Genomic DNA, 105,625 nt, shown 5'->3' with positions numbered 1-105,625 from the left:
TGGAATATCATTCAGCCATAAAAGGAAAGATGTTCTGATAAATACTACACGACACGGGTGAAACTTGAAGTTGAGTGAAATAAGCCAGACACAAAAGGGCAAAGATTGTATCATCTTACTTAAAAGAAATAACTAGAATATGCAAATTCACAGAGAGAAAGTAGATTATAGGATGGGAGGAGGAATGCAGAATTATTGCTTAATAGGTGCAGAGTTTCTGTTTGGGGTAATGGGAAAGATTTGGTTATGCATGGTGATGGAAGCACAGCATTGTGAATGTAATTAACAGTACTGAATTGTATACCTGAAAGTGGTAAAAATGAGAAATGTTATGCTGTATATAATACAACACTAAAAATTTTTATAAAAAGGAATGAAGTGCTGATGAAGGGTACAACATGGAGGTTAAAAATACTATGGTAGGGAAGTGGATGTGGCTCAAGTGATTGGGCTACTGTCTGCCATATGGGAGGACCCAGGTTCGATCCCCGGGACCTACTGATTAAGGTGTACCTGCTCCGTGAACAAGTCCTGCATGGTAAGCCGACTGCCTGCGCAGCGAGCCAAGAGCCCAAGTGGTGAGCCAGTGCCCCCATGGGGAGCCCAGTGCTTGCATGGACAGCCAGTGCTGGCGTGGCAAGTCGTGAGGCAAGATGATGACGCAAAAAAAGAGAGACAAAGGGGAGAGTCAAGGCAAGATGCAACAGAAACCAGGACCTGAGGCGGCACAAGTAACAGGGAGCCTCTCTCTACATTGGAGGTCCCCAGGGTGGAATCCCAGTGAATCCTAGAGGAGAAAACGAGAAGACAAAAAGAGAAACAGACACAGAAGACCACACAACAAATGGACACAGACAGCAAAAACAGCAAAGTGGGGGGAAGGCAGGAGGAAAAAAAAAGCAGATCCTTCATTAAAAAAAACAACAACTATGCTAAATGGAAGAAGCAGTCACAAAAGACCACATATTGTATGATTCCAATCACATGAAATAGGCAAATCTATAGAGGCAGAAAATGGATTAATGGTTGCCCTGGGCTGGGGGTGGGGAGTGATAGGTAATGGGTATCAAGCTTTTTTGGGGGTGATAATAATATTCTAAAATGGAATTGGACACGTCTGGGAATACACTAAAAATCAAAGAATGGTATCTTTTAAGTGGTCGAATTATATGGTATGTGTATTATATCTCAATAAAGCTGTTTTGTTTGCTTTTTAAAAAAATGCACTCCAAGATTTTAAAAAAGTCAATGCCTTTGTGCTGGCCTTGGGAATGAGTCTGACTGCAGAGAGCCTAGTTGACTGAGGGCCCCAGCAGTGCTCAGAAACCCATCACCCATTCCCAGGTAGCACTGAAGCCACGCTTCCCATGGGCTGCTGCCAGGCAATGGGTGGAGGACGCTGAGGCAGGCCTGGGGCTGGGAGACACGGGATTCTCGAGGACCCTCACGGGTTTTCCTGAAAGCTCATGAGAACCTGTACCACAGCCTTCGTTCCTTCTCTCTTTCCCCCACAGGTGTCAGACCTGCATGAGTGCCAGCTTTTCAAGCCTCTTCCGCTCCTTCCCAGTTTCCCCCCACAGGCATTTTTCCACCCCCAATACATTTCCTATATGTTTAGTTCCATCTTGGCACCTGATTTACTGAAGCTGTTAATGCAAAACTGAAAAAAAAAAGTGTGCATGGTGCAGGGAGGGGTTGTTCTCTTAACCAAATGTAATATGTGATCTTTAACTGATCCTGGATCAAGAATAAAGACAAGAACAAAAGTTTACCGGAGATATTTGTGGGGCAAGAGGGGGGATCTGAACGTGTGGGCTGTGTATCAGGGGACGTGACAGCCTCAGCATTACATTTCTTTGGTGTGATAATGGGGGGGTGGTTATGTGGGGGGATGGCATTCTTAGGAGATGCATGCTGAGGTATTTAGGGGTGACGCCTCCTGATTTCTGCAACTTGCTTTTAAAGGATTCAGTCAAGACATTTATATACAAAGACTGGGAGAGGAGAGAGACACTGGCACACGCAGCAAAATGTTAACCACTGACAAACCTGGCATTTAACAGCGGGCGTGTGTGTCCGCTGTACAGTTCTTTTAACTTTCTGTATGTTCGACTTTTTCAAAATAAAAAGTTGAGAGCAAAAGAAAACGTATCTACCAAATGCAATGTGTACAGTGTGTATGTTTTTCTGGGATTCCAATGCAAAGAAACTACCTGGAAATGGTGCTGCCCTCACACTGTGGGTGTCTGTGTTAGAGGCCACACACCACAGGTACCCAAATGCCAAGGCGCTAAGGTGCCTGTGTTCTTTCTGATCTCTAGGGAATTTTTTGCACATTTGCTAAGATGGAGCAAACAGGGTTAAGGAAGGGGGAAGCATGAGCAGACCCGGGCCCCTTTGCCTGGGGGATGCGGGGCTCAGAGCCAGATTGATCAAGAGCGCGAACGAGTGACGGAATCTTGTTTAAGCTACTGTTCTTTTGATTTTTCATTCATTCATGGCGGATCTCATCCTAACCAAACATGCTTTCAATACCTTCCAGCCAAAGGCCACCAGGACCACACCTGGGACTGAGCGAGATGGTTTGTTACTTGCTGCAGTGAGAGAGAATGCACACCGTAGGGAACCAGAGGGTGGCTCAGATGAGCTGGTTAGAACTCATTACAGGATTTGGGCTTGGGTTGGACGGTTTGGGGGAGGGTTCAAGGAAGCAGGATTCCACTCTGGATTGGTGCTGACAGAAAAGACATTTCTGTGGTTGGGCATCTCAATAAATCTTACTTATAGGGTGGGCAGACTAGAGCAAAGGTAAAGCTGTAATCAGCAAAGCGGCAGCAATTGTATCCGTCAGGAGAGGGAGGTGCTTGGTATTGAGTGGCTCGGACAACGTTCAGGTTTGCACGTGTTTGGACAAGATTATGGAGTGGTTTGTTTTTGTCTTGACGTGTCATGCTCACAGGGTGGCCTAGACTGGTTAACGTTCTGTGAAGCTGGTCATGTTCAACAGGAGAATGCCAAGTCCTGGGTGGGGGTGCCAGGCCAGCTCCTGGGTGCAGAGGCTGCTTTTCTCCTTCACAACACTCATTCTAAGAACAAGATCCCGAGTCTTCACTGTGTACTACAAGGCCCTATTAGACAGAGGTGAGGCCCCTTTCCCCTCTCATTTCCGGCCTCTCTCCCTCAAGCTTGCGGTCCTCCAGGTGCACTTACCATTCCTGTCTATTGTGATGTCTGCTAGCTTTCCCCAATACTCACTCTCCTTCTATAACAGGGTGACAAACTTTTTCTGTAAAGGTCTAGATAGTAAATATTTCAGGCTTTGCAGGACATAGAGTCTCCATCACAACTTCTCAAATCGGCCACAGACAGTAAGTAAATGAAAGGGCATGGCTGTGTTCCAATAAAACTTTTTTTACAAGCTCAGGTGGAGGCAGGATTTGGTCTTCAGGCCATAGTTTGCCATTTTTAGTCAGATTTTTCTAGACTGAAGACTATACTTCCCAGCTTTCCTTGCAGCCAGGTTTGACCATGTGACTAACCCTGGCCAATGGAACACAATCAAAAGTGGTATGTGGTGAGCCCCACCCTTCACTCTTTTCCTTTCATTGGATGGAATGGGGATTTAGAAGGGAGACATCTTGGGCTGTGCAGATTAGGGCAACAGAGGAGAGATGGCAGAGGACCACGATAGGAGTCTAGATCAGTGGCAGATTGTATTTTCCAAAGATAGAGGCAATAGTATATCCCATTGCACAAACTTTTCTTACAGTGTGATTTTGACCCTCTTTCCATGGAAAGGCGGCTCTAAATCCCCTCCTTGTGAACCTGGGGGAACCTGTGATGGCCATGACCAATAAAGTATGGCATCAGTGATAGTGTAACTTCCAAGGTTGTCAAAAAATGCCTTTCAAGTCTGTTTGTTCTCTTGGGATATTCACTCCTGGAACTCAGCCACTAGGCCATGAAGAAGCCCAAGTAGTCCATGGAGAGGCCCCGTGGAGAAAAACAAGGCCCTGGCAAATCTCTGGCTGAGCTCCTAGCCGACAGCCAGCAACAAATTGCCAGCAAACAGAGAAGACTCTTGGAAGTGAATTCCTCCAGGCCTCAGTGAAGCTACTTCAGCTGATGCCAGGTGGAGCCAAGGCAGGTTATCTCTACCAAGCCCTGCCCCAACTGCAGATCTGTGAGCCAAACAAATGACTGCTGTTGTTTTAAGCCGCTAATTATAGCTGGAAAATGTGCTTATTAAAAATTTCTTCAGCAGCTCTGAAAAATTCAAATACCTTCCCCAGATCTAGTTGAACTGGTTTTCTGTTAACCTACTCTTAGCAGTTTACTCTTCGTTCTTAGTTTCCTGAAGAACAATAAACAGACCTTCCCAGTTCAACTCCCAGGAAAGTCAGGAATAAGATAACATCTCAGCAAAATCACAGGCTGGTACCAGGAGCACCTTAGAGCCCAGGAAATCCATAACTTCCCTGGGATATAAGGCTGTGAACTGAACATCGAACAGGACTTTTGCCCACAGGAGATAACACAGGATTAAGGAATTTGCCCATACTCCCCTCAGGAGACCCTGTAAAAAATTCCAGAGTCATCGTTCACACGGCAAGAATGCTTCATGCAGTTATCACTTGATCCTCAACCCCCATTCCCCCTAGAAAAACCCTATCCCCGCCTCTCACTTTGAACTGGTTTGGGGAAGAATCCCCCAGGTCCTTGCTTGTGCACTTGCAATAAAGCACCTTCTCACTGAGAGGCATGTTTCTCCTTTGTAGCGCTGGATCGGCCGGGCCTTTCTAGTGGAAATAACCCTGCTTAGAGTAACACTAAGTTTTGGGAAGTGTTTGTTATGCAGCAAAAAGTATCTGGAAGAGGATCCCTGATGATTTCTAAGAAGAGCCACCACACCAGCTCCAGTCTTACATAAAAGCAGTTATTTAAGTGACTTTTATTTGGATCTCTCCAATCTGAACCGTCGCCCTTACTAATGCACTGTCTCAGGGCCTTGGCACTTGCAGTTCCCTTGGCCCAGAATACTCTTCCCCAATGTCCTCCCTTCCTTCATTAGAGCTCTACTTAAAAGCCACCTTCTCGGGAAGTGGACTTGTCCCAGTGGATGGGGCATCCGCCTACCATATGGGAGGTCCACAGTTTGGACTCCGGGTCTCCTTGACCCATGTGGAGCTGGCCCATGCGCAGTGCGGATGCGCGCGGGGAGTGCCGTGCCACTCAGGGGTGTCCCCAGTGCAAGGAGTGAGCCCCAAGGGAGAGCCGCCCAGCGCGAAAGAAGTTCAGCCTGCCTAGCAGTGGCGCTGCACACGGGGAGAGTTGACGCAGCAAGATGACACAACAGAAGGAAACACAGATTCCTGTGCCGCTGACAACAACAGAAGCGGACAAAAACAAGAGCATGTAGCGGGTGGACACAGAGCGGACAGCTGTGGGGGAGGGAAGGGGAGAGAAATAAATAAAATAAATCATAAAAAAAAAAAGCCACCTTCTCAGAAAAGCCTTCCTTGCTGTCCCTGCATAAGATAGTCCCCTCACCTGCTAGTCCCTATCACGGTTTTATCTTTCTTTGTGTCATGTAGCACCCCCTGGCATTAACGCTATCTATTTATTTGTATTTATGTTCAGGGCTTGTGAAACTCACTACCACAGAGCTACAAGAGGCGTACATCTGGGATTCGTCTGTTTTTTGGTCTCCCCAGTGCCTGCCTGGCAGGTAGAAGGTGCTCAATAAATCTTGTTGAATGATTCCAACACCCTGACCTCTCTGTCCCTTAACCACTTCTTCCTCCCTCTCATGTGAGCATCCCCTGTAACAGTGATTCATGACCTTATGACACCCACACCCCCTTTTTATATCAAATATATTATCATGTCCCTTTACTATCTTGAAACAAATTAACAGTATAACATCTATTCACACAGAGAAAGGGGATTTAAAACCCAAAAATGGGGAAGCGCTTTTGGCCCAAGGGATAGGGCGTCCGCCTACCACATGGGAGGTCCAAGGTTCAAGCCCAGGGCCTCCTGACCCGTGGGGAGCTGGCCCATGCGCAGTGCTGATGCGCACAAGGAGTGCCGTGCCACGCAAGGGTGTCTCATGCGTAGGGGGACCCCTCGCGCAAGGAGTGAGCCCTGTATGGAGAGGTGCCCAGGGCGAAAAAAATGCAACCTGCCCCGGAATGGCACCACACACAGGGAGACCTGACACAACAAGATGACACAACAAAAAGAAACACAGATCCCTGGTGCCACTAAGGATAGAAGCGGTCGCAGAAGAACACACAAGAAATGGACACAGAGAGCACACAACTGGGTGGGGGGGAGAGGAAGGGGAGAGAAATAAATAAATAGTAAATCTTTTAAAGAAAAATAAAGGAACGACCATCTCTTTCACCAGACTGTGACTTGATTAAAACAAGGACCCTGTTCTGTCTATCTTCTTATTGTTAACACCTGGTACAAGGCCTGGCAATAATATAGTTGGCACACACCTCTTCATTGCTTCAGCAAATATTTATTGAACCTTTATTATGCTATGTCCTATACTAACCACCAGGAGTTCAAGGCTGAATAGGATACCCTCTTTTCCTTCAAGAAGCTCACAAGCCATGAAGGAGACAAATAAGAAACCAGGCCATATTAATACACTGTGGGGAAGCAGATTGGGCTCAACTGATAGCGTCTGCCTACCACATGGGAGGTCCAGGGTTCAAACCCAGGGCCTCCTGATCCGTGCAATGAGCTGGCCCATGCACAGTGCTGATGCATGCAAGGAGTGCCGTGCCACACAGGGGTGACCCCTGCATAGGGGAGCCCCACGCCCAAGGAGTGTGCCCCGTAAGGAGAGCCGCCCCGCACAATAAAAGTGCAGCCTGCCCAGGAGTGATGCCATATATATGGAGAGTTGATGCAGCAAGATGACGCAACAAAAAGAGACACAGATTCCTGGTGCCACTGACAAGAATACAAATGGACACAGAAGAACATACAGCGATGGACACAGAGACCAGACAACTGGCGTGGGGGAGGGGAGGAAGGGGAGAGAAAGAAACAAAAAATAAATCTTAAAAAAAAATAGAGTATGAGCCTTAATATACAAAGGATTCTTACAAATCAAAAACAAAAAGACTAACATCTCAAAAGGGAAAAAAAGGGCAAAGGATATAAATAGAAAATTCATAGAAAAAATCATTAATAAACTTAAAAGTATGCTGAACCTTACTAATAATTACAATGCACACTAAAATGAGTTGCTATTTTCTGCCTCACAGGTGGGCAAAGAATAAAAAGGCACACATGCACCAAATCAAAACCACAATGCATGACAGGTCATAATTCATCATTTGAAAAACACTGGGTTAGTGGTGTTGTTATAACTCTTGGAAGGCAATTTAATAGCAACATACATTATTCTTTAACCTAACATGTCTTGTCCTAGGAATCCATCTCACAGAAATATTTGCATATATGCACAAAAAGATATTCACCTGGATGATGAGCGTAGCACTGTGTGGGAAAGAGAGAAAATTGGAAACCACCTGGATGTCCATTTGGGGATGGTATAAAGTTATGGTTTATCCATACAATGTAATATTGTACAATCACTAAAATCAATGAGATTGCTCTTAGCATTCTTTTTTTTTTAAAAAAAGAGTTATTTTATTTATTTATCTCTCCCCAACCCCTCATTGTTTGCTTGCTGCATCTGTTTGTCTTTTCTGTTTCTTTAGGAGGCACCAGGAATTGAACCCGGGATGTGGTAGGGAGGTGCCTAGTCACTTAAGCCACCTCCATTCCCTGCTTTGTTGTCTCTTATTATGCTTTTCCTCTTGTGTCCCTTGTTACGTCTTGTTGCATCATTTTGTAGCATCAGCTTGCTGTATCTGCCCGTCAGGCCAGCTCGTTGTCCTGCTTGTCCGTTTTTGGAGGCACCAGGACGCTCTGTTCCCTGCTTTGCTGTGTCTCGCATCATGCTTTTCTTCCTGTGTGTGTCTCTTGTTGCATCATCTTGTTGTGTCAGCTTGTTGAGCCTGCCCATCACGTCAGCTTGCTGTCTTCTTTACGAGGCACCAGGAACCGAACCATGGACCTCCCATGTGGTAGGCGGGAGCCCAATCTCTTGAGCCACATCTGCTTTGCTCTTAGCATTCTGACATGGAAAGAGATTCAGGTTAACTGAAAAAAGATAGATTGAAGAAAAAAATAATCTATTTGCATTTTTTAAGAGGTATGTATATGAATGATTGGAACATACACATACAGAGGCATGGTAGTGTGAGTCTATAAAAATGACCATGCAAGCTGAATTTGGGAAAAGATCTTAATAATCCATGCAAAAAATTACAACTGTTCTATGATCTTTGAAAATTTTTGTCAAAATATTAAAGGGAAGCAGATGTAGCTCAGTGGTTGAGCACCTGCTTCCCACGTATGAGGTCCTGGGTTCAATCCCTGGTACTTCCTTAAAACAAAACAAAACAAACAACAACACACACAAAAAAAAAACAAATCTTTCTTCCCATCAGTTATAAATGTATAAGGAAATTTAAAAAAATAGTAAAATGAACATTTGTTTAGTATACTGTAATTTAAAATATTAGGAACATTGAGAATTAAAGGTTTCATTTCTTTATTAAAAAAAACTTATCAAGGGGAAAAAATATCAAGAGCAGTTTGGGGGGAAGTGGACTTGGCTCAGTGGTTAGGGCGTCTGTCTAACACACTGGAGGTCCGCGGTTCAAACCCCGGGCCTCTTTGACCTGTGTGGTGCTGGCCCATGCGCAGTGCTAATGCACGCAAGGAGTGCCGTGCCACGCAGGGATGTCCCCGCGTAGGGGAGCCCCACGTGCAAGGAGTGCGCCCCGTAAGGAGAGTTGTCCAGCGCAGAAGAAAGTACAACTTGCCCAGGAATGGCGCCGCACACAGAGAGAGCTGATACACAAGATGACTCAACAAAAAGAAACAGATTCCTGTGCTGCTGACAACAACAGAAGTGGACAAAGAACATGCAGCAAATGGACACAGTGACAAGTCAACAGGGGGGCTGGAGGGAAGGGGAGAGAAATAAATAAAAAATAAATCTTAAAAAAAAAAAAAGAGTAATTTGGGGAAATGGATGTGATTCAAGCAATTGGGCTCCCATCTACCAGGCGGGAGGCCCAGAGTTTGATGCCTGAGTACTCCTGGTGAAGGCAAACTGGCTCGTGCAGGAGTGCTGGCCTATGCGGCAAGCTGACCCGAGAAGGGTTGGCACAGCAAGACGATGCAACAAAAAGAGACACAGAGGAGAGGCAATAAGTGACAGAGCAGACCAAGGAGCTGAGGTGGCACATGCGATTAAGCACCTCTCTCCCATTCTGGAAGGTCCCTGGATCGGTTCCTGTGCTGCCTAAAGAGAAGACAAGCAGACACAGAAGAACAAATAGCGAATGGACACCCAGAGCAGACAACGAGGGGTGGGGAGAAAAAAATGAATCTTTTTTTTTTAAAAAGAGTAGTTTCAACAATGTTTGTCTTCTGATAATATAACTTATGATATGGAACGAGCACCTTTACTAAGCCTTGGCAAACTGTCATACTCCTTTATAAGTTTGGATCAACTTCCAACAGTTTATCCTTTGTACTACTGATGTCGTGAAATATCTCTGAGAGTTCCTTTAGTGTGAAGTTTTTTGCTGGTGTCACTTCCTCTGGACCATCTTCATTCTTTTCGTCACAACCACTTTCCTCGTTTATGTGGATCAGTTTACCTTCATTAAGTTTCTCTGGCTACATATCTGGAGTCTCTTGAACAGTATGGTGTCAACATTCCCACTGTCAGCTGTTTCTTCTATTATTCCATTTACCTTTGATTCAAATTTCACTTTCAGCCTTATCGGTTTTCATTTCTTTGCTGCACTTTCATCTTTGTTGGTCAGTTCCCTTTTCCAATTATCTATTTCTGTTCATGTTCGTGCACGAGGATGTTTCAAGGGACACCACCAAATCATTAACGGTGGCTTTCTCTGGGAATGGATTGGGGAGTTTTACTTAGAAACTTCTATATCACTTGATTTTTTCTTATTTTTTTAAAACAAGGTTGTGAATCATATGATCTGGAATCAGACAGACCTTGGACTGAAATCATTTACTAGCTGAGTGACTTGTGGCAAATTACTAAACCTTTCTGAGTCTCATTTCTGAAATGAGGATAATGACAGTACCTGCTTCATAGGGCTGTAATGAGAAATCAGTGAGATACAGATTGTTATTATTTAAAGATAAAAGAGTGGAAGAAGTGCTGTAATGGAGACAACTCAGGCGCGGTGAAAGCACAGAGGAGACCCTTAACCCCGCCTGGGGAGGGGAGCAGAACTAGATGGGATGACCTTTCGGACACCTTCTAGCCCCGCTTCCCAGGCATCCAAGAACTCAGGCCTCCTTGCTCCCAGGCTAGGGACTGGTGAGCAGTGGTCAGTGCCCTCCCTGGGTTCCCAAAACATCGGCATATCTGGCAGCTACCAGGCACCACCCTGGCCAGATTGCACCACTTTAAGTGACCAGGAGGTAGATGACCCTGGATACGTAGACTGTCTCAGTGACCATGCCCACTGACGCCCTTAGTGACCAATACTCTGGTGGCTGACGTCTGTCACCTGCCCCGTTAGACCAGCCTTTCCAAGCAGCCCGTGTTGATATCAGATGAAGTCCAAAGCCTCCTCAGTTTGGCCTTTGCAGCTGCACTTCCAAGCTCCCTCCCCTTGCAAACATACACGTCATTTGCTTTTGAAGAAATACTGCCCACCTTTACTGGAGCTTTGCCCCCTGCTCAGCACGCTCTCCGATCTGATCCATCTGGCAAGACCTAGCCCTATTTCTGCCTCTTCTTTGAAGCCTTCTGGGGCCATCAGGCCCAGTTCTGAGCTCAGAGAGTATCTACTATGCACCTGACAACTCCCCACTCCACCTTCTGCCCCCCAATTCTCTTATCCTCACAACGTTCTACTAGGAAGGTACTGTCGTCTCTACAGAAAACAACCAACAAACTCACTGAGCTGGAAAGAGTCTGAGCTGGGATTCAAACATGAGATCCGCCTTCTTTCCGAACTCCTCCCTCTAAAATCCTTCTCTCAGGAGCTACATGCTGCCTCTTCTATCAGCTACCCAGCTGGCAGGAGATCACCAGTCCCTTGGGGAAGGAGTAATGCCTTGTCCAGCTCAGTGGTCTTGTCCCTTCCCCTCTGCATAGAGTGACTGCAAGAGCAGGCCAGGTGATTGTGGCTTCCCAGGCCAGCCCCATGTCACTTAAGTCAACTCTTTACAATAAGGACATTTGGTTTTGGTGTTTCTCAACAGGGTACACATTTGGTGTGAGACAGTTCTTCATTGGGCAGGACTATCGAGTGCCTTGCACAATGTTTAGCATCCTTGGGCCTGGGCTCAAAATGGCAGGAGAGGGAAGCGGACTTGGCCCAGTGGTTAGGGCGTCTGTCTTCCACATGGGAGGTCTGTGGTTCAAATCCTGGGACTCCTTGACCTGTGTGGAGCTGGCCCATGCGTGCAAGGAGTGCCGTGCCACGCAGGGGTGTCCCCTGTATAGGGGAGCCCCACGCGCAAGGAGTGCGTCCTGTAAGGAGAGCCGCCCAGCGTAAAAGAAAGTGCAGCCTGCCTAAGAATGGCGCCACCCAAACAGAGAGCTGACACAATAAGATGATATAACAAGATGACACACAAAAAGAAACACAGATTCCCGTGCCACTCACAACAACGGAAGCAGACAAAGAAGACTCAGTAAAAAGACACAGAGAACAGACAACCGGGGTGGGAGGGGAGAGGAATAAATAAATAAATAAATAAATCTTTTTTAAAAAAATCACATTTCTTCTAATGGGCTATGATTAGGAACCTAAATACATCAAAAATAGAACTTAATACAAATGTTAAATTACTTCGGTCAAAAAACCTCTGTAGAAGCATCTGACTTCAAAGGCATTCCAGTTTGAGACTCAATTTCAGAATAAGGCATAACAAAATGTTAACAGAAGACATACAAGGTAAAACAGGCACTCTAAATTCCCCATATACTCTGAACCTCATAAAACCAATATATATATTTTTAAAGAATATTTTTCTTTAAACAGTTACCAAGATGGAAATAAAAAAATAGGGAAGCAGGTGTTAACTCAAGTGGCTGAGTACCTGCTTCCCATGTATGAGGTCCCAGGTTCAGTGCCTGGTTCTTCTAAAAAAAAAAAAAAATAGAGAAGGCAGAACAGTTTTGCTCTGGTTATTTGTTTCTCAGATTTTGGAGATTTTGTTTTGTTTGTTTTTTACATATTCAAATTAAACATGAAAAAACTACTTCAAAAATTTTAAAAGTTCAAGGAAAGCATCAGTTGCACTGTAGATATGTAAAACCCATCTCACAATTTAAATTCAAAGGTAAAAATAGGTTTTAGAATTGTCTTGTGATCATATATCAAAAGGGGGAAAACACATTTTATTCAGTTTTTAACCACAACAGCAAGAACTAAAACAATTTTTCCAAAGGCAATTTTCCACACCAGAAGGTAAGTATGACTCAAAGAAGAAACAATTTGTGTTTTTCCTGCCTTCAAAATATTTATCAAATCCTGTAGCTCTCACAGGCTTTTGGAACATGTAGAAAGTAAATATTTCAATGAACGGAACATACCAAATGTCAGTAACAAGCAAGGCAAATTCCTTTGGGGAAATGAATGTTTAAAAAACCACAAAGCCAGTCTGTATATGCAAAATAAGCAAGGAAGTTCTGTTCTTTTTTTTTTTTTTTCTTTAAAAATCCATTTTTTTCTCAAGTATCATTCCACAAAATTGGAAGTGAAGGACTAAAAGTTCAGGAAAGGAAAGGGAGGAGAGGGAGCACACATCATTAACAGAAAGAAGTAAGGTTGTACAAATTTAACGCAGTCTATAACAGACTAGTAGGGCAGGGTTGGTTGTTTTTGTTCTTGTTTTTTTTCGGTCTTTTTTTAAAAGATCACACAAAATGTCACATTAAAAGGCCAGGGTTCTTAACCAGGGGTCCACAGGGGTCCATGGAAAGATTTCAGGGGTCCATGAGCTTTAATTAAAAACAATCATCTTTATTTGACCTCCGATGTTGAGTGTCATAAAACTATCTGTTGCTACATTCTGAGGAGTCCATGATTTTCACCTGACTGGCAGAGGGGTCCATGGAACAAAAAAAGTTAAGAACTCCTGGACTAGGCTCATACTCCAGGATATCAAAGGCTGAAGAAATTCACTATTCTGCAGGACCTAGGGTTTGAACAGCTGCAAGAAGATCAGCGAAGAGCAATTCATTCACTGCCTTGGAGCAATTCCCTTCCCACTCCAAATCCTGGTTTCTGTACCATGCCTCTGAGAGGAGGGCTGCTCAAGTCTTCTCCACATTCAGACGAACCTCACCTTTCAACATGAGAGCCTGTTCCAAGGACCTTCTGAACAGGTTCAGAGTCATCAAACACAACAAAACCGAAATTAGGTAATCTCCCACAGCTATCAATGCACAGCTCCACTACATTCCCATAATTAAGAAAGAAATCTTTAAGTTAGGGTTTGTCCATCTCATGAGGCTGATGCCAGTTAAGAGCTGGTGACTGTCAGGGTGTCACAATTCTTCAGGGTTCAACATCCCCTTGCTCACCAGCCTCAAGGACTGGTCTAGGTCCCCTCTGTGGAGGAATATTTATTCCTTGTTCTCACACTCTTTGATCCCTCTGAGGCCTCTGTGGTGGAATCTGAGATTCAGGCTTACTTTAATCACACGAGGTGGTATCCCAGTATCTAGAACTGCGCCACTGCGTGGAAGGTTCTTACTAGTCATAGATGACCAGGAAATGTCAAGTTTTCCTGTACAGTCTGAGCTATGTCTGTAGGTGCTGGAGAAGAATTTTTCTGAGCATCCTCAGGAGCAGTTTCTTCTAATACTGGTTCAGATTTTTCCTTTTGGATTTCAGATATGGGTTCTTGCTTCAGTTCTGGTTCAGGATTTAGGTTCCTCTAAATGTTTTTCCAAGTCATTGTGGACAGTGTGATCACAGAAAGTTCCAGAATCATCAGGTAGCACCTCTGGTGTCCACTGTCTTTTTCTTCTGTTCCTCCACTTCTGCCTCAGCTCCTCCTGAGGCTCAGTGACAAAGTCACCAAAGACCTCATGTTGGTATCTGAAGAGAGCATTGTGAACGTAGAAGTTATTTGCACCGGAGCACTCAGGAGCAAGGACAAAAATCTGCACGAATGTCCTTAAAGCCTGGTTGCTGTTAGAAAGCAGTCCCCTCACCTGGACACCACACCGTCATTTAGATGGCGTGAGCATCAGCATGGTGAAGCTTACTGTGGCAGTTGGTAAAGTTTGCGACATCACATTCCTATGGATTTCTTTCAGTCTATAGACCACATCTGCTGGTTTTCCATTTGAATCCAGTCTCCCATGGACATAAGATGTTTTTCTTGTTTTGTTGTTTTTTCCCCATAAAATCTGTGTACATGTCTGGGCCCTGGTTCAGCAGTATATAAATAACTTACAAATTCCTGCCTGATCAGCAGGGGCTAGGCTTCTACATAACCACTGCTTTGGTCAGTTCAACTGTGTGGCTGAATGGGAGAGGAACAAGCTTTTTGCTCCTTAGCACAGTGGAAGGCAAAAAAATTCCCTCAAGCAACTGCATTCACACCCCCTATTTCTGAATATTTTGCTTATTCCAGCACTTATCTAAATAATACTGTGGTGAATAGCCGTGTTAGAAATCTTTGCATTTCTGTTTATTTCCCCAGCTCTGTCCTCTTAAGCAAGTTTAAAGGCTTTTCAGGCATCCCGCCGAGCTGTTTTCTGGAGTCACTGTAGGAGGGTCCGTTCGTTCAGCTGTTTGCTTGGCTGCCTGCATCCCTGTCTCAGTGCTGGGTGTTAAGGAACTCCTCGACAGCCGGCTGGAGTTTTGGCTTAGCTGATGGTGTAATGGTTAGGAAGATAGACTCTGACGTCAGACCTGCGATCCTGTCCTTGTTCTCAACTAGGAGCTCCTTGTCGGGGCTCTTTTTGAGGATTATGTGAAGTAGTAAAGAGCTTAAACCAGTGCTTGTCCCTTCTTGGCCCTCATTAAGTAGGAGTTCTTTCTGTGGCCTTGGAGAGGGAGGGCCCGCGGCGAGACTGTGGGGGAGGGCGGGCGGAGCTGGGCCTGGCGGCCGCCGAGCACGACCTCTAGCGGGCGGGGCCTCGCTCAACTCGTCTTGAAAGGGCAAAGAAAGGACGCCGAGAAATCCACCCGGGCCGATCCTGCTCTTCTCGTTGCCAGTCCTAAGGCCTTCTGAGAGTTTGTGAGGGGCAAGGACGGACCTCCCCCCGGCCCCACGTCCCCGCGCGCCCCCAGCCCACCCGCCCCGGCCCAAGCGCCTGGCGGGGCCCCTTTAAGTGCCTCCAGGCGCGGCAGTCGGAGGCCGCCGTGTTCCCGCAGCCCTTCGCGCTCGCGCCGCCGTCCGGGAAGATGCGGGCGCTGCGGGCCGGCCTGGCCCTGGCGCTGGGCGCGGGGCTGGGCGCGGCCGCGGAACACTGGCGGGGGCGGCGGGCGGGCGCGCGGGGGGCGCCGGGGCTCCTGGGCCGGCTGCCCGTGCTGCCCGTGGCGGCGGCCGAGCTGCCCTCGGTGCCCGCCGTGCCCGGCCCCGGGGAGCTGGCCAAGTACGGGCTGCCGGGGCTGGCGCAGCTCAAGAGCCGCGAGTCGTACGTGCTGTGCTACGACCCGCGCACCCGCGGCGCGCTCTGGGTGGTGGAGCAGCTGCGGCCCGAGCGGCTCCGCGGCGACGGCGACCGCCGCTCCTGCGACTTTCGCGAGGACGACTCGGTGCACGTGTACCACCGCGCCACCAACGCCGACTACCGCGGCAGCGGCTTCGACCGCGGCCACCTCGCCGCCGCTGCCAACCACCGCTGGAGCCAAAAAGCCATGGACGACACTTTCTACCTGAGCAACGTCTCGCCCCAGGTAGCGCCTCGCCCGAGCCGAGGTTTGCTCCCCCAGAATACCCGGCCGAACGCACCGCGCGCCCTAGGGCGGCTGGGAGTGGGGGGTGGAGCCCCGGAGCCCGCGTGTCCCGCCCAGCACCGGCTCTGCCTGCAGCGCGCTTGAATTCACGGTGGACCCCTGGGCACCTCCTGGCGTCAGTTTTCCCGTCTGTAAGACGGGTAATTCCTTCTTGCGGTAGCGTTGAGGGATTCAAGATACAGAGCATGTGAAGGTACTGAGCACGCTTCCTGGCCCTTGGCAAGCATTCACTGTATGTTAATTGTACTGAGAAAACGGAAGCTCAGAAAGGTAAAGTGATTGGCTCAGTGTCGCACAGCAGGCCTTGGGCGGTGGACCCAGGCCCTCTATGGGAGTGTGAGCTTTCAGCCATTGTTCTACACTGCCTGCCTGGGAGGAGGAAATGGGAAGATAGCTGGCATGCAGGCGGACTGTTAGTACAGATTACTGTGCACCCTAGTCAAGGCACCCAACATATGGCCCCGCTCCTTACAGCACGTGGCACCCAGCGCCTGGGAATTGATGTGGGGCTTTGGATGAAGCCGGGTGTAAGCTCTGGACCTGACTTCTACAGCCCCCTCGGCATTTTATTAGACCTTGTATGCGGTCTGGGGAGCTAGCTAAGCGTTAGAGTCGGCAGCAGATTCATAAAGTTCCCAGCCAGGCTCTGCATGTGCTTCCGATTGGAAGGAAAGGAGAGGTGGTTGGGAGAGCGGCCTTCCGTGAACCCCTCAGTTTCTTTCTCCTAATGGGGGAGATGTGCCCCTTCCCTCTTTGAAGCTGAGATCTAGGGGTGCTCATCCTCCCATTCTAGATGGTGTGAGGGTAAGAGCTAGTAGCATCCTCAGCCCTCCCCAGATTCTGCCCTCATGGCCACGTCATCTTGGGACATGACTCTCCAGTGTGAACTTCACTTTCCTGCTCTTGCTTGCCCCCAGCTAGATCTCTCCCCACTTGATGCTTAAGTCCCCTCAGGGACTGAGGCAGCCCAGGGAGGGGGGAAGGGGTCCCACCCCTCATGCCATTTAAGGCCCCTCCTCACAGGTACCCCACCTCAACCAGAATGCCTGGAACCACCTGGAAAAGTACAGCCGCAGCTTGACCCGCACCTACCAGAATGTCTATGTGTGCACAGGGCCACTCTTCCTGCCCAGGTGAGGCCTCCCACCCATCTGCAACCCCCCTCTTACCACTCAACTCCATCAAGTTACTACTCTGATTTCTTGAAAGTCTGTCCTTCTCCCTGCCTTGGATCCCCCATGCTATTTCCACAGCCAGAGAGACCCCCTAGACACCCACCTATACCACTTCTGTTCTGTACCCAAGGGCACCAGGCCCTGAGTCTGCCCCTTCTCCTTTCTCCATTATCTTTTGTCATATCCACCCAGCCAAACCTGTGTTCAACCCAGATATGAACCCTCGTGGGTCCCTGAATGCCCTAAGCTTTTTTGCCTTGGGTTGTTCCTCCGCTTGGAGCACCCTTCCCCTAGAGTCAGCATAGCCCCTTCCTCCCTACTTTGGGTCTTGTGGGACCAAGAGGGGACAAAGTTGGTGGCTTTCCCAAGGTTTAGCTATGTACTTCTGGAACAGTCTCCAGGAAGAGTGAGCACAGGCACCCCCACAGCCCCCATCGCCTTTACCCCCAGTCTCACACTTACTCTGTCGCTTCCACTTCTGCCATTCCACCCTTTGGCCGTGTTCACCCTGGAGCAGGAGTGGGAAGAGGATTAGGAGAGTGAGGCTGGATGTTCCCACCTGGGTGGGGGTCTCCTTCCCCGAAATGGCAGCCAGGGAGGGCCTGCACAGGGCTGGCCAGGAGAGGGCATCAGGAGAGCAAGGACCTGCTGCTCCCCAGTGCCTGGGACGTGGCACTAAGTTGGTGAGTGGGTTCCCACTGGACAGAAAAGCAAAGAAGGACTCAGAGGACTTGCCGCCCTGGGAGCCAGGAAAAGAAAGAACGATGAACCACGGCTGGCCGTCGCGAGCAGGAGCCCACCTCCCGAAACCCGGCTCGCGCTGGAGAAAGCGCAGCGGGGTCCAGCCACGGACTATTTGACGCGGTACCTGCCCTAGCTCCAACCCTGGCTGCCCTGGTTCCCATCCGGGCTGGGGCGCACGTGGCACAAGCATGAGGCACCTTCAGGGCTTCCGGCCCCGGATTGGCGAGAAGCACAGTGGCAGGGAAGCCGGACCACCACAGACCCCCGCGCGCCTCCTTCTCTGGCCCCCGCCCAGGACTCGCTCCTCTGGCTACCTACCGGGCCGCAGGGCCGCTTCCCAGCGCGCTCCGCCATGTTCCACAGCCCACTGCCGGTCACGCCCCCGCCAATCGGCCCCACCCCTTCCGGCCGCTCCCCCACCCAGCCGTCCAATTGGAGAGCCCCCTGGCGTGCCGTGGGCGTAGCCCAGGCGCGGGGCGGCTGCACGTGCACGTGCACGTGCACGTGGACGAGGCTGACTCCACACTGTTGGTTTATGGGTGTGATTGTGGCTGAGACCAGTCTTCGAAGATCAATGTTAGTTGGAGGACAGTTGAAGGGTAATATCGGGAATGTATAACAGTGATTTTGGAAGATGAGGATGTGGTTAATAACAACTGAGGAATGTTCTTCTCCAGGGTAAGAATGTGGTGATACGTGAGGAAAATATAACTAATGTAATTTAAGGACTAAGTTAACAACAACATTGTGATGTTATTGTAGCAAAAGCAAAGTTGGTGCCATATTAATTTTTTTTTTTTTACATCCATATTAATTCGAGGGTAAAGGTTTGGTTTTGTGAGATATGAAGACGATCAAGCTTTTTTTCCTTTTCATTGTCTTTCATTCATAAGAACTTGACTATGTCATTTAACTAATCTGTGTTCATGTGTGTATCTTTCTGAATACTAGAGAAACAACTGAGTTAGCAGGTGGAATTATGAGATAAACGTGCCTAAAAAAGCACTTTTTAGGAGTAATGTTTCCCTAACTTGTTGAACTGCCTTTCCTGTTATTTTATTTTTGTGAATTTGAAATAAAGTTGTTAATAAAATAAATAAATTAGCAAATTTAAGTTTCAATATTAATTAATTCAACCAGCAAATATTTATTGAGCAGCACCTATTTTGAACCAGGCACTCCCTGTATTAACCTCCCAGAGACAGGAGAGTAAACCAAGGCAGACACTGGTCTGGAACTTACAACCTAGTAGAGGAGAGAGATTTTAATCAGATAACCACTCACTTAAATATAGACCAGCCTAAAACTTCTTAAAATAAATTTAATATAAATCAATATCTTAATTTAAAATTACACGTCTAATATGCTAGTTCTCATAAACATTTCAAACACCTTAGTAAGAGACATACATGCTGATCAAAATGATTGTAAAACAAATTTCTTGAGGGTTGTCTTTATTTTCCCATTATTTTCCCTTTGTACCTGAATGGAAGGCAAAATTATTTACCCTTCTAAAGGAAGATCTTCCATCTCAGGCAGGCTGAGCTTACTCAGTCTAAGATTTGAGTTTCTGTCGAGTCACAGATTTAAGCTATGGGCAGAGATTCTGGACTGGTTCCTGAGACATGAGCACTCTGACCAGGGTAGTGTCACCCAAGAGATCTACAGGTTTGCCCCTCAGAGGGCTTTCTTACCATCAGGCTATGTACAGTGTGGCAAAGGGCCTTTGAACTGATATTTTGTTTCACAATCCTGACTTCCGAATTGTGGCAGTACCAAGGAGTGGCTTGGAAAGGGAAGAATGGAAGAGTTGCCATCAGCTCTCTTAATTAAACATATGATATGAACAAAAACTATGTACTTGCTAGGCTTGAAGACAAGTCCCTTAGCACCGCCCTCCCAACAAACTGGAATGTCCCGGGGTAAGTCGCCTCACTTCCAAAGTGGTTTTCTCACTTGTAAAATAGGGCTAACTCCTGTCTCATGGGGTTGTTGTGACTGTTCAATGAAATGATAAACATTTAAGTGACTGGCACATAGGGACTGCACAATAAATATTAGCCCATTCCTTCCCCTGGGCTCTCCTGGCCTCACCAGTGCTGTTGGCGAAGCCCTGTGGGACTCTGTCTTCCCTGTCAGACACAACCTAGACTCTACACACACACGCACACTACACTACCACACTCAGCCACTATGCCCAACACTAGTAAGTGTCCCTAACCCCTTGTCCTTGACGCCATCTGAGGATCCCTCTTAGTTTTAAGTAGTTAGGAAGCACCCAGTTTTATTTTTAAGCATTGATTTAAAAATAATATATGGAAAAATTATATCAAACTGTAGTTTGCCTCCAAGATACCAGTATTTGCGAAGCGGACTTGGCCCAATGGATGGGGCGTCCGCCTACCACTTGGGAGTTCTGTGGTTCGAATCGGGCCTCCTTGACCTGTGTGGAGCTGGCTCATACGTGGGGCTGGAGCGTGCAGGGAGTGCTGTGCCACACAGGGGTGTCCCCGCCTAGGGGAGCCCCATGTGCAAGGACTGCGCCCCATAGGGAGATCCGCCCAGCGCGAAGGATGGTGCAGCCTGCCCAGGAGTGGCGCCACGCGCAGGGTGAGCTGACACAGCAGGATAATGCAACAAAAAGAAACACGGATTCCCAACGCTGCTGGTGGGGATGGAGGCGGTCACAGAAGAACACACAGCAGGTGGACACAGTGAACAGACAACTGGGGCGGGGGAAGGGGAGAGACATTTAAAAATAAAATTAAAAAAAAAAAAAAAAAGATACCAGTATTTTACTGTAATCTTCTCTTTTGAATACATTTATGGTACCTAAATTGTTCTTTGTTCTTTTCATAAGCTAAATACAACTCTAAGGATTCAGTTTTTAGCAAACACTGACAGCCTGCTTTTCTTAGTAGCCAGTCCCGGTTTGGCATACAGTGTAGATTCTTAAATAACTTTTTTGCTTAAGTATTTGTATGACTATTAGTGCTTTGAAGTCAAATAAAAAGTGCACAAGTTATAAATACAGAAGAGCAATCTATCCTACCAAACAAGGACCCTTGAAATTTCCATACTGAGACTGTGAGTAGATTTCAGTTTTGTGTTTCTTTTAAGTTAATCAAAATGTCTGGAAAAAAATGACTGAAACTGCATCTTTGTATGTATTTATTTTTCCTCAAAAAAAACACAGCTTTATTGTGGGCAAAGAATACTGATTTGAGGAGCTTAAAGGCAACACCCTGATGTAAATGTTAGAGAAGGAAAGGCAGGGCAGGGGCAGGAATGCCTGTGCTCCAGCTGGAGCCTGTGCAGGGCTGAGAACAGGGCTGGGCCTCGAGATCTAATGCGTTGCTGGACTATCCTCTGAGTCTGGGGAGGCCAGAGGGAACCCTGCTGGCAGCCTGATCTAGGGATGGGCAGGGAGAAGCTTCAGAGGCAGAAGAACTGTGAGAGGGGAACTCCTGGTCCCTCAAGACCCAAGACCCAAAGGACTCTTCCCTGGGGGTATTCCATTTCACAGGGAAGGGATCTCCCAGTACGCCAGTACCACCAGCTGTCCCCAACCTGGGAATGGCTGAAACCTAGACAAAGGCAGACAGACCTCTGCAGGGCATGCAGGGACCAGACGGGGCAGGGCCAAGTGTCGACTTCAGGGCCTGAGTTCAGCCTTCCACTCCTGCAGCTTCTGGTCCATGGCCTGCAGCGTGGATTCATCCTGCACCAACACAGTTCCTTCGTACCCCTCTCCCCATGTTCCCAGTCCCAGGGGGCCTGGGGGAGCTTGGGGAAGCCTTCCTTCTCCCATCCCCGCCCTTTACCTTCATAAAACAGAAGCGGATATAATAGTCAAAGTGCTTCTGATGCGGCACACTGTAGAAGATGGAGGCTGGGATGGCCATCAAGCCCTGGGGAAGAGAGAGCCCGCATCTCAACAGTGCCGCAGGGCCCAGCAGGCCTGGGGACCAGGGGGACAAAGAAGTCCCCATGATGGGGTAGGGGAAGGAAAGTTAGTTCCAATGATCACTTCCAGCCCAAGGTCAGAGGAAAAAACTCCAGAGCATCCTTCTATGTTCCTCTTCATAGGGAGGGGAAATGGAGGCTGAGAGAGGGAATGGTCCCTCTCTGGCAGGTCAGGGCAGAGCCAGAGAAGAAAGAAGCCTCATACTCAGAGAGTGGGGCTGGAGGGGCCTCAGAGACCATGGGCCAATTCCCCGCTGTACAGACGAGAACAGTGAGGCACAGGGAAGGGCAGGAACTCCTGCCAGCCCACATGGCATTTTGGTGAAAATTAGAAACAGGCTCCCTTTCCTTGAAGTGGATGGAACCCTGCACCAGGGCTCATGGCAGTGGCTGGGCTGGATTTTGGCCCATCAGTTCCTTGGCCAGGCACCCTTGAGCAGTGCACAACCTGTAAAACCCTACACAGTGATTCTCGCAGTGGCTCAGCTCACCTTGTTCTTGATCATCCACTTGACAAAACGTCTGTCATAAGGCTCATCTGCGGCACCAGGCAAATTGGGCATCTTGCTCTCTGGGGGACAGAGGCCATGCTGAGCCTTGGGCAGTCTCCAGCCCCCTTACCCTGCTCGGCCCGGCCAGTCTCACTCACTGAAGTCTGAGATGTCTGCCATGAGGAAGTAGCTGCCCTGGGGGATCACAGGTCTCAGGCCCACTGACTGCAGGCTGCGTATCATGTGGTCACGGTTGCGCTGACTGGCCTGTGGGAGCTGCACAAAGTAGCTGCTCGGTTGGCCGAAGTGCAGCTGCTCCCGCTTGAAGCTCTGGGCTACTGCAGCCTGGGGGGCGGTGGGGTGGACGTGGACAAACATATGTCAGGTGTGACCTGGCTCCGGGGCCAGCCTGGGCTCTTTCGTAGCTTCTCCCCTACATCAGTGGGGTCCCCTGCCCCTGCTCACCTGGCACTGCGTGGGACAGTGAAAGACAGAGTTCTGGTGCACGGTCCGCAGGTGCTTCATGAGATTATCTGGGCCCAGGACCCAGCCCACCTGGACCAGGATCACAGGTAGCAGGTGAGGGCCTCTAGGGCCTGGCCAAACCCTTCCTTAATTCCCAGACCCACCTCGCCGGCCGAAGCCCGTGGCCGTACCTTGACCCACTCACCTTCCAGCCGGTGGCACTGAAGGTCTTGCCAGCACTACCGATGGTTAGGGTCCTTTCCCACATGTCAGGGAGGCAGGCTGCCCAAGGCCAAAGAGAAGAGGGGCTGAGAAGGGGATGGGGGGCAGGGAAGGGGTGGTAGCCTGGGCTCCAGGGGGCACACATAGGCCCTCAACACCCTGGACAACAAATGTGCTAAGTATTTACAGGACTTATCTCATCTCATCCTCACAACTACCCAGGAGGCAGGTGCTACTGTGATCCTGTTTTCAGAGACGGGAAGTCACTGCCCCAGGTTACACAACCGTGTGGCTCCAGACCCCTCGCTCCCAATTGCCAGGCCTGCGCTGCCTCCCATATTGGGTTCACGGTCCTCCCTCTGGTGAAACAGGCCTGGCCGGAACAAACATCCTGGGCCGGGGGCCTGGCTTGGCGCCGCTCACCGATGCTGATGTGCTGGCTCCCGTCGAAGACCAGCCACTGGTAGACCTCGTCGCTGATGCACAACACGTCATGCTGCCGGCACAGGCTGGCCACCAGCTCCAGTTCTGCCTTGGAGAAGACCTGCAGGACTCAAGGAGGGCACAGGCCTGTAGCAGGGACCCTCCCCGCCAACCTCAGTGGGGGGTGGGGAGCTGCTCAGAGAGGTTAAAGGTTGTGCCCAAAGCTAGGACTAAAGTCTTACTTGCATTATTCCATTGAATCATGGCAACACCAACTGTGTGAGGTTGGCGCTGACATGTTTTCACTTTCCAGATGAGGAAACACATTGAGAGGCAGTCACTGCCCCAAGGTCACTGGGAAGTGATGGAGGCACCTAACCCATTTCTCGATCTGTGGTCCTGAAACCTACCCCTGGGACCTGACCCTGGGACTTCTGGCAGCCTGTCCTCATTGAATGCAGCCATCCCACTTGATAGATGGAAGAAATTGAGGCCCAGAGGCAGTCAATCAGTAAAAGAGATGGGAGAACCCAGTCTGCAAGGGTTCCAGAAAGAAGCTTCTCTCAGGTACCTTTCCCAGGGGGTTGTTGGGCGTGTTGAGGACCAGGGCTTTGGTGCGAGACGTGAACTTGCTGGCCAGCTCCGTGGGGTCCAACTGCCAGTTGCTGCTGGAATCTAGTTCCCCATCCTGGATGGAGCCCTGCAAGCAGCAGGAGGGGGTAGGCAATAATCGCCATCCCAGACCTTCCATGGCAGGGATTTGGCCTTCCTCCCCCCGGCATCTGTCTCCACCCTCCTCCTCTGGGACTAGGGACCACCCTCCCCTCCTCATCTCTGAGGAGGAGCTGGCCTGTTGCACTTCCTTCCTTCTTTCCTACCTCCTGAGATCCAGTCCCAATCATCCCTTAGAGCCCTCTGCCCACGCACATCCCACCCAGCAACCTTACCGGCCTCAGGGCCACAAACACAGGGCGGCCCCCTGCCATCAATGTCATGGGCTCATAACAGTCAAAAGAGGGTTCGATGATGATGACCTGGGTACAAGGGCCAGAATTAACTGCAAGCAGCCCTGTCTTGGGCCCTCACCCTCATCCAGCCCAAGTTCTGTCTACTCACCTCGTCTCCTTCATCTACCAGGGCCTGGAAGGCTGTGAACAGGGCCCCATAGGCACCCACAGTTATCAGCACATTCTTGAGCGGGTCCATCTCCTGTCCCAGCAGCTTCCCAAAGAAACTTGCCAGGATGTTTGCCAGCGGTGGGTAACCCTGCCAGGATGGCAGAGGTCAGAGCCTTCACTGCCTGGGTATAGCCTGGGCCCAACCTCGCCCTTAGCTGGATCCACACAATTCTAGTACCTTCTAGCTGCAGATGCCAGGGAAAAGTCATCTCCATGAGGTCAACTCTTTTATCCCTTCCACCAAAACCCTGAGCCTGTTCTGAGCCAAGAGTAGTGCCAGGAGTGGGATTCAGCAGAGAACATGCGTCTAACAGAGCCCCTGAAGTAGTGGAAACTCCCTTCTTTAAACATCTCTCTTTACATTTTAGAAGCACATCTGTGCCCATCGGATCCTCCTAGCAGCCTTGTAAGAGAGGCATTATTTGATCCCTACCACTTGACAAGTGGAAAAATAGAGACATAGAAGAAGGGAATTGACTTGCCGAAGCTCACACACAGTTGAGGCACAGGAATAGGACTTTATATATTGCAGCTTTGGGAGTATCCCACTTTGAGAGGGGGATTGGATCTGTAAGCTTGTTCGTTGAGGACATATATAAAACACTCAAGGCTAAGCCAAGTAATGCAACCTAGAGCATAACTAAATAACAAACCAGATTTTACCACATAAAAATTAAAATTTTCTGTACAGCAAAAGATACCATAAGCACAGTTAAAAGATAAAAGAGAAAATTGCGACGTAAGAGAAAGATATACTATATAAAGAGTTCTCACAAAGCAACAAAATAAAGGTATATACCGATATACGAAAAATAAGCAAAGGTCGTTCATAAAAGAAAAAAACACTGATGTCCAACACACATATGAAAAGAATAATTGAAGAAAAGCAAATAAATTTGAATTTCTATTCCATTATAATATCATAAGATTATAATGTTAATGTTAGCAGACACTAAAATGATTGATATTGCCCACAGTTGGGAAGGGTGTGGGAGAAATGAACTCTTTCTTTGGCTCGAGGAATTACTATGAGTCCATTTATATTTTTAAAAATGGATATACACATACACATATGTGTCAGGGTCCTCCAGGGAAATAAAACCAACAGGAGATATACATTTTGTATATAATATATACACGTAAAACTCCAATGAAGTTTTTTGATGAATTCTCCAGGAGAAGCTGGCTGATGGAAATTCTTTCTTCTGAACGCTGAAATCAGCAGTTCTTCTTTAACTGATTGGATGAGACTTCTCTCATTGTTGAAGGCAATCTCCTTAGTTGATTATAGATATAATCAGCCATAGATGCGATCAACTGACTGATTATTTAAATCCATTAAATATCTTCACATTAACAAGGGACCAAACAACTGGACACCATAACCTTGCCAGTTGACACATGAACTTAACCATAAGAGTTCATCCCTTGTCAAACTGGCACCATACACATCTCCTTAGACCATACTTGATCTCTAAATTAAAACAATAACGGTCATATTTCTACCTAAGAGTACTCAACCACCTTGTGTATAACTGGAAACATACTAACTCTTTCCCCAGAAGAGGGTGCAAGTCCTTGAGTAATACTCACTCTTAAACTTAAATACTATGACAAAAAATTAATAGAACTTGTGTTACATGATACGGACATAAGATAGGGAAGAAAGGATGTTTGCTTTATGTATATATACACACACACACACACATATATATATACATATTCATACCAGGAATCACTATTCATAACCATTATAGTCCTCATTTCTGTAGCCAATCACATGGTCATAGCTCATAATATTAATAGTTAACTTCTTCCACTACCCTTTTCATATTCCCTTTACCCTGAGCAAGCACATGAACTCGCTGTGGTTCTTTGCTCAGTGGGGTAACTCAAGCCTTCATTCCTGAAGTTTCTGGGCCATCAGTAGTCCAGCCTGGATTGGGTTGTTGCAGTTTTCCATTGACTTTAGTCACAGGACACATTAGTGCTAAGAGACACCCTAGGGAATTGCCTGTACTGTAGGCAAACTCTTCTTCACTTCGATTGTGTAGTTGCAGACCTATTTCCCCTTAATGGTCAGGATCAATCACCCCAGCCAGTACAGTAATTCCCTGTTTTGCCTATTGATTCAGAGGCATGATGAACACAGAGTGGCAGGGTGGCAGCCTGAACTCCCAGTTCAAAGCAACTGTTGTGTTCCCTGTGGAAACACTCCTTTAGGAACTAAGCCTTGTAGATCAGCAGAGCCTAAGGTTGTGGGGATGGGAAACAAAAATTTTTCTAGTGGATCACTAGGATAGTAATAATGAGAGGTTCCACCCCTTGCTTCCTGGACCTGTGTATCCTGGCTATGGGAGAAAGAGCACCATAGAGTGGATGCTGATTTAGACACACACAGCCTCCTGGAGAACACTGCCCCAGCCCTGCAAAGTATTGCCACCTAGTTGGCACCATAATTGAGTCTTCAAAAGGCCAATCCACCATTCTACCAATCCAGCTGCTTCAGGATGATGGGAATATGGTAAAGCCAGTGAATTCCTTTAGCACATTCCTATCCCACACCTTGTCATGAAGTGGTTTCCTTGATCAGAAACAATGCTGTGTGGAATATCATGATGGCAGATAAGGCATTCTGTAAGTCCATGGATGATAGTTTTGGCAGAAGCATTCCATACAGGGAAGGCAAACCCATATGTGGAATGTGTGTCTATTTCAGTTAGAGTAAAGTGCTGCCCCTTCCATGATAGAAGTGGTCCAATGAAATCAACCTGCCACCAGGTAGCAGATTGATCATGTTGGGGAATGGTGCCATATCAAAGACTGAGAGTTGGCCTCTGCTGCTGGCACATTGGGCACTCAGTGGTGGTGGTAGCCAGGCTGGTCCTGGTAAAATCCATGTTTCTGAGCCTATGCATAACCTCCATCCTTAGCACCATGACCACTTTGTTCAAGAGCCCATCGGGCAATGACAGGAATGGCTGGGGAAAGAGTCTGACTGGTATCCAGAATGTGTCACCCTCTCCCCTTCATTATTAAATCTTCCTCTGCTGAAATCACCCTCTGGTGAACATTCACGTGGGACACACTTATCTTCATGATTTTTGCTCACTCAGGGAGTCTATCCTCACACCTCTCCCCCAGACCTTCTTGACACCAATTTTCCAGGCATGTTTCTTCCAAGTTCCTGACCATCCAGCCAAACCACTGGCCTGAGCCTATGAGTCAGTATACAAATGCACCTCCAGACATTTCTTCTTCCAAGAAAATGAACAGCCAGGTGCACTTGCACTGTCTGAAGTTCTGTAGGATTTCCTTTCATCGCTGTCTTTCAGGGATGTCCCAGAAAGGGGCTGTATTGTTATAGTTGTCCACTTTTGGGTGGTACCTGTATATCATGCAGAATTGACTATAAACTAGCCCAAGTTTTCTCTTCTTCAGTCAACTGATCATAAGGAACTCCACAAGAGGCCATAACTGTAGGCTGGGAAAGAGAAGGTAATGTGGTGGGAGTGGAGACCACAGGCATTTGGGCCACTTCTTCATGTAACTTGTACCTTCAGGACGCCCTCGGGCCCTATCTCGTATATACAACTTCCAGTTTATGATGGAGTGCTGCTGTGCATGCCCAACTTTATAGCTTGGTGAATCAGACAATACCCAGCTCATGATAGGCAATTCAGGTTTCATAGTAACATGGTGGTCACATGGTTGAGCATTTGGTCTCTACTAAGGCCTAGCAGTAGGCCAAAGGAGAGTAGTTATCTTGAGAGGATGGCAGGGCTTTGCCTCAAAATCCTAAGGGTTTGTACTGTGATTCTGTCAAAGTACTGTGTACTGCCAAAGGTTTCAAACAGCACCTCTATTTGCCACTGACACTTCTAGCACCATCGGATCTGCTGGATCATTTGGTCCACGTGGCAGAGAAGCTTACACAACAGCCTGTACTTGTTGCAGAGACTCTTTGTTCTGGTCCCCACTCAAAACTAGCAGCTTTTCAGTTCACTCAGTAAATGGGCTGGAGTAGCACACCCAAATGAGGAATGTGTTGTCTCCAAAATCCAAAGAGGCCAACTAAGTATTGTGCCTCTTTTTCGGTTGTAGGAGGGCCAGATGCAGCGGTTTATCCTTCTCCTTAGAAGGGATATCTCAACATGGCCCATACCATTATACCAAATCTGTATTACTCACGGTTCTTAAGGGCAACAGAACCAAGAAGATATATATGTAATATTATGTACATATTACATACATGTAATATACGTAAATATTATGAGATTTACTACGGTTCACGTGACTGTGGGAAAACACACGTCTGAATTCTGGAGGACAAGCTGCAAGCTGGGAACTCTGATGAAGGTTCTCAATGAATTCCCCAGGAGGAGCGGGCTGGCCGAGGTAGAGATGGAACTTCTTCTTTTGGATTACTGAGATGATCAGTCCTCCTTTTCAGGCATTCAACTGATTAGATGTGACTTCTCTCACTGAAGGCAATCTCTTTAGTTGACTGTGGGTGTAATCAGCCACAGATGCAATCAACTCACTGATGATTTAAATCTATGAAATAATAGTCTCACAGTAATTATCAGGCCAGTGCTTGCTTGACCAAGCAACTGGACACTGTAACTTTCACAAGTTAACACATGAACTTAACCATCACGATATATAAATGTGCATGTGTGTATATAATGTGCATTTATATAGGATTTTAAAAAATTAAAAAGGGGAAGTGGATGTGACTGAAGCTATTGTGCTCCCATCTGCCATATGGGAGGTCGATTCCTGGGGCCTCCTGGTGAAGGCAAGCTGGCCTGTGTGGCGAGCTGGCCTGTGTGGCGAGCTGGCCCATGCAGAGTGCTGGCTGGCGCAGGAGTGCTGGCCCACGCAGCAAGCTGGCCCAAGCAGAGAGCTGGCACAGAAAGATGATGCAACAAAAGGAGACACAGAGGAGAGACAATAAGAGACGCAGCAGACTAGGGAGCTGAGATGGCACAAGAGAATGATCACCTCTTTCCCACCGGAAGGTCCCAGATTGGTTCCCAATGTCACCTAAAGAGAAGACAAGCAGACACAGCAGAACACAGAGCGAATGGACACAGAAAGCAGACAGTGAGCATAAAACAATGAGGTGGGAGTGGATAAATAAGTAAATCTTTAAAAAAAAAAAGGTTTAAAAGTCTGGAACACTCTACAGCACACTATCAAATTGTTGGCAATGGTTATCCCCAGATGGTAGAATTGGAGAGAACTTCCCTCCAGTTGATTCTAACGCACACCCAAGTTTAAGGACCACTGCTCTAATCCAAGGTTTGGCAAGTATTTACTACCTGGCCCTTCACAAAAAAAGTTTGGATTAGAGCCTCATCCCATCAGCGCCTTGTCTTTCAGAGCTCAGTTTAGGTGCCACTTTCCCCAGGAAGCCTTCTCTGATGTTTAGCCCGCTCCCCCATTCCCTCCTTGCTGCTCCCCCCTCTTATCGACTGGCTGTGTTAATACTGGTTTCTTGTCTGCCTTCCCCAACAGGCAGTGAAAACCAGCACAGGCCAAGAACAGAAGAGACGCTCAGTAAACTAAGAACTGAACTGAATTTCCCACACTCTACCCCAAGTCGCCTTCTGGCCATTAACTTGATTTTCCGTGAATCCTGATACCCATGATTGGCTTGGTCCCAGAAAGGCCTGTCCCCTTCCTCCCCAGGACCTCCGCAGAGGCCTGCACCCAGGGCCCTGTGGGGCCAGGAGACTCACAAATGCCTTGGTATACTGGTTGAGCATGGGGTCTCCACTGACAGCGTGCTGAAGGGCTTCCACCGCGAAGTCCGGGGGCGCAAAGTCGGGGAAGCCCTGGCCCAGGTTCACGGACTCATGCTCACTGGCCAGTTTGACAAATTCCACCCTGGGTGACAAACAGAGAGTTGGTAGCAGCCTACCCCTCCACTCCGATCTGAACTTCTGCCTGCTTCTAGGACAGGGTGAAGAAGTACGGGGCCCCTTCTAGAAAAACTGGATAACTAGCATCTGCTGCAGGCCTGGAGACTTGTGCTTTATTCTTCACATGCTTTGAGCTTAGATGGGCTGGGCACTGAGGTAAGAGCAAATATCAGCCCACGGGTTTCCAAACTTTTTGGACTGTGACACAAAGTAACAAATAATCTTTACATCACAAACCCTGTAGAACACAAATTTCAAACAACCTTATCTTTCTAGGTGTGATCTACTGTAGATTTTCTTGTTTTGTTTTGTTTTTGAGGTACCAGGGCCAGGGTTTAAACCTGGGACCTCTTATGTGGGAAGCCAGCACTCACACTGAACTATACTGACAACCCTGAATTGGTTTTTTTTGTTTGTTGTTTTTAGGGGGTACCAAGGGATAGAACCCAGGACCTTGCACATGGGAAGCAGGCACTCAACCACTTGAGTTATATCTGCTCCCTACTGTACTATTTTCTTTCTTATCCTATCCTCTAAAAATATTTGTCAAGACCTGTTAAATTAATTTCATGACCCATTAGTTCATTTGTCAAGATCACGGTTTTAAACGCTCTGCTCAAATAATTTTCACAATAGTCTGATGAGGTCACTACATAGAGGGGGAAGCTGAGGTTTGACGTGACTTGCTCAAGGTCACCCTTTTAGTGCATGGCAGGGCCGGGCTTTGATTCCACACTGCCCTGGACAGGAGGGGCCCAGCCACACTGGCACATGCCACCTTTCTTCTGGCTCTGCCCGGTGGCCACCCACCAGGAGAAACAAGAAGAAAAGCTGAGAGGCCGGATGAAGGGGCTGGAATGTGGTTTCTGGCTAGTTGAGGGCAGAGGAATTAGGCTGGACTGATGTGAATTTGCACAGAAATCAATAAATATATGCCTAAAATTCATCATTTTATTCCCAGAAATTCACAATGCCTTTTTTTTTTTAAAGTATATTGAACCCAGGACCTCATACATGTGAAGCAGGCACTCAACCACTGAGCCAGACCTGCTCTCCCACAATCCTTTTTTTAAAAGATTTATTTTATTTTATTTATTTCTCCCCACCCCTTTGTTGTTTTTTACTTGCTGTGTCTGTTTGTCTTGTTTCTTTAGGAGGCACCAGGAGCCGAACCCAGGACCTCTATTGTGGAAGGGAGGTGCCTAATTGCTTGAGCCACCTCCACTCCCAGCTTTTGTTGGGTCTCTCATTATGGGTTTCCTCCCCATGTCTCTTGTGTTATCTTGTTGCATCAACTCGCCACACCTGCCCATCGAGTCAGCTTGCTGTCTTCTTTAGGAGGCACTGGGATCTGAACCAGCGTCCTCCCATGTGGTAGGCAGGAGCCCAGTCGCCTGAGCCATATCCGCTTCCCCACGATGCCTCTTGAAGACACACAGAGAGGGGCGGTAACCTGCAGTTACAGTTGGTTGACGCCACACAGACTCTGGAGAAGGCATGGCCTACCTATAGCTTGATTTTGGATTTCCAGCTTCCAAAACTGTGAGACAATAAATTCCTGTTGTTTAAGTCAATCAGTTTTTGGAATTTGTTATAGCAGCCCTGGCAAAGTAAGGCACCTGCCTAGCGTCACACAGTGGCTAATGGCAGAGCTGAGACTCAAAATCAGCTCTAGTAGTAGATGCTCCATGGTGGCTGGGACAGGGAGGAACCAGACCCAAAGGCCCTGCAGAAGCTGGCGCCCTCTAGGCTGTGCCTTGAGGGTCCTTGGGGTCGGCAGGAGCTGGGGCCTCTTTTGCCCTGACCTGCACGGGCCTCATCCTTTCTGGCACTCCCTCTGCTGCATGCCATCCAGGCCAGCTCCTGCTCTTCCCGCCATTGCAAGGTACCCAGCCTCTCCAGCCTCAGTCTCCCCCTCTGTACAATGAGGGTCTCCAGAAGCCTCTTAACTCTGCTGGGTTGAGTCAGGAAGGAGTCTTGCTACCTTTCTTTTTTTTTTTTTTTAAAGATTTATTTTTATTTTTTTTTAATTCCCCCCCCCCCCCCCCCGCCCCGGTTGTCTGTTCTCTGTGTCTATTTGTTGCGTCTTGTTTCTTTGTCAGCTTCTGTTGTCGTCAGCGGCACGGGAAGTGTGGGCAGCGCCATTCCTGGGCAGGCTGCACTTTCTTTCGCCCTGGGCAGCTCTCCTTACGGGGTGCACTCCTTGCGCATGGGGCTCCCCTACGCGGGGGGCACCCCTGCGTGGTAGGGCACTCCTTCCGCGCATCAGCACTGTGCATGGGCCAGCTCCACACGGGTCAAGGAGGCCCGGGGTTTGAACCGTGGACCTCCCATTTGGTAGACACACGCCCTAACCACTTGGCAAAGTCCGTTTCCCATTGCTACCTTTCTTAGCCTGCTTCCCAGTTATTTCCTCCCTCTCAGCTGGACTTTGTCTGCAAAATGGGTCACATGTCTTGACCTGCCTGCCTCACAGAGAAGATCAAGGGGAAGATGAAGTTGGAAGATTTTTAAAAAGCACAAAGTGCTGTACATGAGGGCAGTTTGAAAGAAAGAAAGAAGAAAAGACACCCCCCCCCTTTTTTTTTTTTTTGGTTAAAACAAGAAGGCAACAATTAAACAACAAACAAAGGACAGTATAGAGGTATATGGGGCGGAGGGGTAGGGCATCACTGGTAACAAGAGGCACAGATTCTTTCCCATTTAGAACAAATCAATAAAGGAAAGGATGTTAATAACCCCTGCAAAGTCTGGGGAACAGCTGCCTGTGTCGAGGGCTTATCTTATTCTGTACCAAGAGTGAAATAGACTAATCCCTGGGAAGCCCTAGCCTGGTCCCTAGGTCAGAGCAGGTACCAGGTAAATGGCGATTACTGTCAGACAGTATTTTGCCTTATTCTTCAAGGCAAATAAAATTATCTCTGTTTTGCAGTGGGGAAGCTGAGGCTCAGAGTACATGAGTCACTTGCCCCAGCACTTCTGCCAAGCAGGGAGAAGCTGAGACTCAAACCAAGCCTGCTGCCTTGGGCCACAGTGCCTGCCAGACACCAGCAGCCTCCTCACCTCTCACTGGCCATAGCTGCAAATCTTTCCGTTCCAGCAAGCCTGCCGTCCTGGGTCCCACCGTCTGACCATCTTGCAGCAGACCCCTGGACGGCTAGCCCTGTGCTGCCCCGCACCCACACCTCCCCAGCCCTGCCCAGCTCACCAGGGGTTCTGGTCGATGCCTTCCAGCCTTCGGGCCTGCAGTCGTTTGGCCATGGTGAGCTGGGGATGGAGGAGAGGGAGGTCAAGGTTGATCCAGGTGGTGGTTTCCAAGGCCACAGCCCCAGCCCTTCCACTCCCTGGGAGGAGGCAGAAATCAGCCCCCAGAGAGCGAGGTGGGCTCCATTTGCCAACCGCACCTGTCTCCACAGGCCCCCACGCCCGGTGTCTCCCCACGTCTCCAGCCTCGACCTCCCCAACTTCTGGGACTGACAGATGGAGTCCACTGCCCCGATTGCCCTGGTCTCCCCAGGCTTCCCAGGAGGCTGGGCCTCCCAGAGCCCTCCACAGCAGGATTAAAGTTTAACCCTGGAAGGGCCGTGTGCTGAGGAGGAGCAGGAGGCGGAGAGAAGGAGGAGGGGTGAGGCTCCTATCCCTGAGATAGTGCACTGGGCCCCACCCTGGCCAAACTCACTCATTTAATCCTCAGAACAACCTCTAGGCAGTAGGACTTGATCCAATTTATAGGTGAGAAAATGAGGTGAGTAGGAGGCAGTCATAGAAGAAACACCCAGACTCAGGCCTGCTTGATGCAAGACCAAGTTCTGACTCAGGTGACGGGCACTCTCACCTGTTCCCAGCCTGCCTCTCCCCTCACTTCCCCTGCCTTCCTTCCGGTCCAACTTTCTCTTTACCCTCCATGTGCAGAAACTGGATGGGCCTCAGAGCCACCAGACTCAGGACGAGACCCTGCCTTGGCTGGGTACCAGAGGACAAGTGATTTAGCCGTCCTGGCCTCAGTCTCCCCATCAGTGCAATGGAGGGGGAGCCTGGGCTTTGGTCTGAGTAATCTTCCACCCCTGGGAGATTGTGAGTCCTGGGTGGCTGGGAGGTAGTGGAGCCAGGTCTCTGGCATTCTCAGTTGCGGCTCATGATCTCACTCAGTCACCAAAGCATCCCCAACAGGAGCTGCCTGATAATCCCCACCTAACAGATGGAAACGCTGAGGCTCAAAAAGGCTCAGGGACCTGCCCAGGGTCAGTGGAGAAGCTGGCCAGGACAATGGTCAGGGCGGTGGCAGCGGCAGAGGTCCAGCATAGGCCCTTTCCTTGGAGGGGGACACTGGGGCCATTTGTGCAAGGGCCAGTTTTTTATCCATAGCCCAGGGGTCCCGCTGATGAGATTCGCAAAAGGCCTGGCACCTAGAGCGTGCGCTGCCAACGTCCGCTCTCCTGTCCCTTCACCGAACCCCTGGCATCTAACACTAGGCCTGGCACTCAGGACATGTCAAAATATTTTAAAATGGGGGTGATCTTTGCCAAGGGAAACCACGTTCTAACCATATTGTAAGGGATGGTTATCTTTGGTTTGTTATGTTAAAAAAAAAACTTGTCTTACAATTTAGGATCTTATAGCTTTATTGAACGATTCCACGGATCCGGCAGCCTCGCGTTCAGAGAGAAGGGAGCTCTGCTGAGGCAGTGGGAAGGGAAGGTCAGACAGGGCGAAGCCGGAAGCCAGCCAGGAAATGTTCTCATGGCCTGAGGTGAAGCTTCCATTTTACACAGGGTGATCTTTCAGAGTGGGGAGCAGATACACCTTGATTAGCATGGAATGCCCAATCTGGTAAGTGATAGCTCCTGGACTGAAACTGGCTTATCACCAGGTGTTACTCATTTGCAGTTCCCAGGATATGTTCCATTGTTCCATTTTCTGGGAAAGAGGTTCTTCCTATCCACACCCAATGTGCGCCATTTTATTTTATTTTATCTACCAGATGTTTTTTAATTATCTTCTTTATAATTTGCTTATTTTCCAAGTTTTCTGAAGTAAACATTTTAGTTTTATGATTAAAAATGTGGGAGAAAATCACATTTTAGATGAATATTTATTGATGTGATATATGGATATTCAAGAAGTACATACAGTACATTCTGTTAGGTAAAAAAAAAAATCCCCACTAATATGTATTTCTATATACATAAATGTTTTCTATGACCATATGTACATAGAAAAAAGTTTGGAAGAAAACATATGTTAACAAAATATTAACAAAGATTCTCTGTGCATGACAGAATTACAGATGATTTTAATTTTGTGTATGTGATTTTCTGTTTCAACTTTTTTTTGTATGGTGAACATACAATGTTTGATTGAGTCTAATATGTGTATTTTTTCACATCACACCATCTCTGAATTCGGGAGAGTCTTACAATTGATGACATGAGTTTAACCGGCTTTTATTCCCCATACTGGTCCATAAACATGCTATTGATGGCATCTTAGATTTGATATAGATGGAATTACTTTTGAATTGGGGATGCATAAAAAAATATAAAGTGAGGATGAGTCAGGGACTGCACAGGGGGAGATGGGAGATGGAAGTTGGAGTGAGGGGAGTTTGAAGAGGGGTGGGGGAAGAACAGAAGAGGTGAGTGGAATTGAATGGGTTTAGGAAGGTGATAGAAATCATGAGAGAACCCCAGAAACTTGGGGTACTCAAAGGAGTGACCTTCAAGTATTTCAAACAGTGCTTGGATAAGTGAGGATATAGTGCCTGTTCTTGGGCTTATGGGTAACTCATCCATTCAGGCAAAATTTATCGTGCACCTACTGTGTGCTGGGCAAGGGACAATGGGGAGGAAGCAGTACAAAGCAGACCATTCAGATGCAGAATGACAAGTTCCAGACTACAGGCAAGCACAAGAGAGGGGCCCACATCCTGCTGCAATCAGAGGCTTCCTAAAAGAGGGGGCTTATGCACAGCTTCGAAACCAGAGCCAAAACAGACCCAGGAGCCCAGGGCCAGGCAAGCAGTGCAGTGAAGGGGCTGGAGCACTTACAGTCTGGTGCAAGCACCGGTTGAGCGAAGTTCCAGCCTTCTTTCCCTGGAGGGGCCATACCAGGTGCACAGAGACGGTGGCTGCGTTCCTGAACATGCCTCCCCGAGCCACAGGGCACTGCTGACTCCTCCAGAGGCAGAGGAGAAGGAAAGGGAGAGCCTTGGCCAGAAAACAGCTCCAAGTCCAGGACTTGGGTCCCACACACACAGCTCTAACAACAACAACAACAACAACAACAATAACATAAAGTGGATAATACTTTTGGAGTGGTTGCTGTGTGCCAGCACTTTGTTGAATGAGTTTCCCCTCAATCATTAGGACAATCCTGTAACCCATCTACCCTGCAACTAGAGTGATCCATTCAAAATGAAACTTCCTCCAATGAAAAAATAGTCCAGCCAATGATCATCAATGGACGGGAACATCACAGAGTTAACCCAACATCATGTCCTGCCTCTGGAAGCACACACACTACCTGCAAATTATTCTGCTAAAAAATTGAACCTAAATCATGGGAAGCAGATTTGGCTCAACTGATAGAGCATCTGCCTACCACATGGGAGATCCAGGGTTCAAACTCAGGGTCTCCTGACCTGTGGGGTGATCTGGCCCACACGCAGTGCTGATATGCACAAGGAGTGCCATGCAGTGCAGGGGTATCCCCTATGTAGGGGAGCCCCATGTGCAAGGACTGCGCCCTGTAAGGAGAACCTCCCTGCGCAAAAAAGTGCAGTCTGCCCAGGAGTGGCGCTGCACACACAGAGAGCTGATGCAGGAAGATGCAACAACAAAAAAAGAGACACAGATTCCTGGTGCCTCTGGATAATGCAATCGGATGCGGAAGAACACATAGCAAATGGGCACAGAGAGCAGACAATGGGGCGGAGGAGGGGGATGGGGAGCGGGAGCGGAGAGAAATAAATCTTTTTTTTTAAAAAGGAAACTTAACAGACATAAAATTTTAAAAGTTAATGCCTTAAAAAAGAATGAAGTTGGAGGACTCACTGCTCAGTTTCAAAATGTACTACAAAAGGAATTGAGATAGTGTGACACTAGCATAAAAACAGACATTTAGACCAAAAGAGCAGAATTGAGAATCCATAAATAAATAAACCCTAATATTTATGGTCTATTGATATTTGACAAGTGTGCCAAGACAATCAAAATGGGTGGAAGAAATTCTTTCAATATATGGTGCTAGAACAACTGGATATCTACATGTAAAGAAAGTATTTGGACTCTGCCTCACAAAATCAACTCAAGTGGATCAAATGCCTAAATATGAGACCTAAAACTATAAAACTCCTAGAAGAAAACAGAGGAATAAATCTTCATGACTTTGGGTTAGGCAATAGTTTCTTAGATGGCTCATGGTTTTGAGGCTAGGAAAAGTCCCAAATCAAGGTGTCATCATGGTGGTGACTTCCTTCTGAGGACTGGCATCCTGGTGCTGGCTCTTCTGTCAGGGGGCCTCTCCCCTGCCTCCTCTTCTCTTCTGGTTCTATTGACTTTCAGCTTCTGGTTGCTCCCTCGGGCTTTTTGTGTCTGACTTTCATGGTGAGTATAAAGGACTCCAATAATCTGGACTAAAACCCAACTTGATTCATTTGGGCTACATCTTAATTGAAGTAACATCTTTTTTTTTTTTAATTTATTATTTTTATTTATTCCTACCCTCCCACCCCCCCCACCCCCATTGTCTGCTCTCCTGCTCTCCGTGTCCATTTGCTGCATATTCTCCTGTGTCTGCTTATATTCTCATTAGGTGGCTCTGGGAACTGATCCTGGACATTCCGGAGTGGGAGAGAGGCGATTACTCTCTTGTGCCACCTCTGCTCCCTGTTCTGCTACATCTTCTCATTTTCTCTTCTCTGTGTCTCTTACTGCATTGTCTTGCTGCGCCAGCTCTCTGCATCGACCGGCACTCCTGCGCGTGGTGGCTTTCTTGTGCGGGATGGCATTCCCACGCAGGGCGGCACTCCTGCGTGGGGTGACATTCCCTGCATGGGCCGGCACTCCGCATGGGCCAGCTCACCACACGGGCCTGCTTGCCCTCACCAGGAGGCCCTGGGCATCAAACCCTGGACCTCCTCTATGGTAGACGGGAGCCCAATTGGTTGACACACATCCATTTCCCTGAAGTGACATCTTGAAGAGATCTAATTTACAATGGGTCCACACCCACAGGAATGGATTAAGTTTAAGGGTACATAGCTCTAAACCACCACAGTCCATCCTCTGGACCCCTAAAATTCACATTTTTCCCCACAGACAAAATACATTCATTCCATCACAACATTCCAAAAGTCTTAAATCATTTCAGAAACAACACTAAGTACAAAATCTTATCAAAATAGGTTACAGGTATGATCTGTCCTGGGGCACAATTCCCCTCTGACTGTGGACCTAAGGAATCTAGAAAACAGGTTATCTGCTTCAAATGTACAATGGAAGGATGGACATAGGAAAGACATTTCCATTCCAGAAGGGAGAAACTGAAAGAAAAACAGGAGTCCTGGGTTCCAAACTATTCTGAAACCTAGCAGAACAAAATCCATTAGGCTTCAAGGTCTGAGGGTCATCTGTGCATGGATATTTTGTCCTCTGGGCCTGCTGGCGTGGCAGCCCCATCCTTTCCAAGTACTCGCACAGAACCATGCAGTTCCTGAACCCTGGGGTGAAGGCTCCACTCTCTCCGAGCACTATGGTGGCAGCCAGGCTCCTGTGAACACTGGGCACAAGCCCCACCATCTCCGAGCATCGGGTGGTATCATTCTCCTTGAACAATGGGGCGGAAGGCCTGCCTCCTCCAAATACATGGGTGGACCTGCCTTTCCACAAACATGGGTGGACCTGCTCTCCTAGCCTGAGATCTCTTTGGTCCAGACCTTGTTTTCCATGGCTCTGCCCTTGAAGTCATTCTTATCTCAATTTGTCCTTTCTCTGTCCCTTTCAGTCTAGGCTGGCAGTGGTTTGGTTCACACAAATTTTGCCAAAATCCCTGTCTTTGTGTACAGGTCACCAGGGTCAAAACCATCAGACAACAGCTATTTCCAGAGATCTTTTGTGGATAACTGCACCTCCAATCTTGACTGCCACTGAAATGGCTGGTGGATCCATGTTCAGTTAAACCCTCACACAGAGCCCTATTCCCAGGGACTCGCTTCTTGGAAGCTCAGGGAGGTCTGTGATAGAGCTGTTTCTGGCTCCAGCCTCAAAACACACTATCTGGATAGTCTCAGAATTTCCCGAGCAATTTCCAGTTTCTCAGTGCGTAAGAGTTTACTTCTCAGTTTATCCCTTTCCTCTCTCATTTCACTATAAGCTGCAAGGAGAAACCAAGCTGTACTTTCCACACTCAGCTTGGAAATCTCCTCGGTTAAATATTTAGTTCATGGCTTTCACGTTCTGCCTTCCATGTGACATCAGACCTCATCTTCACCAAGCTATTCCTTAAAACAAGGATCACTTTCCTCCAGTTTCCAAATAACACATTTATCATTTCCTTCTAAGGCCTCATCAGAAGTAACTTTAATGTCCATATTTTTACCAACAGTTTCTTTAAAGCAATCCAGGCTTTTATTATCAAGCATCTCACAATACTTCCAGCCTCTGCCTTACCCAATTCCAAAGCTGTTTTCACATTTTTAGGTATTTGTAATAGCAGCACCCCACCTTCTGGGACCAAACACTATTTTAGTTTCCTTGTTGCTAAAGTAAATACCATGCAATGGTTGGCTTAAACAATGGGGATTTATTGGCTTGCAGCTTTGAGGCTAGGAGAAGTCCAAAATCAAGGTGTCAAGAAAAGGAACAAAGTTCTGATACATGTGACAATGTGGATGAGCCATGAAGAAAGACATCATGCTGAGTGAAGTAAGCCAGACACAAAAGGACAAATACTGTATGATGTCTCATATATGAAATACTTAGAATAAGCATAGTTATAGAGACAGAAAGCAGAAAAGGGATTACAAGGAGTGGCAGGAGGCAGGGAGATGGGGAGTTAAATGAGTATGAGTTTTGGTTGAGGATGATGAAAATAGTCTACAACTATACAGTGGCAAAAGTTTCACAGCATTCTCAATGTCAGTGATTTGTCAAAGAATTGTCCAGTTAAAATGGTTAAAACGATTTTTATGTTATATGTATGTAGCAGTTTGATATTGTTTATGATGTCCAAAAATAGATATTGGATTGTGTTTATAAACTGGTCTGATCCTCTGGGTGTATTAGATTATATTATCTTCAGAGGTTTCACTTTTACTTGATTAAATTACGATTAGGGTTATGATTGGGCCATGTCAGTAAGACGTTGAGTCCCAGCCTCCTTGGTGGGTGGTGTCTCACAGAGAAAACGACAAAGCAGAGGAGTTAGTGTGAGTTTTAATGCTGGAGCCCCAGGAAGTAAATACACAGAGAAGCAGATACATGAGGAAAGAGGGAAGGCTCCAGTAGACATGGCAGGGTCTGGGAAGAGAGAGGAGCTGTTTGCCTGATAGTTCACAGCTGGCCTTGTAGAGAGAGCAGAGCAGCTGAGCCTGGAGAGAAATGAGCCCTGGGAGAGAGACAAGACTTATCCCAGCCTACAGTTGATACTGGAAGAAGCTGGGACCACGGAGCCTTGGGAGGAAGAGGAAGGCTGAACATCGGCAGCCATCTTGCTCCAACACATGGCAACAGATTTTGGTGAGGGAAGTAACTTATGCTTTATGGCCTGGGAATGGTAAGCTTCTGCCCCCAATAAGTGCCCTTTATAAAAGCCAAGAGATTTCTGGTATTTTGCATCAGCACCCTGTTAGCTGACTAATATAGTTTATTTTACCAATCTGTTACCAAAAAATTAAAGAGAAATTTTTTAAAAACCCACAATGTGATACCACTTCACACCCACTAAGACCACTATCATAAAAAAAGACACAATAGTAAGTCAAGTGAGGATGTGGAGAAACTGGAACTCTCATACTTGGCTGATGGGAATGTAAATGGTGCAGTTACTTTGAAAAAAGTCTGGCAGGTCTTCCAAATGTTAAATACAGAGTTACCATACAACACAGTCATTCCATTCCTGGGTATATATCCAAGAGAAACGAGAACATATGTTTACAAAAACACCTGCATACGTAAATGTGGATAGTAGCATTACTCATAATAGCCCCAAAGTGGAAATGATCCAAATGCCCATCAAATTGATGAAAGATAAACAAAATGTGGTGTACCCATACAATGGAATATCATTCAGCCATAAAAGGAAAGATGTTCTGATACATACTACACGACACGGGTAAACTTGAAGTTGAGTGAAATAAGCCAGACACAAAAGGGCCAGACACAAAAATAAGCCAGACACAAAAGATTGTATCATCGTACTTATATGAAATAACTAGAATATGCAAATTCACAGAGAGAAAGTAGATTATAGGATGGGAGGAGGAATGCAGAATTATTGCTTAATAGGTGCAGAGGTTCTGTTTGGGGTAACGGAAAAGATCTGAGGGAAGTGGACTTGGCCCAGTGGTTAGGGCGTGTATCTACCACATGGGAGGTCCGCGGTTCAAACCCCAGGCCTCCTTGACCCGTGTGGAGCTGGCCCATGTGCAGGGCTGATACATGCGCAAGGAGTGCCGTGCCACGCGGGGTGTCCCTGCACAGGGGAGACCCACACGCAAGGAGTGCGTCCTGTAAGGAGAGCTGCCCAGCACGGAAGAAAGTGCAGCCTGCCCAAGAATGGCGCTGTACACACGGGGAGCTGACACAAGATGACGCAACAAAAAGAAACACAGATTCCCATGCCACTGTCAACAACAGAAGCGGACTTCATATTTTTTTAATGTAATATTAAAAAAATGAATAAAGACCAAAAAAAAGAAGCATAGAAAGAAGACGCATCAAATAGACACAGAGAACAGACAGCTGGGGTGGGGGGTTGGGGGTTGGGGGAAGGGGAGAAAAATACATAAATAAATAAATCTTAAAAAAAAAAAGATTTGATAAATCATGGTGATGGAAGCACAGCATTGTGAATGTAATTAACAGTACTGAATTGTATACCTGAAAGTGGTAAAAATGGGAAATGTTATGTTGTATATAATACAGCAATAAAAATTTTTATAAAAAGGAATGAAGTGCTGATGAAGGGTACAACATGGATGTTAAAAATACTATGGTAGGGAAATGGATGTGGCTAAAGTGATTGGGCTTAGTCTACCATATGGGAGGACCCAGGTTCGATCCCCGGAACCTCCTGGTAAAGGTGTACCTGTGTGGTGAGCCAGACCTGCGTGGTGAGCCGAATGCCTGCGCGGCGAGCCAAGAGCCCAAGTGGTGAGCCAGTGCTCCCATGGGGATCCCAGTGCTTGTGTGGACAGCCAGTGCCGGCGTGGCAAGCCGTGAGGCAAGATGATGATGCAACAAGAGAGATGAAGGGGAGAGTCAAGGCAAGACGCAACAGAAACTAGGACCTGAGGTGGCACAAGTGACAGGGAGCCTCTCTCCACATCGGAGGTCCCCAGGGTGGAATCCCAGTGAATCCTAGAGGAGAAAATGAGAAGACAAAAAGAGAAATAGACACAGAAGATCACACAGCAAAGTGGGAGGGAGAGGAGGAAAAAAAAAGCAGATCCTTCATTAAAAAAAAAAAAACTATGCTAAATGGAAGAAGCTGTCACAAAAGACCACATATTGTATGATTCCAGTCACATGAAACAGGCAAATCTATAGAGGCAGAAAGTGGATTAATCGTTGCCCTGGGCTGGGGGTGGGGAGTGACGGCTAATGGGTATCAAGTTTCTTTTTGGGGTGATAATAATATTCTAAAATGGAATTGGACACGTCTGGGAATACACTAAAAATCAATGAATGGTATCTTTTAAGTGGTCGAATTATATGGAGTGTGTATTATATCTCAATAAAGCTGTTTTGTTTGCTTTTTTAAAAAATGCACTCCAAGATTTTAAAAAAGTCAATGCCTTTGTGCTGGCCTTGGGAATGAGTCTGACTGCGGAGAGCCTAGTTGACTGAGGGCCCCAGCAGTGCTCAGAAACCCATCACCCATTCCCAGGTAGCACTGAAGCCACGCTTCCCATGGGCTGCTGCCAGGCAATGGGTGGAGGACGCTGAGGCAGGCCTGCGGCTGCGAGACACGGGATTCTCAAGGACCCTCACAGGTTTTCCTGAAACTTCGTGAGAACCTGCACCACAGCCTTCGTTCCTTCTCTCTTTCCCCCACAGGTGTCAGACCTGCATGAGTGCCAGCTTTTCAAGCCTCTTCCGTTCCCTCCCAGTTTCCCCCCACAGGCATTTTTCCACCCCCAATACATTTCCTATATGTTTAGTTCCATCTTGGCACCTGATTTACTGAAGCTGTTAATGCAAAACTGAAAAAAAAAGTGTGCATGTTGCAGGGAGGGGTTGTTCTCTTAACCAAATGTAATATGTGATCTTTAACTGATCCTGGATCAAGAATAAAGACGAGAACAAAAGTTTACCGGAGATATTTGTGGGGCAAGAGGGGGGATCTGAACGTGTGGGCTGTGTATCAGGGGACGTGACAGCCTCAGCATTACATTTCTTTGGTGTGATAATGGGGGGGTGGTTATGTGGGGGGATGGCATTCTTAGGAGATGCATGCTGAGGTATTTAGGGGTGACGCCTCCTGATTTCTGCAACTTGCTTTTAAAGGATTCAGTCAAGACATTTATATACAAAGACTGGGAGAGGAGAGAGACACTGGCACATGCAGCAAAATGTTAACCACCGACAAACCTGGCAGTTAACAGCAGGCGTGTGTGTCCACTGTACAGTTCTTTTAACTTCTGTATGTTTGACTTTTTCAAAATAAAAAGTTGAGAGAAAAGAAAATGTATCAACCAAATGCAATGTGTACAGTCTGTATGTTTTGTCTGGGATTCCAATGCAAAGAAACCACCTGGAAATGGTGCTGCCCTCACACTGTGGGTGTCTGTGTTAGAGGCCACACACCACAGGTACCCAAATGCCAAGGCGCTAAGGTGCCTGTGTTCTTTCTGATCTCTAGGGAATTTTTTGCACATTTGCTAAGATGGAGCAAACAGGGTTAAGGAAGGGGGAAGCATGAGCAGACCCGGGCCCCTTTGCCTGGGGGATGTGGGGCTGAGAGCCAAATTGATCAAGAGCGCGAAAGAGTGACGGAATCTTGCTTAAGCTACTGTTCTTTTGATTTTTCATTCATTCATGGCGGATCTCATCCTAACCAAACATGCTTTCAATACCTTCCAGCCAAAGGCCACCAGGACCACACCTGGGACTGAGCGAGATGGTTTCTTACTTGCTGCAGTGAGAGAGAATGCACACCGTAGGGAACCAGAGGGTGGCTCAGATGATCTGGTTAGAACTCATTACAGGATTTGGGCTTGGGTTGGACGGTTTGGGGGAGGGTTCAAGGAAGCAGGATTCCACTCTGGATTGGTGCTGACAGAAAGGCCATTTCTGTGGTTGAGCATCTCAATAAATCTTACTTATAGGGTGGGCAGACTAGAGCAAAGGTAAAGCTGTAATCAGCAAAGCGGCAGCAATTGTATCCGTCAGGAGAGGGAGGTGCTTGGTATTGAGTGGCTCGGACAATGTTCAGGTTTGCACGTGTTTGGACAAGATTATGGAGTGGTTTTGTTTGTCTTGACGTGTCATGGTCATAGGGTGGCCTAGACTGGTTAACGTTCTGTGAAGCTGGTCATGTTCAACAGGAGAATGCCAAGTCCTGGGTGGGGGTGCCAGGCCAGCTCCTGGGTGCAGAGGCTGCTTTTCTCCTTCACAACACTCATTCTAAGAACAAGATCCCGAGTCTTCACTGTGTACTACAAGGCCCTATTAGACAGAGGTGAGGCCCCTTTCCCCTCTCATTTCCGGCCTCTCTCCCTCAAGCTTGCGGTCCTCCAGGTGCACTTACCATTCCTGTCTATTGTGGTGTCTGCTAGCTTTCCCCAATACTCACTCTCCTTCTATAACAGGGTGACAAACTTTTTCTGTAAAGGTCTAGATAGTAAATATTTCAGGCTTTGCAGGACATAGAGTCTCCATCACAACTTCTCAAATCGGCCACAGACAGTAAGTAAATGAAAGGGCATGGCTGTGTTCCAATACAACTTTATTTACAATCTCAGGTGGTGGCAGGATTTGGTCTTCAGGCCATAGTTTGCCATTTTAGTCAGGTTTTCTAGACTGAAGACTACATTTCCCAGCTTTCCTTGCAGCCAGGTTTGGCCATGTGACTAACCCTGGCCAATGGAACACAATCAAAAGTGGTATGTGGTGCGCCCCGCCCTTCACTCTTTTCCTTTCATTGGATGGAATGGGGATTTAGAAGGGAGACATCTTGGGCTGTGCAGATTAGGGCAACAGAGGAGAGATGGCAGAGGACCACGATAGGAGTCTAGATCAGTGGCAGATTGTATTTTCCAAAGATAGAGGCAATAGTATATCCCATTGCACAAACTTTTCTTACAGTGTGATTTTGACCCTCTTTCCATGGAAAGGCGGCTCTAAATCCCCTCCTTGTGAACCTGGGGGAACCTGTGATGGCCATGACCAATAGAGTATGGCATCAGTGATAGTGTAACTTCCAAGGTTGTAAAAAATGCCTTTCAAGTCTGTTTGTTCTCTTGGGATATTCACTCCTGGAACTCAGCCACTAGGCCATGAAGAAGCCCAAGTAGTCCATGGAGAGGCCCCGTGGAGAAAAACAAGGCCCTGGCAAATCCCTGGCTGAGCTCCTAGCCGACAGCCAGCAACAAATTGCCAGCAAACGGAGGAGACTCTTGGAAGTGAATTCCTCCAGGCCTCAGTGAAGCTACTTCAGCTGATGCCAGGTGGAGCCAAGGCAGGTTATCTCTACCAAGCCCTGCCCCAACTGTAGATCTGTGAGCCAAACAAATGACTGCTGTTGTTTTAAGCCACTAATTATAGCTGGAAAATGTGCTTATTAAAAATTTCTTCACCAGCTCTGAAAAATTCAAATACCTTCCCCAGATCTAGTTGAACTGGTTTTCTGTTAACCTACTCTTAGCAGTTTACTCTTCGTTCTTAGTTTCCTGAAGAACAATAAACAGACCTTCCCAGTTCAACTCCCAGGAAAGTCAGGAATAAGATAACATCTCAGCAAAATCACAGGCTGGTACCAGGAGCACCTTAGAGCCCAGGAAATCCATAACTTCCCTGGGATATAAGGCTGTGAACTGAACATCGAACAGGACTTTTGCCCACAGGAGATAACACAGGATTAAGGAATTTGCCCATACTCCCCTCAGGAGACCCTGTAAAAAATTCCAGAGTCATCGTTCACACGGCAAGAATGCTTCATGCAGTTATTACTTGATCCTCAACCCCCATTCCCCCTAGAAAAACCCTATCCCCGCCTCTCACTTTGAACTGGTTTGGGGAAGAATCCCCCAGGTCCTTGCTTGTGCACTTGCAATAAAGCACCTTCTCACTGAGAGGCATGTTTCTCCTTTGTAGCGCTGGATCGGCCGGGCCTTTCTAGTGGAAATAACCCTGCTTAGAGTAACACTAAGTTTTGGGAAGTGTTTGTTATGCAGCAAAAAGTATCTGGAAGAGGATCCCTGATGATTTCTAAGAAGAGCCACCACACCAGCTCCAGTCTTACATAAAAGCAGTTATTTAAGTGACTTTTATTTGGATCTCTCCAATCTGAACCGTCGCCCTTACTAATGCACTGTCTCAGGGCCTTGGCACTTGCAGTTCCCTTGGCCCAGAATACTCTTCCCCAATGTCCTCCCTTCCTTCATTAGAGCTCTACTTAAAAGCCACCTTCTCGGGAAGTGGACTTGTGCCAGTGGATGGGGCGTCCGCCTACCATATGGGAGGTCCACAGTTTGGACTCCGGGTCTCCTTGACCCATGTGGAGCTGGCCCATGCGCAGTGCGGATGCGGGCGGGGAGTGCCGTGCCACTCAGGGGTGTCCCCAGTGCAAGGAGTGAGCCCCGAGGAAGAGCCGCCCAGCGCGAAAGAAGTTCAGCCTGCCTAGCAGTGGCGCTGCACACGGGGAGAGTTGACGCAGCAAGATGACACAACAGAAGGAAACACAGATTCCTGTGCCGCTGACAACAACAGAAGCAGACAAAAACAAGAGCATGTAGCGGGTGGACACAGAGAGCGGACAGCTGTGGGGGAGGGAAGGGGAGAGAAATAAATAAAATAAATCATAAAAAAAAAAGCCACCTTCTCAGAAAAGCCTTCCTTGCTGTCCCTGCATAAGATAGTCCCCTCACCTGCTAGTCCCTATCACGGTTTTATCTTTCTTTGTGTCATGTAGCACCCCCTGGCATTAACGCTATCTATTTATTTGTATTTATGTTCAGGGCTTGTGACCCTCACCACCACAGAGCTACAAGAGGCGCAGATCTGGGATTTGTCTGTTTCTTGGTCTCCCCAGTGCCTGCCTGGCAGGTAGAAGGTGCTCAATAAATCTTGTTGAATGATTCCAACACCCTGACCTCTCTGTCCCTTAACCACTTCTTCCTCCCTCTCATGTGAGCATCCCCTGTAACAGTGATTCATGACCTTATGACACCCACACCCCCTTTTTATATCAAATATATTATCATGTCCCTTTACTATCTTGAAACAAATTAACAGTATAACATCTACTCACACAGAGAAAGGGGATTTAAAACCCAAAAATGGGAAGTGGATTTGGCCAACGGATAGCGCGTCTGCCTACCACATGGGAGGTCCAAGGTTCAAATCCCGGGCCTCCTTGACCCGTGTGGAGCTGGCCCACGCACAGTGCTGATGCATACAAGGAGTGCTGTTCCACGCAGGGGTGTCCCCCGCATAGAGGGGCCCTCGCACAAGGAGTGCGCCCCGTAAGGAGAGCCGCCCAGTGCGAAAAAGTACAGCCTGCCCAAGAATGGTGCCACACACACAGAGAGCTGATGCAGCAAGATGATGCAATGAAACAAGACACAGATTCCCGGTGCCGCTGACAAGAATCCAAGCGGACACAGAAGAACACACAGCGAATGGACATAGAGAGCAGACAACTTTGGGAGAGAAATAAATAAAAAATAAATCTTTAAAAAACAAATTAAAAAAGTGTTATTTTTTTACTGTGGCAAAAACACACAACATAAAATTTACCATTTTAGCCATTTTTCAGTGTCAAGTCGGTGGCATGAAATAAATTCACAATGTTGTGCAACCATCACTTCTATCTCATTCCAAAAGTTTTTATTCACACTAAACTATATATCCATTAAGCAATAACTCCCCATTCTCCCTGTCCCTCCCCCCAGAACCTCTAATCTACTTTCTGTTTCTATTAATTTGCCTATTCTAGATATTTCATATAAGTGGAATCATACAATATTTGTTGTGGCAGTTTGATATTATTTATGAATTTCAAAAAGAGATATTATGTTTGTAAATTTGTCTGTTTCTTTGGCCGTGATACCCTTTGATTGTATAAGATTCAGCTGAGATGTCTGATTAAATTATGTTTAGATTAGGGCTCTTTTTTTTTAGATTTTTAAATTTTTATTTATTTCTCTCCCCTCCCCATCCCATTGTCTGCTCTCTGTGTCCATTCGTTCTGTGTTCTTCTGCGTCCACTTGCATTATCTGGTGGCACCGGGAATCTGTGTCTCTTTTTGTTGCATCATCTTGCTGCATCAGCTGTCTGTGTGTGCAGCACCACTCCTGAGCAGGCTGCGCTTTATTCTCCTTGTGGGGCGCACTCCTTACATGTGGGGCTTCCCCACAGGGGACAACCCTGTGTGGCATGGTACACCTTGTGTGCATCAGCACTGCACGTGGGCCAGCTCCACATGGGTCAGGAGACCCTAGGTTTGAACGCTGGGCCTCCCATGTGGTAGGCAGATGCTCCATCAGTTGAGCCAAATCTGCTTCCCTAGATTAGGGCTTTGATTCAACCAAGTCATTAGAGAGTGCCTCAGCGTTAATTCCTAGGCCCCTTGGGCTGATAAAACAAACTCTCACATGGAAGTAGACACACAGAAGCAGATATACAGGAAGAGAGAGTACTCCAGGGACACGGTCTGGAAAGAAACAAGCCCCAGGGAGAGAGACGAGTCTTATGCCAGTCTAAAGCTGCGATAGGAAGAAGCTGGGACCATGGAGCCTAAGTGGAAGGAGGAAGGCTGATCCCTTGCAGACATTGCTCAGTCTTGCTTCAATATGTGCCAACAGACTTTGGGTGAGAAAGAACCTCTTACAGTACCGTGAGTTGGACCATGGTCCTGATGTATATTAAACCATGCAAAAAAGTGCCGTGTGCTTATGTATTAAACACAGTAATATGCTGGGCTGAGGCAGCAATTATAATTTTTACTTCGATCACTGCCCAGTGAGTTGTAGAGGGTCTTGAGGGAGCCAGGGCACCTCTTCTTTATGTGGACCGCCCCACATTACAGGACTACAGCAGCCCTGCCCCATCACTAACGCCAGCTGAGCCCCCTCATCAGTTTGGCACCCCTAAGAGCCCCTGCTGATTCCACAAATGTCCCCTTGAGGCCTTGCCTACTCTCCAGGATCACTTGATGATTTCTCATTCCAAAACTCCTGCTCTCTGATTTCCATCCCAGCAATTCTCTCGTCTCTCACCAACCCTGCTCCCCTGCAGCCCACCAGCAATGACCCTCTACATTCTTTATCACCTCCCTTCCAGCCCTCATATTCCTCTTACCCAGGTGAGAGGCAGTGTTCTCCCCTTACCCTCATTCCCCACTGTGGATGGACCTTCCCCAGGCAGGGACCTGCCTCAGCAGGGATCATGTGGGTCTCCAGGTCCTGCCAGGTGTAATGCTCTGTCTCCATCACCTAGCACCCAACCTGGCACCTAGTAGGTGCACACACACCAAGAGACACAAACCACCACAGCCCGAGGAAGGAAGTGGGGAGGGGACAGCTCAGTCCTGGGACCTTCTTCTTCTCTCCCAGGGCTCCATGAGAGCTCAGCGACTGGGAGGCCACAGTGGCCCCCTCTGGGGCTCCGCAGACCTGCAGGGCCTGTGCTGCGGACTCACTCGCCTTTCCTGGGAGTGATGGGTTCCCTTCTGCACTCGTCCCTGAGCCCAGGGCTGTGCATGGGGCCACGTTCCCTACCCCCACCTGCCCCCACGCCTGCACAGCGGGATGGGGTGAGCAAGGCGTGGGGGCTGGGAGAGGGCAGACAAACCATTTTTAAAAAGAACAGTGGTTGTTGGGAGAGAGGAACATGCAAGGGGCCTGGGGGGGGGGGGCGGGGAGGCAGGGCAGCAGAAGCCAGGAGTGCAAGTGTGGACCCTGGCGCCAGGCGGCCCGCCAAGGCTTTGCTCACCTGCCGGCCTCACAGCCACCCTCGGCCTGACCTGGGCAGCGCCCTAGGCCATCTCTTCTAGCCCCTCATCCAACCCAGTCTCTTCCCCAAAGGTCCTGCAAAGAATGCTGGAGCTCTCTGTCCAAAGGCTCTTCATGCAATCATCAGCTCCTCTCCGAGCATCTCCTCTGGCCAGGCGCCAGCTCTGCACTGAGGCTACAGTGGGGACCAGGCACGCGGGGGCCACACGGGGCAGGAGTGGCCCACAAGCACCGGGCCTTCGTCCATCCAGCCAGCCTTGCCGGACAAGTGCGAGGACTGGGCGCTAGAGAGCGCTCTGGGGCACTCGCCCCAATGTAAGGGGGTCACAGACAAGTTTCCTGGAGGGGATGGCCAGTCAGGCTGTATCCCAGAAGGAGGGAGAAAAGTGCATCAGGCAGAGAGAGCCTGTATGAAGGCCTGGAAGTAGAAGAGAGCTGGGCGGAGTCCAGGAGCTAAGTCAGCCAGGACAGAGTTTATGCTCTAATTTCTCAGAGTCAGGTTGCCAGGAAGCCCTCTCTGATCTCTGTGGCGAAGAGCCAGTGCTTTGGGGCAAAAAATGGTAGTGATGTCATTCTCCAGGGAGGGGCATTCCATGGTGTGTCACATCGAAGGGGAGGGGGGTGGCCTGGGTGCTTCAGCCTCAGGGCACTCAGCCAACGGGGTTGGAAGGCAGCGCCAGCTCACAGTAGGTGCCCCCTGACCACCGCGTGTTCTAGGCAGACCAGCTGTCCTGCTTGCCCAGGACTGAAGGGTTTCTTGGGATGTGGTGTTTTCAGTGTTAAAACCGGGGTAGTCTCGGGCAATCCAGGATGGCGGTCCCCCTCAGCTGGCAGAACTCAAGGCTGCTGCTCCCATCCTGCTGATTCCCCCAGAAGGACTTCATCCTACAGAGACCCCACTCTGCCGACTCCTGACCACCTGGTTCAAAATCTGCAGACACCTGGTGGGCTACCTTCTCCTTACCACCTTTGCCCACATCAGACTCCAGGCCTGACCAGTTCTGTCCTTTCTCCTAAAGTGACTACACCTCCTCTGCCTTCATCATCTCACTGGATAATAGCCAAAGGAATACTATTAATAACATCATCACCTCTAGTTTATTGAGCACTTACTGTGTACCTGGCACTACCCTAAGGACTACGGACACATTACTGGATCCTCTGTAAAGCAGGGGCTAGCCTTACCCCTATTAACAGGTGAGGAAACTGGAGATACCGGTAAGCTAGCAGCTAACACATGCTGGACTTGTGGAGGTGGGTGGGAGGGGCTTCCAGCCCTCTTATCAGCTGGTGCCCAGCACAGATCAGACACTCCCTGCAGGAAAGAGTTCCAGGCTTGTGGTTCTCCCCTGTTCCCTGCCACATCAGCCATTCACCCTCTCTGGGCACTGCCAGCTGCTCAGGAAAGGTGGTGCCTTGGCGCTAGAGGTGGCCTGGTGGGTGTGAGAGCACCCAGATCCAGAGGGCAAGGAGAGTCACTGGTACCCATGCCAGACAAGGATATGACTAACCAGTATCACAGTCTCAGGGTTGGGGCTGGAAACGAGGATCGGTTTTCACCGCAAGGCATTAGCAGGGCAGGGGCAGGGGTGCTGTGTATTCTGCATACTGGACAAATTGTGCCCGGGCGTGCCTGTGGGCATGTGACAAAGCATTATACTGTGTGCTCCGTGGGCAGGTCTGTCCTGCTACTGACATTTCCTTGGTGCTCACCCAGGGCCAGTCCCCCAGCAAACCCAGGGAAAGGATATGGTGGGGGTGCAGGGGATTAGGACACAGGCTTTGGCATCACAAACTTGGCTGTGCAACCTGAGGCAAGTCACTTCACCTCTTTGAATGTCAGTTTCCTTATTTATAAAATAAATTTAAGATAATGTGCAAGAATAGCCAGAAATAGCAGCTATATATAGCAGGGGAAACAGAGAGATTGAGAGGGGAGGAATGTTCTTGTTTGTCTGTTTTTCATTATTATTACTGAAATAAAAGAAAATGTTCTAACAATGATGGAAGTGATAAATGCAAAACTATGTGATTATACGAAATACCACTGATTGTGCACTTTGGACAAACTGTATGCTTTATTAACATGTATCAATAGAACTGATTTGTTTAAAAACATAGGGGGGTTGGGGGAAAAATACACCAAATGTAAGATATGGACTACAGTTAGTAGTAATATTTTGAAGATGCTTTTGCTTAGTTTGTAACAAATGTATCACAACAATGCAAGGTGTTGGTGGAGGGGTTATGTACGGGACCCTTGTATGATGTGCGTGTTTGTTGTGTAAGTTCACAACTTGTACTATACACTTACTCTTTATGTATGTTCATGTATGAATGATAGCCTTCAATAAAAATGGAAAAAAAAGATATTGGATTGAAAGCACTTCACCTGGTGCCTGGCACATAGATGGGATGTTACTAAAAGAGCAGGTGTTTAAGAATACTCATTGAAATTGTATGATATGGCATGTGTGTGAATTCACACATGCACGTGGGCAGGGCTGACATTCCCATCAGGCACAGGACAATGCATACAGTCTACAGTATGTTTAAGGGACCATGAAAATGTTCTAATTTAAATTTCTTTTAAAATAAGAAAAGAATGTAATTACAGTTAATGTATAATAACAAAACCAGGCTGGATGACACTAATTCTTTATACCAACATAGTGGTAAAATATAATTTTTTTAATGGAGAGAAGAGCTCATGAAAGCAAAAGTGAATAGAAGTCATAATGCAGCCCTGCACACAAGTGAATCCATGTGTGAATATGAGTATTTGCACAAGTGTGTGCATACAAGCACGTGGGTGTAATTGGGGTGATTTCCAGAAACCTGAAGGGGAAAGAGAAGCCATGGGGGGTCTGAGCCAAGGGTAGGAAGGGCACAGGTGGCTGCGTGGACTGCCCTCACCAGTCAGCACTGCCAGGGGCCTGGGAGGTGCCCTGGGAGTGGAGAGGAGGGAGAGCAGGTGGGTGTTGTTCCTCCAGATGCCAGCAGGGGGCGCCTGGAGACAGTCCTATGTGGACTTGGGGCAAGCAGGCCCTGGGGCTGTATGCACTTTAGGCACCAGGTGACTTTTGTGCCCCAGGAGGGGACTATAGCCTCATTTCACAGGGGTCCAGGCCCACCGTGAAGCACACTACTGGCCTCCTAGCTCAAGGCTTTCCCATAGACCTGGGACATCACAGTACCGGGGGGCCTATGTGGGCAGCCTTTCCCGGGTCACACTGGCCTCCAACTTCCAGGAAGCAGGCCTTCTCTTGGCCAGCCCTTCTATGCCCCTGAGGTCTGCCCTGAGGGAAATGACAGTGATTGATATCCACTGCACACTTTCTCTGTGCCAGGCACTCTGCTGAGCACTTTACAGGAGGCCAAGTCACACACCCAAGGCCGCAGCTAGCATGTGGCAGAGCTGGCACTTGAACTCAGGACTCTGACTCCAAAGCCCACACTCACTGCCACTGTGGAACAAAGGGAGGCTCTGAGCAGTGACACAATGGCCCTTGGGCAAGTGACTCCTCCTTCCTGAAAAAGCCAAAGAATTCGGCTATTCACTTTATGTAAGGGGATACAATGGACCTGCGAGGAGGAAGTGATCCATTCAGATTCCTACTGAGATAACCCAAGTTCCAGTCCTGGTATATTTCTTATTTTAGCAGGCTGCTCTTTCAATGGACATTATACACCCAGCACAAAATAGCTGCTCAATAAACTTTTGTTGAATTAGAAATGAATAGGGAAGCAGACTTGGCGCAATGGATTGGGCGTCCACCTAGCAAATGGGAAGTCCACGGTTCAAACCCCGGGCCTCCATGACCCCTGTGGAGCTGGCCCATGTGCAGTGCTGATGCACGCAAGGAGTGACGTGCCACTCAGGGGTGTCCCCCATGTAGGGGAGCCCCACACGCAAGGAGTGCGCCCCGTAAGGAGAGCCATCCAGCGCAAAAGAAAGTGCAGCCTGCCCAGAAATGGCATTGTACACATGGAGACCTGACACAACAAGATGATGCAACAAAAAGAAACACAGATCCCTGGTGCCACTAAGGATAGAAGCGGTCACAGAAGAACACATGGGGAATGGACACAGAGGGCACACAACTGGGGGGGGGGAGGGGAGAGAAATAAATAAATAATAAATCTTAAAAAAAAAAAAAGAATGAATGACCATCTCTTTCACCAGACTGTGACTTGATTAAAACAAGGATTCTGTTCTGTTCTATCTTCTTATTGTTAACACCTGGTACAAGGCCTGGCAATAATATAGTTGGCACACACCTCTTCATTGCTTCAGCAAATATTTATTGAGCCTTTATTATGCTATGTCCTATACTAACCACCAGGAGTTCAAGGCTGAATAGGATACCCTCTTTTCAATCAAGGAGCTAACAAGCTATGAAGGAGACAAACAAGAAACCAGGCCATATTAATACACTGTGGGGAAGAAGATTGGGCTCAACTGACAGCATCTGCCTACCACATGGGAGGTCCAGGGTTCAAACCCAGGGCCTCCTGACCTGTGTGATGAGCTGGCCCATGCGCAGTGCTGATGTATGCAAGGAGTGCCGTGCCACACAGGGGTGTCCCCTGCAAAGGGAAGCCCCACGCGCAAGGAGTGTGCCCTGTAAGGAGAGCCGCCCCACACAATAAAAGTGCAGCCTGCCCGGGAATGGCACCGCAAACATGGAGAGGTGACGCAGCAAGATGATGCAACAAAAAGAGACACAGATTCCCGTGCTGCTGGCAACAACAGAAGCGGACAAAGAAGAAGCTGCAAATAGACACAGAGAACAGACAACCGGGGTGGGAAGGGGAGAGAAATAAATAAATAAATCTTTTAAAAAAACACAAAAAACAGAAAAAACCCAGGCCTCCTTGACCCGTGTGGAGCTGGCCCATACGCAGTGCTGAGGCGTGCAAGGAGTGCCATGCCATGCAGGGGTGTCCCCCGCGTAGGGGAGCCCCACGTGCAAGGAGTGCGCCCCGTAAGGAGAGTCGCCCATCGTGAAAGAAAGTGCAGCCTGCCCAGGAATGGTGCCGCACACACGGAGAGCTAACACACAAGATGACCCAACAAAAAGAAACACAGATGTCTGTGCCGCTGACAACAACAAAGTGGACAAAGAACACGCAGCAAATGGACAGAGAGAGCAGACAATGGGGAGGGGGGGTTGGAAGGGAAGGGGAAATAAATAAATAAAAAAATAAATCTTTAAAAAAAAAAGAGTAGTTTGGGGAAGTGGATGTGATTCAAGCAGTCGGGCTCCCATCTACCAGGCGGGAGGCCCAGAGTTTGATGCCTGAGTACTCCTGGTGAAGGCAAACTGGCCCGTGCAGGAGTGCTGCCTACGCGGCAAGCTGACCCGAGAAGGGTTGGCACAGCAAGATGATGCAACAAAAAGAGACACAGAGGAGAGGCAATAAGAGACACAGCAGACCAAGGAGCTGAGGTGGCACACGCGATTAAGCACCTCTCTCCCATTCTGGAAGGTCCCTGGATCGGTTCCTGTGCTGCCTAAAGAGAAGACAAGCAGACACAGAAGAACATATAGCGAATGGACACCCAGAGCAGTAATGAGGGGCAGGAGAAATAAATAATTTTTTTTTTTAAAGAGTTGTTTGAACAATGTTTGTCTTCTGATAATATAACTTATGATATGGAACGAGCACCTTTACTAAGCCTTGGCAAACTGTCATACTCCTTTATAAGTTTGGATCAACTTCCAACAGTTTATCCTTTGTACTACTGATGTCGTGAAATATCTCTGAGAGTTCCTTTAGTGTGAAGTTTTTTGCTGGTGTCACTTCCTCTGGACCATCTTCATTCTTTTCGTCACAACCACTTTCCTCGTTTATGTGGATCAGTTTACCTTCATTAAGTTTCTCTGGCTACATATCTGGAGTCTCTTGAACAGTATGGTGTCAACATTCCCACTGTCAGCTGTTTCTTCTATTATTCCATTTACCTTTGATTCAAATTTCACTTTCAGCCTTATCGGTTTTCATTTCTTTGCTGCACTTTCATCTTTGTTGGTCAGTTCCCTTTTCCAATTATCTATTTCTGTTCATGTTCGTGCACGAGGATGTTTCAAGGGACACCACCAAATCATTAACGGTGGCTTTCTCTGGGAATGGATTGGGGAGTTTTACTTAGAAACTTCTATATCACTTGATTTTTTCTTATTTTTTTAAAACAAGGTTGTGAATCATATGATCTGGAATCAGACAGACCTTGGACTGAAATCATTTACTAGCTGAGTGACTTGTGGCAAATTACTAAACCTTTCTGAGTCTCATTTCTGAAATGAGGATAATGATAGTACCTGCTTCATAGGGCTGTAATGAGAAATCAGTGAGATACAGATTGTTATTATTTAAAGATAAAAGAGTGGAAGAAGTGCTGTAATGGAGACAACTCAGGCGCGGTGAAAGCACAGAGGAGACCCTTAACCCCGCCTGGGGAGGGGAGCAGAACTAGATGGGATGACCTTTCGGACACCTTCTAGCCCCGCTTCCCAGGCATCCAAGAACTCAGGCCTCCTTGCTCCCAGGCTAGGGACTGGTGAGCAGCGGTCAGTGCCCTCCCTGGGTTCCCAAAACATCGGCATATCTGGCAGCTACCAGCCACCACCCTGGCCAGATTGCACCACTTTAAGTGACCAGGAGGTAGGTGACCCTGGATACGTAGACTGTCTCAGTGACCATGCCCACTGACGCCCTTAGTGACCAATACTCTGGTGGCTGACGTCTGTCACCTGCCCCGTTAGACCAGCCTTTCCAAGCAGGCTGTGTTGATATCAGATGAAGTCCAAAGCCTCCTCAGTTTGGTCTTTGCAGCTGCACTTCCAAGCTCCCTCCCCTTGCAAACATACACGTCATTTGCTTTTGAAGAAATACTGCCCACCTTTACTGGAGCTTTGCCCCCTGCTCAGCACGCTCTCCGATCTGATCCATCTGGCAAGACCTAGCCCTATTTCTGCCTCTTCTTTGAAGCCTTCTGGGGCCATCAGGCCCAGTTCTGAGCTTAGAGAGTATCTACTATGCACCTGACAACCCCCCATTCCACCTTCTGCCCCCCAATTCTCTTATCCTCACAACGTTCTACTAGGAAGGTACTGTCGTCTCTACAGAAAACAACCAACAAAGCTGACTGAGCTGGAAAGAGTCTGAGCTGGGATTCAAACATAAGGTCCGCCTTCTTTCCAAACTCCTCCCTCTAAAATCCTTCTCTCAGGAGCTACATGCTGCCTCCTCTATCAGCTACCCAGCTGGCAGGAGATCACCAGTTCCTTGGGGAAGGAGTAATGCCTTGTCCAGCTCAGTGGTCTTGTCCCTTCTCCTCTGCATAGAGTGACTGCAAAAGCAGGCCAGCCCCATGTCACTTAAGTCAACTCTTGGCAATAAGGATATTTGGTTTTGGTGTTTCTCAACAGGGTACACATTTGGGGTGAGAAGGTTCTTCATTGGGCAGGTCTATCGAGTACCTTGCACAATGTTTAGCATCCTTGGGCCTGGGCTCAAAATGGCAGGAGAGGGAAGCAGACTTGGCCCAGTGGTTAGGGCGTCCGTCCACCACATGGGAGGTCCGCGGTTCAAGCCCCAGGCCTCCTTGACCAGTGTGGAGCTGGCCCATGGGCAGTGCTGATGTGTGCAAGGAGTGCCCTGCCACGCAGGGTTGTCCCCGCATGGGGAGCCCCACGTGCAAGGAGAGCGCCCCGTAAGGAGAGCCGCCCAGCACGAAAGAAAGTGCAGCCTGCCCAGGAATGGTGCCACACACATGGAGAGCTGACACAACAAGATGACGCAACAAAAAGAAACACAGATTCCTGTGCCGCTGATAACAACAGAAGTGGACAAAGAAGACAACGCAGCAAATAGACACAGAGAACAGACAACTCAGGCGGGGGTGGGGAAGGGGAGAGAAATAAATAAATAAATAAATCTTAAAAAAAAAAATGCCAGGAGACTTTCTGTTACTGAGACAACACAAACCATGGCTGCTTTGGGAAGGAGTGCAGGATTTGGGGGAGGGGAGGGGCCAGGTGGGTATTATGTCTGGGTGAAACCAGTCAGTTATACAAACCACAGAAAATTAAAGCTTGGATTTGGAGTTGGACAAAATAGTCCCAGTTCCACTACTGACTAGCTATGGAAACTTGGTCACTGACATGATAGCCTTTCTGAGGCTCAGCTTGCTCAAATGTAAAAGAGGGTTAGTAAAAATACCGGATAAACTATGGAAAGCATTTAGCACAGGTCCTGACCCACAGTAGCCTGTCAAAGACAGTAAGCTATTGATGTTTAAACCTGTATGGCTTGGGAAGAGGATTTGGCTCAACGGAGAGAGAGCGTCCGCCTACCACATGGGAGGTCCACGGTTCAAACCCCGGGCCTCCTTGACCCATGTGGAGCTGGCCCATGCGCAGTGCTGATGCGTGCAAGGAGTGCACTGCCACGCAGGGGTGTCCTCTGCATAGGGGAGCCCCACGCACAAGGAGTGCACCCCGTAAGGAGAGCCGCCCAGCGCAAAAGAAAGTGCAGCCTGCCCAGGAGTGGCGCCGCACACACAGAGAGCTAACGCAGCAAGATGACGCAACAAAAAGAGACACAGATTCCTGATGCTGCTGAGAAGAATGCAAGCAGACACAAAAGAACACACAGCGAATGGACACAGAAAGCACACAAACTGCGGGGGGGGGAGGGAGAGAAATAAATAAAAAATAAAATCTTAAAAAAAAAAAAAGTAAATAAATAAACCTGTATAGCTCCATAAAAATTAGTTTACCAAGCAGGAAAAAGTCTCTTGTCAAATGATGGATTCCTGTTTTTTTTGTTTTTGTTTTTTCAATCTAAAAAAGCAGAATCCCAGTAAGAAAAGTGTTGGGTAAATATTTGTTGAATCAGTGGTTCTACCCCAAGGGAAGTGACGGCCTATCTGGGGAGATCTAACAAGATCCCTGACTTAGACACAGTTGCCCGTGGCTCTGGAATTGGCAGAGGAGACAAAAACGCCTTCTGGAGCCCAGGAGGCAGGTTCCTGGGCCAAAGGGGTTGGAGGGGGCCCCTAAGTGAGACACAAGTAGCCCACCCCTGACTGGCACAGATCCAAGATCAAAATCTCACTCCCAAGGGCTGACAGGAACCTTAGAGAAGGTCGTGTCAGTTTTACAATGGAGAAACAGAGGCTGAGAGTGGGGAAATGACTTACCCCAAGTCAGAATCCCAGAAAAAAACAGGAGACCTCCAGCGCTCACACCACTCTCCAGTAATAAGGAAGTGGAATGAGAATTTTGGAAATCTTCCAGGGAACTGGCAGTGCCTTACAGGGATGGGACATGCCCCACATCTGTTAGGGCAGAGGTGACAGTGATTTATCTCCCACTGCAGCCAGAGTGACTTTGGCCTGTTGGCTACAGAGGTAGGGTCATGTCCATGCCTGGTCAGACTGGTGTCCTGGCATACTGACAACCGGGGAACCCAGGCAAGTGTGGACATCTGGGAAGACAGGAGAAGCTAATGTCCTGTGGCCCAAGGACCTCCTTTATTTACTCCAGGCAGAGTTTGTATATCAGCAAGGGGCTGCTGCTCCAGGACAGAATGAAATGAGGCTGGGAGGGGTGCAGGCATTGGTGTGAACTTCCTCATTGCTATTAATCCGCTTGTGTTCCTTTATGCCCCCACTTAGATTAGAAAATCAGACAGCCTACTCTTTGAAGGCTAAGTGTGGTTGAGGGTGGGAAGTCAAGAGGTTGGCATGTTAATGCCTAATGGAGGCATTATCCAGGAGGAAAGGAAGAGTCACACAGATGCTGGACTGAATGTTTCCATCTTGCACATCTCTGTTCAGGTCAGCCCCTGAGCATGTAACTCATTCTCAACTCCTTAGTGGACCCAGAGGCAGGGCCTGAGGTATGAGCCCACCTCTGCTTAAGTCTCCAGCCTCATCATTTCTCCTTCGAGATGTCCTACTCATCTTTCAGTTGCAGATTAAAAATCACCTCCTTTGAGAAGCCCTCCTTGACTCTACCTGGGCTGAGCCAGTTGCCACTCCCCTGTGTTCCCACAGGCCCTGAGTATCCACCCACCACAGCACTCATCACAGATCCTAACTACTGGGTTGTCTGTTACCCTCGCTAGACCCCAAGAAAAAAAACTCCAGTCCCAGGCAGCTCAGCCAGCACACAGTGGATCCTTAAAGCATTACTACTGATGATCCCAGGAAGATGAAGGAGGAGAGACTGAAGAGTCCAACAACCTCTCTAGGGAGCAAATCCTTGTAGGAATGCCTCTAAACTTTCTTCACAATCTGTGCCTCACTTAACCCATCTGTAAAATGGGGCTAATTTGCATGGAAAGCATGCAAGTAGGGAGCTTGATTCAAGATTGTTAGTTTTTACAGGTGGGGACATGGAGGCCCAGGGAGGGAAGTGGCAGGTCCAAAACCTCAAAACTTGAAAGGGGCAGGCTGTGCACTCTAGTCTGGGCTGTGACCTCCAAGGTCTGCCTCTTTTCACTCGGCACCAGGTTGTCTCCTCCCGACTGATCCACTTGTTCAGTCAATAAACAGTAACTGGATGCCTGCTGTGTGCCAGGCCCCAAGCTGGGCATTGTCTGAGTGACAACAAAAAGGCTTCTCAGAAAGGAATGGGATAAGCAAGAACCTGGGCATTCGGTGTGAAATCCTACAAGGCTCAAATTCTAGCTTCTCCACTCTCTGGCTATGAAATACTGCTAAGTTCCCTAAGCTTTTTGTGATTGTTTCCTCCTCTAAAGAAAGATGGAAAAACAGAAAGACCCCCCAGTGGGACAGCTAAGGCCAGACTCTGGCTGAACACTTGAAGAATGGGAGCCATTACTTTCGTCATCACATATTTTGAATAGATAATCAACCCATGAGGTTACAGGAGTATATTCCTCCTAAACAGCTCCTACCAAGCACACGGTCACCAACTTCTTGCGCATCTTACCAGATGGTTGGTGCACACATCTGCAGACACACGTTCTTTTAAACAAATGGTAGCACTGATTAACACTATTCTGTCTGCCCCTCCTTTTGCCATCTGGTGTATCTTGGAAGTCTTACCGATTAGTGCTTATTAGACTTTTTTTTTCATTTTTGAGGCTGCACAGCCTTCCATTGTACGGTAGGATTATAATTAACGTAAGAGTTATTTTTTAACTTGGTTGCCATTACTATTATCAATCTGGGAACTGCGATGACCCAGTATCCTCGGAACTGAAGAACTAGAGTCAGAGAACCGGGTTCCAGCCGCGGCTCTGCCCCGGATTTCTTAAGTTACCTTGGACTTCATTTTTCCCATCCGGACGTATGATCCTGGGTAGGGACATGTAGGTGCAGAGGAGACCAGCTTGGTCTCCAGTGTCTGAGCGCGTATCAGAGAAAGCGCTCGCGATTTATTCCTGCGGGTCACTCACAGGTTAATCTCGGCGAATCCACTTGCTTATACTAGCAGAACCAAACGCAGCAAACAAGCACTTTAGCACAATCAAACTCGGAACCGTTATTAGGCCTTCCCGGCCTCGGCGCCAGACCTCCAGGCAGCCCCGCTCAGGCCCCAGCCAGTTACTTACCCCAACCTCAGCCTCACCCTCGTCCCCAAGAGCGCCCAGAGGTTACAGACGTCCCTGTCCCTTTAAGGGGGCCGAACCCGTGCTCCAGTACTTCCGCCCCGAAGTAACATGGCGCCTTCGGGGGGGGGGGGGGTTAGGGATGAGGACGCAGAGAACATTCTCCTCATAAAGATGGCGAGGCCGTGGCCACCGCGGTCGCGCCCGGCGGTGACGTCACTTCCGGGGCGGAGGAGGCCGAGTGGTGCAGTGAGGGACAAACAAAAGGAGGCGCCGGAGGAGCGCAGCGGCTGGCAGCTGGACGGAGCGGCTGAGGGCTGGGGCTGCCTGCTGGGCGGCCGGGAGCAGCAAGCCCAGGTGAGTGGGTGGGGTGGGGAAAGGGGCGCAGGCTGTCACCTCTCGAAACCCATTCCTTCATGCCTCCGGCCAGCTGCCTGGCCCCTGGCGCCCTGGGCAGCGCCGGCTCTGCTCTCCCGGGCCGGCTCCCTCTGGGGGCCTCCCGCGGCCTCTCACCCCGGTTTACCTCGGGACTCTTCCATCTGCCAGGTCTCCAGGTCCCCACCCTCCCTGCGGTGCCCGGGCGCGCGAGCCCCCTCCTCGGCACCCCATTGCCTCCTTGCCCTCCGCATACAGGAGTTTCCGCCTCCGTTCCTTCATACCCCTTAGGGACCCCTTGGGTTCCCCCAGATCCTCACCCCTCCGTACAACACCTCCTCCTCCGCTAGGTTCCACTTCTGGTCTCTATCCTTGCCGTTTCTTTTCTGACATCAAAGATTCCTCCTGCTTTCTTCTTGTGGGTTCCCGGCCCCCTCCCCTTCCCTTGGACTCCTCCCTCCTCTTGACCTGCTGGGGCAGCGTCCTGATTTGCGTGTAGGATCCCTGGCTATGCTCTTGAAGCCTACCTGAGCCGGGGTTCCTGGGGAGACAGGCTTGGGATCTGAGGTCCCCACCCTGCTGGTGTCCTGAGTATCTAAATGGGCGGGATAGTCAGATTCGATGAGGTCTGGGCTTGGTCCTGCTTTATGTGAACTGGAGATTTAGCAAAGTTGGCTCCCAGGCTGATAGAACATAATTTGGGGTCCTTGGAGTTTGTGACTATTCTGCTCTTTTTGTTGCCTGCTTCCACTTGTCCCCTTGGTCTGAGCTGGAGTGAACCAAGATCAGGCTGGTTTTCAGCTGATGCAATTGATGCCCTTTTTTGGGAAGGAAGAGAGATGGTTGGGGTTGTCTGACAGCCTTGTCCTGATGGGGACTTGGCTAGAAGGGTGAGGTGGCTTCTTGGTGAGCTACAGTTCCACTGACTGTTCTTTCTCTGCCCTACCTCGGGAAGGCTTTTGAGGATGAGATGTAGAGGGAGAGAACCTGAGGGAGAGGGAAATTGGGCATAAATTGGGGAGAAGGTGACAGGGAGAGCTGAAAGCCAGCCTTCCAAAGGCTTCTCTCACTTTTTCCATTAGGGATACCCTTAACTCCTGCCAAACTGTATCCTGCTCTCTTGAGTAAACAGACTGGCAGGCAAACAGATGGTAGGAGTGAGAAGGAGGTCTGCTGTTGGTGATACTTCCTATGGAGGCTTGGGAGACCTGGGAGTTTGTTCAGAGGGGCTAAGCAGAGCTGGTGGTTCAGTCACACTGGCATTGCCTTGGTGAAGGTCAAGTTTTCTCCGCTCATGAGGGTAAGCAAGGACAGATGACTTGTGCTGGAGGATGGGCTGTTGGGGAGATGCTGGGGCATGAATGACTCGTCTCTACTCTATCCTCCCAGTCTTAGACATTCTTTGGGGTGGGATCTAATACCCTTCTGCCTTTGGGGGCTGTGGAGCACAGAGCAGGTACCCAAGAAATGTTTGTAACTTTCTCCAGACCTCAGCTGGACACATTTGTTTTCCATCCCTTGGATACACCCACTAAGAAGAAGTTTCCTCTGCAAACTTTGTGTCCTTTCTGGACAGCAGGACATCTGAGGATTGTCCCAGCAGGTCAGAAGTTAAAGAGCTGGCTGGGCCTTGATTTGCTGCCTGGCCTGGTCTGGACCTTGACTGCAGGAGTTTGAGGGAAGGAATTAACCTAGTTCCTGACTTGCTCTTGTTAGAATAGAAATGACTAAATTTTCACATGGAGGGAAGTGGACTTGGCCCAGTGGATAGGGCATCCATCTACCACACGGGAGGTCTGCAGTTCAAACCCCGGGCCTCCTTGACATGTGTGGAGCTGGCCCATGTGCAGTGCTGATGCGCACAAGGAGTGCCCTGCCACGCAGGGATGTCCCCACGAGGGGAGCCTCACGTGCAAGGAGCGCGCCCGTAAGGAGAGCCGCCCAGCATGAAAGAAAGTACAGCCTGCCCAGGAATGGCACCGCACACACGGAGAGCTGACACACAAGATGACGCAACAAAAAGAAACACAGATTCCTGTGCCGCTGACAATAACAGAAGTGGACAAAGAAGAGCACACAGCAAATGGACACAGAGAGCAGACAACGGGGGGTGGGGGGTGTTGGGGGGGAAGGGGAGAGAAATAAATAAAAAATAAATCTTAAAAAAAAAAATTTTTTCACATGGAAACACTGTGGCACAGGCTGATGGGTTAAGACCTCATGGGGAGTTAGAGGTGATGGATGTGAGCCCTCAAGCCCAGCACACCATCTCTTCATTCCTTGATTGATTGATTGAGTCATTCATTCATGCATGTATGCATGCATCCATTTAACCATCCTTTCTTGGGTAAGTTCCTGTCCTGGCCAGGAATAGTGCTATGAAAACATGGAGATGGATAAACTATAGTCCCTGGTTTCTCAGAGCTGCAATCTGGGACAAGAGACAGATAGGAAGACATATTCATTCTGATATAGTATGGCCAGTATAGTAATAGAAATATTAGAGGCAGCCCAGAGGAAGGAAGGTTTATCTCTGATGTATACATTGGGCATGGTCAGAGTAGATTTCCTGGAGGAGGAAGGACTAGAAAAACCAGTGACAGGGAGTTCGGAGGCCTGAGTTTTGGTGTTCCTCATCCTCACCAAGGAGGGTGGGACAGGCCTAGAGGTTAACTTGGATAGCCTCTGCTTTTATACCTAGTTGCCATCACTCCATGGAGGTTTGCGGGGTCATTGACCTCTATCCCTGCGAGGATGAACCCTGCCTTCTGCTTTTGTTTTCCAGCACAGTGCCTTGAACCGAGTAGTTGTAATAAATGCTCAATGGCATAAATGGTTGAAAGATTCCACAGTCCCTCCTAGCTCCATTCCTCCTAGCTCCTACGTCCCTTGGTCTAGAACTCCCTCTTCTCTTTGCCTGGCTAACTCCTGCTTATTCTTTGACCTTCCCTGATGACTGTGATCCATTTCCAGCTGGTTTAGATGTTCCTTCTCTGTTCCCACAGCTCCCTGCCCCTATCGTAGTCTAATCACACATCTCTCCCCACCCTGCCAACTTCTCTGTTCACTTGAATCCCTAGTTCTGAGCAGAGTCTCTGGCCTGTAGCAGATGCTCACTAAATGCTTGTTAACTAATAGATGGTAGGTAGATTTTGTATGTCTGAGGCTGTGTCTTTGTCTGGACCCCACTACTTCCTACCTCTGGCCCTAGATCTGGCCCGGCTGAACTACTCAGCATTCTCCAGATATGATGTTCTCTCCCTTCCAAGTAAACATGTGCAGTTCCTTCTGCCTGGAATGCTCTTTCTCCAGCTCCTACTGTTCCTTAGGAGACAATTAAGGCAACACCTTCTCCAGGAAGCCTTCCCTGACCTTCCTGGTCTGGGTATTGTGCTTCCGCTATCTTCCCATAGCTCCTGGATTTCCCCCAGCAGAACCTCAAGAATGTGATTGTTGACTTGGCATCTCCCCAGTAGACCAAGCTCTGAGAGGCGGGCACCCTGTCTGATTCTCTCCTCTGGCTCCAGAGGCTGGCATCACATAGGTTTTTGGCAAATGTTGGCAGTGCACACATCCCCACTGACAATGGCTTTCGCTTCCTCATAGGGAAGCATCTTCCATGGAGCAAAGGGAATGCCAGGACCCTGCCCAGACAGATGTGGGTCAACCACAGCACCGACACCTGACGCGCAGATAGCAGAGCCATCCGTGGGGTAAGGACTGGGCCCCTCTCCCACCAGGCCAGCATATGGTCTGGTATCTTCCCCAGCCTGAGGAGCAAAGGGCAGCATGTATGTTTCTGCAGTTCTTTGCTGTTCTCACTGTAGGCCCCAGAGGGATCCAGGACAGAGGTATCAGAAAACAGAAGTTTCCTCCTGTTCCTGACTCAGTGGCCAGCTGAGGAATATCTCATTGCTGTACTAGTAAATGCCAAAGTTAAGTTTCATTGCACACCGTTTCCCCCACACACACCCACACCCCAGATCTTATCATGGTTAGCTGGGTTGCTAATAATGCTGCTTTGTGACCACTTTCCCAAGATGTGTTCCACGGAACACCAGTTTCTTTGGTCACGGTAGTCAGATAACTTTGGGAAAGAGTGACTCGCTTTCCTTGCTGCAGGACTTCTCAGAGGTGACCATGGTAAATCTCTAAGAGGGAACTACAGATCTAGTTTCCCCACACTTATTTGATCACATCGCTGTCTTTGGGGAATGGGGTTCCTTGGTCTGCAGTTTGGAAAACAGTTCCTAAAGGCAGGAGCATAGACTGGTTAGCATCTGGAGTCTGTAGGCAGACCTGGATTTGGGTCCCAGCTCTCATGTCATTGCTGAGGAGCTCTGGGCAAGTCATTGTATGTCTCTGAGCGTCAATTTCTTCATCTATGAAAAGGGGATAATATTAGTTCCTACCTTCCTTTAGAATTTTTTGAGGATTAAATAAGTTGACATGGGTAAGGCATTTAGCAGAGTGTGTGTCCCAGAAAGTGTTCCCTAGTTGTAGCTGTTGTGTGTGAAGACTGCATTATAATTTGTAAAACACATCCACATCAGTGATCTCTTCTGATCATTTGAGGAAGCGTGGGCAGCTGCGATTGTCCCCTGTGTACGGATATGGAAACTGAGGCTCAGAGTGAGAAAGCAATTTGCCCAAACTCATCAGGAAGGAAGGCAGAGACATGGGATTTGAACCCAAATCCCTGGAATCCTGGCCTAGAGGACTTGGCTCTCTGCCCCAAGACCTCCCTGCATCCTCTTCCTATCTCAGCTTTTTGTGAAAGAAGGGCTTTCACAAAGAAGAGCCTCCCCTGCCTGGATTTTAAAAGAAATAAGAACTTTTCAAAAATTTTGTGATTATCAACACAGTTGCATGTTCATGTTTTTATGCTCATATATTTATGTTTTTTTTTAGTTTGGATTTTTAGTATACTGTAAAAGTAGAAGTCTCCCACGATCCCGGTCTCCAGGGACGATTACTGTGAATGGAGGGAGGGGGTACATTCCTCCACATCTGTTATTACCATTTGCTTGTTTTTCAAAAAATTGGGTCATGTTAGAGCTCTCCAGTTTGCAGCTGAATTTTGTTTCATTTACTAGTGCCCCCTGGACATCTTTTCCAGGCCTGCAAGTCCTGTCAGAATGTCTTGACCCTCCCCTCTCTCCCTCTTCCTCCCACCTCCATTGCTTTTCTCCCTCACCATCCTGGGATTTTTGAGTTGTTTCGGCATTTACAGCAGCAGAAGGAGGTGGTAAATGCCTGCCTGCTGTGTGATTTTGTCGACTCTCCTGTTTATTGGGACAAGGTCAGCAAACCTCAGCCCTGCCCTGTAGGAGTTTCCTGTTAGTTTTGAGGAACTCTGCCCACTCCCCTGAGAGAGGAGGGCTGAACTGAGGTCTGTCTTGCTGGGCTGCAATGAGCAGGAAGCTGCAAGCAGCGGGTCCTCCTTATCTGAGATCAGAGTTCATCCTCTGTGCCAGGGACAGCTTGGAGGGAACAATCTGGACCGGCCTGAGGGGTTTTGGCCTCTGGTGTGTGCCTGAGGTGGGGCCCAGATTGGGGGGTGGGGGAAGGAAACACACAAAGTATTGGGTTTGCCTGAGTCTCCCCCACCTTGACTGTTCGGAAATAAGATGTCCCTGACTTGGTTTACCTTCCCAGTATCTGGAGGAAGCCTTGGTCTCGGTGCCCTTGGAATGCTCCTTTCCGTGTTTGTCTTGAGAATGGACAGGCAGGGAGAAGTGGAAGGATCCAACCTGTGACCTGCATCTAAAGTGGCTGTTTTGGGGCATAAGTGACCTCAGGATGGGTTTCGGCAAGGAGAGATTTCTGGGCTGGGAAGCCTTGTTTTGTGGAGCCAGGAGAGCGTTGTTTGGCAGGTCAAGACTGGAAATAAGGCCTTTGCCTCTTGCCTCATGTGGTGGTTTCCTCAGCTCACTCTCCTGGCCCTCTCCTTCTCCCCCCCATTCTTTTCTTGGGGTCACATTTTATTCTCTCATGAGACGTTTCCTGGCAGAGAGCCTCAAGAGTTGGCCTGCCTTGTCGATGGTGCTCTACTTCTCCAACTTTTCCCTCCTTCCTGGCTCCAGAGGCAGTGCATTTACATCCCATAATCATCCTAGAGCAGCTGCATTCTGAGTGTACTGGATCACTGCATTTATCCATCTTAGCCTCATCACAGGCTTGTACGGGAGCTATATTTTGCCATTTTATAGATGAGACCAACGCTCAGAGGGATAAGTCTCTTGCCTAAAATAATACAATTTAGAGGTGGCAAAGTCAGAATCCAGGTCTGTTTGGCTTGGCAGCCTTGCTCTTTCTATCCTTCCTTCCATTGCCTGCTTCTTTTTCTCAAGATTCTCAGGCTTGGGGGTTTGCTGGAATCATCTGGGGTGCCTGTTCAAAATACTGTTTCCCCAGCCTCACTACTGGAGACCTGCTGAATTAGCATCTTGGGGCCTGGGCCCAGGAATCTGCACTTTGAAGAAGCTGCCCAGGCAGTCCTGAGGCTGATGGTCTACAGGCTACGGTGAGAAACACTGACTAGAGGCAGTTCTTTTAAGTCCTGGTCCCCACTTCTAGTGAAGGAGTCCATCGACTGCCAGTACTGGTCTAGAAGCAGGGTCCCTGGAGGGGAGATTGAAGGTTAGTCTTTCAGTGACTTCCCAGGATTTGTGGGTATGTGTGAGGGGGGCCGCTTAACTTTTCCTCTTCTAGGCTGTGGAGCAGGGTGTTGACAGTGGTTCTGAGGAGGACTTTTACTCCCAGCCACTAACATTCACTGCTCCTCGTGGATCTTTCCCACTTGTTTCTGCTATTACATTCTCTGTTATCAAGTTCATCTACATTTAAACATCTCTTGAGGGCTTTAAACTTTATAATTAAATAGATTGCTGCTGTACAGCCTCATGCGTAGAGCCATGTTCCACCAGAGTAAAAGTGGCTGTAAAATTCCACAGCTTTCATATGCCACCTGGGCATTGGCAAATGCAATCCTAGTCACTGCTGCCAAACTTGTGCCCTCTGGCGAAATCCACATGATGTACACGCTGGGCAGTGAGGGTGGAGATGGAGGTGGCTTGGGAGTCCCAGCTCCAGGGGAGTGCCTTGTAATTCTCAGCTGGCTCCCTATATATCAGGGTCCCTGGGAGTAGGACCCCTTCCAGCCCAAGACGGGGGCAGTAGGTCGCTTGTCAATGGCAAGGCCTCTTTGCCTGGCTGGGCCTGGCCAGTGCCCAGTCCCCTATCATCTCAGCGGAAGATGTGTCTACAGCCAATCCTGGGCAGTTGTGCCCACATTTCTTAACCTTCCTAGGAAGGCCGCTTTGGTATTCATAGTAGGTCTTGTCCCTTCTTCATGGCACCCCCTACACTCATCTCCCCACTGGCCCTTACTCCACACTGCCTTCTGGGCCCAAACCCACAGCTGGGCTCCCTTCTTAAGTTTCCTTAAAGCTGTACCTGAGAGACCAGGGACATCTGAGTATGGCTTGCCAAGGTACCCCATGGAGACCTTGTTTCCATGTACTGCTCCCCCTCCATATGCAAGAAAAGAGGGTCTTGTCCCAGGAAGCATCTTCAGGAGTCTGAGCACCTACGTAAGCCCAGGAGACCTGCTTACCTTTGAGGCAGCTTGTTATAATGGAAAGATAGGTTTTGGAGTCAGGTGAACTCTACCTGACTTTTAGCTATGTGACCTTGGGCAAGTCACTTCACTTCTCTAGGCCTCAGACTCCACACCTATAAAGAGATGGATAAAGCCTACCATCATAAGAACAGCAGCTGAGATTACTGAGCCTTCATATATGGCAGGTGCTATTCCACAGAACTTTGTCGATTACCTCATTCAGTCTCACCACAACCCTGCAAGGAACAGATCTGTCATTCCACTGGAGAGCTGGATTTGAGGAAGCCACTTTCCTGATTTGCATGGCAACTAGGAGCTAAGGTGTAGGGAGTGCTCAGCGCAGTGCTGGGACCTCTCACGCCTGACTGGTGTGCTGCCTCTGTGTGCTTGTCCTTCACCTGTCACCCTTCACCCTTGCATGCCTAAGGTCAGGCCATGCCTAAATTCAGGCCGTGTCTTTCAAGTTTGCATGAAGGCGAACTTGTTTGGGAGGCCCCGCTGAACCACGAGAGGGAATCGAAGCTAGGCCTCCTTCCCCCAGTCCCAGACTGCTTCCTCGCTCCCTTCCCGGGGAAGTGAGGGTGTGCCCTGGTATACAGGTTGAGTGCCAAGCCAGGTAACACCCCTGGCCTGCAGTCTCTGACTCACCCCAGTTGGGTGTGGGGGCCTAGAGGGCAGTGCGCTACTCTTGGGTGGAAGTGGGGGCTGTGCATGCCAGATGCTGGGTGATACCTTTCCTCCCCCTGTAGGCTCTGGGACCAGAGGAAACATGTGGCCCAGTGGTGCTGACCAAGAAGCAGATTCACAGGCTTGGAGCCCTCCCGGGACCAGGCCAGTGACCCAGTGTCTTCCTTGGGCCTCTTGGGAAAGGCCCTTCCCCCCTTCCCCGGAACAGTGGTGGAGAGACAGCCTTCCCAACTGTGGGACAAGGAGGAGGGGCACCAGCTTCTGCCCCACTCCTGCCAGGAAGTTCTCCCCACCGCCTCTGTGCTTTAACAAAAGGCCCTCTGTGCCCTGCCTGCCGCCACTCAGGTGTGGGAGCTCTGCTGTATCTCTGTAGGCTGATTGGGGCTTGGGTACGCTTGGATGGTCTCCCTTTTGGATAGAGGGAGCAAGATGTCATTTCTCTGATTCCCTTGCCTGTCTGTAAGAGACTTCAAGAGGAACTTGATAATGTGGACCAGGATTGACACCTAAAGGGTGGTTTTGAGAGTCGACCACTAACTCTAGGGCCTCTGGCCTTTCTCGGGATCCTGAGCCTAGGAGGGTCTCCAGAAGGTTGAGGCTTTCTGAGTGTGGTCCGTGAATCCCCAGAGGTCCCGGGGGCCCCTGTATTGTCTGGTCTGTACTTGCTGCTGAGCCCACTTAGGTCTGCTTCACCCACTGAATTCTAAAAAGGTGTTCTATGGAAGCAGGTAGGGTTGTGTAACAATAGCTCTTACTCGGTGCCAGATATACTTGACACATAGGACTTTATCTTATTTTTAATCCTTGCAGTAACCTTTTGAGGTTGGTACTGTAATATTCCCATTCTCAGTTTTACTGAGGCTCCAAAAGGAAAAGTCATTCCCCTGAGGCCTACAGCAAGGAAGTGGTGGAGCTGGCATTTGAGTTTCCTGACTCCAAAGTCTGAGCCGCTACCCACTGTGTGGCATTGTTTCCTGTAAGTGGCAGGTCTGTGAGGATTAAAGCCCTGTTAGGGTGTGTGTGTGTTATTTGGGTGGGCAGAGAGGGATGGGCGAACCGAGTAGTTGGCAGATACTTGTAAATTCTTTTACAATCCTTAGAAACCACAAAATATAATAAAGGAAGAGAAGAAAGTAAAATATAGATAACCCTCTACAATCTTAATAGCCTCAGACCTGACCACACATAATTCTGTGAATAGCCTTCCTGATTTTTCTACAGGTACAGTAATAACTTTGTTACTGATATGATACTTTAAATAAGAATGAGATCATGCATTTCATGTACTGCTATACTGCTCAGCATGTACTATTTTCACATAATATCTTTTGGATGTCTTTTGGGCCACTGTACATAAACTGTGAGGTAATTAGTATTATTCTTATTTTAAAGTAGTAAAAACAGAAATTTGGCTAAATAATTTGCTTGAGGACATGGAGTTATGTTTTTTTTCATTATGGAAGTATTTTATGCTATAGTTAGAGTGCAGTCCTTTGAACCAGTTCTCCCAACTCCAAATCTCTTACTCTCTGCACTCCTCCAGATCTGTCTGCCACCAAGGGGAGGATGGGGACTCTCTGGGCTGCTCATTTAGTCCCCCAGAGACCGTGATGCACCAGTTCTGCTGCAAGGACCTGGGCCTGCTTTTCCCCACCTGTCCAGGTGCTGCCTTGTCAGAAAAGTCTGTCTTGCCTCTCACCCATTGCTTGGTCTTCCCATGAGCAGGGCAGGACCAGCAGGCAGGGTGCCCGCGGTCTGCAGTGTCCTCAGAGAGGAGTGGGCAGGTTGGAAGAAGGAGCTGGGTCTGTCCTCCTGAGAACCAGTACAGTGGCTGCTGCAGCCCGCGGAGCCTTCTGCATGTGTAAGGACAGAGGAAGAGGACCAGCCAGGAGGGGGAGAAAATGGATGTGGGTAGTTCTTTTTTCTTTTTTGTAAATTTTTTATGATTAAATAGTTTAAGCAAACAGAAAAGTATAAAGACTAGAACAACTTTCTTTGTATCCAAGACTCCACTTTGTCAGACCTTAATGTTTTGTAATAATTGCTTCAGATGCACACAGACACATAAATATATATATAAATAAAATGTTTAAGTGGAGTAGGTGTGGTTCAGTGGTTGAATGCCTGCTTTGCATATACAAGGTCCTGGGTTCAATACTTGGTACTGCCTGGAAAAACAACAACAACAACAATAACAACAAGCACTTCAGGGTCAAAATTGAATAAAATGTTTCAGATACAGTCGAAGTGTCTTCCCCAATCCCATTGCCTTCATTCCATGTGGATGTATACTTATAGCAAACCTTATATAATGTATCATTCTATAGCTTGATTTTTGTTTCAACATTGTTTTCAAGGCATAACCATGTTGATACATGTAGCTGTAGTTCATTAACTTTAATTACTTTAAAGCATTCCACTGTGTGAATAGGACAATTTATCCTTTGTCCAGTTGATGGATATTTAAGTTGTTTCCAATCTTTTACCATTACAAACAACTTTTCAGTGAGCATTCTTGTCCTTGGCTTCTCATGTATGTGAAAAGTGACTCTCTAAGGAGTGTACTCAAGAAAGAAATTGCTGGGTCGTAGGGTGTGTGCACCCTAACTCCTCATCCAGGAATTCAACATTTTTGCCATCAAAGGATTGAAATGGAATCCAATTTTTAAAATTTGCATTCCCTGACAGCTAATGAGATTGGAACTTAATTCATACATTAATTTCCATTTGTATTTTTTTCTGTGAATTGCCTATTCATATATTTTGCCATTTTTCTCTTGAATAGTTTTGTATTTATAGGAGTCTTTAATTTGTTCTCTGGATACTAATTCTTTGGTGGTTTTACACATTGTGAACATCTTTTCCTAGTCTGTGGCTTCTTTTCACTTGGCTACCATGTCCTTTGAGATGCAAATGTTTTAACTTTAGTTTTTGTTTTTTTTAAGATTTATTTTTATTTATTTAATTCCCCTCCCCTCCCCCGGTTGTCTGTTCTTGGTGTCTATTTGCTGCGTCTTGTTTCTTTGTCCGCTTCTGTTGTCGTCAGCAGCACGGGAAGTGTGGGCGGCGCCATTCCTCGGCAGGCTGCTCCCTCCTTCGCGCTGGGCGGCTCTCCTCATGGGTGCACTCCTTGCGCGTGGGGCTCCCCTACGCGGGGGACACCCCTATGTGGCACGGCACTCCTTGCGTGCATCAGCACTGCGCATGGGCCAGCTGCACACGGGTCAAGGAGGCCTGGGGCTTGAACCGCGGGCCTCCCATGTGGTAGATGGACGCCCTAACCACTGGGCCAAAGTCTGTTTCCCTTAACTTTAGTATTATCACTGTATCAGTCTTCTCCTGTATGGGTTTGTATAAGAAAAAATCTTTCCCTATCTTAAACACATTAAGATAGTTTCTTAGAGAATTTTCTTTTTTTTTTTTTTTTCAATTTAAAAAATTTCCTCTCTCCCCCCCATTCACTGTGTGTTCTTCTGCTTGCAGTCTTGTCAGCAGCACCAGGAATCCGTGTCTCTTTTTTGTTGCGTCATCTTGCTATATCAGCTCTCAGTGTGTGGCAGCACTCCTCGGCAGGCTGTGCTGTTTTTTGCGTGGGGCGGCTCTCCTTGTGGGGTGCACTCCTTAAGCATGGGGCTCTCCTATGTGGGGTACACCCCTGCGTGGCACGGCACTCCTTGCGCACATTAGCACTGCACATGGGCCAGCTCACCGCATGGGTCAAGAGGCCCTGGGTTTGAACCCTGGACCTCCCACTGGTGCATGCTCTGTTGACCCAAATCCATTTCCTGAGAATTTTCTTTAGATGTTTTCAAGTTTTGCCTCTGGTCTTTGGTTCATCAGGAAATTATGTTTGTGCTTTTTTCCATGGGCATAATTGAGAGCCAGCACTGTGTATGGAAACCTGTTCTTTACCTCTAACCTGCAAAACCAATACTGTCATATAGTATGTTTCCAGAAATGTGAGGATCTGTTGGTGGGCTCTACCCTTCTATCCCTACATCAATACCACATTGTCAGAATTAGTGTACTTTACACTAAGTCACAGGGTCTGGTAGGTGTCTCTTCCCACCTTACTCTTCCAAGTTTGTCTTAGCTATTCTGTATCTTTTGAAATAGTGAGTTAAAAAATATTTTTTCTTAATTGCCTGATTAACATATGTTTATGATAAAAAATAGAAGTAAGTTTGGGGTGAAAGAGGATTATAAAAAGCAGCCTGGGAAGTGGACTTGACCCAATGGATAGGGCGTCCACCTACCACAGGAGGTTCAAACCCTGGATCTCCTTGACCCGTGTGGAGCTGGCCCATGCGCAGTGCTGATGAGCGCAAGGAGTGCCCTGCCACACAGGGGTGTCCCCCGCGTAGGGGAGCCCCATGTGCAAGGAGTGCGCTCAGTAAGGACAGCAGCCCAGCGGGAAAGAAAGTGCAGCCTGCCCAAGAATGGTGCCGTACACACGGAGAGCTGACACAACGAGATGACGCAACAAAAAAGAAACACAGATTTCCGGTGCTGCTGATAAGGATAGAAGTGGTCACAGAAGAACACACAGCGAATGGACACAGAGAGCAGACAACGGCGGGGCGGGGGGGAGAGAAATAAATTTAAAAAATCTTAAAAAAAAAAAAAGGCAGCCTAATCTCACTATCAAGGCTTTCCTGTGTTTATATGTGTATTATCTACAGCAATAAGATTACCCTACCACTGTTGTTAACTACTTTTTGCATTCAACATACTTAACATTTTTTAATGTCATCAAATGTTTTGCTCTAACATGTTTTCATTATTGCATAGTATTTCATCATGTGACCATTTAATAAGTATTTAATTACCCAATAATGTGTATCTGGGTTGTTTCCAGTTTTCATGGGGTGTGACTGATACTGTGATGAACATCCCTGTAACTGAATCTTTGTTCTAGAGTCTTTCCCAGACAGTTGCCCTCCTCCATCCCACCTCTATCCTGGGCCTAACTCAGTTCAACAAGCTCTTACTTTGTATTCCTGGCTCTGCATGGGGGGCCCGGGATGACTCTGGAACAGTCCCTGTCGTGTAGAGCTTCTATCCCTCTCCCCCCCACTCCTGTGTGGTCTCTTGCCACTACATCCTAAGCTTTACCAGGGTCGCAGCTGAGGGCTCCCCACCTTATGGTGGGTGTTAGTCCCTGACCTCTCGGAGGTTCCAGTCTTTAGCTGAAACTGGTGCATCTTCTATGGAAGGAGAAATAAATAGAACAAAGTCAGAGGAAAGGAAGATATGTACCCTTTTTGTCTTTTCTCAGCCATCCTGATTTCAAACCTTTTGTCTTTGTCTTCCATTCAGAATCTTCTCCTAATTTTCCGTCTCTTGGGGTTGAGACCTGACCTGACCTGACTTCCTGTTGCCTTCCTGAAAGTGCCCCCAAAGTTACAAAGAAGACCACTTTTTTTTTTTTAGGTGATATATACTATAAAGGCAATGCATGCTGGTAAAAAGAATTTAATCATTCCAGAAATGTAAGACTTAGAAAATAAAAGTTTCCTTTTTAGATTTCTGATTCCTCCTTCCATCCATGAGAGAGCCCCTCAAAGTGAAGAGAATATTGGTTAAGAGTTTATCAAAATGGGACTGTATTTTTTTTTTTTAATTCTCTATCTCACTTTTTTCTCAAAATAGCAATACATGCAATGTTACTTCATTCCATTGAAAAATTCTGGTGGCTTCTTTAAAGTACGATTCATTGCCCATCTGCCGTGTGTCAGGTCCCACCTTACTCTGTCTGTCTGTCAGGTATCTGTGAGCCCGCCAGGATTTCCTTCTTCCTTTTGGACTCCTTAGTGCTCTGATTGCACACACTTTTCGTTCATTCAGCAAGTGGCTGTTGGAAAGCTCCCAGAGGGCCAGGACAGCTTTGTTTGCCTCTCCTCCAGCCACTCACTCCCACCCTCAGCCTTTGGTCCTGAACCTGCTGCCAGTGTGTGTTGAGTATTTCAGGTCCCATCCTTCCAGCAGCGCCTGAGGCAGTGCTTATCTTTAGCCTCATTCCACAGGGAACCAAGGCTCAGAGGTGAAGTCACCTGCCCAGGTCTCTCTGCTGGTTGGGGGCAGAGCTGAGGCTGTGTCCACACACACCCCCCCCCCTTCAAACTCATGTCCTCACCTCTGTGAGGGACTTGCTCTCCACCTGCCCAAGGTCCCACCCACAGGTGGTTTGGGAAACTCCATTTTTATGATCTTTTCGATGTCCTGAGAGCTAGGTGGGGCATCTTCTACCACCATTTTATGGACAGGAAACCAAGGTGCGAGAGGGGAAGGGTGTCCTGGCTCCTGGACAGCACCTCTTCCTTTCTGCTGGGCTGTGGGCAGGAATGGTCAGAACAAGGGGTGTCTATGATGGTGCTGGTAGCTTTGGGACCAGAGCTCTACAGTCTGCCCTGGGGTAAGGCTGCAGACTTTTGGAAGGGAGGAGTCTAGGTGGGCAGAGGCCTGGAGCCACCACTCCTTGGTACTTTGGTCGACCCTTTATAAAATGTGGATACTTGTATGACTGATTCTCTGCTCCCTTCTACATGAGGAGACTGAGGCCCTGGTCAGGAAGCCGTACCACTCTTCTAAGAGGCAGCGCCAGCCACGGAAGGCTAGATACAGGGAAGGGACAAATGCACTGTCTGGCAGGAAACTTCCTGAAAAGGTTGTTTCCATAACTTGGAGAAAAGATCCCGACTCCCTTGAATCTGCCCCCTTTCCTTTCCTGTTCTTTCCTGGCCACACCTACCTGTGCCACCAGGGATGGCTGTGAGGATGGGAGTCTGCTCCATCTGAATGCCCACCCCAGTCACCCTGGAATTGCTGCTAGTCTGTACTCCACAGCAGATCTGGAAAGAGTTGTCCCTGTCATTTACACGGCAGTGAAAGTTGGGCACATGACCTCTCTCTGAGCCTCAATTTTCCCATCTGTAAAATGGGCATGAAAACATGGGCACCTCCAGGCTTGTATGAGACCCCATCAGTCTCTAAATGGGGAGCTGCTCAACTGTACTATTGTAGATGTTTAGTCACATCAAGTGTTCAAGCTCCTGGGGTGGGTCCTTGCCTAGCTGCAGGGAAGAATCAGCTGGAGCTCCCCACCTGTGAGGAACCCAGTTCCTTCCCCAGGGCCCCCAGGATTGGGCAGGAACAGGAAGGGGAGCAAAGCCTCAGTTTCTTTAGCTTCTTTCCTTCCCCCTACCCAGACCTTTCAATTCCACATCCATCTGAAACTTTGCTGCTGCCCGCCTCCTCCCCACCACGTCCTGAGACCATTGCTCTTCCCTGCACCCCACTCCCACCCTATCCCTCTTTCAGGTGTCTCCTTGGCAGACCTCTGGATTTCTTGAAAACCTACTGTGTATTGAAGGTTTTGTCCTCGAGGAGCATCTGGTCTCATCGAGGTGATGAGGAGGTTGAGGATAGGTGATAACACCAGCTGAAATGCACTGCCCGCCCCACTTGGCACTGAGCGCTTTAACAGCCTGAAATTGCACTGACTCTTCATCGCAGCTTTGTGAGGTATTGTCCCCCTTTTCTTTTTTTTTTAAGATTTTATTTCTTATTTATTTCTTTACCCTCCCCCTCATCCTCCCATTGTCTGTTCTCTGTGTCCACTTGCTGTTTGTTCTTCTGTGTCTGCTTGCATTCTTGTCAGTGGCACTGGGAATCTGTCTCTTGTTGCATCATCTTGCTGCGTCAGCTCTCTGTGTGTGGTGCCACTCCTGGGCAGGCTATGCTTTTTTCACATGGGGCAGCTCTCCTCATGGGGTGCATTCCTTGTATGTGGGGCTCCCCTACGCGGGGGACACCCTGTGTGGCACGGCACTCCTTGTGCACATCAGCACTGCACACGGGTCAGGAGGCCCTGGGTTTGAACCCTGGACCTCCCATGTGGTAGGCGGATGCTCTCTCAGTTGAGCCAAATCCGCTTCCCATGCACCTTTTCTCCCGATTGCCCCAACAGCCCATCAGAGAGGGAAAGTGACTGGTCCAGAGTCACACTGCAAGTTGGTGGCAGAAGTGAAGCGGGAACATGGGGGCAGCTGGAGGGTGACCCCTCAGGACAGGCCACCCACATGAGGGCAGGCCTGGGCACGGCTAGAGAGGACAGTGACTTAGCTCTGCTCCGTGGGCCCATGCCTCCTCCTCTCAGAGCCTCCCTGTCCTCCTCCACACAGTGGGAATGGGAATGGACTGGCACAGGACTGGCACATGCCAGCATTCCCCCAGTTGGCAGTGTCACTGGGGCCCTTCCACCCTTAGGGCCCATTTTCTGGGTTTTGGAGGGGAGGTGTTGCCTTGGGTGGGTCTGTCCTTAGCCCTGCCACAGCACCCCTATGAAAGAGACCATCCCCTCCATGAAGCACTTCCCAGCAGGGAGTTGGCGTCCATCTCTCCTGCCTGAACACCCTGCCATAGCCGTGGCTACCCCTCACCTGACACGGGGTCCCGCTATTTGGGCACTCCCCTGTCTCTCCCATGCTCTCCTCGACTGGACCAGAAGCGCACTGAGGCAGGGCCACAGCTTGCTCGTCTTTCTTGCCCTCATTGAACCTACCCAAGGGCTGAACGGAGTTCAGGATGTGCTTAGAGACCAGGTGTAGAGTGGGGAGGGGACTCAGACATAAGAAAGAAACGGACTGTTTCCTAACTTGGGTTTTACTTCTCTGACCCTCAAGTTCTCTCACCTATAAAACAGCTGTGAACACTTCCTGCCTTGGAGCCTGGGGGAGTCAGGAAGGCAATATGTATAAAGCAGGGACTCTGAGGTAACTCCACTGTGAGCAGTCTTTATACTGACACATACCCCACTTCCCCGCTCAGAAGTACAGTGAAGTTGTAACCACTTCCTGCCCACTCATAAACTGCCACCACCCCCACAAGCCTGGCATCCTGCCCTTGGCAGTCTCTTACGGGACTCTGCTGAGGCGGGCTGTTGCATGTGGGCTGTTGCATGCTCTCGGGCGCTTTCGTCTTGGCCCCTCCTCCCTTCCTGTCCTCGGTCCTCAGGCCAGCGCCCTGGATGTGGGAAGGGTGTCTCTCAGCTGGAGGCAGGCTGTGTGATTCAGCAGCCTTCCCCCGGAGTGCTGCTTTCCCAGGAGTGTGGGCGGTGTGAGGAGCCAGCTGGTTATTAGAGGGCCTGGGGCCTTCCTGTGGGGTGGGTGCTCATACTGGCCTGGGACCTGGCCTCTGGAGGGCTGCCCCTGGGCCGGAGCTGCCACCCAGGGCTGGTGGCGGTGTCCCCTGGCCCTGTGCTGACCTGAGCTCTGGGAACCCAGGGAACTGGACTCCTGGGCTCCGTTTCTCTTGGTACTACTGTTTCTGGTCGAGTGGAAACCAAGCTCTGCACAGTAGTGAGGACATGAGCGCAGCAGTGGAGAGCAGGCCTGGGTTCATCTCATCTCTGCCACTTACTAGCAGAGTGACTGCACCTCTCTGAGCCTTAGTTCCCCTTAGGCCTGCCTCCCAGGTGGCAAAGGGATTCTGTGAGAGCACTTACCCAGTGTCGGGGGGCACACATCCTGTCCCTCAGCAAATGTAACCATTGTTGCCTCTCTTTAAGTGCCCCATTTCCACCTCCCTCAGATAGGGAGCTCAGACACTTGGCTTTCCTCCTGCCTTCCCCAAGTGTCCCAGAGTACTGTAGAAAGGCTGGGGCAAGAAGCATTTGGCATTTGAAGGGAGATCTTGTTTCGTGAAGGGTTTGTTACCATCATTGTTACTGATATTATCAATTACCAAAATAAAGAGGCCCAGTCCCATAATCTGTGTTCTCTAGTTCTTCTCCCAAGAGAAAAGAGACCCATTTGACAAAACACAGGTATTTAAACCTTGGTTTAAAAATCTACATTCCAAGTTACAAAATAATGTGCACAGAAAAAAACACAATTTTACTTAAACACACACACACACACAGGAAAGGACTGGAAGGGGGTTGGGAGTGGGTGGGTAGGGAGTGTTGGGAGGCTGTGTTACTGCTCTGTCAGTGTGAGCCCCAATATCTCTGGCACAGTCTTCCTCTCTTTTCAATGGGGAGTCTGCCTCTCTTCCCCAGTGGTGTTTTCCCAGCCATCAGGTGGCCACGCCGTTTCTGGAGAAGAGCTGTTCTGTGGCCTGCCCCGTGGGGTCACAAGCTCACAGCTAGTCTTGCAGTGGAATTTTGGACAATAGGTCCAAATTGTCTCCTTCCCCTGACCACTCCTTCCCAGGGAAGCCTGGCCACCCCGTGGTAACCCCTTCCTGCGGGTCCCTTTCAGGTTGAACCATGATTCCGGTGACAGAGCTCCGCTATTTTGCCGACACGCAGCCAGCGTATCGGATCCTGAAGCCGTGGTGGGACGTGTTCACCGACTATATCTCCATCGTAATGCTGATGATTGCAGTCTTCGGTGGGACACTGCAGGTCACCCAGGACAAGATGATCTGCCTGCCGTGTAAGTGGGTCACCAAGGACTCCTGCAACGACTCGTTCCGGGGCTGGGCAGCTCCCAGCCCAGAGCCCACCTACCCCAACGCCACGCTCCTGCCGACCCCTGACACAGGCCCCACAGGCATCAGATACGACCTGGACCGGCACCAGTATAACTATGTGGACGCTGTGTGCTATGAGAACCGCCTGCACTGGTTTGCCAAGTACTTCCCCTACCTGGTGCTTCTGCACACGCTCATCTTCCTGGCCTGCAGCAACTTCTGGTTCAAATTCCCACGCACCAGCTCCAAGCTGGAGCACTTTGTGTCTATCCTGCTCAAGTGTTTTGACTCACCTTGGACCACACGGGCCTTGTCGGAGACAGTAGTGGAGGAGAGTGACCCCAAGCCGGCCTTCAGCAAGATGAATGGCTCCATGGACAAGAAGTCATCAACAGTCAGCGAGGACGTGGAGGCCACTGTGCCCATGCTGCAGCGAACCAAGTCACGGATTGAGCAGGGCATCGTGGATCGCTCGGAGACAGGCGTGCTGGACAAGAAGGAGGGGGAGCAGGCCAAGGCACTGTTTGAGAAGGTAAAGAAGTTTCGGACCCACGTGGAAGAGGGGGACATTGTGTACCGCCTCTACATGCGGCAGACCATCATCAAGGTGATCAAGTTCATCCTCATCATCTGCTACACTGTCTACTACGTGCACAACATCAAATTTGATGTGGACTGCACTGTGGACATCGAGAGCCTGACGGGTTACCGTACCTACCGTTGTGCCCACCCCCTGGCCACGCTCTTCAAGATCTTGGCGTCCTTCTACATCAGCCTGGTCATCTTCTACGGCCTCATCTGCATGTACACGCTGTGGTGGATGCTGCGGCGCTCCCTCAAGAAGTACTCATTCGAGTCAATCCGTGAGGAGAGCAGCTACAGCGACATCCCTGACGTCAAGAATGACTTTGCCTTCATGCTTCACCTCATCGACCAGTATGACCCACTCTACTCCAAGCGCTTTGCCGTCTTTCTGTCAGAGGTAAGTGAGAACAAGCTGCGGCAGCTCAACCTCAACAATGAGTGGACACTGGACAAGCTGCGGCAGCGACTCACCAAGAACGCGCAGGACAAGCTGGAGCTCCACCTGTTCATGCTCAGTGGCATCCCTGACACTGTGTTTGACCTGGTGGAGCTGGAAGTGCTGAAGCTGGAGCTGATCCCTGATGTGACCATCCCACCCAGCATTGCCCAGCTCACAGGCCTCAAGGAGCTGTGGCTATACCACACGGCAGCCAAGATTGAGGCTCCTGCCTTGGCCTTCCTGCGCGAGAACCTGAGGGCACTGCACATCAAGTTCACTGACATCAAGGAGATCCCTCTGTGGATCTACAGCTTGAAGACCCTGGAGGAGCTGCACCTGACGGGCAACCTGAGCGCGGAGAACAACCGCTACATTGTCATTGACGGGCTCCGGGAGCTCAAGCGCCTCAAGGTGCTACGGCTCAAGAGCAACCTGAGCAAGCTGCCACAGGTGGTCACGGACGTGGGAGTGCATCTGCAGAAGTTGTCCATCAACAACGAGGGTACCAAGCTTATTGTTCTCAACAGCCTTAAGAAGATGGTGAACCTGACGGAGCTGGAACTGATCCGCTGTGACCTAGAGCGCATCCCCCACTCCATCTTCAGCCTCCACAACCTGCAAGAGATCGACCTCAAGGACAACAACCTCAAAACCATTGAGGAGATCATCAGCTTCCAGCACCTGCATCGCCTCACCTGCCTTAAGCTGTGGTACAACCACATCGCCTACATCCCCATTCAGATTGGCAACCTCACCAACCTTGAGCGCCTCTACCTGAACCGCAACAAGATTGAAAAGATCCCCACCCAGCTCTTCTACTGCCGTAAGCTGCGCTACCTGGACCTCAGTCACAACAACCTGACCTTCCTCCCCTCCGACATTGGCCTCCTGCAGAACCTCCAGAATCTGGCTGTCACAGCCAATCGGGTGAGTGGCCCGGCCGGGGCCCAACATGTGGGCTGGCAGCTGACTCATGGTGGCTGGTGGGTGTGCAGGAGGCCCAGTGTCTCAGGACAAAGTCCAGTTTCCCAGTTCCCAGGCTTGGAGTCCTTACCTGTGGTTCTCAGAATCACTTGCGGGGGAGCTTGTTAAAAATACAGACTCCCAGCTCCACCCCTAACCTGCTGAATCAGAATCTCTGGGGATGGGAGCCTGTCTGCCACAAAACAGCCGTGGAGTTCTTCTGACCAGGGTGGGGCTGCCAGGAGGGATGGCACAGTCAGGCAGGGCCTGTCACAAGGCGCACTTTGGGCCGTGTCAGAGGCAGGGATGTGCATGAGTCGGTCCAAGGCCTGTGGTTTTCTGCCAGGACTGGGATGTAGGAGGCAGGACTTAGCCTGGAGCCTGCGGTTTCTTCCTCCGCTTGTCCACACTGGGTTTGGAGCTGAGGGGCCAATCTGGATCCACCAAGGACAAAAGCTGCAGATGCCTGGGGCTTGCCAAAGCAAAACCATAGGGTCTCTACAACTCCTAGAATTGTGCACTATCCACTCCCCTTTGCTCTTTTGAGGGTCGGGGGAGGGCACAGTTGGGTTTACTTGGAGCTGGCTTGTCACCACCTGCCTTTATGAAGAGGAAGTTGTGCAAACCTTTGTGGGGCAGGCAGTGTAGGAGGCCACACCCTTATGACAGTTGGTGGCAACCTTTTGTCTGGTGTCTACCCAGCTTAGGGTGGATCATCAGAAGGAGCCAGGGCTGGGGAAGCCCCTCACCCAAGAACCCCTCCCTGGAGGCAAGGCAGGGTGGGGTTGAGGGCAGGTTTCTGTGGTTTTACAATCTGGGCTTTTGCAGTAGAGACAAAAGTCATTATGGCTGTGAAGGTGACTTCCCCCTGCCCACCCCTTCCTGGGAACCTGCAAGGAGATTGGCATGTGCAAGAGTAAGTCTTCCTGGGCCTTTCTTTCAGGGTGGAGATTTTCACAGTGGAGTGGGGCGGTGCTGGAAGCCACCATCTCTCTGCACCCATCACAGGCAGTGGAGCTAAAGCAGCCCCTGCTGATTTATTCAGCAGTTGCTGCAACCACCTGTGGTGGCAGGTACTCCCATCATCCTGCTGAGTCCTCCCAGCAGCAGCCTCTCTCTAGCAAAATACCCAAGCCTCCTGGGAAAGGATAGACTTTATCCAGCCTCACTCCGGGCCCCAGCACTCCAGGCCCCTGACCACTTAGAAGTCATTTCTTCTCTTGTCCCGAAGTCTCTTTTACTGCAAGGTAATCCATTTCCTCCATGGTTTAGGGATTGTGAAAGTCCTTATCCCCCTCTCTGCAAATTATGACTTTTACAAAATGTGTGAGAGTATGGAGAAGGGCGAGTGTTCAGTCTGTTTGCTCTACTCCAGAGTATCATCCTCTCTGATGGGGTGGAACAGTAAAATTGGATTCCCCTGGCTAAAATTCAAGTTTGGGAATCACTAGCTAAAATTCAACCCCTTCTTTAATATACAGAGAAACGACCAAGTGATTTACCCCAAGCACTGCATTGGAGCTGGGACCACTTTTCTCTGAGCCAAATTGCCCCTTGAAGTTGATTCAGACTTTCTCTTTCATTCCAGACCCTTTGTCTGTACTCTGCCAAGTACTGTGTGGGGCATCAGGGGATTGACTTGTTTCTGCACTGGGTAGAGGAGGGTGTAGGGCCACTCTACAGCCTCCTCATCCTGTCCCCCACCCCTAGCTTCTCACATCAGGCATGCATGTTGGCTGAGGTCACCCCTCAGGAAAGGAGCTGGCGACAGGGACACTGTCCTGGAGGAAGGAGACCTTCTGAACACCCTGTTTAGCACACTGCTTAATCACATCCTGTCCCTGCCTCCCGCCCCCTGAATCCCAGAGGTCTTTAAAGGGAAAAATAGTTCCTCTGGGCCAATCCCAGCCGGGCTCCTCCTCTTAAGCTGGAGGCCTGCTCTCTCCTTGCTCAGTCTCTGGGAGGGCTGGAGGGCTCCTCCTAAACCTGCAGGGGTGGAGTGGGAGGGGTGGGTGTGGGCCAGCTCAGTCCCTTGGACATCGTCTTCCCAGGTTTGAACTAATGCAGAGGAATACTTTGGCAAGGTTGTCATTGACTCAGCAGGTGTCTTTTGAGCACTCCTATATTCTAGGTAGGGAGCAAGGTGCTGGGGACTCTGGATGTACAGGGCCCGCTCTCTCCCCATACTGAGCTTGCTGTCAGGTTGGGAAAAATAAGCAGTCAGCATTCCGTGTAACAGGAGCTACGCTGGGCACTGGCTTCTGGGAGCAATGAGGAGTGGCCCCAGACTTAATCCAGGGCAGGGCAGGCCTCCCAGAAGAAGGCACTTGCCACTTGCTCCTGAAGGATGAGGAGAAAAGGGTGAAGAGGAAAGGGAGAGTCCAGGACATTCTGCCTGCGAGGAACTGAAAGCCAGCTAGGAACTGAAAGCCAGCTAGGAAAGCTCCGTGGGTGGAGGCAGGCGGGAGAGGAAGGAACAGTCAGGGTGGACTGAGTTGTGCTGGAATTTGGGCTTTATCCTGAGGGCAGGGGTAGGGCTGTCTGCAGAGGTATGGTAAGATCCTGTTCTTTCCCACTTAAAAGTCGATCTTATCTTCATTTGTTTAAAGTCTGTTTCCCCTTGCCAGGCCTGAAGCTCTGAGGATAGGGACCTTGGCTGTTTTGTTCAATGCTTGATTTGTAGCAAATATCCACCACATTTTTGATTGAGTGGATGAAGGGGTGAGCAAACTTCCAATTTAAAGAGATCACTCTTGCTGCAGCGAGGAGGGTGGGTTTGAGGGGGTAGGATGAGGAGACCATGTACAGTGAGACTCTCAAGGGGTGGCAGCTGATGGGAAAGGCTGCTAGGGATGGAGAGACATGGATGGAGCTGGAAGAGATTTTGGAGATGAAGAATGTGGGGATAGATTGCACTTGGGAGTTAGGGGGTGGGGCCTGGGTTGACTCAGTTCTCTCACTTGGTGGCCTGGATAGATGGTGGATCATGGATGCAGAAGGAGGCATAGGTTTGTGGAGAGGAGAGGGTGTGACTTGGGTGTTGAGGATGGGGGATGCCCTGGGATGCCCCAGGGACCATGATAGGCTCAAGGAGTCATCATCCTATGGCTGGGGTCCTTGATGAAATCACCAGGGAGAGGATGGAGGGAGAAGAAAGGGAGTCTGGCTAGAAGCTTAGATATGGACTGCAGGAGAAGGCAGCCAGGCGGGAACCTTTGGGGTCCCAGGGTGTGGAGGTTAGGTAGGAGGAGAGTGGAGACAAGTTTGGTGAATTAGGAATGAGAGTTGATGATCTTGGCCAGATAGTTTCAAGGGTAGACTGGGGCAGAAGGGTGGGCCAAGGAGAGAGATGGTCTCTTTCTGGGTGTTTTGTCGTGAAGGTTGGAGAGTCACAGAGTAAGCAGCCATAGAAGACTCCTGGGAGGGTTTCTTTTCTCAAAGACCAAGTAGACTTGAGGTCATTGAAATGCTCAGGGGAGCCATTGGCCCATGAGGTCCTTGAGGTGGTGGGAGAGGGTGGGATCAGATGTGCTTGTAAATGACTTCTAGCTTTAGGTGGACAAATGACCCTTTTGGAGGGAAGGATAGGCCCAAAGGACAAGTGTGGGTATGGTAGGGAGATGAGTGACCAATTGTGTCTTTTCTTTTCTTGGGGTGGCCTGGAGGTTGTGCACTGGCTGCGAGGAAGGGAGTGTTCTGGAGAGAGGGTGCTCCAGGGAAGGGGGCTCTGGAGCCAGACCAATTCATGTGAACTCCAGCTGGAGTTCACTGGCTGGAGCCTTTCCTTGGTTGGTGTCATCAGGGGAGGCCCCTGGGGTGCGAATGGGGGCCCTTCTGGGTAGGCTCTGGCCCCTTGGTCTTGCTGGAGCCCACTTTCCATCTGCTCTCCCACCATCGTGCCCCAGCCTTCAGCCCTGTTGATCTGGATGCCACCAGAGGAGGTTTTGGAAAGCATGGAAGAGCCTAGCCACCTCTGCCCCTTCCCTGATCATGGGGCACAACAGTGCTGGTTTTGGGAGGCCAATGTCAAGGGTTCCTTCAGAATATCCACAATGTCCCCGAGGGCATGGACTATGCCTGGCCCTGGCCACACGTATCTCCCTGCTGGGACAGCCAGGTTGCACACCAGTAACCAGGGTCCTCTTCCAAAATTGCCAGAGAGAACAAGTACCTGCAAGATTGAAGTCCAAGTCTGCAAAAGTTCCCTAGCTACAGAATGTCCAAGATAAGGGACATTTCTAATATAATGTTTTCATTGTACAGGTGGAGAAACTGAGGTCTGTGGAAGGGAAGGGACTTCCTGCAAATGAGTGTCATATATGGCAGACTGAGAATATAGCATGTGGTCTTGAGTCAGAGGAAGCAAGGCTTATGTCTTGTCTTGACCCTTTCTGGCTGTGGGACATTAGACAAGTGTTGCATTTCCCCCTCTCCAGGCCTCAGGCTCCTCAGCAGGAAAATGGGGACAGTGAGAAAGCAACCTAGCATTGGTTATTACTCATTCTCCCTCCCATTCTCACATGGAATCTGAGCCCGAAGTCTCCTAAGTCCTATCTGCTGTTAGCATCTCTCCTGCCCATCATAACTGAAGGGATAGTTTAGGATCCATAGTGCCAATAAGGTTTCACATTTATAGCTAATTACTCACAGAAGGGCAAGGGAAGAAGCTGGCATTTATGGAACTCTCCCTGTGTGCCAGTAGAAACTGCATGTGCCCACGTTGGTCCCACTGTGTACTCTTTTCTCCATCAGTAGTGTGGACAGTTAGAATAGTTCAGGGAAGTGGACTTGGCCCAATGGATAGGGCGTCCGCCTACCATATGGGAGGTCTGTGGTTCAAACCCCGGGCCTCCTTGACCCGTGTAGAGCTGGCCCATGTGCAGTGCTGATATGCACAAGGAGTGCCGTGTCACGCAGGGGTGTCCACCATGCAAGGATGTCCACCGCGTAGGGGAGCCCCACGCGCAAGGAGTGCGCCACATAAGGAGAGCCACCCAGCATGAAAGAAAGTGCAGCCTGCCCAAGAATGGTGCCACACACACGGAGAGCTGACACAACAAGATGACGCAACAAAAAGAAACACAGATTCCCAATGCCGTTGATAAGGATAGAAGCGGTCACAGAAGGACACACAGCGAATGGACACAGAGAGCAGACAACTGGGGTGGGGGAAGGGGAGAGAAATAAATAAAATAAGGGAAGCGGACTTGGCCCAGTGGATAGGGCATCCGCCTACCACATGGGAGGTCCACGGTTCAAACCCTGGGCTTCCTTGACCTGTGTGGAACTGGCCCACGCACAGTGCTGATATGTACAAGGAGTGCCCTGCCATGCAGGGGTGTCCCTATGTAGGGAAGCCCCACATGCAAGGAGTGCGCCCCGTAAGGAGAGTTGCCCAGCGCAAAAGGAAGTTCATCCTGCCCAGGAATGGCGCCACACACACAGAGAACCAATACAGCAAGATGATGCAACAAAAAGAAACACAGATTCCTGTGCCGCTGACAACAACAGAAGCGGACAAAAAAGAACACGCAGCAAATAGACACAGAGAGCAGACAACAAGGGGGCTGGGGGAGAAGCGGAGAGAAAAATAAATAAACAAACAAACAAATAAATACCAGCTATGGCTTTCTGGGTGAGCTGGCTTTTCCAGGGCCTTAGCACCTCATCTGTAAAATAGGAAGAGGAGTTACAGACTAAATACCCAGGGTGAGCCATGCTTACAGCAGAGCTTGCCGTGTAGTAAGTAAGTTGCATATGGATGTTGCCCATTATTCTCATTTTGCAAAATCAGAATGGATGAGGGCGGGAACTGAATGACCAGTACTGAACCCTTGCACTCATGATTAGTTTGTGACTTGACAGATGAGAAAACTGAGTCCCAGGGAGGGGAAGTGACATAGCTGAGATTCTCACCTCTATTTGTAACCTCTCCCTACTTCTCAGAAACAGTTTGGGGTATAGAATTTTTTCAACATGCCACTCTTATTTCAGAAATTGTTCTTTAACTTTGAAGCTATGACCAATAGCCTGGTTCATGGAGAGCCCTGGGATGTTGGAGTGAGGATGGAAGTGGAGCTGGGAGTAGCTGGCTACTGACCGAGCCAAGTGCTAGAGGACAGCAAGGAACAAGGCAGACCCTGGCCTGCCTTCTCAGAGCCCACAGTCCAGGAGATGACAGACAGGTAGTCAGGCAGTTTCACCATGGAGGGATAGTGCTGTAGTGGAGGGCATGGGTGTCATAGGTTATCCAGGAGGAAGTCAGGGAAGGCTTCCCAAAGGAAGGGACTGCTGAGCTGATGCCTACTGGACAGGTCGAAGTTAGCTAGAATTTGGTCCAGATTCTGCTGTTGCCTGTGGTCCTGGGCAACTGGAATGGGCAACAGAGAAGGTGCCAGCTTTGGGGAAGACAAGGAAGGGTAACCTTGGGTATAGAGGCTCCCAGATCTGAGCTGTACTCTCTTATCTTTCACCCTCTGCTGCTTTCTCTCCAGATCGAGGCGCTCCCTCCAGAGCTTTTCCAGTGCCGGAAACTGCGGGCCCTGCACCTGGGCAACAATGTGCTGCAGTCGCTGCCCTCACGGGTGGGCGAGCTGACCAACCTTTCCCAGATTGAGCTGCGGGGTAATCGGCTGGAGTGCCTACCAGTGGAGCTGGGCGAGTGCCCGCTGCTCAAGCGCAGTGGCCTGGTGGTGGAGGAGGACCTGTTCAACACTTTACCACCCGAGGTGAAGGAACGGCTCTGGAGGGCTGACAAGGAGCAGGCCTGAGCCCTGGTGGCTGACCAGAGCGTGGGGCCAGCTCAGAACAGCTGGCAGCAGAACCACCGAGGAGTCCTCGGGCCCAGGACGGCCAGGCTCTACTCCTCCCAGAAACCCAGGGACAACCAACCCAGCCTCTTGTCTGGGGCATGAGCTGGGGTATGGATGTGAGCTGGGCCAGGGCAAGAGGACAGCACCTGAGGGGCTGGCCCCTTTCCTCCCTCTGAGACTCATGCCCCCCAGGGCAGACACCTGTCGGGGAAGACCAGAGGACCTGCAGTATTTGGACAATCAGGGTCTCCTCCCTGGAGGCCATCTCTGCCCCAGAGGCTGAGCGGATGCCAGAGGTCCAGGGATACCTATTTAGTTCTTGGTATTTATTTTTCTCCACCTCCCATCCTTTCCCTCCAAATATCTTATACATTCCCAAGAAAGTTCAACTCAGAGAGTATTTAAGGAAGGGTGGGCTGTGCTTCCCCCTTTTCCTTTTTTAGTGCTGCTGCCAAGGTTTGGTACCCGCCCAGATTTGAGCAGGGCTGTGGTCCAGGTGAGAACCAGCTGTGGGACGGCCGCCCCACTGGTGCACTGCTAGGCCCTGGCGGCACGGCTTGTGGGAGAGCAGGCCTCCAGGTGGAAGGCCAGGCCTGGGGCTTGCCTAATTAGTTTTTGTGGTAGATTTTTTTTTTTTAAGCTTTGAAAATTGATGGCTTGGGAATAAAAAAAAAAAAAATGAAAAAAAAGACACTAAATGCCAGTGAGTTGGAGTCTCAGGGTGTGGTGCAGTTTCCCTTGAGCAAAGCAGCAAGATACTGAATTGTATTTCCTTTCCCTGGGATGCAGGGTGCAGGAAGGCTTCTGGATCTGGTGTGACCTTCCTCTAGGAGTTCTGTTTGTTCCTCTTTCTTGGGGTGGATTTTTTTTTTTTGGTGGGGGGAGGGTGTCTTGTTTTCTTTTCTTCATGTATCTTGGCAGGCGTTCCTTTCTGTGGCTATTGGCCAACAGGGATGTTCTGAAGCTGCCAAGAGGGGAGGAAAATGGGGTTGGCTAATCCCGGATGAACGGTGCTCTGTCCTCCCTTTCCCTCGACGTATCCACCCACCCAGCCCTGCACACGCAGTGCTACGGAGCCGAGAGGAGCTTCACCTGGACTGTTTTCCCACCTCATGTGTCATAGGTCGCCCAGTTGCCACGGCTAGCCCCAGCTGCTTACGTCCATCAGCCCTGTCACCACCTGGTCCTTCAGAATGGACACTTAGAGGTGGGGGTGGGAAGGGGGCGTCACATCTAGGTGGGCACACTTCCCAGTTTTTGGTTTCAACTCAGTTTCTGTCCAGGGCGCCTGATGGTGGGAAGCCACTCTGCTTTAGATCAGTCACTCGGGTCCCAGCCTTAGGGGGGTCCTTGCCTTAGATCACTCACTCAGACACTAAGGCACGTCTTATCTTAATGATTATGTTTGTCTGTCCATTTGTGTTTTCTGCATCGTGTCATTGGATGTAATCCTCAAATAATGCACACTAGCCTCTGTCAACCATGAAGCAATCCGTTACAAGTGGGTCTGAACCTGTAGATGAGGTTCAAATATCAAATAAATCTATAACAAAGTAACCTTTGGAGGTCTTCCTGTGGGGGAGGTGGATTAGGTTGTTGAGAGACCATTTATTTATGGGGTCCTATAGAATAGATAACTCTTCTCATCTCTGCACCACTGAACTGTAAGCTCCTGGGAGGCAGGCGCTGGAGGTTTGGGGGCTGGATGGAGCATAGCCCAGGCACAGGGCCCGAGCCAGGGCTCCCACTGCCAGCACATCTCTGCCATCCAATCACCTCACCGGTGGTTTGTGCCCTGAAAAGTTTTGCCCCGGGGGCGGGAGGGGAGGGCCCTGGAGGGGGAGCCAGGAATGCTGGGTTCTTAGCCCAGTTCTGTCACTGCCCCCTGCGGCCTCCACATCCCCACCTGCACGATGGGCATTTCCACTCAATGCTCTCAGCGATTCCTTGCCATTCCAACAGTGACTCCCTGGGGCTCTGCAGGGGGTGCTGAGAGGACTACAGGAGGGCCTGACCTGGATCCCAGTTGCTTTGGGGGCCTGCAGAAGGTGCCAGGATCAAGGGCAGAGGCTTGGGTTGGTGGACAGAACTGCTTTTAGATCCCAGGTCTCCATTTATTTGATGTGGGGCCTTATTACCTCATTTATAAAATCAGGATGTTGATACCAACCTTGCAAGGATGTTCCAGGGTTCACCCGTGATAACTGTATAGGTAGGTGGAGTTTTTAGCAGGGGGCTTGGCTCCTAGTAACTAATAAATGCTCCTTGATCTTTTTCCCAGACCAGGGAGACTTCAATTGGGCTGACATGGAGACCCTGGGGCAGGAGCTTTTTGGTAAGAAGGAAAGGCCATGGTGTCTGCCCTTGATGGAGTCTGAGTTGCTGCTTGGGCATCTCTGGCAAGGGTAGGACACAGTCTGTCCTTCCTCCCTCCACAGGGACTTCTCATCCCCTCCAGGTGGCCTCAGGATCCAGCCAAGTTCCCTTCCTGCTCTGGCCTCTTCGGTGAGCTTCTGACAGGGAGGCTGAGCGGCAGGGCTACTGCCCCCTCCGAGACTGTCGTGCTCTGCAGTGGAGGTCTTGGCCTCTGTCTAGCATCCTTGCCACCAACCCCCACCCCCACCCCACTGAGGCCTTGGGACCACCCAGTGCCCAGATCCCAAGGGTTGGATCTGGAGCTGGTTAGATTTTTGGAAAAAACAACAATGTGGAAATCACTGCCCGCCCACTTCTCAAAGCCTGAGCAGAATGAGCAAATAGCAGCAGGAGGTGGCGCCCCTCTTTTTACCTTCCCACCCCACCTCCCCACGGCCCCTTCTCCCCAGCCAGACTAGGGCAGGGGGAGGCGTGGCCAACACAGTGGTGATCTTACCACCGCAATTAGGACAACTTGGGGAAGCTTGAAAAATAAAAATATCCTCCTATTTTACCACCCCTTCTAACATTTGGTGAACAACTGAAACTTAGCAGGCGCTTACTAATACCAGCACCGTGCCAAACTATTTGTGGTAAAGCATTCATTTTGTTTGGTCCTCACAGGGTATTTCTGTTATCCCCAAATTTCAGATGGGGGAGAGTAAGGCCAGGAGGTTCTCAAGGTTTCCAGGTGATGGCCTGTCTGACTCAAGTGCAGATCTGCCTTACTAATCTACACAAGCCTTTGCTGGCGCTTCCTGGGGGCACTGCCTGCCCTCAACGTCTGGCTGACCCAGCTTGAGTGGACCCTCGCTGTGTGCCAAATCTCTAATTTGTTGAGTGATTGCATCGCAAGGAGCTAGAACCGCTGGGAATGTGCCCTGCCTCCCTCGTTTCAGCTGTATTTTCCTCATGGTTCTGTCTTCCACCTGCCCTCTTCCCATTGCCTAACCCATCTGAACTTTTCCCACCAGCCTCAGGAGCAGGCGCGGGGCTCAGCCCTCTCTCAGGCCCTCTGGAAGCCTGGACAAGGCAGCCACTCCCAGGGCAGTAGCCCAAAAAACACGACTTGACTTGGGGCCAAGGCACATTCCCTGTACTCACTCCCGAGACACCATGTCCCTTCTCCATTCAGAAAACCATCATTTCAGGGAAGTCCCATGACCCGTGTTCTAAAAGCTGCAGCCAGAGAGTGGCCGTGTCAGCTGCTGACAGAGCAGGCTTGGAGAAGGGTGAGTGTGCACGCACTGACCTCCAGGCTTGGCTGTGGCAGCCCTTCTTGAGAACCAAACACCTAGAGCCTTCTCTCTCCCTTAATCTGAAGGCTCAGGTTCCATGTTCTAGCCCCTTCCTCTTTCTAAGTGAGATACCCCTCTCTTCCACCCCTTCCTGTGAACTGCAGACTTAACTGGTAAACGCCCTCCCATAATCCTCCCAGGGCCCAGACAGTTTCAGAATACCAGAGCTGGCAGGGGCTGGGACAATTCTTTGAGGCCCTCTTCCACCTTTAGAATGCAAAACCACTGAGAACCCTGCACCCCACCCGACCCAGATGTTGATGCTGGGGGTCCCAGGGGCTTTCTAACCTGCACTTGGGGCCCATACAGCCACTCATCAGAGGTTACAGTGGTGCCATCTGGACAGGGACTCGTGTACTTCTGCCAGTTCAGCTTCTTTGCCCCGACTTTCACAGAACCTGGCTTCTGGGTCCCTGGTAAGTAATCCTGGATTAACTGTGGGAGAAGAATCCAGAGGTGAGGGCCACTGCTTCATCCAAGGGCAGAAGGGAGAGGGAGAGGGAGGGAGGGGGCTCAGCCTGGAGAGAGGTCCCAGGCCTGTGAGTGTTGGGGGGGGGCTGTGGTAGGATTGGGTTTCTCTCTGGATAGGGAAGGGTTAAGTCCTCCCGGGCGTCTCAGACTCCGGCTGCCCTCCTCCCTCCTGACCTTTCTCCTCCCACCTCCTCTCCAGCGCCTGGACTAACCCGGGAAGAGCTCTCTGTTCACCCAGCGTTGCACATGGCCTGCCTGAGCCCCTCGCAGCTCCAAAAGGTAGGGGCCTGCAGGGTGGGGGCCCTTGGACCTCCAGAGTCTTGAGGAATTCAACCCCACCCCCTGCCATATTATGAAATTAAAAACTCAGGCTCAGAGGGGTCCGTCCCCAACCATGACCCTTAATTTATGCACACACAGGGGAGCGTCCAGGCCAAAGGCCTTGGGTGGGACTGGGATTGGCTAGGTTGACTGACCTAAAGGAGAACAAAACACCCAGATCAGCCAGTCCAGACCCCAGGGCCCGCCACAAGCGTGAGGGGGCGGGGCGGTGCCGGGGGCAGAACGGGGCGGGGCCACCTCCCAGAGCCCGGAGCCTGATGAAGGCTTTGGACTGCACAGACGCTAAGCCTAACCCTAACCCATCATAATAGCTACCACCTTTGAGTGTGGGCCATATGTCTTAGGAAGGAGGTACTATTGTTATGCCCATTTGCCAGTCTGAGGTTCAGAAGTGAAACAATTTACCCAAGATCTCAGAGCAGGGAAGACACCAATTTGTACCCGCTTTTTATTTTTTTTCCATTTCACGGTAAATCAGAAACACATCCCCATGTCAGTAAATATTTTTTTCTACAAAACGGGTTTTATCCTGTTGTGTTCTGGGCTAAATAAACCATGATTTGTTGAAACAATCCTTATTACAGGTGTTTAGGTTGCTTCTGATTTATTGCTCTTCTTAAACAGTGTTCAGTTAGTACCTTTATACATCTATCTTTACTTCCCTACTCGCTAATCCCAAGAGAAGAATTCCTAACCGAGTGTTTACCAGATCAGAATAATGCCCAGTTTGTTATGGATGGCCCAGCTCCCAAGGAGGCAGTTTTCAGCTTGACATTGCTGTGAGGATTAAGGTTCTAACATTCAGAGCTGTCCAGAGCCAGAAGGGCCCCTGCTAGGTGGTCATGAATGTTCCAGTATCTGGTGTGGAAGCCAGAACTGAGCACCCATGAGGGTGAGGGGGGTGGGGAAATCTAACACTTGGTGGTGGATTTGAGAGGTGATTTCCAATGTCCCCATTGTAGTGCTCTACAAGCAAAAGTATAGATCTTTCTCTCCTTATCTCTTGCTTTCCCTCAAAATATGAAGACTCGCAGCAAATCAGAATGCGTCATCCTGCTGTAACTCCGCCACCTGCATGCAACCTCTCCCTCCCACCCCTCTTCACTCTATGCTCAGTCAGTTCCCCATTCCTCATGTTCCTCTGCACTCAGGGACTTTACACATCCTATTTTCTCTGTCTAGAATGTTCTGCCTCATCTCTTCACCTTCCAGCTCCCACCATCCTGCTGGTCTCCTTTTTAAATGTCACATCCTCTGAGCTGGTGCCCTGAGACCCCTCTCCTTCCCCAATCTGGTGTACGTTAGGCCCTTTTTTAAAAAAGATTTTATTTATTTATTTATTTCTCTCCCTCCCCACCCCAGACATTAGGCCCTTCTGCCAACTGTTCCCGCAGTCCCTGCCCTCTCTCTCCTTGCACTAAGTATAGTGTGTGATCACACCTCATCACACCTGTATGATGATTGCTTTAATATCAGTCTCCTTCACAAGATTGTAAGGTCTCTGAGGGCAGGGATCATAACTGTATCTCCAGCTCATGAAACCATGTCTGGTACACAGGAGGTGCTCAAGCAACATTAGCTGAATAAATGGGTAAGGTTTGTAGTTCCATGTGGCCCCAGCCTTTGGAGAGGAAAGGCTGAGATACCCGCCTTTCTCCTTTCTCCTTCCTCCCCTCATGCAGCCAATATCTGCTGCATCACTGATTGCTAGACACCTGCCCAGCAATGGAGAAGACACTTGGTCTCTGCCCTCACACAGATTCTGGCCTGGGGGAGGGAGGGGTCAAATCAGTTGTCCTAAGGAGGGTTTGAGGGCAGGGGGAGCACTGAGTCTCATTCCCACCTGCAGTTCCACGAGGATGGATTTCTGGTCCTGGAAGGATTCTTGGCTGCAGATGAGTGTATGGCCATGCAGGAGAGGATTGGTGAGATAGTGGCCCAGATGAATGTCCCTCGCCACTGCCGCACGGAATTTTCCACCCAGGAAGAGGAGCAGCTCCGAGCCCAGGTAGGTGTCTGGGGCAGAAGAGGATAGGATCTAGCCTTTGACTGGTGCAGAGCAGCAGCCTGGAAGGGAGGACCCCAAGGTTCCCAGACTTGTTCTGTAAACTGACCAGGCCCCCAGTCTTTCATGTGTCAGGCACCAAGCTAAGCACCTGACATGTGTCTTTCCTTCACTCCTCACTATAAATTTATAATGCAGGCATTAGTATTCTCATTTAACAGGTAGGGAAAATGAGGCTCAGATCACTTGCCCGAAACCATACAGTTAATAAATTGATAGAGCCAGGATTTGAACCCAGATCTGTCTGATATCTCACCCGTGTTGTTCCCTGCTCTGCTGTACTTCCTTAGTAGTTCTCCTGCCACAAATGACCTCTTTTTGGTCAATAGACAAGTGACCTTGTACACAGTAAGACCCAATACAGTTTGAAATAGATACATTGAAACTCAAAGGGAGTTTTCCCACACAGTTCCTCTTAATCCTTTGTAGTTTAAATTTCTGAGCCTGTCTGGTGGGACAGCCCAGCAACAACACTGGTGCAGGTCCACTAATGGGGTTCACACAAAAACAACCTGAGGAGCTCCTGCCACCTGGTGGGCACAGAGGGCATTACAAGGGCTGGAAGGCTTGTATCCCAGAAAATGGAGACTTAACACTAGATGGATAAAGGATGACAGAATGACTGTTCTCTCCAAATAATTGGTCCATTTGGCCACACACCTGCCTTCCAGGTGGGGAAGGCAGAAATGAGAGGTCCTTCAGCCAGAGACAGTCAGGTCACCCAAAGGCTTAGAGGAAGGAGGGGACCAAATCATTTGTCCTTCAGTCTCTCTGAAAATGTTCAAGAGATTGAGGGGTGGGAGAGGATAGAGAAGAAAGTGTATATGTTTTAATTTATGGAGCTTGCAAAGAACTTTGCACTGTGCCCTGCACTTAGTAAACCCTCAATATTTACCGTAGATATTGGGAAAGATGTTCAGTTGGGCATACAAAATAAGATTGTCAGGTGTCCTGTCTAGTGCTCCTTCCCTTCCAAGTCATCTTACCTTTCATTGTTTTTGAGTTCTTTTACAACTTCGTAAGTTGTATAAAACTGATAATAATGCACATATTGTCCATGGAAATGGATATGAACAGTGTCTGGTGAAATGCAATTATTGCCTTGTAGATACACCAGTTTTGCATCTATATATAAACTCATTTCAGCATTTCCTTGTTGCCTATGTATGTGTGGCTCTTGGAATTCTCCTTTGAGCTGGCTGGAACATCTTACTGTTCCTTTGTTAATTAACGAGTTAAATAAAATATTTGACATGTTTAGCATCATTTTCTTTAGTAGTATTATCGATTATGCTCTCCCAACGTACTTCCCTCACCCTGTTCCAGATGCAGAGGCACTTAGAAAGTTAAAAAAACCTTGTGGTTTCCAGTGGGAAGGACTTTGAAAGGGGCTGGGCAGGTACTGAGTTAAGCCATGCAGGCTGAGTCTGAAAGCAAATGCACATGTGAAGGAGCAATGGGGCAGTCACCACGTGGGGAACCCAGGCAGGGGGTCGGTGCTGACTCAGCTCCAGTCATGTTGCCTGTCATGCAGAAGGTAGGTATGGTCTGTGATTGTAAAACAAAAGGAGCTGGACAATATCCTGGCTTCCTGGTGGGGAGGGAGATATATATGATGGCAGCTCAAGGGTGGCTAAAGCTACATGGAAAACATAGGGCATCTTCCTGGAACATCATTTTCATATGATGCTAAGAAGTTTAAAATGTTATATTAAAATTAACAGGGATAGGTTGTTGAGAAAACACGAAAAGATTAGTAATAGCTTATATTTACTGTACATTTAGTCATACCCTTGCTAAGTGTTTTATATGTACTAAAAATAACAATAAAAGCAAATACTTACCATGGTACTTAGCAATTCCAAGGACTTTCCTGGTGTTTTACATAAGTAAATAAACCAACATACATGCATGCACACACATATATATATATTCATAATCCTTGTAACACCCTATGTGATAGGTACCATTAATAGTATCTATTTTATAGGTGAGAAAACAAAGACCAGAGAAATTCAGTAATGTAGTCAATGCCAGTCAATGGCAGAGCTGGGATTTAATCCCAAATATTTTAGCTCCAGAGTCTGTGTTCTCAACTGTTGTAAGATTTAGCCTCTGGAAGAAGACTCCGTAATCCAGGGAAGGTAAAATCTGATATTATCCCCTCTCTTACAAATAAGGAAATCAAGACCCGGAGAGGTAAAATAGGCCACCCAGGGCTAAGTGGGAACCAGGCCTGATTTTAGCACCTATGTTCTGAACTACTTGGAGTAGAGTACAAGAGTCCGGTAACTTATTAAAGGCTTCCAAAAATTTCATACTAGTAGCTTCAGGCTGTGCTTCCAGGCACTTAGGATTCCACTTCACTGTACTGTGCCTCAGTTGGACAAGTTTGAGAAGCATCAACAGGGTCGGGGGGGGGTAGATCCGTGGGAATGGTAAACATCTGAATCTTCCCTCCCTCTCTGCTAGGCCCAGCTCTGACCCTATGATACCTTCTCAATCCCTCTGATCACCTCTCTATAGGGCAGCACGGACTATTTCTTGAGCAGTGGTGACAAGATCCGATTCTTCTTTGAGAAAGGCGTTTTTGACAAAGAAGGTTTGGAGCTGGGGCCCTAGAGGTGTAGGGGAGCCACAGCAGGGATGGACTGGACTCAAGTATCTGCCCCCAGGGCCAGGAGACTCTGGGCTCCAGTTCTGCTTTTACCTGTTTTTTTTTTTTTGTGCAACAGGCAATTTTCTGGTCCCTCCGGAGAAGTCCATTAACAAAATTGGCCACGGTGAGCAGGGGCCTGGAGTGGGGTGAGGGCGGCAAGGAAAATGGGGAAACTGAAGCCTGAAGAGGTTAGAGCCCTTGCCCAAGGCCCATGATAAGTCAGTGGATGTGCACCTGGCTTTTCTGGCTGCAGGATCCCCCTCTGGCCCTGCTTTTCTGCATCATGTGATGCTAATCATATGGTGGTCGAGATTACCACAGCACTGGGAAGAAAGGTCTGTACTAGAGCCCCCTCCCACACAGATGGGCCACGTGGCAGGCCCCCTCAACTCTCTGCTACCTGTTCTGGGGATGGGGATTATCCAGGCCCCAGGAATGGAGTTTCTTGGGTCCAACCACTTCCTGGAGCCTCCTCAAGGAGCACCTGCTATATTGACAAGTACCCTCTCCTGCAACCAGAAAACCAAGCCATAAAACCCTCACTTTTAATAAAAACAGTAATAAATGATAATAACAAATGACTCTTCTGCACCAGGCCTGGGCTATTGCTATACATGCATTAGCCCTCTGAGTCCTTGAAGCAGCCCTGGGAGGTTGGGCTGTTCTTCTAGTCCCCATTTTACAGAGGAGGAAACTGAGGCTTACAGGAATGAAATGATTTCCCAAGGTTGCACAGAGGAAGTGGTGGCACTGCACTTGTTACTAAGTGATGGGCCCCCAACCTCTGTGAGGGGTGTGAAGTCAGGGATGGGGTGAGATCACAGGTGGCTGAAAGGTCAAGAATATGGTCCTGGGTGGGATGGGGCTGGGGTGGGGTAAGGATATTTGTGGGGTCCTTTATATAATTGTTAAAAAAGCAGAAGGTTTATAATGCACACAAAATAGGTGAAAATGTCAAAATAAGCCTTAGTCTGGGGGCCCAGATTTAGTTGCTGGAAGGATGTACAGGGGTGGGGGACTGGCCAGTCAGCCCACCTCTGCCCCTGCAGCTCTGCATGCTCACGACCCGGTCTTCAGGTGTGTGACACACTCCCCCAAGATACAGGTGAGCAGAGGATGGGGCAAAGGCCAGGTGGATGGGCCAGGTGGGCATGTGGTCAGGCCAGCAGGGTGACTCTCTGTCCCCTTCTAGGCCTTGGCCAGGAGTCTGGGTCTCCAGATGCCCGTGGTGGTACAGAGCATGTACATCTTCAAGGTGAGCTCCCCAGCCTCTGCAGACCTATCTCCCCTCTCATACCAAGCCTGAAGTTGGTGGGAGAACTCAGCACAGCCCAAGCAAACTTGATCTCCTCTAGTTAAGGTGCCTGTTACTTAGCTGGTGCTCAGTTAAAATTTGGCGGTAGGAGGGAAAGGCACCTTCAGGACTCCATCCTCTCTTCTTTGAAACACTCTGCTTCCAGTTTAGTGCCACCTTCTCTAAGAAGCTTCCAGATCCCCTGGTTTGGGATCCATCTCTGACTTTGGGTCTGAAAGGCTTAACTGCTGGCTTAGTCTTAACCTCTCCTTGTAGTCCTCATACTGTGCTGCTTTGTGTTTTTTCTTTTTTTTTTTAAGATTTATTTATTTCTCCTGCCACCCTGTTCCCCCCATTGTCTGCTCTCTCTGTCCATTTGCTGAGTGTTCTTCTGTGTCTGCTTGTATTCTCATTAGGTGGCTCTGGGAACTGATCCCGGGATCTTCTGGAGTGGGAGAGAGGCGATTACTCTCTTGCACCACCTCAACTCCCTGTTCTGCTATGTCTTTCTATTTTCTCTCCTCTGTGTCTCTTGTTGCGTCATCTTGCTATGCTATCTCTCCACATTGACCAGCACTCCTGCGTGGGGTGGTATTCCAGCATGGGTTGGCATTCCGCGTGGGTCAGCTTGCCACGTGGGCCAGCTTGCCCTCACCAGGAGGCCCTGGCTTCGAACCCTGGACCTCCTATATGGTAGATGGGAACCCAATTGGTTGAGCCACATCCATTTCCCTGCTTTGTGTTCTTGTTCACACTGTCTCCTGGGTGCTCCCTGTAGAGCAGGGTGATTTCTCTTTGTATCCTTTTTTGGCCTAGCACACCATAGAGTGCTGGCGTGGAAACCTTGGCAGTGAATGAACATCTGTAGCTAGGGCAGGAGCATCCTGCAAGAATCTGAATGAGCCCTGCTTCCCCCCACTAACTGCCCTCCATCCTCACTAGGCTTCTTCTCTCTTTCAGCAACCTCACTTTGGCGGCGAAGGTGAGCTGAGAGCAGGCTATGGGGCCCAGTGAAGGCCATGAGTGGGAGACCTGGGACATTGGTGGTTGTCAGACCTTAGAGGGAGGGAAAGTGATTGCTGAGATGTCTGTAGTCAGGAGCCTAGGCCAGTGCAGGAGGAGCCACCTTCCATTCCATCCCCAAACAGTGGAGACCTTGGCAGCAACCTGGCAGCAACCCTAACTGGTTAAAAATACAGATTCCTGGGCCCTATTCCCTGATATTTGAGTTAGTTGGGCTGCATGGTCTTGGGAATCTCTATTTTTTAACATGCTCCCAGGGGGCTGATTCAGCAAAGATATTGCTGATTTAACTATAAACCACCAGTTGGACAGATGCCCTTTACGGCATCCCTGGTGGGTGATTATCCACTTCTGCTCATATACCTCCAGTGATGGGAAGCTTACTCCCTCTCCAGGTAGCCCTTTCCTTCCTTGCATGAGCCCAAGTCTGTCTCATTGTGACCACCCCCTCTTTCCTACCTTTCAGCCCAAGGGCAGTCCTCTGAAGCAATCCCTTGGGCTTCCTTCCTGAGCCTTCCTGAGCCTTCTCTGTCCAAGCCCGGCACCCCCAGTTCCCTCTGCCATTCCTCCCCCAAATGCTTTGGAGCTCCCCACCATTAGGATATCTTCCTAAGGACAAAGTCCAGATTGTCGAAGTTGGGTGTTCAGTAGCACCTCCTTTACTTTGTTATTGTAAACTAAGGTCCTTTATTGATGGTTCTCCATCCTGGCTATGCCCCAGCATCACCCAGGATGGTGTTTAAAATGTAACTGCTCGGTCATAGTTATTTCCCATTTTGCACCCAACTTCCCAATCTTATGCCCCCTGGTGGACCATCTGGTGGCTGGAGACTGCCTGTTCTTGGTTAGTAACAGTGGTTTTAGTTACTTGGCTGGAATTAAACAATAGCAGCTACTTTTTAGCAAGCAATTACAATGTTGGGCCCTATACTGAGCACCTTTCATAACATCATATCATGGAATCCTACAGCAAGCCTATGAGGTAGGCTAATTTGGGGCCACTTTACAGTTTTGGTGATTGATGCTCTGATAGGTGAAATCTCTTGCTCAAAGTCTCTAGGCCAAGAAGTGGCAAAATTCTACTGACAATAGGAAGGCAGATCCTAAGAGGGCTCTGAGAGGACTGAGGGGTAGGAAATGAGGCCAGGGTGAGGTGGGACCAAGAAAAGGGGTGGGCTCCTCACTCCCAGGTGGCTTGCTGCAGTTTCCCCTCACCAGGATGCCTCCTTCCTGTACACGGAGCCCCTGGGCCGGGTGCTGGGTGTGTGGATCGCACTGGAGGATGCCACGCTGGAGAACGGCTGCCTCTGGTTCATCCCTGGCTCCCACACCAGTGAGGACACCTGTCTCTCCCTGCCTACCTGTACCTCTCTGACCACCAAGGAAGAGGGACCTAGAGAAAAGAGGGGCTAAAGGTTCCGTCTTGGTCTGCAGGTGGAGTGTCAAGAAGGATGGTTCGGGCCTGTGGTGGCTTGATGCCTGGCACCAGCTTCCTCGGGTCAGAGCCAGCCCGGGATAACAGCCTCTTTGTGCCCATGCCTGTGCAGAGAGGTAGCTAGACTGTGGAGGGCAGGGGGGCAGAGGGTCTGAGGCCATGCAGATGGCTCTTTGCTCACTCAATCCAGCATTCAAGAAGTTACAGAATGAGAGGCCAGGGCTGGATGGAAATGTAGACATCAGGAAGCTGTGTGGTAACAGCAAGGTCTTCTGGATCAGGTTCAAATCCAGACTCTGCTACTTATGGGCTGTCTCTCTGGGCAAATGACTGAACCTCCCTGAGACTCTGTTTCCCCATATGTAATATGGGAAGCAAGATGAAGTATATGTTTTTGCAGAACCTGCATGGCATGCAGGAAGTGCTCAATAAATGCCAGCTACTAATTCACTGTCTTCCTTTTAGAAAAAAGAAAACTGAGGTCAAATTCAGCATTCACTGGCCAGGGTCACAGCTGATTGGCACAGTACAGAAAACTTTGGCCTCATTCTGCAGACACCATATGAGGGATGCCTTTCTTAAGACTTGCCAAGGCACTGGCCATGGCAGAAGGGACTTGCTCCCAGGGGAACATCCCTACCCCCAAATAGCACAGCACCACCTCCAGCCCTGAAGCCGGCTATGGGGGTGGGGAGGTGGTGGCTGAGCCCTCAGGGGTGGGAAGGGGGATAGATGGAGGAAACAAAACTGCTTGAGGGAGGATGGCCCCATGTCCCTTCCTGCCATGGGAAGGGAGTGTGTGGAAGAGTGTGGGGCTGGTGTTCTCCTGACTGCTTGTGTCCTTGCCAGGGGCCCTTGTCCTAATCCATGGAGAAGTGGTGCACAAGAGTGAGCAGAACTTCTCCGACCACTCACGCCAGGCCTATACTTTTCACCTCATGGAGGCCTCTGGCACCATCTGGAGCCCAGAGAACTGGTAAGTGGCAGGGTGGGTGTGCCAGTCCCAGACATTCCCTGAAGAGGTCCTGGAGGCTGAGAGCGGTGAGCCTGGCATCTCAAGGTTGTCTCCTCTACCCTCTGCAGGCTCCAGCCCACAGCTGAGCTGCCCTTTCCTCTACTGTACACCTAAAGGCTCTCAGCAGGGTTGGGGCACTGTCGCTTCTCTGGTGCAAATACGGACAGAGGCAGCCTGCCTCACCCAACCCTCTGGCTGCAACGGGAAGTCGCATCTCCCCTCCTCAACATTCCTTCTGCCAGCATCTGTGCCCCTCTGCTTGGCAGGCAGGGAAGTGGCAGGGCAGCAGCCCCGGCTGATGGGAGGCTTTTCTAAGATCTTGGTCTCTGCTTCCTTATTGCCCCAACACCACCTCTCTCTAGAGGTGGCCTTTTGGCCATGGAAGTGTTCTGGCCATTTCTCTGCCAGCTTCTCACTCTTATCTCCTCTAAGGTGGAACTCTGATCTGCATATTACAAGATGCTGAATAAAAATGACTTCCAAATGCAGCTTCTCTTTGCTTCTCTCTTAAGCAGCCTTGCTCTCAAGATGAGAGCCCTGTGCAAATCATTCCAGGTTCCCCAGCCCAGACTGGCATGGATGACATGATTTTAATAACTAACACATCACATTTACTGGGCACTTACTATGAGGCCAGTGCTAAGAGCTTTCTGTGCTTTAACTCATTGGCTCCTCACACCATCCTGGGAGGCAGCTGTTCTTAGCATCTGCATTTACAGCTGCAGGACCTGAGGTATGAAGAGGTTAAGTGACCTGCCCAAAGCAATTGCTCAGATTGTTCCAGAGCCTACACTCCCAAGTGGTACACTACCCAGTCTCACCTCACCTGCTAGGCCCCTCTGCCAGAACCTTGTCTAGTCTCTGTTATCTTCCCACCGATGGGAAACGTTCATCCACTCAGCAAATGTCTACCAAGTTCCTGCTATATGCCAGGCAGGCCCAGACCCTGCCCTCACAGAGAACAAGGCTGGAGTATGGCCTCCTTACTCAAG

The 105,625-nt window shown here is 49.2% G+C and overlaps 4 protein-coding genes and 1 pseudogene across 22 annotated transcripts; 3 read left to right on the top strand and 2 right to left on the bottom strand.

The window, feature by feature from the left end:
- Window positions 1-11,853: 11,853 nt before the first annotated feature.
- LOC105746721 (ras GTPase-activating protein-binding protein 1 pseudogene) lies at window positions 11,854-14,850 on the bottom strand (annotated as a pseudogene).
- A 414-nt stretch (window positions 14,851-15,264) lies between these two features.
- On the top strand, window positions 15,265-19,106 carry LOC101428539 (endonuclease G, mitochondrial-like). Of its 3 annotated transcripts, none has more exons than XR_011649450.1 (2): window positions 15,265-16,266; window positions 17,097-17,175. XR_011649450.1 is itself a non-coding variant. In XM_058302291.1 (2 exons), the coding sequence occupies exons 1-2, from the start codon at window positions 15,519-15,521 to the stop codon at window positions 17,465-17,467; spliced, it is 888 nt and encodes a 295-aa protein (XP_058158274.1). In that variant the 5' UTR covers window positions 15,265-15,518; the 3' UTR covers window positions 17,468-19,106. The 3 variants fall into 3 exon arrangements, 2 of the variants coding, with proteins under 2 accessions (XP_058158274.1, XP_012385122.2); XM_058302291.1 differs by having other exon boundaries at window positions 15,265-16,035; window positions 17,097-19,106; XM_012529668.4 differs by having other exon boundaries at window positions 15,265-16,013; window positions 17,097-17,333.
- A 2,040-nt stretch (window positions 19,107-21,146) lies between these two features.
- LOC101428984 (kynurenine--oxoglutarate transaminase 1) lies at window positions 21,147-63,459 on the bottom strand. Of its 11 annotated transcripts, none has more exons than XM_071216920.1 (14): window positions 63,351-63,369; window positions 36,715-36,925; window positions 33,876-33,934; window positions 30,485-30,632; window positions 24,676-24,825; window positions 24,507-24,593; window positions 24,131-24,259; window positions 23,560-23,680; window positions 23,120-23,196; window positions 22,915-23,004; window positions 22,608-22,794; window positions 22,450-22,529; window positions 21,817-21,903; window positions 21,147-21,713 (listed from the first exon to the last, which is right to left on the bottom strand). In XM_071216920.1, exons 2-14 carry the CDS (start codon window positions 36,808-36,810, stop codon window positions 21,648-21,650), a joined length of 1,377 nt encoding a protein of 458 aa, XP_071073021.1. In that variant the 5' UTR covers window positions 36,811-36,925; window positions 63,351-63,369; the 3' UTR covers window positions 21,147-21,647. The 11 variants fall into 11 exon arrangements, with proteins under 11 accessions (XP_071073021.1, XP_058158265.1, XP_058158261.1 ...); XM_058302282.2 differs by lacking the exon at window positions 63,351-63,369 and adding an exon at window positions 62,659-62,730; XM_058302278.2 differs by lacking the exon at window positions 63,351-63,369 and adding an exon at window positions 60,275-60,425.
- Window positions 62,856-92,173, top strand: LRRC8A (leucine rich repeat containing 8 VRAC subunit A). 4 transcript variants are annotated; one of them, XM_058302276.1, is made up of 5 exons: window positions 62,880-63,012; window positions 66,637-66,743; window positions 78,662-78,865; window positions 81,604-83,768; window positions 90,299-92,173. In XM_058302276.1, exons 4-5 carry the CDS (start codon window positions 81,612-81,614, stop codon window positions 90,572-90,574), a joined length of 2,433 nt encoding a protein of 810 aa, XP_058158259.1. In that variant the 5' UTR covers window positions 62,880-63,012; window positions 66,637-66,743; window positions 78,662-78,865; window positions 81,604-81,611; the 3' UTR covers window positions 90,575-92,173. The 4 variants fall into 4 exon arrangements, with proteins under 4 accessions (XP_012382452.1, XP_058158260.1, XP_058158258.1 ...); XM_012526998.3 differs by lacking the exon at window positions 78,662-78,865 and having other exon boundaries at window positions 62,856-63,012; XM_058302275.1 differs by lacking the exon at window positions 66,637-66,743 and having other exon boundaries at window positions 62,874-63,012.
- Window positions 90,585-105,121, top strand: PHYHD1 (phytanoyl-CoA dioxygenase domain containing 1). 4 transcript variants are annotated; one of them, XM_071216921.1, is made up of 15 exons: window positions 92,898-92,951; window positions 93,055-93,121; window positions 93,656-94,263; window positions 94,639-94,745; window positions 95,000-95,079; window positions 96,992-97,150; window positions 99,734-99,809; window positions 99,943-99,990; window positions 100,916-100,971; window positions 101,059-101,121; window positions 102,121-102,142; window positions 103,388-103,516; window positions 103,618-103,734; window positions 104,468-104,594; window positions 104,702-105,121. In XM_071216921.1, the coding sequence occupies exons 5-15, from the start codon at window positions 95,047-95,049 to the stop codon at window positions 104,745-104,747; spliced, it is 876 nt and encodes a 291-aa protein (XP_071073022.1). In that variant the 5' UTR covers window positions 92,898-92,951; window positions 93,055-93,121; window positions 93,656-94,263; window positions 94,639-94,745; window positions 95,000-95,046; the 3' UTR covers window positions 104,748-105,121. The 4 variants fall into 4 exon arrangements, with proteins under 4 accessions (XP_058158273.1, XP_071073022.1, XP_071073023.1 ...); XM_071216922.1 differs by having other exon boundaries at window positions 93,683-94,745; XM_058302290.2 differs by lacking the exons at window positions 92,898-92,951; window positions 93,055-93,121; window positions 93,656-94,263 and adding an exon at window positions 90,585-90,938.
- Window positions 105,122-105,625: the final 504 nt, after the last annotated feature.

The sequence above is a fragment of the Dasypus novemcinctus genome, chromosome 8 (assembly GCF_030445035.2).
Source record: "Dasypus novemcinctus isolate mDasNov1 chromosome 8, mDasNov1.1.hap2, whole genome shotgun sequence".
NCBI lineage: Eukaryota > Metazoa > Chordata > Mammalia > Cingulata > Dasypodidae > Dasypus > Dasypus novemcinctus.
Note: the sequence above shows the minus strand (reverse complement) of the source record. Positions and strands in the feature narration are given on the sequence as shown.

Coding starts and splice junctions, on each gene's coding strand:
- LOC101428984 (XM_058302281.1), bottom strand. CDS start 60,561: ATGTCCACACTTGCCTGGGTTCCCCGGTTGTCAGTATGCCAGGACACC. Junction 23,197..23,559: donor GAGCCAGCACATCAGCATCG/GTGAGCGGCGCC, acceptor GGCCTTGGGCAG/CCTGCCTCCCTGACATGTGG. Junction 23,005..23,119: donor TCAGTGCCACCGGCTGGAAG/GTGAGTGGGTCA, acceptor ATCCTGGTCCAG/GTGGGCTGGGTCCTGGGCCC.
- PHYHD1 (XM_058302290.2), top strand. CDS start 90,904: ATGCCAGAGGTCCAGGGATACCTATTTAGTTCTTG. Junction 99,991..100,915: donor CATTAACAAAATTGGCCACG/GTGAGCAGGGGC, acceptor CTGCCCCTGCAG/CTCTGCATGCTCACGACCCG. Junction 102,143..103,387: donor ACCTCACTTTGGCGGCGAAG/GTGAGCTGAGAG, acceptor GGCTTGCTGCAG/TTTCCCCTCACCAGGATGCC.
- LOC101428539 (XM_058302291.1), top strand. CDS start 15,519: ATGCGGGCGCTGCGGGCCGGCCTGGCCCTGGCGCTGGGCGCGGGGCTG. Junction 16,036..17,096: donor AGCGCCTCGCCCGAGCCGAG/GTTTGCTCCCCC, acceptor CCCTCCTCACAG/GTACCCCACCTCAACCAGAA.
- LRRC8A (XM_012526998.3), top strand. CDS start 81,612: ATGATTCCGGTGACAGAGCTCCGCTATTTTGCCGACACGCAGCCAGCG. Junction 83,769..90,298: donor TGGCTGTCACAGCCAATCGG/GTGAGTGGCCCG, acceptor CTTTCTCTCCAG/ATCGAGGCGCTCCCTCCAGA.